At 47.7% G+C, this 141,366-nt stretch overlaps 5 protein-coding genes across 15 annotated transcripts; 1 reads left to right on the top strand and 4 right to left on the bottom strand.

Annotated features, from left to right (window-relative positions):
• Window positions 1–2,018: 2,018 nt before the first annotated feature.
• Window positions 2,019–23,454, bottom strand: NT5C1A (5'-nucleotidase, cytosolic IA). 2 transcript variants are annotated; one of them, XM_081016855.1, is made up of 6 exons: window positions 22,951–23,454; window positions 7,701–7,868; window positions 6,774–6,903; window positions 6,134–6,256; window positions 5,062–5,246; window positions 2,019–4,251 (listed from the first exon to the last, which is right to left on the bottom strand). In XM_081016855.1, the coding sequence occupies exons 1-6, from the start codon at window positions 23,104–23,106 to the stop codon at window positions 3,886–3,888; spliced, it is 1,128 nt and encodes a 375-aa protein (XP_080872981.1). In that variant the 5' UTR covers window positions 23,107–23,454; the 3' UTR covers window positions 2,019–3,885. The 2 variants fall into 2 exon arrangements, with proteins under 2 accessions (XP_080872981.1, XP_080872982.1); XM_081016856.1 differs by lacking the exon at window positions 22,951–23,454 and adding an exon at window positions 10,464–10,958.
• Window positions 23,455–33,515: 10,061 nt separating this feature from the next.
• Window positions 33,516–74,488, bottom strand: HPCAL4 (hippocalcin like 4). 3 transcript variants are annotated; one of them, XM_081019657.1, is made up of 4 exons: window positions 74,351–74,488; window positions 38,192–38,361; window positions 37,478–37,693; window positions 33,516–37,099 (listed from the first exon to the last, which is right to left on the bottom strand). In XM_081019657.1, the coding sequence occupies exons 2-4, from the start codon at window positions 38,351–38,353 to the stop codon at window positions 36,902–36,904; spliced, it is 576 nt and encodes a 191-aa protein (XP_080875783.1). In that variant the 5' UTR covers window positions 38,354–38,361; window positions 74,351–74,488; the 3' UTR covers window positions 33,516–36,901. The 3 variants fall into 3 exon arrangements, with proteins under 3 accessions (XP_080875783.1, XP_080875782.1, XP_080875784.1); XM_081019656.1 differs by lacking the exon at window positions 74,351–74,488 and adding an exon at window positions 51,367–51,581; XM_081019658.1 differs by lacking the exon at window positions 74,351–74,488 and adding an exon at window positions 43,981–44,127.
• On the top strand, window positions 69,075–91,297 carry LOC308484669 (CYFIP-related Rac1 interactor A-like). Of its 8 annotated transcripts, none has more exons than XM_081019634.1 (13): window positions 69,076–69,454; window positions 77,303–77,387; window positions 80,619–80,699; window positions 82,941–83,020; window positions 85,051–85,172; window positions 85,481–85,586; window positions 86,059–86,195; window positions 86,499–86,576; window positions 87,514–87,630; window positions 87,912–87,991; window positions 88,616–88,742; window positions 89,274–89,344; window positions 90,302–91,296. In XM_081019634.1, exons 4-13 carry the CDS (start codon window positions 82,948–82,950, stop codon window positions 90,363–90,365), a joined length of 975 nt encoding a protein of 324 aa, XP_080875760.1. In that variant the 5' UTR covers window positions 69,076–69,454; window positions 77,303–77,387; window positions 80,619–80,699; window positions 82,941–82,947; the 3' UTR covers window positions 90,366–91,296. The 8 variants fall into 8 exon arrangements, with proteins under 8 accessions (XP_080875765.1, XP_080875760.1, XP_080875761.1 ...); XM_081019637.1 differs by lacking the exon at window positions 69,076–69,454 and adding an exon at window positions 69,883–70,350; XM_081019639.1 differs by lacking the exon at window positions 82,941–83,020 and having other exon boundaries at window positions 69,075–69,454; window positions 90,302–91,297.
• A 10,057-nt stretch (window positions 91,298–101,354) lies between these two features.
• TRIT1 (tRNA isopentenyltransferase 1) lies at window positions 101,355–123,868 on the bottom strand. Its single transcript, XM_081018249.1, has 11 exons — window positions 123,312–123,868; window positions 117,584–117,723; window positions 115,706–115,805; window positions 113,240–113,394; window positions 110,474–110,616; window positions 109,902–110,013; window positions 109,431–109,543; window positions 108,805–108,882; window positions 106,627–106,736; window positions 103,772–103,898; window positions 101,355–101,761 (listed from the first exon to the last, which is right to left on the bottom strand). The coding sequence occupies exons 1-11, from the start codon at window positions 123,663–123,665 to the stop codon at window positions 101,592–101,594; spliced, it is 1,602 nt and encodes a 533-aa protein (XP_080874375.1). The 5' UTR covers window positions 123,666–123,868; the 3' UTR covers window positions 101,355–101,591.
• Window positions 123,869–129,596: 5,728 nt separating this feature from the next.
• Window positions 129,597–139,247, bottom strand: MYCL (MYCL proto-oncogene, bHLH transcription factor). The gene is made up of 2 exons (XM_081015926.1): window positions 138,568–139,247; window positions 129,597–132,586 (listed from the first exon to the last, which is right to left on the bottom strand). Exons 1-2 carry the CDS (start codon window positions 139,052–139,054, stop codon window positions 131,994–131,996), a joined length of 1,080 nt encoding a protein of 359 aa, XP_080872052.1. The 5' UTR covers window positions 139,055–139,247; the 3' UTR covers window positions 129,597–131,993.
• Window positions 139,248–141,366: the final 2,119 nt, after the last annotated feature.

The following is a 141,366-nucleotide window of genomic DNA, read 5'->3' as shown; positions in this document are numbered from 1 at the left end:
TGGCACAACCTGTGGAGAACTGTGGTTCTCAGGCATCTACCTTCAGCAAACCTCTTGCATCCTGACCAACATTTCCTAGGCAAAATGTTTCCCCTAATACAAGCAATTTTGTAAATATTGTTTGAAGAACTGCATCGCAAAATTCATATGTGAATCTTGAAGAACAGCTGTATTTTGCTTCTCATACGGTTTTGGGAAGTGAAATTTTGATAAATTGATTAAATGCACACCGAATGGGATTTCTCCTCCATCTCTAGTCTGGCCACATCCACTTTTGGCCAGACCCAACTTTGGAGGGTTAGTCCTTGGGCGAAAAAGTCTGGCCACCCTTGTTGTAGTATTTATTTCCAGCTATTTTGGGGTCTTAATGGAGAGTGGTCTTTTCTTAGAGCAGTGGTGTCCAAACTTTTTTCAAAGAGGGCCAGATTTGATGAAGTGAAGGGCTGTGAGGGGGGCCAACCAAAGGGCCACCCAAAGTTGTTTTTTTAGGATTTTACCTCAGGAAATAAACTGCCACAGGGGCCGGATTAAACAGACCGGTGGGCCTGATTAGGCCCCCAAAACGGACTTTGGACATGCCTGCCTTAGAGCATATCTAGGGTGCAGGGGGGATGGATCATGGTGGCTAGGCTGTCTTTCAGGGCAGCGTGTCTTCCTTCGCTGGTCTTCTCTGTGAAGATTATGAGGAGGAACCTTGAGGTGAGTTTCACTAGGATACTGCCCCTGAAAGCCACTGTCTTCAGATAGCAGAGCAGAGACAACGGCCTCTGAATCTCGAGTGTATGACAAAGCGTGCCTCTTATCAAACGTTTCAGTAGCTGGAAAGGCAATGGTGCCAGATGCTCCTTCTCAGAAATATGGGTGTGCAATCTGAGTGGGCCTTCTAAATTTAACAGACCTAAAAATAGGCAGAGCTTGGGTGGGATTCAAATATGCACATTGGGATGGGAGGAAGCCTGAGGCAGTGGGGTTTTTTAGCCCAAGGCGGAACCCAAATGCAGAACTGGCAATGAGAAAAAGGTCACATTTGTGCTCATGTTGGCTTTGAATACACTTCTCAAATGGTGGGTCAAAAACTACCAGCGGGTCACAGTGCCACAGCCTACGGGGGCTCCTCACTCCTCTGCCCCCCCCACCCGTGGCCATGCAATAGTTTTTCAGTTGGATGGGTGCCAGCACCAGCAATTCCCTGGATGCCAAGTGAAGGTGGCTGGGAGACAGAGATGTTGGCGAGGGGCAGGGGGAGGAAAAAGAGGTCATACTCCTCCTCCTCTTCCTCTGAGGGAAAGAGGCCAAAGGAAGTGATAAGGAAATTAGAAAGCAAGGGAAAAGGTTTCAAAAAATAATACTGTAAGAAATTGGGGAACGAGACTGGAGAACTGCTTCTGTTAAACTGCTTTGGGCCTATTGCGGGGTGGAGAACATTTTTTGCCCAAGGGCCCAAGGGCCACATTCCTTCTGAGGGCCGCATGCCAGTGCTGGGTGGGGCCAGAGGCAAAAGCTAGCAAAACAAGAAATGTACATTTTACGTTCGTAGAGCAGACTAGTTCCGACACACATTCACACACTGCTCTGTCCTTCATCCTGGCAAGCAAGAGTCATGATCGCAGTTCAAGGCAGCCAAAAACAACCAAGGGGGGAGTAAAGCCAGACCAGTAAGGAGGGTGGGCCAGGGAAAGGGGTGTGGCTTGGGTAGAGTCCAAGGGCCAGACAGAGATGCATTTGCACCCCTCTCCATGCCCAAGGTTCCCCACTCTGGTCTACAGTGTACCAATAACCCAATAATAATGCCCAATAACCCTCCAATGGCAAGATGTGGTGGATATTCTCCAATAAATGGTATGATAACTAGGTTTTGATTCACAAGAAAGGGAAAATTAGTACTATGCTAGAGGGGGTGTTGCTGTCACCTAGTTCCCTGTCACTCTTCCAAGTTTCTAGTCCTTATGTTCAAGAGCACTTCAGCTTGCTATCAACATACCAATGATGAGTTCACAAACAGGAGGGGGAACGAATGGTAACATAGACAGAATTTATTACAGGTAACACACCCAGAAGAACAGACAGGCATTGATTGCATTGTTTCATTCCTAAGCAAAGCCACCAGCAGACACAGAAGCACGACCTTTCGCAGCCTCCGCCTGCTTCCACTGTGGCAAATGAGCAGTCAAGCAGGGAACGGCTCCCCAGATATTGCCCCATGTTAACAGTACAGCCCATGAGCACAGCAGGGAAAATGCAACACTGGTTAAAAATGGAAGATGCCACATTATTCAATAGACCTCTGGAGTCCTGCTGGAAAAAACCAGGGGGTAAGTGGTGGAAAGCTCCCAGACACACTTGGAATGGGAAGGTTCCAGATTGTGTATTTATCACATTTGTAGCCTGCTTTTCCTCTAAGGATGGTGTATGGGCATACGTGTGTTAGGTTAGGCTGAGTGAGACTGATTTTTCAGTCTCTAACAGTGGCCATCAAGGCTCAGTGGGGATCTGGGCCTGCGTTGTCATAGTCCATGATCCAGCACCATCCACTGCAGCACACTGACTCAGGAACACAGCTTTCATTTACTGTCTTTTCTCAAAGCACTGAGAAATAAAAAGAAAACACAGATCATCCTGTGCTTGCTCTCTCTCCTTTTTGCTTGGGGTGGGGATTGCTCAGACATGGAGCATTAAAGCACAGGCCTCTGTCTGGAAAGAGCAAGGCAAAATGTAAGTGTGCATAAACTGGCTAGAGGTGAAGCAGATGCAGATTTTAGGTTGGGGCAGGCATGAGGCATTCACAAAAGCCACATTTGATGAGCAAAATGGCACGAATGATGCAAACTTGTATTCATATGTGTGTTTTGCATAATTATTTAGCTTCTGTTGGCCATGAGAGATGGGGGAAACATAGGAAGCTGCCTTATACTGAGTCAGACCATTGGACCATCTAGTCTAGTACTGTCTGCTCTGACTGGCAGCAGCTCTCCATGATTTCAGGCAGAGGTCTCTCAGATGCCGGAGATTGAACCTGCGACCCTCCACATGTAAGGTGGATGCTCTAAACACTGAGCTGTGGCCCTTCCTGATAAGAGTTCTTCCTGGAAAGAGTTGTATGGTGCATTTTTTTCTGTTGGCAGGCCTCCTTCTCAGTCAATCTCTTTAAGGGGCCCTTGGGCAATCCATTTGTGATGGGCCCCATTGGTCATCACTGCCTTTGACCGTTTTTGGGGTGCTCAATGTGGGTTGGGCACATTGTTGGGGGTAGTCTCAGGAGGTCACCCCATGCCCAGCCTCACCACCCAACCAATGCCTGCTTTCCGAGGCTTCTGATTCCAGATAAATTCCATCAAGGAATTGCACACATGCTTTGCGCTCATCCTTGCAAACATAAGAGCTAGAAATTGCTTCTTCTTCTTTTTCTTTCAAAACTAGTGTTGAAAGCTGGGAATTTTACAACACTTAAATTGGCACCATTAGCAAATTCTGCACAATGCAACTGTTGAAGCGTGTAATAAAACACAGCCCCCTTGCAGCAGCCCGCAAGAAAAAACAGTACATATCATGAATATTCAAGAGCAAAAGGTGACAATCAACCTTGAAACATTGTGAGTGGATGGCAGGGCAGAAGCAAAAGTCTAACAGCAGATACTGACAGCAATGGTGTGATGGGCACGCAAGGTTATGGTGAGGCAGAGGGAAGAGCATTTCTGTAAAGTGCAATGTGTACAGGTAGGTGTAAGGAAGCCTTCTCCCAAACAACCTACCCCAAACAAGACACCCGCCATCCCAACCCTTTTGGTTCTAGTCCTCATGGAAGGTGTTCTAAACTTTTCATCTCTCCATAGAGATGTTGCTCTCCGTGTATCAAAGGCTGGCCTAGCCCAGTCCCACTCTTTTCTGCTACTTGCTATTCTCATTTTGTTTCCCCTGTGCCAAGCGCCTGGATTTCTGAGCCACCCCGTAAGGGACGTGGGCTGCGATGGTACCCATCTCCTTTGCCCCTTCCACATGGAACATTTGGTCATCAAAGAAGATGTGTGGGCGAATCTTCTCCAGCAAGGGTCCCTTGGGGGCGCCGGCTAGGAAGAGGGCTTCGTCTGTTTCCAGCCCCCAGCTCCGGAGAGTCTTTAGGGCACGGGCTCCAGAACTGGCCGCGCTGCGTGCTGTGACGAGGTACGTGCGGATGGGGCACTCCAGGCGCAACCCCTTGGAGTAGAACTTCTTCTGGAGCTTCCCAAGAGCTTCCAAGAAACCTTTCAGCGGCCCCTGGAGAGGTGAACAGACAACATCAACCAGAACTTCCTTCCCCACTCTCCATACATTTGGAAAATAACCCTCTCTGGCTACCCACACAGAGTCTGCAATTGTTGCAAGGGGCTGTTGCCATAATACTTCTGTGAAAGAATAATGACAAGTCCCCATTTTGTATTTGTTCTTTTTTTATACAGAATAGCTGCTTTCTGTAAGACCAGAGGCTGGTGAACATGTCGTCCTCCAGATATTGTGGGGCTCCCAACCCCACAAGAGGCAGATCCAATGGCCAGGGATGATGGGAGTCTGAGTACAGCTCCATCTGAAGGGCCAATGGCTAATTTAAAGATTAGACACTGGGTTACTGGAGGCTGTTCCTTCACAGGCAAAGGAATCCTAATGACTCTGGGAACCTGTAACTACTTAGTAAAACAACTCTCCTGCCCTTCTCATTGGTGAAGAGGTTGGGATGGGGAGCTGGAATGGTGTATGTAATAAGTAAAGCAAACAGGAAGAGTAGAGAGGTAGAAACCAGAAGAAGTCAGGATGTAGAGTGCTGCAGAGAGCCTGGGCTCCATGGAGAGAAGAAACAAGAAGATGCACAGCCTGTGAAGAAGGATGAGCTGAAAGAAGCTGCTCTATGGCAGTAATGGGAAAACATTGGCTCTCCGGATGTTGCTGAGCTACAACTCCCATCAGCAAGTATGATCATTGGCCTAGGATGATGGGAGTTGTAGTTCAGCAACATCTGTAGGGCCAAAGGTTGCCCGCTCAACCAGCTTGTGGCCATCCCAACATTTCCCAAAAATGCATTCTTGGTCATACCTGAGCCAGAGGCTTGTTCTCATAAGTCTTCTCATGCTCAAAGAACTTATCAAGGCCATGAGCCTTCACAATCTGCTCAGACTCGTCTGAAAACAGCACGGCGTCTCCGTCGAAGGCTACACGCAGCTGGTTCTCTGAAACCTGCACGTCCCTGTTAGAGCTGAAGATGGTGGCTGCAGCAATTCCTTGGGGAAAGAAGAAGAAAAGGATCTAGCGGCACTTTCTAGAAGCTCACACTTCAATTTCTGCTTTTAAAAAATATGTAAAGGTCTGTAAAACCCCAAATGCTATATGAGTTATATTGGAGAATAATTAAACAATACCCTCAATGTGGTGTATATGTCAGAGTGTGTGATGGGTGTTAGGCGTGGGGACCTGTCAAACGGACTGTGGTCAGGCAGAGTTCTCTCCAGTCTTATCTGAAGAGAATAGCTCAGTTGGTAATCTCAGGATTGTGGGTTCGAGCAATGCAGGAATCTTTTGCCCTAGTGGGGCTCGAACCCACAATCCTGAGATTACCAACTGAGCTATTCTCTTCAGATAAGACTGGAGAGAACTCTGCCTGACCACAGTCCGTTTGACCCTCGTGGTCCCTTCCATCTCTACAATTCTATGATTCTGTCAAGGAAGCAAAGCAACCCAGCACCATCCTCAAAAGGAAGTAGCCCTAACCTCAATCGTTTCTTCTAAGCAACTTGATTCTGTATGTAGTAAACAAGCTCTTGCTTCCCAGGCATCCATCCCACAAATTCATCTCATACGACAGGCGGTCACCCTACCTACTACTATCATAATGGGAAAGCCTCATAAACCTATTGTGAGCCCTCCCAGGATCATGCAGTCTGCTACTGGAAACAGAGTTCAAAGGGCCTACAAGACTACATGTGCAAAACTAGAGTACCTGGGGTTTCCGGGATGGAGGGGGAGAGTCACAACAGAAAAAATAGTTTAGGTTTTAACCCACATGTGCCAACAGACCCACACGTGCCAACAGACCACACACTCGCACACATGGGTGACTTCCTACTCCCTTTCCAACAGCAGGCGAAGGACAACAAACACCTTCACTCACCCTCTTCTATGGCTTCACTCACTTTCTCACAGTCAGATGACAGGTACAGGTTGGTGTGGTAGGCCTTCAGGTAGCAAATGGGGCTGTTCCCACCCGTCATGCAAAACCTCTCGATGAACAGGTCTGGAAGAGAGAGCAAGAAGAAGAAAACATTGAGGGGAGGAAGAGAGAGGCTTTGGGAAGCGCAATCCACCAGCAGATGTAGCACCTGCAGGGACTCACACCTGCACTGGTTCCATGGTTGCCTTTTGATGCGAAAGTTTCGTTCAGCTGTTTCTCAGGGAATCCAGGTGGCATCTTTCAAAAGCAGCACTCTGATGTACTTATTTACCTTATTTACTTCCCAAAGCTTACCCAGCTTTGGAGAGGCAGTGTGAGGGCTGTGAGGGTGCGTCAAATGTTGCTGAGGGCCACCCAAAAAAGGCCTGAAGGGCTGCATGTGTCCCTTGGGATGAATTGGACCACCCCATTCTAACACCATCACTGAGATACATTTACCAGGGTTCTTTATGGGATGGGGACTCAAGACAGTTAGACTGGTATAAAAGCAAGACAACTTGGTAGTTTGCAAATAGGTGACAAGTAACCCATCAATTGCTTGGGTGCTTCTGGTCAAGGGAGGCGGCTTCCGGTTACTCACTGTAATGGTTGATGCTGTTGATCAAGCGGACTCCCACCTGAGCGTGGTTGTTAGTCATGAGGACGATGTCGAAGAGCTCTTCGCTCTCTGGGTACAGCACCCGCAGCTGCATGTTAACAGCTTCCAGTGCCTAGAAAGTCAAAGATGGCAGAGCAGTCTGGCCAAGAACACAACCGGACTTCCTTAAATAAAACAATAAACAGGTGGGGGAAGGAGGCCCCAACCATCAGTACAGTACTTACTGTCAGGTGAACAGCTCATCTTTCAGATACTTTACATCCTTTTTTAATCAAAATCATGCAAAAGAAAAGCAGGGGAAGCCCTGATTGTGCACCTGAAGCTGCCTTATATGGGCTGGTCCCTCTATCTACCTCAGTATTGATTCTGACTGGCAGTGGTTCCCCAAAGGCAGAGAGAAAGTCCCTTTTCCTGCTCACCGGCCACCTGATCCTTTCAGTTCAATGCTGGGAACTGACCCTGGGACTTTCTGTAATGCAAACCATGGGCTCTCCGACTGAGGTCCCTCCCTGAAGCACTGTTAAGCAGATCCCATTTCTCAAAGCAAAGAGAAGTTTCAGGGGTTCCAGTGCTTGCTGGGTTTCATTACCCTTTGGAATGGGGGTCACAAGAAGGATATTGGTGTTTAGTAGTATTTGCACATAGATGGTATAGTATGGCATTAAAAACCCCAACAGACTCTCCAGTGCCTGGAGTCTTACATTAGACCTTCAGGGAGACACCTAGCACAAGGATATTGTGGCATTGCAACAGACCACGACCCACATTTCATTGTATCAATCATAAAACCTCCGCCTGGGCTAATTTACTGATAAGTGACAACCAGCACTTGCTTCATCCTCTTATCTTGAACCCAGATTCTGATGTTTCCATCTGGAGGTGAACAAAATCACCAGAAAAGGAAAAGACCTTGACGAAGGGGAAGGCTGCTCCAGGCAGAAAGGGCTCATTCTCGTGATCCAGCTGGAATTTCACATAGGCCTCCACACCCTGCTCATTGTAAATCTTCTGCTCCTCTTCCATACGGAAGAGGGCTCGCGATGACACAGCAATCGTGATGGCATTTTGTGGCTTTGGCTGCATGAGAGAAAGAGAAAAAGATGGTAGTGGCCCATGAAAGACAACAGGGCTATCCACGGCCATATTGCCTATGGCACCCAAAGGGAGCTTCTAAACACCAGGTGCTCCTGTTGAGGACAAATATCAAGAGATGATGGCCATCAGCTTCATAGTCAACTTGTCAACATCCCAGAGCATCTGACTGGCCACTGCTGGATGCAGAATGGACTTCAGTTAGGTCCAGTAAGGCCATTCTGATGGAATTTGATGTCATAAAATTGTACATACTTTATATTATTCTAATTCAGCTTTACCCAGCCTGGTAACCTCCAAATGTCTGGGGCTATACTTCCCATGGTCCTACTGGCTGGGTCTAATGGGAGTTGCAGCTCTAAATATCTGGAGGGCACCAGGTAGGGGAAGGCTGATTTAATTCAATAATATAGCATACTGGTTGTCATAGAATCATAGAGTTGGAAGGGACTATGAGGGTCATGTAGTCCAACCCCCTGCAATGTAGGAATCTTTTTGCCATGTAGAGGAAATACACTGCCTGTATATTTTTCAGTAGCAATATAATCAAGAGCTTCAGGTCATACCCACACCTTCTACTTAAAGCTAGGACCCACTCAGCTACAACTTTCAGAGATCACCTTGGCCAGTCACAGTCTCTCTGTCTAACCTACCTCACAGGGTTGTTGTAAGGGTCAAATGGGGAAGTGGAGAGCCATGTACACTACCTTGAGCACCCACCTCAGAGGAAAGGTGAGATATAAATGTAATAATTGGTGATACCCCCACCACCCAACATCATAATTTCCCACAGGCATCCACATATATAAATTAGCACATGAAAATTTTATGCAAATTTTGTGGTTGAAAGCCAACTACAAAAATGAGGGCAGCAGCCCTGACATGGAGAAAAAATGGGGGGCTTGAAATATAATTTATTTCAGGCCAAACTAAAATCCTTCCTGGGGGCATTATACATATATGAACAACATAAAAAGTAATGGAACAGTGTTTACAAAATATAATAATGTATAACACTTTATCATTACCTCGTGCTAAATGAATAAAAACATATCAAGTTACTTTTGTAAAAACAATAGGGAAGATAACTTAAAATGCATTAATAAAAATGTCTCAAAGAAAACCAAATGAAAAACAAGACTCCTGGGGGGGGGGGGAGCTGCCAAAAAGCTCAATTAGCAAAATTTCAAGTGTAACCTATATCTGAAAACCATTATTATTATCACAATTTATTACCCTCCCTTCACCCCCGGGTCCCAGGATGAGTTACAACCATTAAAACACAACATTACTATTAAAACACAGTAATACACAATATTAAGAACAGTTTAAAACAACCTAAAATGTATACAGATATGTATAAATAACCAGCATAGAAGAACAAGAAGAAAGCAAACTATATAACCAAGTACCTAACAATGGCCCTGCAGGCAGGAATTTTTCCCAGCCCCACCAACCCCCTCTAACTCCCACTGACTGATAACTGGAGGAAGAGTCTGTACATCATACTAGAGATATGGCTTGTCTCCCATGGATGAGCAGAATTAACTCATCCCAGGAGTCACACTCTCTGTTCTGGGAAAGAGACCAAAGACAGCACAGGAAGTGGAAGTCAAGAGCTACAATCTTTTTTTTTCCCCTTGAGAATAATTGGCACTTTGGGTCTAAAAGTTTGAACTGGACACTCCTGGGAGAGATAATATGTGCAACACTGCAAATTAGCATTTTCTTTGGCAGGATCCTGCAATTTTATGAGCCTGGTCTCTGCCCTTTGAAACAGCAGCATGAAGGCTTTATTTATTCACTGGATTCCACTTCCTATAAAACATCTCAAAGTGCTTTAATAATAAAAAACATATATAAACAATGTCCTAGTTAAAACAGTTTTAAATGCAATATAGATGCAGAATGGGGTAAAAAAAAAAAATCCACCGCAAAGATCTGCTGAAAAAGGAAAGCCTTAACTAGGCAACAAAATGACGACAGAGGCGAATGTTTCTGCTCCTAAATGGCTGCTGACTGGACAGCTCTTGAAGGCAGACTGACAGAGCAGCCCTGAAGCTGGCAGTCCTGTTTGTTGGGAGATCCTGTCTGGTGTGCAAGTGCTAATGTGGACAGGCAAAAAGGACTTTTAAACCAGCCATGGATGGGGCACACAGTGCAACCCATTTCTTAGCCCCACCTGCTCTTTTGCAAGCTTAATTCAAGCTTAACCTGAGGTGCAAGACCAAAACAGAGGTCAAAGACCTTGGGAAATCTGTGTAAAAGTAGAAACACCTTCCTAAGACCACCTCTCCACATTTCAAAAAGGCAAAATGTGAGGCATTATTGGGCCATTAGTTGTTCAAGGTAGTCAGCTATTAACTAGTTATTAACATCCCTGCTAACAATAATTCTCAATAATGTGGGAGCCATGAGTTACTAATTAGCTAAAATATTATTTTAATAGCTCTTCCGGGGTTGCAGGGCGATTTAAGTTTTACGATCCTCATATGAGACCTTCATCTTCCTGCTCAGCTCCTGTTTGCACTGACCCAGCTTCTCCAGCGCTGAACACCTTCTCGCCTGAAGCATGCTCACATTTTCTTGGATGCCAGGATTCAACATCCACCGGACGGACTACGCTGACACCGTTTCCCCCAGTCCCCTTCTCTGTTCTCTTGGATGTGGCAGCCATTTTGTGTTATGCTGCACCCCCACGGCAGCCATCTTGTTACTGACACCCACAGCAGTTTCTCAAAATCCCAGATTTTGCCCCCACCCCAAAGTTGACAATTTGTACCACAGAGTATTCCCAGTGCCAGGAAATAGATGTTTTTAGTTGTAATTGCTGTTGTTGTTTTTAATGCCTTAACTGTTTTTTTTTTGGGGGGGGGTTGCTTTTTTCAAACTGTGTATCAGCTTGCTACCCCTAACTCCTTAGAAAGGAAGGGCGGGATACAAATTCAAGGAATAAAATTAAATAATAAAAAATAATAATGGCTTCCTGCTGCAGTGCCCTTTTCTGGAGTGCCTCACAGCCCTGCCCACCTGTCAAAATGACCTTGGGTGTTGGGACAGGTTAGTATCCAGCCTACCCACCAAATCTTGTTTCCTATCCCTGCCGTAGGCATAACTCCCCTGACCTCTCCTTGCTACTACAGATGGTTTTAGTGTTGCTCTAGTTTTTAGCCCTCTGTTTTTCCCCCCTTTTAATTATTTGATTTTCTTGTTTGTGTCTGTTTCATTTTTATTTGAGGCTGCCTTGAGAGCTCTTTCAAAAAATAATTATAATTTGGTTTAGTTGTCTCTGGCTGGCAAATGAGCCTGTTAGTTGGCAGAGCTGAAAAATAACTGATCTTGCTTTGTGTCTGTTGCTGGGATGACCCCACCCCAGTGCACCAATTGCCTTTAAGGTCCTGTTTTTGAGCCTTGACCTTATAAAAGTGACACGACAAAAGTTTATAAAATTTGACATGGCATGGGAAAAGTGGATAGAAACAAAGTTTTTCTCCCTCTCTCAAAACACTAGTTCTCGTGGAAATTACAATCAATGTAATTTCTGATTGTTTGTAGAGGGGATGTCCTCCTTCTCCATGCCAAAATGCAAACCCTTAAAAGAGATGTTTCTTTCTGATTCTGGGTCTCTCTTGCCTCCTTGCGAAGGGAGGGAACTCTGTTGCAACAGAAAGATAAAGATCTGCCTCGCTTTCACTGCATCCTGCCTCCATCCATTCATCTCTGACCAATCATAGAATTAGGGGCCTTGGTCCCTTGGGGAGTTAGGCAGCAAAAGCCAACCACCCCTATTTTTCTATATCAGCAGTAATGTACAGGCTCTCCATCTACATTCCCATTTTGCCTTTTGTAATAACAGGCATTTCACTAGTTAAGAAAACCATGCAAGTCTTATTCCTGCATTAATCTCTCTTTGTCAGGCTCCCTCTTATTACGGCAGACAAACCACAGGACCTGTGACCCAGTGCACGTGTGACCTTCAGCAACCTTCAGCTCTTGCAAGGATGCAGGAGATGGCAATACTTCCGAGCAAGCCCCATTTATCCTAGCAACAGCCAAGGTTGCACAAGGTCAGGGAAACGCCAATGAGATGTCTGGATCTAGAAAGCAGCCCCTGGCTGGCAGGGAGGAGAGGGAAGGGGCTGGTTGCATAAATGCAAACAGAACCTGGCAGATTGAAATTGGGGTGGAGAGAAAAATGAGGTCAGCTCCCTTCCAGACCATCCTCTTCCTCACTCTCTAGACTGGGGTGGAGGATTAAGTTTAGTAGAAAGATTAATGGAACAGAGAAGGGAGCAATTTAGTTGCATTTGCTGGGTTTCTGATCAGAGCCTGGCATCCCAAAACAGATCAGAACACCATTGCATTGTACTAGGAGACAAGGAGGCAGAGTTACCATCAAGGAATGCAAGCTATTTCACAGCTGAAAGCTGTCAGGCAGCCAGAATGGAAGTGCTAGATCAGAGAAATGGTGCTCTATTAATCCTATTAACTCCAGGAGCCTGCAGGAATATAGAGTGCAGAGATAGTCAAGTGAGAAAGTTGCACCTGGGAGTAAAAAACAAAAGTATGGAAGTGGGGGTGGAAAAGGCCTCCAACCAGAAAACCTCATGTCAGGTGCATAGGGATTGTGGAGGTCACATCCAGACTGTATTTTGCAGGAGGGATGCAAGAACATACCAGAAATGTTTGGACAGCTGAAGTGCTCCATTGCCCCAGTGCAAATGTGGGCAACCTTTGGCCCTCCAGATGTTACTGAACCACAACTCCCATCACCCCTAGCCACTGGCCACGCTAGCCACTAGCCACCTAGCCACTAGCCACTGGGGCTGATGGGAATTGTAGTTGAGCAACAACTGAAGGGTCAGATTGCCCACAGCTGCCTTAGGGCAACAAAGGATTTTTTCCATAAAAAGACCTCGTATTTTTCAGCTGCTCCAGGTGGAATTTACAAGAGGATGTGATTTCAAGTTGTAAGAATTTTTTTAAAAGAAAGTGAATTTTCGCAATTAGGAAAGGGACAGGGGAAATGCACTGGAAAGTATGAGGTGAAGCAGTGGTTAACAGGAAGGAGTATAAATGCCCTGCAAGCAGTTCAATAAAGACTGGATAATAGTCTGATCTCCATGTAAGCTTACAGCTCATTTACACTTACCTTTTGAACCACAGGTTCATGCTTTCCCACTCTGTGTCCAATGTCGCCGGAAACTACCCCCCCCCCTTCCATTAACACTTGTATCACACAAGCACCACATTCACACACACACGCATCTCCCCTCCCTGACCCTAGAGATGTCTCTTTAGAGGGCCATCTCTTAAAAGCCTTCCGTAAATAAGGAAGCGCTGCATTGACAACATTCTATTTAGCACTCCGCGCCGCCCTATCTTTATTGAGAGTAGACCGGGCGACCGAACTCTAGGCTAAACAGCGGCCGCCTCAACCAATCAGCATTATCGAACAGCGCCCCTTGTGGCGGCCACGCTGGTACTGCAGGCTGCGAGCGTCTGTTCCCTCACCTTTTGACAGCTCCCAATTCATTGTTTCCGAGTTCAATGGACCATGACTGATCTAATCAAAATGTTGCAAGTTGTTTCCGAAAGAGGAAAGTACTTTGAACTTCAGTGACTATATTCCTTACAAATTCACCAAAAATCAGCCGTACCATGGATTTTCACCGGACCACTTTTATTTCACTGCATACTACAAGGACTATCAAAGGGGGGTAAGCTGGGACTGATCGGCCATAAGCCTTGAACCGCGCAGTCACGTACACAACGGCCCTTCTCCGGATGGCGGGGCAACCTTGATAACCATCGGGAAGGGCTCAGACGAAATGCTATCAGGAACACAATAAACTGCATACGGTAGTGTATTCAATACAGACTCCGACAAAGGACCCTGACCGGATTCCCCTCAGGGGGCAGGAAAACTTCGCTCATTCCTTTGTTTATGGAAATGACTCATATGGGGAGGGGGAGAGGTGGTCCCTGCCGGGTGTCAGGATACTCGGATTACCTGGGTAGCTCCTCCTCGACTCCTCCTGTTCTTTAATAAAATCATGATGTATATATGACGTAATTCTGGGGGTGTAGTCAAGGGGATTAGTGGTTAATAAAAGTTGGGGTCTCCCATTGTTCGGGGCTTCCATCTTGCTTCACCTCGTGGGCGGTGGGAGCCCTGTCGCGACAGTCTTTCTTCAATAAAGACCAAGCCTACTGGCTGCTGTTTTGCTCTGTCTTGCCTTGGTCGGTGTCTTCATTTGTCCAAGGGAGCCCTCGGATTTTCCGGTAACAGTATTGGCGACCACGAAGGGACACTTGGTTCTCCTGCGAAGGTGAGGGGGGAGATAGAGGGGATCGGGCGCCGCTGGGCAACCTTAGCCCAGGAATCCTTCTTCCTCTCCTTGCCTCTTCTTTGCGGGCGGTAATCAACCGTCACCGGAAGCCCGACCAGGGAGAGCAAAGGCGAGGTAAAGCCGGCTAAAAGAAAAGGATCCCGGGATCTGCGGGGGACATCTTCGAACGTGAGTATGGTTTGAAGTAAAACACATTGGGAGGGGGGGTTGGAGAAGCAGTGTCCCCACGACAGCCAGACTTTCCTTCTTTCATTTCTGACGTTACCCCTCGGAGTCGTCCGGGTACGTTCAAAAAAAAAAAAAAAATCTGTCCTTTTCTCCCCCGTTTCCCGTCTTGGAATTGAGTCCGGGGAAGCGTGGCCCTTTATTGTCTTTTTCTCTGACGTTCCTCTATCGGAGTCGTCCAGAGGCGTCCGTCCAAACATCTCTCTCTCTCTCTCTTTCTCGTCTAATTATGCAAACGAAGCCGCCCCTCCTGCCCGGCGACCTTTGTTAGGGATGACCCGGGTACGTGAGAACGCAAGGTCGTTTGTTTCCTTTTCAAACTCTCAATTTCTCGGACCTTGATCTGGCACTGCATTGCGCAAGCGTCCAGTAGGGGTTCCGAACTTAGTCTCAAAGGCTAGGCAGGAGGCTGTCGTGGAGGGTAGAAGGGGTGGCTCACGGATTGGGGCCCCACACTAGGACCAGTTGTAGAGGCAGTACTGCAGTAGAATTTGAGGATTTTGTTTGTGCATCGGGTAGAGAGAGAGACCCGTGAGTTCAAGGTTGATGTTTGAGAATTATTGATGATAGGTTAGTTACGGTTCGATAGCAGGCAGGATTAAGTTCAGTAGGAATAAACTGAGGTACCTAAATTACTGAAAGAACACTATTTTTTTATCTTCTCCCCTTGTCTTTGTGTTTTCCCCTCGTCTGTCCGTCCTCTTGTCTGTAGTGCACATCGTCCGCAAAACCCCGTTCTTGTAGAATAGAGTAATGGGAGCCCACGCTTCTCAATACTCTGACTGGACTCCTCCTGGCGACAAGGCTTCGAGGAAGCCTTGCCGCTCTGAAGAGGACTCCGATACCCCTCTGCAATTTGTCCTCCTCAATTGGAAGGAGTTGAGAGGGAGAAGGGGACTCTCAAAATCCAAACTGAGGGACCTCTGTAACATCTCGTGGGTCGCTCTTACCCACCACCTGGAACCACCTTCCCAATGGCCGCCTCATGGTTCCTTTAACCTCATAAGAATGCAAGCACTTAAGTCCCATTTAGCCGACGAGAAGCCCCGACAACTATACTATCTAAATATTTTCGTTGAAGCCCGCGAACTATTTCACCGGCAGCAGTCCCAAGTTGCCCGTCAGATGGCTGTTTTAAAACCAACCAGACCCCCTCCATATGACGAAATTAGAGCCCAAGAAGAACAATTGGATAGGACTCTCGTTCCCTTCTATTACCCCGAACCACGGGCTCCCCGACTGCCAGAACCCGGAACGGGGAACAGAACAGGATCTGGTGAAGGGGGTGCGGGACCGACAGGAAGCGTCATAAACCCACCCGCTGCTGCCCCTCCTCAAAACATACCGAATGCCTCACTGCCCGACCCATCCTTAAGCACACCCATCTTAGGGGAAAACCAAGTAGACTTGGATCTCGGACCCTTACTTAACGGGCAACTTTTAAACGGAGAAAGAGAGGGACCCGTCTCCAGCAGAACTAGGAACAGAGATAATCTACAGAACGGGGAAATAGAAGGCGCTTTCCCTCTGCGAGCACTACCCATACCCCCAGTCAGGGCAGGAGACCCACCTCGCATGGTTTTTACTCATCAGCCCTTCCTTACTTCGGATTTGATGAATTGGTCCGATAAGATGCCCTCTTTAAGGGACGACCCTGACAAATGCCACCGCCAGGTGGCCACCATTTTCTCTACTCATAACCCTACATGGGCAGATGTGCATATGTTACTTGGGGCCCTCTTTAACGAGGCAGAAAAGAGAGAAATACTAGCAAAGGCGGGGGAGGCTCTAACCCGAGAAGGCTACCAACCAAATCGTCCCGCCTCGATGACCCCACTGACCGCACAGACGATACTTAATGACCCTGACTGGGACTATAACACAGACAACGGCATATGGGGCTTAAAAATTTTCAAAAAGGCCATCTTAGATGGAATCAAAGCTGCTGGTCAGCGAACTGTAAACTGGACAAAAGTCCAAGCTGTCCTCCAAGGGCCTGAAGAACACCCGTCCGACTATTACACCCGCTTAGTCTCTGCTATCAAAACCTGGGGCGGGATAGACCCGGAGAGTCCTCAACATGAAGTCATAGTTAAAGGCTTCTTCAAGGACCAAGCAACTGCAGATATAAGGAAAGCCCTAAACTCACACCTGGGTTACGACGGAAAGACTATAACCGAAATTCTTTCCATCGCCAAGTCAGTCTTTAATTCCAGAGACGAGCGGAGGAAGAAAGATCAGAAACCCGACTCTCCGCGAGTGTTAGCTTATGCAGGAGCGGCTCCCCCTTACAAAGACAAAAGCAAACCAAAGGGACCCGACTCTCGAGACCGGCGCGTTTGTTACAATTGCGAGGAAGTAGGGCACATAAGAAGATTTTGCCCCGTCCTACCAGAAATTCCTAGGCCTGACTATAGAGACTTTAAAACTTACAGACCAGATTATCAGGAACCCCTACACCCGAAACCCAGGGAATCGAACTTCCCATATGGACACCCTCAACCCATGACCCAGACGCAATATCGTGCGGGTCCTCCCCCTCCACAACCAAGACCCAGGAACCCGGACGAACCCCATCGAAATGGGGCCCTTAAAGGACTTCCAGAATCTGGATTCTAGGTATGGCATGTCAAACTTTTATTGATTTGTGCGGAGAAAAGGATTGCGCGGCTTCCCTGCCTTCGCAATCTTATCTCCGAAGGGGGGAACTGTCGCCGGAAACTACCCCCCCCCCTTCCATTAACACTTGTATCACACAAGCACCACATTCACACACACACGCATCTCCCCTCCCTGACCCTAGAGATGTCTCTTTAGAGGGCCATCTCTTAAAAGCCTTCCGTAAATAAGGAAGCGCTGCATTGACAACATTCTATTTAGCACTCCGCGCCGCCCTATCTTTATTGAGAGTAGACCGGGCGACCGAACTCTAGGCTAAACAGCGGCCGCCTCAACCAATCAGCATTATCGAACAGCGCCCCTTGTGGCGGCCACGCTGGTACTGCAGGCTGCGAGCGTCTGTTCCCTCACCTTTTGACAGCTCCCAATTCATTGTTTCCGAGTTCAATGGACCATGACTGATCTAATCAAAATGTTGCAAGTTGTTTCCGAAAGAGGAAAGTACTTTGAACTTCAGTGACTATATTCCTTACAAATTCACCAAAAATCAGCCGTACCATGGATTTTCACCGGACCACTTTTATTTCACTGCATACTACAAGGACTATCAAAGGGGGGTAAGCTGGGACTGATCGGCCATAAGCCTTGAACCGCGCAGTCACGTACACAACGGCCCTTCTCCGGATGGCGGGGCAACCTTGATAACCATCGGGAAGGGCTCAGACGAAATGCTATCAGGAACACAATAAACTGCATACGGTAGTGTATTCAATACAGACTCCGACAAAGGACCCTGACCGGATTCCCCTCAGGGGGCAGGAAAACTTCGCTCATTCCTTTGTTTATGGAAATGACTCATATGGGGAGGGGGAGAGGTGGTCCCTGCCGGGTGTCAGGATACTCGGATTACCTGGGTAGCTCCTCCTCGACTCCTCCTGTTCTTTAATAAAATCATGATGTATATATGACGTAATTCTGGGGGTGTAGTCAAGGGGATTAGTGGTTAATAAAAGTTGGGGTCTCCCATTGTTCGGGGCTTCCATCTTGCTTCACCTCGTGGGCGGTGGGAGCCCTGTCGCGACAGTCTTTCTTCAATAAAGACCAAGCCTACTGGCTGCTGTTTTGCTCTGTCTTGCCTTGGTCGGTGTCTTCATTTGTCCAAGGGAGCCCTCGGATTTTCCGGTAACACCAAGCACTTTGTTTTATTTCTTTTGTTACTTTCCTCAGGAAAACCCACATTTTAACACTGAAATGGAACAAACAGCAATCCAGGTTTTCTGCAGATTGCCTTTTGTTCCAAGAGCAGGTGTTTATGGGGAAAGTGCTGGGTGTGGGGAGCATATACTCCAAGATTTCTCCAGTGAAAATAGGGACATCTTATTCCATAATCATAATAATTTTATTATTTAGTCCCCGCCCATCTAACAGGGCTGCCCCAGCCACTCTGGGTGGCTTCCAACATTTAAAAATAATAATTAAACATTAAACATTTTTTAAAAAAAACTTCCCTATACAGGGCTGCCTTCAGATGTCTTCTAAAGGTTGTACAGTTACCACTTATCTCCTTGGCTCAGGGTCGCACAACTCCATACCCTCCCACATTTCTCCAATGAAAATAGGGACGTCCTAAGGCAGGGGTCTGCAACCTTTAAGACAAAAAGAGCCACTTGGACCCGTTTCCGAAGGAAAAAAAACTGGGAGCCACAAAACTCGTCATTATAAAAATAACTTTTTTGTCACTTTTTTATTTATTTTTGTTTGACCCCTCCGAATTACTCCTCCTCATAGAAATAAACGTTAAATTAACAAGTTAACTTTTTTTGTGTGTGTTCTTCACTCCCCTTCAAAACAGTGACCAGCGTACATGCCCCCTTTCAATGCAGTGACCAGCGTACATGCCCCTTACAATGTAGCGGGCGGGCGGGAAGGTGACGTCGGGACGGTGCGTGACTAACGCACGCACCGCCCCCATGCGACGTCACAGCCAGTACAGCGCCCGCCACAGTGGGGAGTGTCGGGGCGCACAATGCGCCTCCTCCCCTCGCTAGTATCCGCCCCGGAGCTGCGGCAAAGGTGTAAAAGAGCCACATGCGCCTCCGGAGCCGCGGGTTGCAGACCCCTGTCCTAAGGAAAGCGGGAGATTCTGGGATCAAATCAGAAATCATGACGGCTTCTGTAAATCCTGGACTGCCACTGGAAAATAGGGACACTTGGAGAGTCTGGGGCAGTGCTCACACACAAACCTGGAAAGCCCAGGCCTGTGCCTAGAAATGCAAAGCAAAAGTGAGAGTGAATGAGCCCTTAGTATGGAGGGAATAATTGGCCAAATGACCACAAACCCAACCTGGCTACTCTTTTGACTTTTAACAGCAGCTTGATCTGCAGAAATCAACAGGAGAAGCTTTTTAATATAGGGTTGCCATATTTCAAAAAGTGAAAATCCAGACACAAAAGTTGTTGAACTCTGGGGAGGGGGCACTTCCATACGCTCAGGTTTTCCTGGACATTTTTGCCGATTTTCAGAAATTCAGCCCAGATACTATTTTCGACGGACAAATCCTGGATATGTCCGGAAATTCCAGGTGTATGCCAGCCCTATTTAATACACAAAGACAGAATATTATCGCCCACTAATTAGTGTTGCAAGTGATCATGGGAGGACAATGAATTTGGGGCAAATTGAACTGGGGGTGATCAGGGTAACTGGGTAGGATATTAATTTGGGGACCAAACTGAGTAAAAATGACTTCATCTCGAAATGATTTGGCAGCCGTGAATGGGGTGGTGGTGACTGAAATGATTCTGAATAGGATCTACGGGAAAATTAATGGGGGATAAATTAATTGAAGAGGAACTGACCTGGGGTGAGTTGGTCTGTGAAAATTAATTTAAGAATTTATCTGGGGTGAACTGGATGAGAAATTAGCTGCCTGGCCTTCTATGGCATTTAAATTTGCATCAGTTAGATAAAGGCATCAGTTTGCATGAATTAGCATAAGCACATTTTATGCACATTTTTTCCAATGGCCCTACACTCTGTATATTTTACCTATCAAGAAAGGCCCACACTTTGGACCTGAGCTGGATGGTGCTGTGACTTCCTTCCTCCCTCCCTGTGGCCAGCTTTCAGGCTAGCCTGGGGCCCTTGGGTGGGGGGCTGTTTTTCAGCAGTCCAATCTCAGCATTGCTGAAGTGGAGCCAGTCCGCGAGCCACAAGGGCCAGCCAGCTGGCAAAGGCCAGCAGCATTTGGGCCGGGAACCGAGAGAGGGAAGGGAAGGAACCTGCCTCACCAGAAGCTTAAAAATCTGCAGAGATGTGGAATTAAAAAAAACTGCAAGGGAGTGCCCCAAACAAGCACCAGGTACAGGGCAAAACTAGATGTGAAAAACCCACAAACAACCTCCTGTTTGAAAGGCTGCCATAAAAGGTTGGGGAGGTGCAAATCTGGTCAGAGGAGTGCAGGAGGGGAAGCATTTCTCTTGCTGGTGGGCGGTGACTGGAGCAGTGCCCCCACCTCCATTTGATCAGAAATTAAGACCCTACCCATTCACTGTTCTGGAAAGTAAAAGCTGTCATGGTTTTCATTTGGCCATGGGTTCAGATAAAAACTAATGTATTTCTGCCAACAGTTGTTAGCACTGAGCCTTTCAAGCTTGATTCAAAAAGAAACTGTCTTTCCTAGCCTGGCGCCCTCCAGATATTTTGAACTATAGCTCCCATCAACCCCAGTCTGCACAGCCTTATGATGCTGGGACTCATGGACAGCGACTGCCCTCCCATGTGGAAAGATGAGGCAGTCGCCTCAGGAGGCAGAACAGCAAAACGGCCCGACCCAACCTTGCTCAGGGGAGTTGTAATCCAAAGCATTTGGTGGGTACTAGATTGGAGTCCCATTGTGTTTCACAGCTCTTTCTCCCACTAGCTGTTCACATCAGCACAGCTTCATTAATGTGAGATTCATATCTGTTTGTGTATACACCAAGGTCTTTACCCTATGCCAAGGTGCTCACACCTTGGCCAGAGGTGAATTAAGAGTGGCTTAAGTACTCCAAGCATGGCATCAAGCAGTAGTCTTGTATAACAAAGTCCAGGATACATGTGCATTTTGGATAACATCGTGTGTGCACAGTAAACAGGGATGTGAACACTACCCTGGACAGGAGACATGGGACAACAGAGAAGCAAATGATGAGCAGAAAATCTATGCAGGCTGTTGCAGACATATGTGGGCCAGATTTTACTCTCTCTCCCTGCAAGAGCTTTGCAGCCTGTTAAAGTATGTGTGAAGTAACTAAATGGACAGCTAATACAGCATTTTCACCTGCCTAATGCCAAACAGTCAGATGGCTGGAGTGGTGACATCGTGAACTTTGGAGATGGACAGGTATGAGTGATGGCTCTGCCCATGGCTTGTGAAGCACTCTGGCACAATTCATATCCATTTCAGTAAGGTTTATATAGGTGGTCTTGGCAGGTCCTCGCCCAGGTTAGTCTGTCAGGTGATGCCAGTTGGACTGGCTGTCTCCAGCAGTCATGTTAGAAAGAAACGCTGATACTCAGGCTACCCTGAGACATTTGGCACTCTCCTGCAGTAAACAGAAGGACCAGCCTCAGACGGTGATGATCCACCACATCATCCAGAAATAATACTTGGGAGTAGCAGTTTTTAAGCCTGCTGTTAGAAAAAGTAGATGTGGTACCATGAGACATGGTGTGTGTGTGTGTGTACACACACAGACACATCCACCTGCTGGGCATATGAACTGGCAAAGGGTTCTTAACGGATGGAGTGTGTGTCTTAGCCCGCAAGGTTTTGACCTTGGTCCCCAGAAGGAAGAGGGCACACTCTGTTTTCATGGCTACATCTACTCCTTACTCCCTTCTCCTGCTTTATCTCTGCAGCTGTCATGGGCCTCTTCCATGCAAGCGAGAACAGCATCTTCCAGGAAAAATAACATTCTTTGCTGAATGCCCGTTATCTCGATGATGCTGTACAACATGTGCCTTTGATCCATATAAAGGTACCTTATACTGAGTTGGATCATCAGTCCATTCCAGTTGGTATTGGATTGTATTTAATTGTATTTATATGTTTTCTTCTTGTTGTGACCTCACTTTGAGGTGCTTTATAGGAACCAATTCAAAACTGAAATGAATAACTATCATAGATTGAGTATAGACCTATCTGCTCTGTCTAAGAGTAGACCCCTCAAGTCTAAGGCACCCTTCTCCAACCTGGTCCCCTCCAGATGCTTCCGATTGCAACTCCCAGCTGCTGATCCAGGCTGGTGGGAGTTGAGCGAGGGCAACTTTCCCAGGCCTCTGCAATCCTTTAACTGGACATGCTGCAGGCTGGGCCTGCAAAATCTGTGTTCCACCTTTGAGCTGAGGGCTCTCCCTTCCTTTGGCCACAGCAGGTGGGCCTCCCTCCACCATACATCACCTATTTTTATTTTATTTATTACATTTATTTATTACATCCCACCTCTTTCTCCAAGAAACTCAAGGTGGCATACATGGTTTCCCCTTCTCCATTTTTATTCTTACAACAACCCTGTGAGGTCGGTTAGGCCGAGAAACAGTGACTGGCCAAAAAGGTCACCCAGTGAGCTTCATGACTGTGTGGGATTTGAACCCTGGTCTCCCAGCCCTCCAACACTCTACAGTTGGAGGTAGCCAAGCAGGGAGATTCAACAGGTTCCCTCAGCTGACATTTCCTATTCCCGAGGATGGGTTTTCTCTCTTTCTCCTTGCACCCAGCCAGTGTCATATTCTTTATATGTACAAACATGCAAGTAAACAAGCCACCCTGCCAGGCAGGCCACCTGCTGACCCTTCCTCCCGCCCCAGGAAAGAAGAAATCTCTTACTGATTTGGGTTTCTTTTTGGGGGAAAGGTTTTCATAAAACGCCCGGGCATCTTCCCATCCCTCCTGCTTCGGCTGCCCTCCGCCGTTGGCTGCTTTGCTGCCGGAGTCTCGGGGGGCTCCTCTGCTCTCTGGGGGCCCAGCTCTTGCCGGGTCCATCTTCCCTCCTCTCTGCCCTTCCCGGGGAGCAGGGTGGCAATGGCAACGGGCAGCTTGTTTTCCTCTTGTCACAGGACTGCCTGCCCGCCCGCGATCAAGAGCCGGTAGCCCTTTGGATGCAGCTCAGCAAACGAGGATGAATCAGGCAGCAGCAAAGTCGCTGTGTGTGTGTGTGTGTGTGTGGCGGCGGCGGCGGCGGCGGCGGGAGGGTGCAGGCACGTGTGCACAGATTGCCGTGTGTGCCCGTCCCTCAGAGAAAGCTCTTTATAAGGGATCCCATGAACCTCCTGGGCGTCCCTCGTTGCCAGATCAAGTGGCCGAGTCACTTAACCTCCTCAGGGCAGGAACTGCTGCAGCTACAGTACTGGCAAGCTGTTCCTGGTCCTGTTGCAGGGAAGTGTCGTCCCCCCCCCCCCCGGCAATCTGGAGTGTTTCACTGCAAATCAACATGCAATCGCAGTTAAAAGGAGCTGGGCACTGCAAATAGTATATTCCTGAGAGAAAGAGAGAGACTTCTCTAAAAGCTCCGTTCATGTTTTAAGCATGAGAGCAGGTGAATAGAACTAGTTAGCCTATATAGAACTAGGCTGGAGAAAGAGGGTTTCCTCCCTTTTATAATGCTAGAAAGCACCAGGATGATCCAGTGAAGGTTGAGGGAGTCAAGGCTGACCAGAAGCAGCTTTTCTTCACACATCAGCACACAGCTTGCACTGTGGAACTCCCTGCCACAAGGTGCAGTGATGGCCACCAACTCGAATGGCTTTGAAAAGGGGATTACGCAGCTGCATGGCTATTGGTGCCTCCCACTACCAATGGGAATGTGTGAGCTAGAAGGCTGATAGGAGTGTTCAGGCAAGTAAAATGAGAAGGGACTCTGAGGTATGGCTGTGACTTTGATCTTTCTGCACAACCTTCTAGGATTGACAGGATTCTCTCCCCCACCCCCACCATCAGATCTTCTTTCGGTGTCTGAGTGCTACGTGTGTCAGTGTCTCTGTGTGTACTGAAGGGTCTGTGTTTGTGTAAATGTCAGAGGCCACCCACTGACACAGGTTGCCAGGAGCAATGCTGTGCGCCTCAGCCCCCAAAAGGTTCCTCTACACCTGTGGGAAATATCAGTTGGGGGGTTGCCTGTGAGGTTCCCTTCGGGGCATCTGGTGGGCCACTGTGGAAGCAGACATGTCAGGCCAGATGGGCCTTTGGTCTGATCCAGTCGGACTCTGGCTGTGGGGGATAACCCATTGTTAAGAGAAAATACTCCGCACATGCTCAGGCACAACATAGCTGGAGCAGACCAAAGGTTCAACCAGTCCAGCAATCTGTTTCTTGTCAGTAGGCAGGCAGATGCTCCCAGGCAGCTCACGAGTGGGGCATAGAAGAAAGTGCCCCACACTCTTGTTTGTCCCACAGTATCTGGTAGCCTGCCTCTGAATCAAGAGGCTCCACTTTCATTTCCTGGCCAGTTGCTGCTAATTAGACATCTTCTCTGTGAATTCACTTTTCCTCCCTCTTCTTTTCAATCTAGCCGGAATAAGCTCTCAGCACTAAAGCAAGGGTCTAATTTCTTTGCCAAAGATGGGACAACCACTTTCTGCCAGCTGGATGCTTTGTGCAAATGAAAATGTTCAAGATGCTGAATTTTGCATTATATACCAAACGCAGCCCTTGCAAGGATATGCCTGGGAGACACACCACAGTTTATTGATACAAAATTGTATACTGTTTAATTGTCAAAAGCTCTAAGGTGATTTAGCTGGTTCTAGCTACCTCGCTTTGCCCCAGGAGCTTTTCTGCCTCACACATTGCCTTGCAGGCAGTTCAATGGACTCTGTAGCTCACACCATTCCCTTACTGCCACCTGCCACCCACCTGGAGACCAGCACAGCCAGAGGCACCCTCAGGTGTGCACGGCACAGATGCGAAATGAAGCAGATACTGTACAGCTGGTGTAGCTGATGAGGACTGCGCCCTGCTGCATCTTTAAGAGGTGCTGCCCAGAAGAAGATGGCAAGGATGGCTATGTTTGCCAAGATCCTTCCCTCTCCTGCATAACAATCCAACCCAGCCAGACCTGCTTGGCTGCTCCCCAGAGAGCCACCCCAGCAGGATCCCTTCACCCACAAAGTGCTGTCTGGCTAGCCCCGGGGACCCCACAGCCCTTTCCTCTGCTGCATCCAATTTCAACACCCGGACACCATCTGGGTGGGTCCCCTGAGAGCCTGTCCCATAACCTGTAGATAGTTTTCATGCTCCACAAAAGACTTGATGTGCAACATGCATATCTTCTACTGGAGGAGTCTATTTGGAACATTGCATAGCATAATTTGGCAGGTGTGGGGTTGCAGTCCCCCCCTCCCCTCAAAAATCCCTGCTTTCTCTTTTTCTCTCTCTCTCCCCCTTTGCACAAGGCTGGTGTCTGCGCTACCCGGGAGAATGACTAGCAGATGCTTTGATGCAAGTGCCCAATGATAATCCCTGCAGGGTATGTGGTTATGTAATGCAGTCCAGTTTATGATATAAAAAGGAGCTTAATTTTCCACGGCTAAAACACTCTCATTAGGATAAAACCACAGTAAAGAAGTTTTCGCCACAGTCACTCTCTCTTTGTCCCTTCCACACACACAGACCCACCCAGCAGAATATCTTTTTCACCAACACAAGCTCTGGGCGTTGAACACCTGGTTGGCACGAGGAGCGTGAGGGGGGTGGCATCACGTTTAGTGGTGCAGTGATTGCCAGGGAGAGGGAAAGAAAGAAAGAAAGAAAGAAAGAAAGAAAGAAAGAGACAACACCTCTTGCATTTCTGCCTGGCTATGCCACTGTTGAAAGCATGGTGCCTCTACCAAGAAGCGAAGGGGGCAAGGAATGAAAGCAGGGGTTCCCAAATCTTTTCTGGCCTTAAACTCGTCTCCAACAACCCCTACCCTACCCTATAAAAAGCACTTCAGTGGTACCTTGAGTTACATACGCTTCAGGTTACAGACACTTCAGGTTACAGACTCCGCTAACCCAGAAATAGTACCTCGGGTTAAGAACTTTGCTTCAGGATGAGAACAGAAATAGTGCTCCGGTGGCACAGCAGCAGCAGCGGGAGGCCCCATTAGCTAAAGTGATGCTTCAGGTTAAGAACAATTTCAGGTTAAGAACAGAACTCCAGAACGAATTAAGTTCTTAACCAGAGGTACCACTGTATTCAGAACAGAGGTTTGCTCAACTCCCGAGGAAGACAATAACATAATAAATTTCATTTTTTTTAATAAGATATTTATTAGGATTTTCAAAATATTACAAAATAGAAAAAGAAAAAAGAAAAATACAAAATAAAAATAGTTAAAAACAATTCAGACTTTCAATCACTTATCTTTCATTTGCTTGTTTCCCAGACCTCCTCACGCCTCCCTTTTCTGTATTCCACTTAAATTGTTAGTTTAGCAAATCCCTCCCCTCTTTGTTTATCCTAGTCTTCGATCTTAAAGTATTGTAACATTAAATTTTTACCTATTAATAGTCCATTTTTTCATATTCCCTTATAACATTACAGCTAAAAGCCACTTAGTTTCTATCCAACATCATTCTAACATTCATCAATTTTACAATATTTCTGTAAATAGTCTTTGAGCTTTTTCCAATCTTCTTCCACCGACTCTTCTCCCTGGTTTCGGATTCTGCCAGTCATTTCCGCCAATTCCATATAGTCCATCACCTTCATCTGCCATTCTTCCAGAGTGGGTAGGTTTTGTGTCTTCCAATACTTTGCAATAAGTATTCTTGCTGCTGTTGTGGCATACATAAAGACAGTTCTATCCTTCTTTGGCACCAATTGGCCGACTATGCCCAACAGGAAGGCCTCTGGTTTCTTTAGAAAGGTATATTTAAATACCTTTTTCAATTCATTATAGATCATCTCCCAGAAAGCCTTAATCTTTGGGCACGTCCACCAAAGGTGAAAGAATCTACCTTCGTTTTCTTTACATTTCCAACATTTATTATCGGGCAAATGATAGATTTTTGCAAGCTTGACTGGTGTCATGTACCACCTGTATATCATTTTCATAATATTCTCTCTTAGGTCATTGCATGCCGTAAATTTCATACCTGTAGTCCACAACTGTTCCCAGTCAGCAAACATAATATTATGTCCAACATCTTGTGCCCATTTAATCATAGCAGATTTCACCGTTTCATCCTGTGTATTCCATTTCAACAGCAAGTTATACATCTTTGACAAAATCTTAGTTTTGGGTTCTAACAGTTCTGTTTCTAGTTTTGATTTTTCCACCTGGAAGCCAATTTTCTTATCCAAATTATATGCCTCCATTATCTGATAATAATGAAGCCAGTCTCGCACTTTATCTTTTAATTTCTCAAAACTCTGCAATTTCAATTTGTCTCCTTCTTGTTCCAAAATTTCCCAATATTTCGGCCATTTGGCCTCCATATTGAGGCTTTTCTGGGCCTTTGCTTCCATTGGTGACAACCACCTTGGGGTTTTATTTTCAAGTAAGTCCTTATATCTTATCCAGACATTTAACACTGCTTTCCTAACAATATGGTTTTTAAATGATTTATGTGCTTTAACCTTGTCATACCACAAATATGCATGCCACCCAAAAACATTATTGAAACCTTCTAAATCCAAAATGTCTGTGTTCTCAAGAAGCAGCCATTCTTTCAACCAGCAGAATGCTGCTGATTCATAATAGAGTTTGAGGTCTGGCAGGGCAAATCCACCTCTGTCCTTTGCATCAGTTAATATTTTAAATTTTATTCTGGGCTTCTTGCCCTGCCAGACAAATCTAGAAATATCTCTCTGCCACTTCTTGAAACAGTCCATTTTGTCCAAAATTTGCAATGATTGAAACAAAAATAACATTCTTGGCAATACATTCATCTTTATAACAGCAATTCGACCTAACAAGGAAAGCTTCAAGTTTGACCATATCTCTAGATCCTTTTTCACTTCTGACCAACATTTCTCATAATTGTCTTTAAATAGGTTTAAGTTCTTGGCGGTCATATTAACCCCCAGGTATTTTACTTTCTTAACCAATGTTAAACCTGTCTCCTTTGAATAAATTTCAAAACAGGAACAATTCATTGCACATTTATTCAAAATCCAATTAAAACCGTTTAGTTTAATTAATTAAACAACACTGATGAACTTGATTAAGTGATACCAGTTTTTCAAAGTCTGACCATTATTTACACCTCCAGCACTCCCTGCCGCCCCCTTTGTGCTCATTCTGAGGTAAACTGCCCCATTTTGGAACCACTGAATTAAAGGATCGGGATGGAAGCACTTGGCAGGACCCTGGACCAAGAAGTAGTTTTGGCCCCTAACAAAACTCAGATGATAGTAAGAGGGGCCCCTCACGAATCATGTTGGTGGCAACTCCCCCCCCCCACCATCAAAGGGTGCCTGCGTTTATGGCTATCCAGAAAAATAAACATAATAGGGGTTGTTTAATTAATCCTATCTTGAAGCAAGATAGGAGGAGATGGATTTCCACTAGTGGCCAAAAACTTAAATGCGACCAGTAGCCCTTGTGGGGCACGTCCCTGCCTCCTACCCTTAAGCAGACACCAGAGTGACTGAGACCATCAGTGGCAGCAAGCTGTATTTACTAAAGGCTCGTCCATAGTGCTGTTTAACATGGATAGTCAGAGCTTCCTGTTCCTCCTTTAATTCTCTATTGTCCATATGACATTCTCCTCCAAAGTGCTGCCTTCCCACACATCCCACTCCTTCAGACCGGATTTTCTCATATCAGGGATACTCCAAAAAGCACATGAGACAATCTGGATTGAGGAAGGGGGAAGGGGCCATGATTTGGAGGAGAACATAATATGGATAGTGGAGAATTAATAGAGGGACAAGAAGTGTTGAATATTGTCATTAAGCAACAGTAGAAATGCGTTCTCTGATATGTTTGTATACACATATATAAACACACACACATCTTTTCTCCTGTGAATCTGACAAAGTCTCAGGCCATGCTGGCTGGGGCTGATGGGAGCTGTAGTCCAAAATATATGGAGGGCATCAGGTTGGGGAAGGCTGTACAGTTAGCAACCTGACCAGGATGACAAGGGGATGCAGAAGGAAAGGTTGCCGCTCCACTCTGACCCCTGCATTCAAGCCCCCAAACCATCCTTTTCTTCAAAGAGCCAGCTCCCACTCTTGATGAGCTATTCATCATTTCTTCCATGACCCAGCCTTAGGGCAATTCCAGACTGCAACTCTTTTAGGGTGGGATTCAGTTAGGTAAAAGTAAAGGTACCCCTGCCCGTACGGGCCAGTCGTGTCCGACTCTAGGGTTGTGCACCCATCTCACTTAAGAGGCCGGGGGCCAGCGCTGTCCAGAGACACTTCCGGGTCACGTGGCCAGCGTGACAAGCTGCATCTGGCAAGCCAGCGCAGCACACGGAAATGCTGTTTACCTTCCCGCTAGTAAGCGGTCCCTATTTATCTACTTGCACCCGGGGGTGCTTTCGAACTGCTAGGTTGGCAGGCGCTGGGACCGAGCAACAGGAGCGCACCCCGCTGCGGGGATTCGAACCGCCGACCTGACGATCGGCAAGTCCTAGGCGCTGAGGTTTTACCCACAGCGCCACCCGCGTCCCGGGATTCAGTTACATACTGGCAAATTCAGGCACTCTTGTGCAACAGACATGGCTGGCCCACCCATGAGGTTACTAGGTAAGATGACTGCCTCAGACAGCAGGATCTACAGGGGCAGCAGATTCCAATGTAAAGCATTCCTCCCCCCCCCCCCCCGCTTTGTTCCTGATATAGATTTTCACTCAACTTTTTTTTTCCCTGGAAGTGAGGGGTGTGTGTGTGTGTGCCATTTTGTGGTTCGCCTCAGGTGCTAAAATGTATTGGGCCATTCACAGGAGCTAGTATGATGTAATGGTTAGAGCACTGGACTAGGACCTGGGATATCAGGGTTCAAATCCTCACTCAACCATGAAGCTCACTAGGTGACCTTGAGCCAGTCACTGTCTCTCAGTCTAACTTACATCACAGGGTTGTTGTGAGGATAAAATTGGGAGGGAAAGAACTGTGTGCACCACCTTGTGCTCTCTGGAGAAAAGGTGGGATATAAATGTAATAAATAAAATCAAATAAATAAAATCCCTGCCCCCAAGTCAGAATTTCTGGACTTCTGTTTGGGCTGTGCCAAGGTGTGGGTCCAAGTAACTGAATATTTATCTGTACAATAACTACATAAATCACACACACATAGAAATTGAGCATGCCAGGGAGAAAGCTACCCTCAACCTTTGTCCTTGACATGTTTGCTTTCTCTTTGCAGGGATTTACTTAATTTCTTAGTGGAGGAGCTTAATTAATGTGTTGTTAAGCGACCTTCCCTGCTCCTGCAGTCTGCTGTGGGCCATTTTGGAAGTGGGCCAGTTTACCACTTTGGTGAGAAGGATGGGCCTAGAATTTGCCAGGGAGAGGAAGAAACTCAGAGCAAGCTCCAGATGCCTCTCCCTCTTGCACATCCAGCTATCTGAGCCCACTGATTCAATTTCACTCCCTTTAAATATAGGTGATCTGCTTCCAGCTGTAGTTTGCTTCTCAAAAGAGTTGACAAGGCTTCAAGCTTGCTGACCCCCGCCCACGGCACCTTTTTCTCAGAAGCAAAGGGCTCAGTAGTGCCCCCCAAACGATGCTGCAAATGTATTCTGCACTTTTTCTGTTTGCTGCTCCTTTGCACGTTGTTGTTGTTTAGTTGTTTAGTTGTTTAGTCGTTTAGTCGTGCCCGACTCTTCGTGACTCCATGGACAGAGCACGCCAGGCACTCCTGTCTTCCATTGCCTCCCGCAGTTTGGTCAGACTCATGCTGGTAGCTTCGAGAACACTGTCGAACCATCCCAACCTCTGTTGTCCCCTTCTCCTTGTGCCCTCAATCTTTCCCAACATCCTTTGCACGCGTTAGGAACATAGAAAACTGCCTTATATGTGGAGAACTGAATCTGGGATTGGAAAACAGAGAGCCAAAATGGGTGGTTCCTTCCATCCCTACCTGGGACCTTTTGCATGCAAACCAGATCCTCTGTCACAAGCTACAAACTACGACCCTTTTCCACATTCCAGATCAAATCATCTCCTGCTGACCCGATCATATGATCAAGAGCTCTACCAGAATGATTGGACCATTTTGATTCAAACCTTCTCCTGTTGTCTCCCACCAAAGCAATGGGGAATAGAGGGGAAGCGGAAGGCAGAAGGGCAGAGGTGCTTAACAAGGTGTGTCAAATAATTTGTAGTGTATTCAGAGCTATAAACAAACTGTTTTGACAGCACCAGCTCACTGTCAAATAGGGAAACAGTTAGACTGTCTTGCTCTGTGCTGGACCCATAACTGTGAGTAGGGGCTTCCCTGAAACCCTAATGGGGAGATAAAAGCTGTTGGTGTGCTCATGCTGGGAGCCCACCCATCTCATTCTCAGGTTGTACATATGTGTCAATAAAACCAGACAACCCAAGAACACCACAGTCTCCATTGACCTCCTTTCCAAGGAAACAAAAATCCCAGGTAAGTGCAGGTGTCCCTGTAGTCTCTCGCCGCTTGGAGATTGGGGTGTCCGCAAACATGACGCATCAAGCGCATATACACACACACATCTTTGCTGGCAGGGATGTTGGCTGAACGAAAGAGCAATTGACACAGCTCAAATCCAGATCCCACTGGGTGTATGTGTGTGTGTGCATGTGTGCAGGGTGGGGGAGAGTCCTGGGAATCCTTCAACATTGCCACAAATGTTCTCGCAGGAGGGGGAGGCAGAACGTGGGATGGAAAGTGTGATTTGTGCTTCTGGTGAGTCACCCTGAGCAGGTAGGCAGGCAGGCACGACGAAAGACGTTGATTCTCAAGGCTGGCTCATCCCTGCGCTAAATGGTGACACGCAGCAGCACAGACACGGTTGCAAAGCAGACAGCTCTTTGAGTTCCAGCCGCCCAAAAGCACGTTGGAAAATCAGTTCTGCCTCCGGGCCAGAAAAGGATCCCACGTGGGACAGCATCAGATCTGAAGAGCCCTGCCAAAAGACCCATCTTGTCTAGCATCCTGTGCTCACACAGTGGCCAACCAGATGCCTCTCTGTACAAAGCCTGCAAGCAGGACCTGAGTGTAACAGCTTTCTCCCAGCTTGCAATTCCTTGGCTCCCTGCCCTCAGGCCGGGAGTTGGCCTTTTCCGTAGTTTCCAGTGCCCTCTAGTGGCTGTTAAAAGCCATGCCCACAGGATAGTGTGGCTTTACAGTGGTACCTCGGGTTACATACGCTTCAGGTTACAGACTCCGCTAACCCAGAAATAGTACCTCGGGTTAAGAACTTTGCTTCAGGATGAGAACAGAAATTGTGCAGCAGCGGCACAGCAGCAGCAGGAGGCCCCATTAGCTAAAGTGGTGCTTCAGGTTAAGAACAGTTTCAGGTTAAGAACGGACCTCCAGAACGAATTAAGTACTTAACCTGAGGTACCACTGTATTAATGTTGTGTTTTAGGGTGGAGGCCAGCAGAAGTGACAGTGGAGCCTGCATGTCAGGGGAGGAGGATGGTGTCTGAGGGCCGAGTGAGGCCATGCCCCACCAATCTAAGCTTGCTCTCAGCCAGCCCTCCCCCTGCTTGCCTTCTTACTGACATCCAGTCCAGGTGAGTTGCCCCAGCTGCCAGCTTCCCCTGCCTTTACCGCTGCCTTTGTGGAACCCAGTGGAGAGTAAGATGGGGACCAAGCCAGAATGAGTTGGCTCTGCCTGCCAGTGGCTCTGGCAACACCTACTGTTGGGCCTCCTTGCCTTCCTCCCCACCAACAGCAGCTGTATCACTTTTCATACTGCAAATGTTTTGGGGTTGGCTTTTTTGCTTTGTATTTTTGTCCTGCATTTGTTGTGCTACAGCCCCTCAGACAGCGATAATGCAGGATCAGTGTTTAAACCATAACCATGACCCAGGTCCAAAGTAAGGTTTGCAAATTTTCCCTTCATTTCCCCAGTCATGCAAGAGAAGCTCCGAGAGCCACACAGTGTTCGTTCCATACTTATGAGAAATCACTCTTTTAATGTGGCAACACCTATTCTCTGGAAATTCCTGCCTATTGAGATTAGGCAGGTGCCTTCATTGTACTGTGTTCAACGCCTCCTAAAACCTTTTGTAAGGCAATGTAATTTTACCATGTACATTTCTTTTTTTAAAATATGCTGATTTTACCTATATTTTGATAATTTTATGTTTACTGTTTTAAAAGTCTAATGTTAATGAAAATGTTAACAAATATTTAATACCATTTTATATAAGTTGTGAGAATTATTAAATTATCATATATAAAACTTGTTAAATAAATAAAACAAATAATTGCTTTTCTTTCTTTTTTTTAAGAAAAAGAGGCCAAGTTCTAAACTTCCACTGTGTTGGACACATTTTATTTCCCCCAAGTAATTTTTTTTTTAAAAAAAGACTATGTATGTATATATTTATAAACAACATCACAGTTTCTAAACAATTATTACAATATTCAAAAACCACAACAAGCAGACAGGACAAGATCTCTAAGAATAATCTTCAGTTCAGGATGGGGACAATGAAGGGTGGAGGTAGCAGACCTGGGGACTGGCTGTGGCTCCATACTGTGGCTGCATTCAGATGTAGTGCTAAGCTAAACCACAGCTTGGTGTTCCAAGAGTGAGCCTAGGTGAGCCTCAAGCCCAAGGACTCTCCACTCTGGTGCAGATGCAAAGAGGTGAGTCAAACCTTCTGCTTCCATTTTAGATTTTGCTTAACCACAGTTTAGTGTGCCATCCAAACCTTATGGTGCAGTTAATCTTAATGTGGTTTGAATTGAAAGAAACCAGATTCCTAAATTATGGTTTGAAGTCGGCTTGTTTCTGCTAACTATCGTTAAGAGTTGCCGTATTTTTCGCTCTATAAGACGCACCAGACCATAAGGCGCACCTAGTTTTTGGAGGAGGACAACAAGAAAAAAACTATTCTGAATCTCAGAAGCCAGAACAGCAAGAGGGATCGCTGCGCAGTGAAAGCAGCAATCTCTCTTGCTGTTCTGGCTTCTGTGATAGCTGCACAGCCTGCATTTGCTCGCTCCATAAGACGCACACACATTTCCCCTTACTTTTTAGGAGGGAAAAAGTGAGTCTTATAGAGCAAAAAATACGGTAATTTAGGCAGTTTCAGATGACACTGGAATCTGCAGTTAATCAGAAGTAGAAGCTTCTGAACTCCTCCATGCAAATTGCTAGAGGAGGTGAAGGAAGGGGGGAGAAGAGAGTCTGTAAGGAGACTTGCTGTGGCTCATCCTCCTAAGGCTAAACTATTGCTCAGCACTAGGTCTGAACCTTGGTCTTAGGGCTCATCTCTACGCAGTTTCACTGCTTTGGAGCTGAGTCTTTTGGAGAGTTCAGCATAGCCAGCCCACTCCCACCTCCCAGGTCTTCTCCTGCACCAGGTGCCCTGCCAAGAGTGTCCCAAAAATAATAACAATAGTAATATTTTTTTTCCACTTGATTCCTCTAGTTGGCATTACAGAGGATCCCCATATTTATTTTACCCTTCATGTCTTGCCTTCTTCAATGCCTTTTTCTATTTGCTCAAATTGGGGCATTTTCTTTACGTTTCACCCACATTTCATGTCTGGAAAAACGGGCTAACGCGGCTTCCGTCACAGTGCAAGTTTGCAAAATTGTAAACTTTCAAGGAGTGAACAAGAGGGCACACAGCCCACCCACTCACTCCGGGCCAAGAGCTTCACACAACCACATTGCCACAGGCCAAATGCAATCTGGAAGAGGGGTGGGAGAAGAGGGGGTGGGTAGGGGGGAGAAGAGAGGGCTGTCTGGGAAGTGCAGCACTGTCCCAGCAAAAAGCAGAGACCCCTCCCACCAGGACCCCCCGCCCCAGCAATTCTGACATAGGATTGTTTGGCTCCAAACCAAATCTGTTTTTGCTCAACCTGGGGGCAAAATGCATTCATCGCCTACAGTAAAATAGCAAAACAAAACCCAGTATTATCTTCCACACCGCCAGTGCACCAATGAGGCAACCTGAAGCAATGGGCAGCGTGCTCCACAAGAGACAGGAGATCCTGATCCCCGCTGCCATTTTTCTTCCAGCTGCCACCCTTCTCTGGCCTTGGTGGCAATGGCTTCCATCTCAGTTTTGGATAAACCAAAGACACAGCTGAAAGCCAAAGCCAGGGAGAGTCTTGGTGGAAAGGGAGCATTCCCCCAACCTGGTGCTGGCTACATTACTGCTGGTCTCCTTCCAGCAGGCCTGGATCTCTCTCCGTGTGTGTGTCGGCAGTGTGTCTTGCCTCAGCCACCAAAAAGGTCTAGGGCTGGCCCTGCTCTTCCAGACCGGGGTGATCAGGTCAAGAGTAGGGAACAGAAGGCTCTGGAGATGCTTCTGGACTCCGACTCCCATCAGCCTCAATCAGCAAAACCATCTGTCAGAGGTGATGGGAGTTGGGGACCACAGCAACACCTGCAGAACCACAGATCTTCTGCATTAGGTTTCTGCCAGCATTCAAAGCTGGACCCTAAAAATGCAAGCCTCAGGTTCTGTGTTTCAAAGGGGCTCCTTTTGCAGCCAAATATAAAATGTACAATAACTATATTTGCAATGCAGTTGAGCATCCCCTACCCACCAAAAAACCTGACTGTTGTCTCATGTTGGGTGGAAGAAGGAGAGATGCTTCAATCATGGAATGCCAGAATCCCAGAATCCTATAGCATTTCCTCCACCTATCTAAAATTCTTTGGCCTTTTTGAAATGCAGGTGTTTCTTTCCCCCTGTGCATTAGTAGATGGGATGGCAAGAGCAAAGGATTCAGGAAGAGCAAACACAGAACACCCTGCATTTTCAACATGGCCATCTTAGGACAGTGCTACCCAACACAGTGCCCTCCAGATGTTTTGGACGACAACCATCAGCACTAGCCAGCACCAGATTGGAGAACGCTGTCCTATGATTACCCAGAAACACTTCTTACCTCTGGCAATGGCATCCCCTCCAATGGCAGGTGGTGCCACTCTATTTTCAAGGAAGGGAGGAGGAGGAGGAGAGTCTAGAGGGGGAAAGAATACCTTTGCCCATTGCTAGGACACTTCGCTGCTGCCATTATTCATGGCTGTGAAGAAAGGGGTAGGAAAGGTGTTGAGGGGAGAAATGACCTGTTCCCCATTTGGGGCTTCAAGCTGAGTGTGTTGGGTAGGGGGAATTACAGGGCAGGGGAGGGAAATGGCTGCCCCAGAGCTGTTGTTCAAGGGACACATCTGAAGATTACGTTAGAGGGTCACCGGAGGGAAGAGATCTGCCCTAATCCTAAAAGCTACAACTGAAGTGAAGGATAACAGACTTCTGAGGATTACAAGACCTTGCAGTTGTCAAGGATCATGGATATATAGGCAAGCCATCGAAAGGTAAGTTGGCCTGTATGTTCTTGGGAATGTCCGGGTGCAGAGGGGGAGGCAAGAGGGATGACGGGCCCCAGAGATGGTGGGACCAGAGGGTTGAGACGGAAGAAATTCATTCTAATAGGACCTTGGTGAGGTCACAAGAGCAATGGCCAGAGGAACTGTGCAAATTATGAGCTGCAGGCCCCAGGGGATTGCATGGCGGGGCCTTGTTTGGGGCCCAGGAGGCTGTGCGAAACACAGTGCCTCCTGTCCCAGGGAGTGGAGTCTGCAGCTCCCCAGGAGAAGGGGGGAAAGATGCAAGGATGGGTAGGCCAGGCCAGGGGAGGCGGGGGGTGAGTTGTGCATTGGGACCCTCCCTCTACTTCTGCATGTCACACTGCAGCAGGAGGACAATGGAAGGGTCACTCTTGGCGGCTTCTTTGAACTCTTCCAGGGTGATCTGGTCATCTTTGTCTTTGTCCATCTTTGTGAAGATCTTGTCGACACGCTGCTGCGGCGTCAACCCATCTTGGTTCATCCTCATCATGATGACGGTGCCCACCATTTTGTAGATGGCCTGGAAGGCAAAGGAGGAAGGACTGAGGACATGGCTCTGTGGCTCAGAGACACTCTGATGTCTCTTCATCCAGGAGATATCTGCTTGGGACTAGTCTCAGAGGGCAGGTAGAGGTAATTGCTGTTATCAGTGTCTTGCCATCCCAGGAAAAGAGCTTACCTGGCTGTCTACAGGAGGCTTCCTATGTAGTGCTCATGCCCCAAACGAGTTTTTGTCAACTTAGGGCCCTCCAGAGGTTTTGGACTACAACTCCCATCAGCCCCAGCCAGCCCTAACATCTGGAGAGTGTTGGGTTACCAAAGCCTGCACTATACTAATCTAATCCACCAAGGCTGAGGAAGAAACACACCCACAGAGATTGCTAGCGTCCTCCCATACCTCAATTATCTCCAGCATCTCCAATCGTGTTATCTTGCCATCTCCATCCAAGTCGTACATCTCAAAGGCCCAGTTCAGCTTTTGCTCAAAGCTTCCCCTGGAGGTGACTGAGAGAGCGCAAATGAACTCCCGGAAGTCGATGGTCCCATCCCCGTTCTTGTCAAACGTGCGAAATGCATGCTGGGCAAACTTGGAGGCATCACCGTAGGGGAAAAACTACAAGGAGATAAGATGGGATAGGAGCAGCCATGAGAGGGAAAGCAGCTAGCAGCAATCTGGGAGGCCAGTGGGCAACAGCCGGGCAAAGACTTGGCATAGGCCACCTATATTGGATTCAAGCCTTTTCCAATTTAAAGCCTAGATGGGAAAGCTCTGCTTACAAGCTGCACCAGCATCAGCTGACAATGGCAAGGCAATATTGCAGAAAACTTCACAAGCAGGTTGCAGAATTCATGCTCTGCTCTTTCCCCTATTGTATTCATGTTGCAATTTCCCAACGTGGAGATCACAGAATCATAGAATTGTAGGGCTGGAAGGAACCCCAAGGGTCATCATGTGCAACACATTCAGTCAGGGAGGGCCTGAGGGTCCCTGTCCTATGGGAACAAGCTTTGCTGCTGTGGCAGGCTCAGACAGCAGGACCTCAACAAGGCCCACCAAGGCAGCCCCTGCATCCTTGCACAGACCACGGACTCCCTGCCACCGCCACCATACCTTGATGTAGAGTTGCTGGAATTCCTCCAGATTGAGGATGCCCGTGGGGCAGTCCTTCAGGAAGCCCTTGTACCACTGCTTCAGCTCTTGCTCATTGAACTCAGTGCTCCTCACCAGGTCGTCCAGCATCTCTGGAGCCAGTTTGCTGTTGTGTTTGCCCATTGCTGGTTCTGGAGAAAGAGCGACATGTGGTCAGCGATAGTAAACCCCTGGCCTATGTGCAACGGATATAACAACAACAGTGTTATTCCCTCGTTTGGCCCTCTGTCACCACTTCCCTTCAACAGGGGACTCACAGCATCCACTGGAGAAAAACATACATTGTCACACAGCTCTCCCCTCCATTTCTCTGCCCCTTGACCTATCAACCCACATATTGCAGGCAGGGTCAGACTAATAAAATTTCCCGCCTGAGACAAAGGACAAGATGGCATCACACATCCTTCCTGTATACGGAGAATGACTGATTCTTTCCTCAGTACAAGCATTCTCAACTGCACCTGCAGGGAGCAGGCTAGTTTTTTGGGGGGCGGGGGGTGCAGGACATGTGATGTACACAGCACTGCCCCCCAACAAAGAGGAATAGCTAGAGACAGCCTCAGGGGAAGAGTTGGGGTCTGCCATTGCTGCCCCTCCAGGACTGACACCTGAGGTGGTTTCCTCCATTTGGCTAATAGCAGGACCGGCCCAGACCACAAGGAAAGCCACCAGCTCAAAAAAGGGTGCTATCCCCCCCCCCGACTTCCTATACAGTTTAACAGGCAGCCTATTTTGGCAGAGATGACGAATCCTCCATCGCCAGCGAGGGCTCCCACGCAGCCTTGGCACTTCCTCGCTAGTTCACTCTGAACAACAGATGGCTGATGGGAAGGCGCTCGCTTCTGCCATCCTTGCATGGGGCTCTCTCTCCATTTCTTCCCTTGGAAGTTAGCTCAGAAAAAAAGCCCCTGCTTGGATGAGTCTCTCTCTCTCACTCGTGACAAACGCGGCCTTTTGTGCACTGTTACAGCACGACACACACGACACACACACCATCCAATGTACCATACACGGAAAGCACTATTATGCCACTTTCAAGCGTCACAGCATCTCCCGAAGAATCCTGGGAACTGTAGCTTGTTACAGGTGCTGAGAGTTGTTAGGAGACCCCTATTCCCCTCACAGAGCTACGATTCCCAGAATTCCCTGTGAAAGAGAGATACAAGTCACACTGGAAATTGTAGCTCTGTGAGGGGAATAGGGTTCTTTGGGGGAAGATATCGCTGTGGAATGGTAGTTCTTTAAATGAATGTCTGTTCCGTGTGGCTGATTCTTATGTAAGCAAGCATCAGACTGCAGCCCTGATGGTGCCCTTAGCATTCACATGTGCAATAATGCAGTTCTGCCCTGAACCAGCGCCTCCCATTGCAGCTTTCTTCCAACCTGTCTCCCTCCTCTGCTGCCCTCATCCCCCCCCCCCGCCCCCAGCAGCCTTGGCAGGCAACAGGTTGGACAAGGCTGCAGTACAAAGATAGGCACGAACCAATAGCCTGACTTCGTAATTGGAGTTTGTGTTTTGAAGAAGGTGTCAAAAGGTGGAGGCAGGTGACCCCCTTGCCCACATCCCCCTTCCCCACCTGCTCAAGCAAAGGAGATGCAAAATCCTTCCTTTCCCTTGCCAGTTAAATTCCCCTCTGTCACTTCTCTCTCGGTGCCAAGCAACTGACGAGGGCACACTTCACATGTTTACCCTCCCCTCTTGCATTTCAAGAGATAGTTATTTTGTTGACCTTCAGGGAAATCAAAGGCTGGGAGGAGAGATTCCATCCTTCGGTTCGGTTTTTGCTCTTGAAGGCAGCTGGGATCAGAAGTGCTTCCGTGCAGCAGTTTAGAGGCAGGCAGTGTTGTGGTTGTTTGCTGCACTCACACAACCTTGTCCTCATAAAACTGCCATCCCATACCCCCCTGCCCCCGTTTAATCCAAATACAGGTTGTCACTGGTTTGCTTTTGCTATTGTCGTTTTTTTACTTATCAATTTTTCCATGGAAATGGTAGATCCAGATCAAATGGGGAAATAACATACATTTTGATGAGAAAAATGTGATACGGACACGGCAAAGCTTGCTTGCATGCAGGAGCAGCACTAAGCACACAATAAACTGCTGTGTGGTGAAAAAGGTGTGTCAGCCAGCAGAGAGGAGTGGGGTGATATGGCCGGAGACCCTAACAGGAAACCCAATTCTTTCTTTGTCTCTGCCCAGCTATTACATCCAGCACAAATCATGTATCCATGCAGCCTTCCATACGCACAAGAGGTGGAGAAGTGGGGGATATTTTCTGCAGAGAAAGGTTAACATAAGAGCCCAGCTGGAGCAGATCAAAGGCCTGGTTCTGCATCCTGCTTCCGACAGTGGCCAGTCAGAACCCCCCAGGAAGGCCAGAGACCGCCCTTGCCTTACGATTCAGAGGTAGGTTCCTTCTGAACATACCAGCTGCCTCATCCTGAGGCTGTGTCCACACTAGGGCATTAATGCATGCACAGGCCAATTTCCCCATGTGCACATTTGTGTGCCATCATGCACCCATGAGTGCTTTCAGTCTTGATGTTTCCAGTTCACATTGCATTTTTTGTATTTATTCCTCCTGAAGGACCCTAATAAGCACAGAAGTAGCCGGTCCATCCTGGGTTGTATTTGGGCTGTGTGCTGCTGTCCACCCTCCCTGAGTTCCAGCCCCTTTGCAGACTGAGTAATTGAAAATTGGTCACATCTCTATATACTTATCGCCAGAAAGATGGCTCACCTCCCCCACCTCCGCACTCTAAGTCTGTGCTGTTCTCGCTTGTTTGCACACACGAAGCAAATCTTATGGTTTGGGTTTTTTTGTAAAAAAATAATAATAAACAGCTGTTTTGTGCTAGAGCAGTTTTGCAAGAAAGAGCTGCATTTTTATAATACAGAAATAAAAGAAAATTGTCACGCATGCAGCATCCTTTCCTTTGGGCTGATGGAAACAAAATGGGAGTAGGCACCTAGCGAAATGTCACAGCACACATCAAACCCACCCACCCACCCTGCATTTCAGTCTCTGATGATGGAAGGGAGGCTTCGCAGCTCTGCCTGTAGATGCCCTGGGGCATTAAACCTGGGAACGTCTGCATGCAAAGTATATGCTCTAACCACTGAACCATAACACCATTCTATAGAGTTATCACAACTAGCAGCCACTGATAGTTTTATCCTCTATGAAGTTGTGAGCCTCTGCCATGTCCCATTCCTCCCCCCCTCCACCCGTCACCTGCTTTCTAAACAAAAATGTTCCAAATGTTGTAGGTTTTGCTCATGGTGCAGCTGAAAGACTGCTGGGTTTGGAGGTGGGCAGGAACTGTTTAATTTCCAGATCAGGCAGCCTGAAAGCTCACATCCGTTTTGCCACAACAAAATGGGACATGCATTTTAAAGGGCTCTGAAAAGCTCTATAGGTGACATGATGTGTTGCACTGTATTCCACCTTCAGGCAAAATGTTACATATCTGTATAATGCACACAGGCACACACTTGTGTGAATAAATAGATATTTCGAGAAGAGGGTATCCTTACTTCCAGACTGAGGAAGAGCTCTGTGTAACTGAAAAGCTTGCAGCTACATTGCGAACCTTTGCCAGCCCTAATAACGGCTCTGTTCCACCGTCTCTGTAGATTTTGCTCTAACAGACCAAAATAGCTACCTCTTTTGATTAACAATAAAGAGATTATGAATAACAGCTTCCCTTTCAGGCTTTTCTGATTCCCCCCCCCCCCGACTCCTTCACTGGGGTGTTATGTTCAGGATGAGATTTGGGGCAGAGAAGAGAAGGGACAAGCATTTCAATACCCATCCTTGCTACACATAGCAACGGGTGCTGAGGCTGCCATGGCAACAGCTGCACTGTAGTGAAATTGTTCCTAGCAGCAGCAGCAGCAGCAGCAGCAGCAGCAGCAGCAGAGCACATCCCCGAAGCTACCAGCCAACTCTTTCATCCTTGCATGTCTCCCCATTTGTTTCCCCCATCTTCCTTCCACAGACCTTTTTTGATTCAGCCAAAAAAGGCCCCCTGCCCTCCGCACAATTAAGCCATTTTTTTCATTTTCCTTTGGAGAAAGAACAGAAATAGAAGCGAGCAAAAGCATTCTGATCCCACCCTGCAAGCAGTTATTATGTTACGCCTTCTCTATGACCCTCAAGCATGGCTTGTCTCCCCACATTCTAAAACCAAGCTGCATCCAGCTGATATGTATTTCGGTGCTCGTGTCACACGAAAGGGCTGCCCAACAGCTGCATACAGTATATTCTCATTCTCCCTCTTTCAAACAGGGATGGGGAACCTGCAGCCCTCCAGCCAGCCCCAGCCAGCATGACCAAGGGTCAGGGAAGCTAGGAATCATTTCCCAACAACAGCTGGAGGGCCAAAGGTTCTCTACTCTTGTTCTTTAAAACAAAAGCAAAAACCTGTTCAGGCAGCAAGTTCAAGAGACGAAGAGGAAAATCAAACCCACCAGCTACTTTTGCGCCAGATATTACTGGTGAGCTGTAAGGGTTTGGTATTGGAGTGCAAACAAGAAATTCATGGAAGGGAGCACCTGTTTACTTTTTCAACAGGGCAGCCTTCCCCAACTTGGTGCCCTCCAGATGTTTAAGACTGCCACTCCTAGCAACCCCAGCTAGACAAGAGTTGCAGTCCAAAACACCCAAACGGCACTAAATGCCAGAAGGCTGCAATAGCTGGTGTTGCTTCAAGGTCATGTCACTGGGCTTGTCTGCATGGGAACATTCAGAAGAGGGAATTTTTATCTCCCTTCTCCCCTTTTGCTTCTCTCCGCTATTAAATCAGCCAAGATTAAAACGTACCCAGTAAAACTTAGGAGGTAAATGCTGCATTTTTCACTCTATTTCTAAATGTGGTCGAGGATAAGACATTTCCCTTTGAACTCATGATTCTACTCTGTTTCTCTAAATTCTTCTGCTTTGTTGGCAAATAAGCTAAGTTGTGCTTCCATGGCAAGAACCCCTTGGCAACAACAGCTGTGCTGGCTGGGGCTGATGAGAATTGTCCTCCATAACATCTGGAGGGCACCAGCTTGGGGAAAGGCTGATATAAATGTTGCCAATATTTTTGGGAGCCAAAATAAAGGTGAAACTGGCTAAAAGAAAATATAGGTTTAGGGGAGCGTATTTCAGAACAGGAGGCATCAAACTGAGCGTTTTGCCGTCTGCTGGAAATGGAAAGGAGGGTGACTTCTTTAAGCCAGCCTTCTCCAACCTGGCACTCTCCAGATTTTTTTGGACTTCAACTACCATCAGCCCCAGCATCATTCAACTGTGCTGGCTGGGGCTGATGGGGGCTGTAGTCCAAGCTGAAGCCAATCATGATGGCCCTCCAGAGAGAGTCTCTCAGTCATATGCAGCAACGACACTACAGACGCCACAGCCGAAGACATTTCATTCCTTCTAATGATGCTCAAATCTCTCTCTCTCTCCCTCTCTCCCTCTCATCTCACAAACACACTTCTTCCCAGGGTCAGACACCAATTCCTACCTTTGTCAACACCCACCATGGCAGCTCCTGAAGCAGACTTCACCTTGTTGCATGATAGGTATGACCCAGAGAATGTAGTGCCCACATTTCTGGACTGCAGACAGGGAAATCCTCTCACTCCCCCAAATTAGAACCGCCTGGGTGCACCCAGTTTGAGAAGGACAAAAAGTCCTCTGGTCCTGCTGCACATAATGGCCACAATACACTATGGTTGTATTTTTTCCATGCTCTTACCTTGCTTATTGCCACACGTGCCTCTGTCTATTTCTTTCTCGCAATGCACCAAAGCTTCTACTGTGAAGCGAAGGCAGAACCAACAGCTGGGGTGTGAATGCAGATTTGCGGCTGGACTCAAGGAATCTCTGTCTAGTGTGTGAGCTGCAGAAATTTGCCTCCCTTTCTGGTCGACACACAGCCCTTCTATGCTGACTGGGACAGGGGGAAATTATTTGCATAAGAGAACAGGAAACCTGTTGTAAAGGAGGCACCATTTGCATGACACTCTCAGATGCAGAACTTAGCCTGGGAAAGGTGGCTTTTTGAGTTACCTTGAAAACAGAGCAGGGGTGGGGAACCTGTGCCCCCCCCTGACCCTCCAGTGCACACCAGCCTCAGCCTGATTATGGGAGTTGTAGTCATGCAACATCTGGAGGGCCACAGATGTTCTCCACCCCAGGAGAGGGTGAAACGGCACCAATGGATTTCAAAGGTGCTCCTCTTAATGCTCAAAAGCTGATCACACCTTCAAAAGCTGGTCAGCGCTGACATTGGCCCCATTAGCTACACTAGGGAATTCCTGATGTGGAATTCCCACCATGTCTTTACCTGCCCCATCACCTGATGTCACACTTGATGCCAGTTATTGGGCAGGTGGCTGTGATTTGGGGGGTGGGGGAACAGCCTCATGAGTCTAATCAACTGGAAGTCAATATCCTACTGCTGTTTTAGGAGCGGGAGAAGTGAGGCACCATTTTGAAGAAGATCTACTTCTGTTCAAAAAGGGATTATTTGTCCCAGTTCTAATGTGTAGATTAGGTAAGGGTGAGAGGTATGGGATGCTGGAGAGTGGGATGGGGCAAGAGGCACAGAGCTAGCTAAGGAGCACACGCACACATTATGGCAGGGCAGAAAGCTCTGTGAGGTCTGGAGATTTTACACCTAACCGCTGTACATCCTATCTGAGCCCTCCTCTGAATCCTAAGCCTTAAGCTGTTGGACATTTTCTCTGCAGTCATGAGGGACAGAAACTTAAAAATAAAGAAACAATCAACCAGAATAATAGAATTGCACAGTTGGAAGGGGGCCCAAAGGTCCAACCCCCTGTGTTGCAGAAACCACAGCTAAATAATCACTGACAGATGGTCATTGAACCTCTGTTTTAAAACCCTCTAATGAAGGATGGTCCACCACCTTCCGTGGGTGTCCATTCCACTGTTGAATAGCTCTTACGGTCAGAAAGTCCTTCCTAATGTTTAGTCAGAATCTAATTTCTTGCCATTTGAATCCATTGGTTTGAATCCTACCCTCTGGAGTAGCAGAAAATAGTCTTGCGCCAGATCCCGGGAAAAGTGACCATACCCCATACTCCTGCAATCTGTGTGGGCAGCGCTGGATTTAGGGAAGTGTGAGAGTTTCCCCCACAGGGCACCAAACCGAGGGGGTGCAAAGTGATCAGTATCATCATCAAACCTATATTTATATAGGTACCTACTCTAAATTAGGGGGTGCCAATTTCTGTCCTCGCTCAGGGTGCCCCTGATGTGGGGCTGCCTTTGAATAGGACTCGAAAACCTCAACTGGTCCAAAGTGCAGCGACCAGATTAGTGGATGGTGCTCTATTTAGATCTCAGATAACCCTTGTTTTAATACAGCTGCATCGATTGCCAGTTCAATTCCAGGCCCAATTCAAAGTGTTTGTATTAAAGCCCTCCAAATATCTGAAAGACCGCCTCCTTCCCTACAGACCCCCTTGGGTGTTATGATCAGCAAAGCAGGTAGTTCTGCTGCCCTCGGAAGTTCAGGAATGGCAGCAGCTTGGAATAGGGCCTTCTCTGTGGCAGCCCCTAAGTTGTGGAATGCCCTCCTCACAGGGGTGTATCTGTCTTCACCCTGGCCTTTGACACCTGAAATCTACATTTTTGGGACCCACTCTATTTCTGTGAGTGTTAAGTTGCCCTAAACTGTTTTTAATATTGCATTTTAAATTCTTGCAATCCACCCTATGACCTTAGGGAGAAGTAAGGGTAATAAATTAAAACCACCACCACCTTCATCATACCTAATAAACCAACACCTCAAAGATGGAGAAGGCAGGTCAGTGAGGTTTCAACCCCTTTCTCCTCCCAGAACCCCCAGCAGGAAAAAGGAAGCTCCAATATAGGTGGGTAAGAATCTCAAACTGGGCCAGAGATGGCTTATGAAAATGGGGTTGTATTATGGGAAACCTTAGAGGACAAGAAATGTCCATTGCCCTCAACAAGCTGTAAGTTAATCACAGCAACAAACAGAAGGAAACACTAACCGGGATGTCAGATGATAATTGGATGCAAGGTACAGTTCTCCACCAGTGCCACGAAACCATTAGGTCTGTTAACTACAGTTAAACTAGGTTGACTATGAATTCCTTACATGTACCAGAGTTGCTACATCAGATGCAGAGGTAACTACCAAGAGTGACAACCCTCAATGACAAGGGGGGAGTTGGAGAGTATGCATCAGATCAGAGGAGAGATACAGCTGAATGTGGCCATCCCCAACCTGGTGTCCTCCAGCTGTTTCGGCTACATTTCTCATCTGCCCCAGCCAAACATCTATGGTGCACCAGCTTAGGGGAGGCTGGCTTAGAGAAAGCATTCTGCCCCATCTGCAACAGTAGAACAACACGGATCTGCCTTGCAGAGGTGTTGTAAGTAAGGATGGAAGGATCTGTCAGTTTCCCTTTTCCCGTTTCTCATTTTTCCAATCTTACATGCACTTCTCCTGGTTTATGCAGCAATTTCTTAAATTTCTTCTTTTTTCAAATCCTCATGGAAATTCTTCAGCATTTTAGTGCAAATTTCTCCCAATACATTTTTGCCTACAGTTTTAACTTTTTGCAAGCAATTTCTCCTACTATAATGCATTTTGTATGTTGCTTTCACTGGTATTATATTCATTTGTATACCCATCTCTCCCTAATATATGCATTTTTGTAATCATCGGTTAGTTAGAGAATTGCATTGCAAAATTCAGATATGTGTGAATGTTGAAGGGTGGTTCTGTATTTTGATTCTCATGCTGTTTCGGAAAGTGTGAATTTGATACATTTGGTTTTATAATGAGAGCTGAGGGCTTAGCCACACTTCCTCTTGTCCTGCTGCTTTCCCCCACTCTTTAGTGCTCAATCACAGCAAATAGCAATTTGTGTTTTCTCCGGCTTGACAGTTGCTCTGATTTAGAGCTAAAGAACAAGTTTTCCCTGGGAAAGGAGCAGGACATGGGGCAAACCACTGGAACCTGTGCCTTCTAGGCACCAGACAAGCAGAGGTTTGGATGAGGCCTGAATCGCATTTCTCCCTTATCCGTCACTGTAAGGATTACAAGATAATGCATGGACATCTTAAAGCATTATAAAAAACACCAAAGATTATGCTTTCTGCCTCTTTTGTTTGCTGGGACCCTGTTCTGATAGGAAGAGAAACTTCCTCAACATCCACCCATGGAGGGAAATAATTTATTGAAGTCCTTCCACTCTCCCTGTGCCTGGGAAAAGCCCTTAAAGTAATCTTCCCCGTTTCATAGAATCATAAAATTGTAGAATTGGAAGGGACCCGCATGGGTCCTCTCGTCCAGCCCCCTGAAGTGCAGGAATCTCAGCTAAAGCATCCACGAGAGATGGCCATCCAACCTCTGTTTTTAAACCTCCAAGGAAAGCGAGGCCACCACCTTCTGCGGGAGCCCATTGCGCAGTTGAACAGCTCTTAACTTGTCAGATGTTCTTCCTGATGTTTAGTTGGAATCTCCTTTCTTGTAACTTGAATCCAAGTCCTTGCCTCCAGAGTGAGAGAAAACAAGATTGCACCATTTTCCATGTGGCAGCACTTTAGATATTCGAAGATGGCTCTCATATCTCTTCTCAGTCTCCTCTTATCCAGGCTAGACATATCCAACTCCCTCAACCATACCTCTTAAGGCTTGGTTTGCAGGCCCTTAATCATCTTAGTTGCCCTCCTATGTAGACGTTCCAGCTTGTCAATAGCCTTCTTGAATTATGGTGCCCAGAACTGGACACAGTACTCCAGGTGTGGTCTGATCAAGGCAGAAGAGAGTGGAACTATTACTTCCTTTCATCAGAACACTATATTTCTGTTGATGCAGCCGAAAATAGCGTTAGCTTTTGTTGTTGCTGCATCACTCTTGGCTCATGTTAAGTTTGTGGTCCACTAAGGCACCCAAATCCCTTTCACATGTACTCCTTGGCAAGCCAGGTATCACCACATCTTATAAGATGATTCTTTACTATGGGATAGGAGCCCCTCATTCACCCAAGTTTTATGCAGCATCTATAAGATGTCAATGTCATCAAAATGCCAGCCTGCATCTCTCTCTTTCCCCACCCTATTTAGCCTTTATGAGGGAAATCCATGCCTGAGCTGTATCTCAATAACTTGTTCACAGCACATCCTGCCCACCTCCAAAATCTCCCCCCATCCCTGCTTTGCTTGCTCATTTTTCTAACTGGTCTCAGGCAACTTCCTCAGGAGTGTTGCTAGGTCATTAAAGGACGTGAGACTCAGCCAGTCTATAACACATATTTGCATAACATGCATATGCTAATTTTTTATGTAAGGATGCACATATAAACTGATTTTCAGCTTATATTTAAAGTGGGCGGGGTTAGACAATCCTGGTGCAAAAGGCCCAGGGCTCAGGTCCTTGCCTAACAACGCCCCTACCACTTCCTCTTTAGATTTAAAGCAAAAAATACTTTGCTCCAGCCTGCTATCCTCCCCTTGGAGGTGGATATTGCAAAGTGGTGGGCTTTTATTCTGGAAGCTGCTGTTTGGCCACCTCCCATTTCCCCATCCTATTCCCGGTGGCAGATCTTGGGGTCTTATAATTCAGCGGCACCCTGTGCGATGCCAAAACTCAGCGGTCCACCCTGCCTCTCACCTTCCATTCTACATCATGGTTGCAGCACCCCCTGTGGCGCCCCTGAGGCTCTGCACCCACTGTGACCGAACCAGTCGCACTTTCCTAATCTGCCTCCGCTATTTCCCTATTTGCACAGAAGGGAGTCAACCTAGGGCAGCTGCCCTCCTAAGCATTTTTGTGCAGAGGTCCCACAAAATCAATGAAAGTTTCCTCCAAGCAAACCTGCTGAGGACAAGATTGCCTCTAGGAGAATGGAGACCAACAACCTTTCAGTAGTGAAAGTAGAAAGTCCAAATAGCCCCAGTCATTTGTGCTAATAATAAACATGAGCCACAACCCACTGGAAAGTTCTCCTGCACGGGCTTATTTGAAATGAATGGGAGAAATTGTGAGCTCAGAGGCACACCAAGATTTCTTCCAAGGTTGGAGGACTGAACCCAGAGCTCCAACCCCCCTCCCCACTTCTTCCTTTCACAAAAATGCTTGATCCCTTACGAAACCCCTCACAACTCTGACTCTGGGTTCAATTTTGCAGAGGACTGGTCTTTATTTGATGCCTGCTACTCTGGTCTTAGTTCTGGCTTGTAAATACTCACCTATGGTGAATAAGACAAACCTCTGGGAGACCAGGGCTGCTTCCAAGCAGAGAAGTGTTTTGCGTTCTGAAAGAGAGTTGGCGCTTTCCCTCTCCTCAGGCCATTGGTGTGCCGTAAATGGCTTCAGTCAGCCCTGCGTTGTCTAGTAGGTTTTGCAGACTTGCTTGCAAGGATATCTGAAACTGTATTTTTATGGAGGACAGAGAGGGAATCCTAAAAGCGGAACCGTCTACTGACCTCTCCAGTTGTTCACTTGAATGAGTAAGACAATGTTCGTGAGTGCACAAATCCACTGGCCTCAGCCGATGTGCCAAGGCTTTAGCTCCAAGAGATTATTATGTGCACACTAAGTGTTCCTATTTAAGTGCCCTTGTCTTCTGGTACTTCTCCCAGATAAATCATTAGCCCTTTTAAGGGAAATATCAGGATTCACCTTTTCCCTCCCAACAAATCCTGGCCATATTTCTGCTCTTCAGGATTCAGCCGCCCTCTTTTGGGTCATTAGGTCTCTGTAGGCAGAATGGAGACCTTTTGACTTGAGTGTACATGGGTGTATCAACACATGCACAACAGCCTCAAATACCCAGGCCCTGTCTCCTTTTGAAGGGTTCTTCAAAACACCTATCCAGTATTGCTGAATGTGAATGTGTCGAGCACCCGCTTTTTCACAAGTCCAGGCAGATCCACCCCAAGATTAAATGCTCTATTGCATGTTCTTAGGAAACTGCCAGGGCCACTTTGCTTAGCAGCGCCTGCTTCAGAGGCTGTCACAGGAGAGGTCACTGCAAAGTGAAGGAACACAACCACCTCCAGCAACCTGTGGGGGTTGAATGGTGGGGTGTTCAGGCTCTGCTGTGTGAGAATGGGGGGTGTTGCAAGTACAGGCAAGCATTCCTATTTTTGTCTGTGCAGTGTTGGAAATCAGTGCAGAATGGGCACAAGGATTCCCCCTCAGTCTTTGGAGAGCACAGTCAAACTGCAAAACTGAATTGCCGGTTCCCTCTTCCTGCCCAGAGAGGAGGCCACATCACACACCTCCCCCTTCGCTTCCTTCCTCCCTCTCCCCATCTGCTAGCTCCTAAAGGCAGGAACGTTCTCCCTCTACCACCACCGCCCCCCCTCCACTGCAGTGCCAGCCACTCTGAGATTTTATACGCTCAGACACGGAATCCACAAAGTCTGTTTTCTTTTTGAAAGGGGGTGTTGAAGAGAGAGGGGAAGAGAGATCATTTGGGAAGGGGGGATTGCTACAGGGGCAGCAAGGGGTTTGGATGGAGGGAGTATGCCAGTGGGGCGCACTGTAAGGAGGGTTTCATCTGAGCCAATGTGCAGAACCCATTTTGAATTCCACATGCCAGCCCTAGAACATGCAACGGTAGAAGCATCAGATCATGGGTATCCCTAAGCATGTGCAGAGAGCTTTTCCTCCCAGGCAAGGGAAACCACCCCACTCCTATCTGTTTGGGATTAGGGTGGCAGGACTTCCAATAAAAGTTGATCCCAACCCCCCACCCACCCACTCACTTCTCTGCCAAGGAATTAAGCATATTTTAAAAGCATCTGGTATTTTCCATCAGTTTGGGGTAAGATAGCTTTTCCTGGCATAATTGTGGTGAAACAGGTGAGTGGACATCACTTTGAAGCTGTGTGCTTGCTAGACACCTGGGTGATACCTGCATCCCCCTGAATTAAAGGATAGACAACCAGGAGATGCCCTGACCAGAAAAGAGAGGACAAAACAGATGCCATAACTGCAGCACTGTTGATAGCACAAGGATAGTGGCTTGGGATTGTCTTCCCTGTAAAAGCATCAACACACACACAAACACACAAACCCCATTGCTCTTCCCAAACCCCTGGGACTGCTGGGGTCACCAGGGCTGTTGCTTACCTTGGTGGGTCTGTCTGCCCCAAGGGGATGCCCACCGCAGGTGCGAAGTTTGAAGAGCAGGAGGGAGCACTTAAGCCATCCACTGAAGGAGATGCTGCCTGCTGTTTTGACTGCTCCGCTTGCTGCTGCTGCTGCTGCTTGGCACCTTCTTCCTCCTCCTTCACCTGCTCTGCCTTCTGAATTGCTTCTCCGCCTCCTCTTGTATCAGTATGTGCTCCTCCTAGCAGGGAGAAGGGAGGGGCCCCACTGGCCTGCCTCTCAGCCTCATTGGCTGCAGCGAGTGCCCGTCAATGCACACTGCTCCAGGTGGGGCTCTGCCTTTTGCTCCTGTTCCTCAGCCCAGACCAAAGCTGAAAGGAGAGCTGCCAGGGCACGGTGCCTGCCTGGCATCAGGCAAGTCCCAGCCTGCTTGCCTGAAGGGCTCTCCCGCCCAACCCTTTTGTTTTTGGACAACAAGGGATGCTCATAAGTCACAGTGCTGGAGACAGATGCATAGTGCTTGGAGGAAAGTAATTGCAGCAGACTGCCAGCCCCAGTGCCGAGGCTCAGTTGCTGCCTTCAGGACCCAGAAGCCCTTAGACAGAGTTGGAAAGACATCCTCTAAAAAGCTTCAGCTCTCCCTGATCAGGGTTCGTTCCAGCCCTTCTTTAGCCTGATACTCACATACAGTCACAGTTACATGCTGTGGAAAGGGGCAGAAGGGCAGAGCAAGCTGCTTTATCCCCAGTCAGTCCATTGCTCAATCTAGCTTAGTACTGCCAACACTGACTGGCAGCAGCTCTCTGGGGTTTCAGATAGGGGTCTCTCCCAGATCTGTCTGGGAGATGCCATGGATTGATTGATTCCTGCATGCAAAACATGTGCTCCCCCACTGACCTACAACCACAGGGTGAGCTCCCGTTGTTCGGCCCCAGCTCCTGCCAACCTAGCAATTCGAAAGCATGTCAAAGTGCAAGTAGATAAATAGGTACCACTCTGGTGGGAAGGTAAACAGCATTTCCGTGCACTGGTCTGGTTCACCAGAAGCGGCTTAGTCATGCTGGCCACATGACCCAGAAGCTGTCTGTGGACAAACGCCGGCTCCCTTGACCTATAGAGCGAGATGAGTGCCGCAACCCCAGAGTCATCCACGACTGGACCTAATGGTCAGGGGTACCTTTACCTTTGGCCCTCCAGATGTCGTTGAACTACAACCCACCACCCCTGGCCACTAGCCATGCTTGCCGAGGCTGATGGGAATTGTAGGCCAGCCCCATGTGGAGAGGCAGAAGTTCCCCATGCCTGCTTTAAAGTAAAGTAAAGGCAGTGTCTCTGCACATGCTGAGAGGCACTCTTGACTTCCAGTCTAAGGATGTGTTGGCACTGAAGATATGCAGTGGGGTGACTCCTGACTAAAGTCACATTACATTTATAGCCCACCTTTCTTCAAAGAAGCTCAAAATGGTGTACATACTTCTCCTCTCCTCACAACAACCCTGTGAGGTGGGTTAGGATGAGAGTGAGTGACTGGCCCAAGTGAGTTTCATGGCTGAGTGGGAGTTTGAATCCTGGTCTCCCAGATCTTAGTCCCACACTCTAACCACTGCACCACACTGGCTAGTTAACCTAGCCTTGGAGATGAGCCTTGGAGGTGAGACCCTCCTCCTGCTTGAATCTGGCTGGAATATTTGGGCAAGGAATGGCAACAGAGCAAATAGGAGTTCTGGGTAAAGTAAGCTCTGGACTCTTTTTCCAAAATGGAAGTTGGGATTCCGAGTTCTGCAGCAGAACAGGTGGATGGGAATCCACGAGATAGGGTGTGTGGTTGTGTCAAGACTGAGGGAAATGATGGTATAGGGAAGCAAACGAATTTAATGCCCAGTACAGGATCTCGAGCAACCTTCCCCAATCTACTGCCCAGCCAGTGTAGGAGTTGTAGTCAAAAGGTATATGGAGGGCACCTGGTTTGGGAAGGCTGGGCTCCTGCACACACCTTTGTTTTGTTTCTCCTTTCCCTCCACAATGCCTTTTCACGTGTCAGCATTTGCTCTGTAACTTCCTTGGGGAAGGGCCCTTTGGTTGATGAAATTCTAAAGCAAAAAGTAAATTCAATAAACTACTTTGTTGTTAATAAACAAGCAAAGGCAACAGAAGCAGGTCCTGTAGATACCCCATGACCTGAACGTTATTGGATGGGCAATGTATCTTCCCTTTTGACTCTGAACCTTTAAGGAATCCATGCCAGTTGGATGCTGGTCCTTCCCACCTTTTGAGTGTGAGGAAAATCAACTACCTCTTCCCTTGCCCCACTGTTGTCACAATCAGCAGGAGCCCTCTGAGACCAGGCAGCTTCACTTTCCACTCAGCTCCTGGGCAGGACTGAGGTCTCACCTGCTCCATCACTACACAAGGCTCAGACAGAGGGAAGGAGATACAATTTCTTTTGTGAGAAATCTGTCGTCATGATCTTTAAAAAGAGGGAGAAGCAGATTTCAGAAACAAATGTGAAGCATTTCCATGGCAACTGCCCATGATATGGAAGATTCCCTCCCCTTCCTCCTCAGTGCTTCGCTGCAACAGCCTATCCTGAAGGTTACAGAGACTTCTTTTTTTTTTTTGAGGGGGAGCTTCTTTTATAACCAAAAGGGACCTATTTGTACAGAAGGAGGGGGCCGGGCTACCTCCCCTGGCCCCCCAAAGCCAGCCACTCCTGTTTGAAATGTCACAGAGAAACATTAAAGCAACCGAGACAGTAGAATGGCAAAAAGGCGCATCTCCCTGAGGACAGCCTTAAAGACACCGGGCTAGGGAAGAGCCCATCACTCAGGCATAGAACAGCTGCTTTGCATGAAGAAGGCATCCAGTTTCATCTCTGATATCGCTGATTAAAAGGGTGCAGTCGCAGAGACCCTTCCCTGCCTGAGACCCTAGACGAAGCAGGAAATTTGGGGCACGACAGACTCAGTGTCTGAAGGCTTCATACGTTCACTAAGCACATGCAGAGTTTAGTGGGAAGGACCGTAGCTCAGGGATAGAGCACCTGGTGGCAGCTTGGCATGGGACCAGGAAACCTCTGGAGAGATTGTGCTGGCCCCTGTGGAGAAGCCTCCTTTAGCTTAGGGTCCTCAAGTGTTATTGGACAGCAGCTCCCACCAGCTCCAGCCACCTTAGCCAGCAGTCCAGGATGTTGGGAGTCACAGGAGCCAACTCCTAGGGGTCAAGGTCCATCCAGCTCCCCCCAATAAAGTATTTGAGGAGACTGCTCCCCCCCCCAAGTTAATGGGCATTGCCATTCAAACAGTGTGCATGTGTATTGTCTTGTGGCTGATTATGAAGGGCTTGGCTTACCTGGCCCCCTCTCCCTCCCATATTTTATTGAAGTTGGCACTCCTGATGAATATTGTAGTCCAACAACATCTGGGGACCCAGAGAAGATCAGTGTAGACAATCCTGAGCTGTACTGACCAAGGTTCTTGGTGTATATCAAGTGTAATTAACCCAGCTGCCTGCATTTTTGGACTGCTATGGGGGGGGGGGCTGTCATGATGAACTCTTGCACTTCAAAATTTACCATTACACCATTGTGAGTGTGTGTGCATCCCAGGGCTGGCTGGTCCATTAGCTTCGATGAGACAGTTCCATTGCTTTCCCCTTCAAAAACCTGCTCTGTAACACTGAATAGGAACAAACAGCAATTCAGGTTTTCTATGGATTGCCGTTTGCTCTGATCCAGCGGCAAAGAGTGAGGTTGTGGGGGGAAACAACAATACCCACTTAGACAAGGCACTTTAAAGTGTGGACTGGTGTTACCAACAGGTTCGTGAAAGAGGGGGGAAAGAGAGCTATCAATTAAAAATCCCACAACATTCCCCCCCTTTCCATGATCCTCTGAAGCCTTGAAATATTTATATCCACTTCCTGTGGAGTGCAAACTGGGGGATCAGTGGTGAATTGTCTCTCAATAGAAGAGGACTAATTAAGGGATTATTCATCACTCCTCCCACAACTGCACTGGACAGGAAGGAATAAAATGAGCTGAATCTGCAAAGAGGAATTTTTCTGTTAAAGCCACAATAGCCCTTAGAAGTCTCCATCCCATGTTGTTTTTCCACACTTGGTACTGCAATTGTGTTTTGCTACAAACAATCACAAACAATCAGGGTGTCATGAAGGGCGTTGCAAAGGGGGTGCAGTCAGGCCCGGGTGTCATGCCTGGCCGGCAGATCACAATTTGAGCAATCGTCGTTGTGAAAATCCGCCCGCTGATTGCGCAAATACGTCTGACGATTAGCCTGGCACTCCTGACAGGTGTTATTTGCACACACACCCCGGGTGGTGGTGGTTGCATCCCCGATGGGCGCTTTTATGCGATTGGTGGTTGATTTATTGCGATTGCCAGGTGCGTTGGCACCCCCGGCGGGCTAACCCTCTCTAAAAAAAGGTCAACACCTCAGGACAACGTTCCCAAAAATTGCAATGTGGGGTGACGACAAAAAAAAATCGCACTGGGTACCACCTGACCTTGCTACGCCCCTGGTGTCATGGACTGGTTGGACGCAGAGGAATGGTGGAAGGAAGCAGCTGGAGAACCACCAAGGGATGAAGGCTCAGAGCCCAGGAGTGGTGGTAGGAAAATGATGAATAGTAAGAGGGAAAAGAGAAGCAAAGATTGGAAGGAGGAAGCTGAAGAGGTAACAGGGCTTAGTGAGCTGGGAGAGTCTGTGGCAGAGAGCAGTCAAGAAGCAGAAGCAGAAGCTGAAGCAGGAGAGTGGAATGAGAGAGGCCAAGAGGCAGAGATCAGCTGGGCTGGTGGAGTCATGAGGGTCTCCCCCCTTGTCTCCCAGAACCAGAAGAGGCATGAAAAGGGCAGAGGAGAGGTTGGCTGCCTGCAATTGCTTGGAAAAGGTCTTGGCAACTGATTTCATGAAGGAAGACCACTGGGAATGAGCTGCTCTGCTCATTAGGCCTGACACTCAGCCAAGTCTGTGTAGGTCATGTTTGTTAACTCCATCTTTGAAGTGTATGATCACTGATTGGCACACTCCTGTGACACCCAGTTTGGTTTGCCCTCTTAGGATGTCTTCAGGGTTACTGCTATTGTTATAATTAACTCAGTATATTTATTAGTTCTGTTTTATTTTGGTGGATATAAATTAATTCATGTGCAATATAAAAGTGATGACTGCTTTTAAGTAATTCCTGTGTGTTTAGTATAGTTTTGTTATGTTATTTTCCTGTTTTTTAAAACTTGTGTGACCCATTCCAGCTTGCTTTAAAAATGTGGAAGATAGATTTTTAAAAACAACTCATTACATTTTGCCTCACCCATGTTTCATTGTCTGTATCTTAAGCATTTCATGCCTTCTTAAATATTTGTTATCTGCCCTGAATGTTTCCTAAAACAGAAATGAAGGGGGGGAGGGGAAGCTGCCTTACACAGAGTCAGGCCATTGGTCCACCTCCCTAAGTACTGTCCTGGCTGGCTTCCCTGGTTTTCAGGCAAGGGTCCTGACTTGGAGATGCCAAAGACTGAACATTCAGCCCTTCTACAAGAAAAGTAAATAATCTACTGCATTAGATGCTTAAATCCTAAGACACTCGATTTGCCATGACACTGGATCAATACTGAATTGAAAAGTAGAAGTAGCTGTGTGAGCCCATAAGAAAATGTCAAAATGTGACTTTTATTAGGCCACAAAAGGGTATGCCAGCTTTTGAGCTCTCCAGAACTCTTCACCAGATTATATGGTAAATGGGAGGCAGGGGAGAGAGAGAGATTGGCTAGTTATGAAGCCGGAGAGTCTGCATTGGATACAATGCACTAATCTGTTACCTGATTACAGTTCTAGACGAGTTCTCAAATACATTTTGAAGCTAGGTAGTTTTCATCCTGCTCTAGACATTCTGCAGTTGCTGGCTGGCCTTCGACAGCGGCAGGAGGCAGTCCTGCCTCTTATTTTTCCAAAATACCCCTCTCTTTTCAAAACAGAACCTCCAAGCTAGAGCCATATTTGAAAGGATGTCATGACCAAGGCGAGACCAGCAGAGGGTGCAGGAGGACATACTGTAGTTATGAGTTTTTTAAATGCTCATTTCTACGGGATGAAGCAAAAAGTGGTGGGATTCTGATCCATCTATTTTCAAGCATCCAGAAGTCAGAGGGCACTTGCCCTCCATGAATTTGCCTAATCCAAGCCATTCAAGTTGGTGGCCATCACTATCTCATTTTTTTTTAGTAGTAGCAGGCATCTAACAAATGTAATCAATAAACAATCTAATTTAGAGTACAGTGATAACCTCTACACAGGGCTGTTCGGAAACTTCAGCAGGTTCAGAATGTTGTAGCCAGGCAAATTATAAGGAACATATGACACTCTGCATTAAAACAATGGCATCACTGGTGACCCATCTGTTTTCCAGGCACAATTCAAGGTGCTAGTCATGACCTACAAAATCCTACAGTGGAAAACAAGTGTGGTGTTGTGATTAGTTTTGGGCTAGGACCTGGGAGACCAGGGTTCAAATCTCCACTCAGCGAAGAAGCTGAATTTAGAGCCATCCAGTTCAGCACAGTATAGACCTGTTAATCAAAATTGGGGAAAGTCACATCAAACTGGGTGATTAAATATTCATGTGTGTCCATGTTGGCACAGCTTGGACTCACAATGCCAGATTGGGCAAAGTCATGCCAAAGCCATGCATCAGTCTGCGGTCCTGATTCAAAATGGAGCCCAGCACCAAACACAGGGGAAATTGTCTCCCCCTCAGGAACCCTCGTTTTAAGTTGAGCCCTGATACCTTCAAATGTATCCATACTGGCACAGGTTGGAACCGTCACAGAAGATTGGGCAACAATATTTTCAGTACTGTGTGAATTGCTGTACCTCGGGTTACAGACACTTCAGGTTACAGACTCCGCTAACCAAGAAATAGTACCTCGGGTTAAGAACTTTGCTTCAGGATGAGAACAGAAATCACGCAGCAGCGGGAGGCCCCATTAGCTAAAGTGGTACCTCAGGTTAAGAACAGTTTCAGGTTAAGAACGGACCTCTGGAACGAATTAAGTTCTTAACCCGAGGTACCACTGTACATTGGTCTGGACCCTCATGCCAAATTTGGTGATGTCCCAGCAAATGTGGTAACAATGTCTTCAGAGCCATCTAAATTGGTGCAGTTTGGCCCATCACACCGAAAATCAGGTGATAACACGCCAAAGTCATATTTCAGTCCACCATCTTGATTCAAATGGTGCCTGGCATACCAGTCTACAAAGACCACTGCCCCCACCCCAAGAACCCTTGTGCCGAGTTTGGTGATATCTCCAAATGGACCAACAACTTTCCAAAATTTATAGTAGATACACACACATGGGATGCTTCAAAGAATGGCAAAAATATATTTCTAGATTTATCTGGCAAGGGAAGAAACCAAGAATAAAATATAAATTACTATCAGATACGAGAGAAAGAAGAGGTTTCGCCCTGCCGGATTTGAGATTATACTATGAGGCATCTTGCATTTGTTGGATCCGGGACTGGATAATTCTGTAAAATGGAGATGTGTTAGATCTAGAAGGACACCATAATAGATTTGGATGGCATGCATATTTATGGTATGACAAAGTGAAAGTACACAAAGGCTTTCAGAATCATATAATAAGAAAATCAATTTTTAAAGAATGGGAGAAGTATAAAGATTTACTAGAACAAAAAACACCCTGGTGGCTTTCCCTGTTAGAAGCACTATCTGTGAAGAAAGTAAATATGAGGACAAATTGGCCAAGTAAAACTAAAAGATTTTGAAGAGGTGAGAGAACAGGTAACAGATTGGTTACAATATCATCAATTAAATTACTTTTCAAAAACAGATAAAAAGAAAGGTTTTAGTTATGAATTATCAAGATTTCAGAAAGAGATTTTGGAAAATTAAACTACTGTCTAAAATGTACAATTTGCTCCTGGAATGGGATACGAAAGATGAATAGGTAAAATCTGTGATGATAAAATGGGCGAAAGATGTAGGACATACTTCGTAATATACAAATGGCGGATTGGGAGAGGCTATGGAAAACTGATCTGAAATTTATGGCTTGCTCTTAACTGAAAGAAAACTGCATGAAAATGATGTATCAGTGGTACTTAACCCGAGTAAAACTAGCAAAAATGTATAGAACAAGTAATAATATATGCTGGAAATGTAAAGAAAAAGAGGTTACCTTTTATCATATGAGGTGTAACTGTAATGTACAGTGGTACCTCAGGTTACATACACTTCAGGTTACATACGCTTCAGGTTACAGACTCCACTAACCCAGAAATAGTGCTTCAGGTTAAGAACTTTGCTTCAGGTTGAGAACAGAAATCGTGCTCCGGCGGCGCGGCGGCAGCGGGAGGCCCCATTAGCTAAAGTGGTGCTTCAGGTTAAGAACAGTTTCAAGTTAAATACGGACCTCCGGAACGAATTAAGTACTTAACCCGAGGTACCACTGTAATCAAAAAATTATGGGAAATGATATATAATGAAATGAAAAATAAATGTTTAAATTAACCTTTGTTAAAAAACCAGTAGCTTTTTTACCAGGAATTATAGGTACCGAGATTCCAAAAGAACAGAACAAATTATTTATGTATACAGTGGTACCTCGAGTTACAAAGGCCTCAGGTTACAAATGCTTCAGGTTACAAACTCCACTAACCTGGAAGAGTTACCTCGAGTTGAGAACTTTGCCGCAGGATGAGAACAGAAATCGTGTGCCGGCGGAGCAGTGGCAGCAAGAGGCCCCATTAGCAAAAGCACTCCTCTAGTTAAGAAGAGTTTCAGGTTAAGAACAGACCTCCGGAAGGAATTAAGTTCGTAACTAGAGGTACCACTGTACTATAACGGCTGCCCAGATACTGCCCAGAGAAGGAAGGAAGAGACAACCCAGACAAAAGAAAAATGGCAGACCAAGTTGATGGACTACGTCAAAATGGCAAAATTAACTGGGAAGCTTAGGAACCAAGAAGACAAGAAATTTATAAAAGAATGGGAAATGTTTATAATAGATATACAAAATTATTATAAAGAAGTTAAAACATTAGCAGGATTTTCAATACACTTGTAATGTAATAGAAACTATAGATAACTTAGGAAGATGAAAATTTTGGAGAGTACTGATATGCAGATGAAAACAGAATTAAGAGGACCCACAGATGGGATGGGGGAAGTCAGGAGATTCAGAGTAATCTCAATACGTGAATGTCTAAGATATTTGGATGTAACTTTGCCACCTTTCTTCTTTGTTTTTTTCTCTTTCTCTCTCTTTTTTTGAAAATCAAATTAAAAAAATTATAATAAAAAAGATACACACACAAGGGAAAGACTGCATACAGGTTTGCCAGGAGAGGCTTGTCTTTTTTTGCCCCACCGATATCTGAAGCACATCCAGTGGAACTTAAGGGAGGGTCTTCTTGGTGGCTGCTCCCAGGCTCTGGAACGCCTTGCCAAGGGAACCTGGTTAGTCCCATTTCCGATGGCCTTTTGCTAGTAACCAAATGATTTTTTTATTTAGACCAGCCTTTGGCCCATAAGCTGACTTGGAAATATTTTGCATTTTGTTTAAGGATGGGAGAGGAATTTGGTTTCGCTTGCATGTTAATGCAAACCTATCTAATTCATACTTCCTGAAACAAAATGTGAATGGAAACACGGCTATCCTTTGAAATTCACACTTCTCTGAATTTTGTGGTGCACTTCTCCAACCAAAACAGGAGTACAAAAATGTGTGAACTGGAGGGAAATGTGCATAAAAATGCATATATTAGTGAAAATAATATACAGAAATGCATTATATTACCGGAAATAATTTGCAAAAATGCAAACATCAGGCAAAATTACATTAAAATGTATCTGTTAGGAGACACAGGGATGCGGGTGGCACTGTGGGTTAAACCACAGAGCCCAGGACTTGCTGATCAGAAGGTGGTTGGTTCGAATCCCCATGATGGGGTGAGCTCCCGTTGCTCGGTCCCTGCTCCAGCCAACCTAGGAGTTCGAAAGCACATCAAAGTGCAAGTAGATAAATAGGTACCGCTCTGGCAGGAAGGTAAACGGCATTTCCGTGCGCTGCTCTGGTTCACCAGAAGCAGCTTAGTCATGCTGGCCACATGATCCGGAAGCTGTTCGCCGGCTCCCTCAGCCAATAAAGCGAGATGAGCGCCACAACCCCAGAGTCGGCCATGACTAATTTACCTTTACCTATTAGATTAGGAGACACAGGCACTAAAACATTGGTGAATGGTTAGGTCTTTTACTTATTTATTTAAAGCAAATTTATGTGGGAAATGGGGAGAACTGAAAACGGGGGGAGGATGAGAAGCAGAAGATGACAGATTTATCCACCCCCAACTTGGTTTGAAACGGTTACTTTCATTGATGCTTAACCTGCCTTGTTTTTATTTTATTAATTTTGCATTTGATTGCTGTTTAATTATTAGATTGTATTGAGTTTGTATTGTTGTTTTAGCCAACTTGTGCAACACATGGTGGGAAAAGGGGGTGCAAATTGAACAAATAAAAAAAAAAAACAAGAACTGGGATGTGTCAAACAGGGTGCTAATGTGTTGTGTCTCTTCAAGCATCAGGCCCTGGGAGAAGAAGGCCTCCTCTGGAGGGCAGCTTGATTTGGGCATCCCTCCTGATTGGCTCAAGGGAGGGGAGGGTTTTATTGTCTGGTCTGAGCATCTGTCCTGGGGCAGTTACACAACAATGTCCTGCACTGGTCCTCATTTGCTTGTTTACACACCTTCCCATTGATCATTCCTTCACCCTGCCTCTTTTTTGCAGCAAAAGGTCTGTTGTTGCTTTTTTAAAAGTGGAATGTTGCACCAGAGCTACAGAACTGCCCTGAAACCTCTGGGTATAGGGTGGTATATAAATTCAATAAATAATAATAATAATAACCCTTTAATCTACTTTAACTGAGCATTATCCGCTTGGATCCCTCCTGCAAAATACTGGAGGCACCCCAAGTGTGGGGGGACAGAACCAGCCCCAACACAACCATATCCTTTTTCCCATGGTCGGTTGCCAACGTTTTTACCGGCCCTGCTCCTCTGCCTCCAATAGTAGCCTGAGCCGCAGAAAATAAACAAGTGTTGTCTTTTGCTGCTACTTCTCCCCATGCCAGGAACAGTTCCTCTTGCTAAATGTTTATCCACCAAGTGGCTGTTAAAGACTTGAAAGCAGGGAGAGGAACAAGCCCCCTCCCACCTGCATTCCTTCCCGGGAATTATTCCAAAGATATTGGGGAGGGGGGACAATCACTGGAGAGAGCGTCACAATGGAACCAGCCCCTAGTGTCTCTTAGCACTCCTTCTCCCCCTCCTCCTCTCCTTTGGAGTATGGCAAGTAGCAAGAGGTATCCTGGAGCCAGAAGTCAGAAGGGAATCTTGTACAGATAACCTCCAGGGTCAAGCTGCAGAGCTGAGAGAGGACCCTCCAGGAGGAAGGGAAGGGTGTCGGTGGGGGTGGGAGAGAGGAGACCATGCCACGATCTGACCTGGTTTTTCCTAGAAGCCTCTTTCCTGATAGGTTGCAGCATCAGTTGCACACGGATGAATCTTTTTTTGCAGGGCTCTGCTAAGCACAGCTATGACCATATATGGGATAGTTGAGGATTGGCTCACAGCAGCAGCAACAGCGGCGGCGGCATCTGAGGTAGAGAGAGGAGGGGGTCCCCGGTGGGCAGTTTTCTGTGTCACTGTGCAGCTTCCTTTATACGCACAGTCAGCTCCTTCCAAGCAGAAGGCAATGCCTTCCCCTTAGTAGTATTGTATCCCCAAGGGGGGCAGGGCAGGGCCCCCTTGGATTGCTTCTTGCTGCGTGCGCTCGTGGAGAAAAGCTGCCTCAGAAAACTTCTGTCCGTTTCCGAGTACAGGGAACTGAGAGAATCAGAAAGGGTACGGAACAAGACCCAGCAAAAATAGCAAGCAGGGGCTAGCATTTAGAGGGTGCTTCTAGAGTGCTTAAAACACTTTACATACTTAACCACAGTTGCAGGGGGTTGGACTAGTTGACTCATGGGATCTTCCCAACAGTTCTAACAAGCCTTCAGAGGTAAAGGTAAAGGGACCCCTGACCATTAGGTCCAGTCGTGGCCGACTCTGGGGTTGCGGCGCTCATCTTGCTCTATAGGCCGAGGGAGCCGGCGTACAGCTTCCGGGTCATGTGGCCAGCATGACTAAGCTGCTTCTGGCGAACCAGAGTAGCGCACGGAAATGCCGTTTACCTTCCCACTGGAGCGCTACCTATTTATCTACTTGCACTTTGACGTGCTTTCGAACTGCTAGGTTGGCAGGAGCAGGGACCAAGCAATGGGAGCTCACCCCGTCGTGGGGTTTTGAACCGCCAACCTTCTGATCGTCAAGTCCTAGGCTCTGTGGTTTAACCCACAGCGCCACCCGCGTCCCAACAAGCCTTCAAAACAGGCTTATATCCTTATCTTAAGAGGCTGAATATGGGAGGCGTTAGCCTACCTATGGCCACCTTGTGGGTTTGTGGGTGGGAGGGTGAGATTTGATTGGGAAGCCTTCCTAATTCACCAGCCGCAAGGCAATCAACAGCTACTAGCCGTAATGTCTCTGTTCTACCTCCACTGTAGAGGCATTATGCTTCTGAATATTAGTTGCTGAGAACAGCAGTGGGCAGGGTCCAGCTTGCGGGCTTCCCACAGGCATTGAGTGGGTTGCTGCAAAAATAGGCTGCCCGACTGGGTGGGCCATAGGCCTGGTGCTGCTACAGGCTCATCTTATGTCCTTATAGTAATGCTCATGTACTAGCGGTCTTTCCAGTTCACTGCAAATATCACAACACATTAATGGAGAGTGGTTAACCTGGAGAGAAGCTTTCATAGCCCATAGCATGCAGTTCATCCTCCTAGAAACTGAAATTGCTCCACCTCCGTAGTATCACATTCCACATGGCTCCTAGTCTGAGATATACAGCTGAAAGTAAGGGGGCACCCGCAGTGTGGGCATCAGGAAAAGGGAGTGTGCTAGGCAGGCAAGGCAGAACTTGGTGGTCTCCCAAAGTCACCGCTTTCTGCCTTGTGGACAGGGAGCAGGCTCAGGCAGGTGAAAGCCCAGCGGCATTCATCCTTTGGAGGCTGAAAACAGGGAGGAATAACACATTTGTTCACTGAAGTGAGACAGGACCAGGAAGCCTCTCTCAACCTGGTGCCCTCCAGATGTTTTGGATTGGGATTCCCATCTGCCACAGTCATCATCAGCCCCAACATCATTCAGCCTGTGGGGTGATGGGAGCTGTAGCCCAAAGCATCTCAAAGGCACCGGGTTGAGGAAGGCTGGCTTAGGACCACATTGCCCATCATGTTGGCCTCCATCTCCTTCAATGTCCTCTGCACAGGAGCATAATCTCTTATGCCTTATCCCCTCTTGAAAATCCTGACACTGAACACCCTCCCAATTTTTTGTTTGTTTGTTTCACTGCTGAGATGCATGCTGAGCTTAGGATGTCCCTAGAAATGCAGCCCTTTGCACCTCACATCGATAATTACAGCACAGGCAACAATTTGCATTTTGTCTTTAAACACTCCAGTGGGACCAAGCAGTGATGAATTTCAGGGTGGAGAGAGAAAAGAAGATGTCTGCCCATGATTGGCTGTCTCCATGGAGATACAGGACTGACCGAGCCACCAGTAGAGATGCTGAGCAAGGCACTGAGGACGGCCAGTCACACCCTGCCTGCCTGCTTGCCTGGTGCCTTTCCAAGGGGGCAGATGCATTTTGCCAAGATGCATCAGGGCATCCAAGCAAGGGGGTCTGTGACTGGTGTGGCAAAGGGGAAAGTTGCCTTTCTCAGTTCAGGTGGGTTGGATGCTGCAGCCTGCAAGAAAGTGTGTGGGAAGCATCCTGAGGACAGGTGTGCTCTGACTATGGACAGAAGAAATACAAGTAGCAGTTTGAGGGCAACAGTATCTGGATTTAAACAGTGCATGCCAGAGAGGTGCCAGAGGGTATCAATGAGTGCTTCCTGACGGCCACTATTTTACAAGAGGAATTCAAGCATATATCAGATTTAGGTTTGCACAATTAAAGAGGATCGAAGCATTTCATTCATTCACTCATTCATTCATTCATTCATTCATTCATTTCATAAAGTTTATACACCGCCTGATGGTAAAAAAAACCTTCAGAGCAGTTTACAAAAAGATAAAATAATAATGGCAAGAAAAATTCACAACCCTACGTTAAAGCATGCAAAAGTTAAAATACTAAAGCAGATTACAAATTACTTCAACTTCCTAAGCATCTGAGTTGTCTAAACAAGAGTTTTTAGCAGGCACCAAAAAGAGTACAGCCTGCTAATCTCAGTAGGCCGGGAGTTCCAGTTTAAAATAGACAATAGGCAGCAAATCCCAAAAAACACCACACACAACCCAGACCTTTTGCGGTGAGGAATGTGACAGGAAAATGCACTGAAACATGTGGCATGAACAAATGCTCACCAAAGGTCAGACATAGCCTAACCTCTGTGTAAGCTTTGCGCAGGCAGATCAGGATGGATGCTCTGTAAATAGTTACCTGGAGAAGCCTGATGCTTGTGGCCATGCTGCAAAGGAAGGATGCTCTCAGACTGGAGGGCTCACAGTGGCTCCCACCACCCACAGCAAGGATCCTGAGAGGATCCTGGTGGAGCACCCGCAGAGAGGTTGCAGTAGTACATCTCCTAGGAGTGGCAGAGTGGACTGGGTCACTGTACCTGGGGAAAGGTAGTTTCCTTTCTCCCCAGGGTTTTCTGTGGATGGCCATTTGCCCCAATTCAGTGGTAAAATGTGGGTTTTCCTGGGAGAAGCACCAGGACAACAACAATAAACAATAAAACATGGAGCTTTAAAGTGCGGACCTGTGTCGAGAAACCACTACACAAAAGGACGTCTGGATGAGCCCCAAGTGATGTGGAGAAAGCCCACTTCACTTTTGCAGTTGTGCCACAAGCTCTGGGACTCGGCCCTGTTTGCAAATAAGGTCCCCAAAAGGGTCCTTCACTACACCCTACTCTGCATCAATCACCATTCAATATTTTTCAGATAGAATCCAGACCAAGGGCCAGGTAGTCTGATATGCCCAGCTGCAGAGTTTGCTATATATGTACCTACTAGCCACAGTGTCTGGATTCTACCTTCACTGTCAGAGGTAGCACGTCTCTCTGAATACCAGTTGCTGGGAATCACAGGAGGGCAGAGTGCTGCCGCCATCAAGTCCTGCTTGTGGGTTTCCCACAGGTATCTGGTTGGCCACTGTGAGAACAGGATGCTGGACTAGATGGGTCTTTTGTCTGATCTGACAGGGCTCTTCTTACATTCTGATATCTAACCAAATAATTAAAATCAGCACTGGAGCTTCAGCAAGGGAATTCAAGTCCTAGATATCTGCTTTCTCGGCCTGCCAGAGGTATGCCCTCTTGCCTCTTCCTCAGAATCTGCAATCTTGGATCCACTCCACTGGCCCTACATCCTACAGTCAGACCCTTTAAGGCTTAGGCCATGCTTCTTTCCGTCCTACCCAGAGAAATGAATTATTCCTCGCTGTGGGGCAACTCCTGCATTCTGCATCGCCAGCTACGTTCAAAGGCGGAGAGAGTAGTAGTGGCTGCTTGTCAGTGCTGATCAGCATCACCTGGGTTGCCACTTGCCTAAGATGAGAGATCTGGTTCAGGAGGCTAATGCATTCATGTCAGACCCGGAGAAGCAGAAACAGCCCCCTCCCCACCACGTTCCCTCCTCGACCATCATGCTTTGGGAATGGGGCCAAGACGCTTCCCTTTCCCTCTCTGGGCGACAGCAGGCAGCTTTTGTGCCCCAGATTTCCGTGCCCCCCCCCCTCCTCGTGGCATTTGCAACCCAAATGGATGAGCCAGCAAAACTCCAGCCTCTGCAGATCACCCGGCCTCCTCCTCCTGCTGCCTTCATTCCAAGCGGATGCCCACCACGAGCTGAGCATCCCTAACCGCCTTCAAAGACAGCTGTTGTCATCATCACCAGGGTGTGTCCAGAGGGCTGTTGCTCTAGACTGCACAGCTGGGAGCCTGGCGGGAGGGAATGCATGCAAGCAATTTAGAAATAGGAGGAAAATGTGGGAGAAGAAAGTAATCTTCTTTCCTCACTTGCATTAAACCAGACCTCAGGATCACCCACTGACACTTAACCACCACCAGGTTCACTGGGCCGGACCTACCATTAAGCAGAGTAATACAGCTGCCTCAGGCAGCAGATGCTGCAGGGCAGCAGTGCCAGGGGGATGCTGAGGTGTGCCTTGCCTACACTACCTTAAATTAACCTTCTTTTCACCCACCTCCTGCTGTGGTGGATGCTGTCCCATCAACAGTGTTGAAATAAGAGCTAACTGGCAATCCAGTCGGTTTCTGTACCTAGATGGGGAGGGAGCATAATTTTGTCTTTTGCTTCAGGCAGCAAAAAGTTTGTGACTGGCTCTGAAGGTTATAGTCAGGAAACAGAAAATAGGGAATTTGCTGCCATAGAATGAAGGAATGTTAACAAAGACGTCTTGCAACAGCCTTTACCTAACTTCCAGGTGCTTTGGAGTACAGCTCTCATCAGTCCCAGTCGGCGTGGCTTATGGGAGTTGCAGTCCAGAACACCTGGAAGGCACCAGGTTGTGCATGGCAATTTGCAGCCTCTGCCACTACAGATGAGACAAGGTCAAGGACCTTTGACATTGTCTGTTCAATTGTTCAGTGACACAAGGGAGTGGGGGCGGGGGGAGGAATCACCTGGATCTGTTTAAAAATTGTGCCAACAATAATTTTTCTTTTTTACAAGGAATTCAGAGCTCGTGAATTCCCAATGGTGCTACCCATGGCAGGTGGCAGTGGCATGTGAAGACACTTCTGGACAAGTTTTAATATGTTTAATAGTTACTTTCTGAAGATGTGAATATGTTGGAATTCTTAATCCAGGCCCATCATTGGCTGAGATGGATCTCATAATTATTCCTTTTGTTGGGTCACCTACAAGGTTTTAATTAAGTTGCTTTTTATTGACTTGTGCTCGATTTTGCTTCATTTCTCACCTCATTTGCTATCTCATGTCCATCTGCACAGGCTCTGGTGGTTTTAAGAAGGAAATTAGACAAACTCATGAAAAATATAAGCTCTGAGACCTAAATGGACCCTCTTTGGTCAGAAGCAACTGAGCTGCAGCTCTTCCCAAAAATATAAGTCATTAATGAGACATAGGGCTCATCCAGACTTCCTTTTGTGCCACACTTTCCAGGCACAGGTCCACACTTTAAAGCTCTGGGTCTGAGCATTTTTATTATTTTGACCTGGTGCTTCCCCTGGGAAAACCTGCTCTTTAGTGCTGAATAGGAGAAAATGACAATCTACAGAAGACTGGATTCAGCAGTAGAACATGGGTTTTACTTGGGGAAAGCATTGGGACAAAAATAAAACTGTTTGGACATGGAGCTTTAAATCCCAGAGCTGTGCCTAGAAAAACTCAACAACTTGGGCTGCCCCACCCCCAACAAAAATCCTGGCTACACCCCGAGTGAAACACTGACAACAGGCCACAGATATCCCTTTAACCAAGATTCTGATTTGGGGTTGTTATGCGTACAGCTCCTGTCTGGGACAGGAGGGACAGGCTGAATGACCTCTTAGGTGCCTTCCAATTCTCCATATCCTGAACCCAGGCTTCCCTTGCCTGGCTCTTGAGACTGAGAGAGCGAGAGAGGAAAAGAGGGCCTGGCACAGCAAGGCAAGGGTTAATCTGCCCTGGCTTCCTTGCACTGCAGACGTCACAGATGTTTTAGAAGGAGGGGAGGGGGCCGAGTAGTGGTCTATGGTGGTCTTTGTGATGCATTTTATACTGATAGCAGCAGCTGCACCAGCAAAGCTCCCTTCGTTGGATTGACACACACAGGGAGGGCAGCGCTCCTTCTGCAATCTCTCTCTCTCTCTCTGCAAAGGGGCTACTCTTCCCAGGCACAAGCAAGGATCTGCAGAAGATTGGGGGAAATATTATTGCATCCTCCCCAGCGTGTCTTTCTGAGATCTCTGGCTTTGCCTTGTCGTCCTCGGCAGAAAGGTGGGTGTCTCTTCCATTGGCAAGTGGGGAGGAGGAGGGGTGCGAGGACGGAATCAGACGAACTGAAATAGAGATTTTAATTATTTTTTTTGCAAGAACAAAAGATGCATATGAGCACCTGGTATTTCCAGAGCAGTCCAAAACAGGATTTCTCATGAATCTTCCTGGCTGGCGACCCGGGCACCCTTTCTACACAGTGACAGGGAGGGTGGGGGGAGGAACTGCTGAGTTGGGTTGGGTCAGGGTCTCCCCAGTAGATTTTCTGAGCTCTCTTTATGCAGGTCGCCACCTGCTCGCCCACTGGCTTTCTATGCTGAAAACCTGGGCACCATCTCGCTCTAGGGTTGCACAGCCTCAGTGCTCTGTTCCCGACCCACACCCTGTTTACTGTTGCCGTCGGGCGTTGAGCAAAGACGCTCTGGTCCCCTTCCGTGTCCCATGTGCAGGCAGGGATGGCGCTGGGGTAGCCGATGCCTTTGGAAGAAAAGCACGCTCCCCATTTTGTGCCGCGCAAGGCCAGGGTCTCGGTCTCCCTCTGATCTGTGAAATGGGTGGAGCGCAGGGAGATGTGCTGTGCCTGTGCCCCTCTCCTGCAAGGCGCTGCTTCATCCTTAGCCCCCTGCGGAATTTTCTTTTTCCCCTCCCTGCCTGCAGTCGCAGGAAATGAGATGCCAGCGGCAGCGGCAGCACATGGCTCTCTCTGCCTCTCCTGGGGGGGGGGGGGATTAAAAAATAGCTGGGTCTGCTCAGTGAGGTTCTTTTGTGTGTGTTGGCCAAGGAAGGGTATAGCTCCTGGTTGCTGGAACGCAATGGGCTTTTGTCCAGAAGTTCTGCCCATAAATTGCTACCCAGGTGGTCCAAGGTGCTGGTTACCTTGCAAGTGATGCTGCTGACCGGTGAGAGTGTATTGGCAAGGGTGACTATTGCAACCTGGGAAAGGGATGGACTTATCAGAGTGTGTCAGCGTCTAAATTCACCTGTACAGCTCTGTCTTCCTCCCACTGACATTGGTCCAGACAGAGGTCAAAGTCTCCTGGGATACTGAGCAGATAGATATAGAGAGTCTATTGTCTATTCTGTAATAATGAATGAAGATTCAGGTTTGGTCTCCCTTGTCAAACTGCACCCCCCCCCCAGCACTCTTTACTAGTTCCTAGAAGGGAGACTTTCTCTGAAGTGTGGGGGATAGGCAAGCTGCCTCCATACCCTTAAAAGCATTGAGCTGTCCCCTGTTGGAGGCTGGACCAGGTGGTTGCTAAGGTCGTTTGGATGCTCATGTTCATATGTGCAAAGAGCTTTCCAGGTGCATCTCCCTTGCAGTTGGATGAAGGCTGCAGGCAACTGCCCCTAGGTCGTAACCACTCAATAATTGTTGGATGTCTGGAGTGGATTCTGTTTGGGAGGATAATTATAGATGCTGCAGTGAAATCTACACTATGGGAGCTTCTCTTGGGAGAACTCATTAAGGAAAAAAGGGGGGGAAACAGATTTGCTCAAAATCCAAGGCCTGCCTGGGGTTGATTTAGGTCAATCATTGATGGAACTTGAATGAGGGTGTTCCTTCCACAGCCAGCTTTGTGTCTCCTTTCTCACAACCTCTTGAAGCCTGTGAGTGGTCTCCTCTGTAGTTTCCCCCTCTTCCATTCTTTGTCTGGAAACAAGAGCAGAATCTCAGACTCTGGTCTCCTTCATGCATTTGCTTGATATGGTGAGAAGAACAAGGTGCATGATTTAGGCTTGGTGTTGGCTACGTGAGATCTGGGGCACTAGGCGCTTTCCTAGACGAGAAGCAAAATGGCCCCAACAGCATATGCAAAGGATTTTGATGCCCCAATGAGCAAAACCTGATTGCACATCTTGGACCAGAGGAAGCACGTGCTCCTAGATGGAGATGAAGAGGTAGCAGCAAAGGCTGGTCCACAACACACTGGAGGAAAGTGCCAGGCTTTGCTTGGTGGGCCTGGAGTTGGAGCCTTTGCCTCCTGGTATCAAACAAAGTGGAACTCAGGATTCTGAATGAAGGGCTGATTTAATAGAAAAAGAGGAAGCTGCCTTAAACTGGATCCAATCTAGCTCAGTACTGTCCATATTGACTGGCAGTGGATCTCCAGGGTTTGAGGATCCAAGACACTAATGCCATTTCCCCTCTTCCCAAAGCCAGGTCCCTCCTTCACCCTCGAAGCCAGTCATTCCCCAAAGATGGTTCTCTTCCAAATCCATGCATGGTTAATGATTAGGGATGATGGGAATTGTAGCATCTGGAGGGCACCATCTTGGCTGCTGTCTATGGCACAGGTCAGTCTTCTTCCCCCATCCTGGGGCCCTCCAAATGTTTTGCTGCCCCAATGGGCAAAGGAACGCAGCCAGCACAGCTGCAGAGAGCACCAGGTGCAGGAAGGTGGTGGCTGCAAAGTGTAGGCTTGCCTGATTTGGCTGCAGAGCATGGTGACAGTGAACTGGAAAGGTCTCAGACTGTGAGCAGTCAGTTTGCTCCTCCAACCCACCCCCCTTCCCAAACTACTTAGGTGTGAACCTGCAGAATTTATTTGCCTCTGGGATGAAACACTCCCTTCCTCCCTGGCAGAGCAGGAAAGGAGAAGCAGAGGGGCGACAAGGCAATGCAAGCCATTCTCCCATCTCAGCGCTGGTTGCCAGAGGAAAGGGGGGTGTGTGTGTGTGTGTGTGTGTGTGTGTGTAAAACAGACCAAGAAAATCTGGGTGGCATAAAACCTATGATGTGGTGTGCTTCCAGACAAGGGTTTGTTGTGGGATGTCTGCTCCTCATGCATTCCACCTGACACCATCAGATCAAAATGCCAGCCTGTATCCCCCACCCCATTTAATCCACATTCACCCTTTTGAAGGGAAATCTGATAAGTTTTTTTTAAAACCAAACCAAACCAAAACCATAATCTGTTTCCAGTCACTCATCTGTGATATCTGTGATATCTGAACAACCCATTTACAATATTGTCCCCATCTAGAAGCCCCTGCATGAATTGTGTTCCTCTACCCAACTCTCAGGACAGACTGCTTCCTCCAGAATTTACCTTCCTGGATCAAAACATTTGGTTCTCCTCTCCCAAAGGCTGTCTCCTGCATCTCCTCACCCCTTGCAAAGCCCAGAAGGTATTTGGCAAAGTCTAGATAAGGTGGACATAGCGCAGAGTAAAACCAGAAACAGGGCAAGATCTAGAGCAAGGAAGCAGGTTCCAGGCAGCTGGTCAGAACTGGGTAGTGCAGGTGAAGGGAGACATCCCAAGCAGCACAGAAGGAGACTTCACAAAATCCCCATAGATGGTGCCCAGCAAAGGAAGCCACCAAGCATTTACAGGCACAGCAAACTGGCACAGAAGCATGAATTATGGCGGCAATGCATGGGTAGTGTCCATTGCAGGAATCTGATGAACAGGTGAGAGGCTGAGTCAGACTCCTCACCTGAAAGGTCACAGGTGCAACCAGTAGGTCCTACTTTTCACTAGGGAGGCTGTCATGATATCCCTTTCCAAATTCTAGTGAATTCAAGGGGTCACAATACCTTCCATGTTGTCAATCCTGACTCAAAATGGAGCACAGGAAGCTGCCTTACACTGAGTCAGACCAATGCTCCATGTAGTTCAGTAGTGTCTACACTGCTTGGCAGCAGCTCTCCAAATTGTCAGACAGGGTTCTCTCCTAGCCCTAACTGGACATGCGATTGAGGACTGAACCTGGGACCTTCTGCATGCAAAGCAGATGCTTTACCACTAAGCCACATCTCTCCCTGATCAAAGCAATTATCAAAGGCATCCCCATTGGAGAGATCTGGGACCATGTCACAACACCAGCATGCAGCTCCTGGCTCTGTTTCCCCTTTTCAGATGACAAGAGTGCTCTGAGCATGTGCAAAATGTCTCACCACTTGGCTTGCTCACATGCACTGGAACTGAGGGCTAGGAAGCAGACTGAGCCCCAGCACCTCTCTCAGAGTACCTTTTACTTCCCTCTCACGTCCAGCTCCCACTCACACCATTTCCTCATGAGCAAGGTTGCCAGTGGGCTCATTTTGCACCATGGAAGCATTTAGGAAGCCCCCCCACAACCTCCTAAAATGAAGTTGGCATAATTAGGAGCACAGAACCACTAACATTTGAGCGTGCATAATGCGGGTCTGTGTAGCTCCCCTCCATTTTGTACTGATGCAGGAAATTGAAAAACCAAAGCAAATTTCTATTTTGAAAGCCCTCCTTGTGCCCTTCAGAAGGGGGACCACAAAGGACTCAACAGAGCATGTCTGGCCTTATGGCATGTTTAAAGACACTCTCCCCTATCACAAGCCCCTGAAGTCAGTTAAATCACTGTAAACAATGCAAATAAACTGACCATTAGTTTACTGTGCAACTTTTACAAGAGAGACTGCTTGTGCAGAAGGTAGGGGGAACGAAAGGCAGGCCAAACCACCAGCCTCAGTGACTGCACCCTGCAGCAGAGGCAGTTTACGATAGATCTTAAGTCACGTCTAGGGCTAAGTTCACACGGCAGCTTAAAGCTGTGTGTCCTAGGTGTGCATGCCTTTTTGCATTGTCCACAAGATGTCATCCTTACCCAAGTGTTAGCCTGAATTTCCCCCACCCTCTTATTCCACACTCTCTGGGCTCACCCACACTTCCCTGGGAAAACCTGATAATTAGCACTGAACTGGAGCAAACGTCGGTTGGGTTTTCTCGAAATTGACATTTGCTCTGATTTAGTACTAAAGAGCAGGTTTTCCAGGGCAAAGCAGCAGGGGAATGGCAAAACTGCTCGGAGCCATGCCTAGAAAGCATGTGACAAGTGGAACACCACTCGGCCCCTTGGACAAGCCCTCTCTTTTTTAAAATTACAAAGAATTGTGAAGAACCTGCAGCCAGGGCTTACCTCCTCATCTACTGGTCTTTCTTACAAGTTTGCTGCTAGGTGCTGAAACTGCAGGGCACACACCTTCAGGAAACGGGAGGCTGAAGAAGACCAGCAGCCTTGCAGAGAAAAAGGAAGTTGCTCACATTGCTAATGAATTTCCCAGACTCAGGGAAATGAGAAGAACTGGGAACTTATAAGTAGCAATAGCAGTGGATTGGCTCTCAGTTGTCACCTGACTCCCTGGCCCAGGAGGATTCTGGGACGTTGTGCATAGCCCCCACTGGAGCTACCTCTGGTTCCTTCCTCCAACCCATGGAGCCAGTGCCTGACCTGCTTCAAGCCTCGCAGCTCCTGATACTGATTGCATAGAAGAATGTTACGAAAATGTGTTGGAAGAAGACCTGGCACTACCCTGGGCCTAGCTGTCCTTTTCTCCCTGCCCCCAATCAATGAGGGTGGTTTTAAAAAGAAAAGAAGATTTTAATCTGATATTTGCTATGACCCACTGACTTCTATGGATGTTGCCTGCCAGTAACCTTCATCAATACTACATTACACCAACAAGAGGTCTGGAGTAGAATGTGAAAAGAGAAAGAAATGATCAGGAGGGGACAGCATTGCCTGTGAGCCTAGAAATAAAGCAGTTTGAAAAATTAGACCTGCCTCTGCTCAGTTACTGAAACATGGTGTCAGAAGCAACCAACCCTTGCCACCACCACTTTCTGCAAAAGCTGAAGAAAAGCTCAGGAAAGGCCAGGAAGGACTTAGCTAACTTTCAGCCAGGCTGCAGATAAAGTTCAAGGGTTGAGGTTCATGAAGCAAGTGCTCTGCGGTATGAAACAGTGGAAGCCTTTTTGAACCAGTCAAAATGGGTTTTTGCAGTCAAGGACCTTCAGATGCTGTGAACAGGTCCATCCTGTCTGTGCACACATTCCCATGCATCATCTGGGAATCCTCCAAGGTGGGCCTCGCAGGGACTGCCTTGGAGCAGCGGCTCAGTCTGAGTAGGTCAAGTAGCAGCAAAGAGCTCTTGAGCAGACTAATCAGGAGAGAGATTTAGACACCATTCTGCACACTGCAAGCGGGGGTGCACAGAGCAGAAGACAAGCTCATGTACCACAAAGTTGGGTGGCCAGGTGCGTAGGACAGCTCTCTTTTGATACACTTGCCCAGTATCCTTAATTGACCTCTGAAATCCTAGTGGTTTGAATGGTTACAAAAGGTTTGTGAATTGTCTCTCTGTGTGTGTTTGCATAAATATTTGCATATGTGTGTGTAGTTTTCTAAAGCTCTATTTTGCTCTGTTAAACTGCTGGGACCCCGGCAAGGTGGCTGGGTTTGTTGCTGGTGATGTTAGCAGCAGCAGTAGCTGTACACATTATCAGGAGAACAGGCACCTTTCAGTGCATGTAGACAAAGCTCTTGACTTTCTTCTTCAGAAGGACCGCTTGGTGGTCAGAGCTTAACCTCCCACTCAAGCCATGATCTTGCAGGTGGGGAGCTTGATAAAACTCTGCCTCTGTCCTCCAGCACTTCCCAAAGAGAAAGAGAGAGGGCAGGACTTCAAGTGGGTTGCAGAGTGCGTCTCTCTTGCCCTCTCCACAGCTGCTCCCATAGGAGAAGGCTACTGAATCTGGGAAGGGGAGGCTCAGGAATCTCAAAGTTCTTCAGAGGAGAAATAGACATGGTTAAGAAAGAGGAAATGGCTGTGCAGTGGTGCTAGCCTGGTAAAGCAAACACAGATCCCAGCCTGGATTGGGCCGGAGTTTACAGCAAGTGGCTTCTTCAAGCATTCACTGTTTGCTACAACATGTTGTGCCCATGTTGTGCTTCCTGAGGCTGAACAGTTGTATGGAAAGTTGCAGCTTGAGTCCACAGTGAACAGTTCCAATGACCTCTTCATAACAGGTGAGGAAAATGTTGCCAGCCAGAAGCAAAGGGGGGTGGGAAGCAGTAGACTGAGGGTGATAATGCACTGAAGTTTGATGGGGGGTGAATTTCACAGCAATTTCCCTGCTAGTTGTTCACATCAACATGGCTTCAATTTGTTTATGTTTGTGTACACACTAGGGCAAAGCGAGGGGGGGCAGGGATATATTTACCCTATACAAAGTTGTTGGTAAGAGACAAATCAGGATCACCTTAAGGGCTCTGATCAGTGTGAAGGTAGTTTGAGAAACAGGGCACCAAACAGGAGTCTTTTGTAATACAGGATACGTATGCATTTTGGATATTGTTGTGTGAATGTGGATTAAAACCCTGCTCAGCCTTCCTCTCCCCTTGTCCCGTTTTACCTCTAGACATGTGGATATAGACAACAGTGCCTTTCTGAATACATAAAGACCCCTGCTTAGCTAGAGCTGGCTTCAAAACATCAGAGATTAGGGGAATGCTACTGCTGGGAAGCAAATGCCTTTTAGCCTGCTGGAATGGACAGTGCAGGCCCTTAGGAACAGATAAAAAGACAAGGCCCTTTATATCAAGCCCCTGGGTACCTGCCATTCATCTCAATGGGGCATGTGATGTGGGGGACCTCCTCATGGACTGTGTCCGAATAGTAAACTGATAGGTCATGAGGGATGAACTACCATGGCAGAACAACTCCAGGAATGGAAGAAGTACTTCATGCTTCTACTGAATAAAGCTTGCCTTGGCCCGTGTGGCAATGTGAGGGAATAAAATGACTGTTCTGTGGTCAAAGAGCCACACTGTGGCCTTTGGTCATCACCCTCTCCATTCCTTCTTGTGCGATGCACTTGATGAAGTGAATACTTTCTCTCTCTATCTCTGGCACGCATGTATGGGGTTCAGTTTTCACAATTCCAGGTTTCCACCAAGGACACAGCTTCATTTCAGGCACCTTCGATCAGCAATTTGAAGGCGAATTGCTTAGCTCATGAGAATGGTCTAAATCTGGAAGCCTAACGGTGCGTTTTCTCTCCCCCCGCCCCCTTCTCTCTCATGCTGCAGGATTCTCCCAGTTAATGAAGTGTTTTATGAACCCTACAGAAGCCTGCTTCTTGCTGTAGAGGTTACCGAAGCATCACAAACTGAGGTAAAAAATACAGCCCCCTTTGCTGCTTGTGTGATGCAGGGACCTATCCAGTCTTAGAGTTCAGAGGGCGCTGGGCAAGGCCTAGAAAAGCAAGTGTAAAGGCAGGTCTTCCTCTAAACATGTAGCAGAACAAGGTGGCAGAATCCTGAGGGAACGGAGTGCACTGTGCCACATCAGATGGAACATAATATTTTTTTAATAAAAAAAATACTTTTATGTAAAGAACTTGCAATCAAAACATGAGAGTTTGGGGGTGCAAATAAGTATTTCTAAAATGTGACAACTCCCCTCCCCCACCTGCATTATGAAATTTGCAATCTGAAATTATGACCATCCATTCTGCCACATCACAACTTATTTATTATTTATTTGCAATATTTACAGACCGCCTTTCACCACAGATTGTCACAAAGCGGTTTACGCAAAAATCAATAGAACACTTCCTCGTATATCAGTTTAACACAAACCAAAATCACAGATAAAAACATAACTTGAATAAATGAACAAATACACTTGAATAATGTACAATTATTTAAATACCTGCTGAAATAGAAAGGTCCTCGAGATGTGTTTGATTGAAGTCCAGTAGAGAAGGGGTCTGTCAGATCTCAACTAGTGGGGAGTTCCACAGAATCAGGCCCACAATATGGACTGCCTGGCCCTTAGGAGACACAAGCCATGCATATCTGAGCCACAAGTGGTGCTAAGTTCTTCTTTATTGCTAGGGGCTGCTTCCCCTGCTCACTCCACTTGCCAACTCCACCTGCCCCTTTGCCAACAGACCTTTCCCCACACTTGACCCCCTCTCGCTTTACACCTCACCCATGCCCTTGCCTGTGCCCTCTCACAGCTCACTCTGCACACCCTCCCCCCACCCAAGCTCACCCCAGGCCCCACCACCTTTTAAAGGAGAGTGAAGTGCTTCACAGAGCAGCTTGCTAAACTGCTGTGTGAAGTGTTTCCTGTCCTCCATTAAACCTTGCTGCAGGCCCATTGGTTGGTGTGGCTGTCTATTGGCAAGCCACACAAACTCCAGAGCATGACAACACTTTACATTTCTATGTATATAGACAGATAAAGCAAGGATACTCACCTTGTAGGCCCAAAACAAGTGGCTTTTTATCCACAAGCTGGCTAACACAGGAAAATGAAAGTAACCACAAGAAGAAACTGAAGGATTGAATCTTAGCACCAACCCATACTAAGTGGAGACAATATTTAACTCTGTAATTACCAATTACTACATTGGATTGCTAGCAGTGATTCCCTCAAAGACCTCCATGATCAGGGAAAGTTATAACTCTTTTAAGTGTCCTGGGCCCAAGTTGTTAAGGGTCTTGTAAATTAACACCATAACCTTTAACTTGGTCTGGTAGCATATGGGCAACCAGTGCAAGCTTTTAAGCATCAGAGTTATGTGCTGGCAATAGTCTGTCTCCACCAACAGTCTAGTTGCAGCATTTTTCACCAGCCGGAGCTTCCAGACAAGGCCCAAGGGCAGCCCCACATTGAGTGTATTGCAGTCATCAAGTCTTTACTGCTTCATTCACTGTATGGTTAGGTCAGGCTTACAAAGCATTCATTGGTGCACAGTAGCAAGGAAGCAGAGAGCAGAGAGCCAATCAGGAGGACAGGTCATTGACCAAGAGGCTCACTGTTTATCCCAAGTACAACAGACCCTTCTCCCAGTCCCAGGCCGGTCTTGATCGATGACTGCCAGGCTCAACTCACACAAAGTCACAAGGAACTGAAAAGAGTCACTGTTGTTAGTGATGCCAAGAAAGGCTTCACATCACCCTGTACAGTGTCAGGGATAGACCTTGTTGGGCACTTGCCAAGGCCCGCACACTTGCAAGTAGAGCCACTGCAACTCTCTGGAGACTCCTAGCCCTGCTGCAACTCCTCTTTGCTGTCACCTGCCTCCTCTGAGCATGCAAGCAGCAGCAGCACCCTCAGCGCTGCCTTGTGCTTTCCCTCTGGGTGATTGTATGGATTGGGCCTGGAAAGAGAGGACAAAGTGAGCAGGCAGACATGCTATGGAGGAGAGGGCCCACTGAAAGTGCCTTACCTGAAACCTAGAGCTGCCCCAGTAGAGAGCTTTAGGAGAGCAAATTGGGCTAGTGGGTGGCTACTGCCAGGATCAGATTATGGTCTCTCCTTGGTAACGAGTGCCCATTCATACCCTAGTCAAGGGGTGGGGAAATCTGTAGCCCACCATATGTTGTTGGATTTCAACTCCCATCAGCCCCAGCCAGCATGGCCAATGGCCAGGGATGATGGGAGTCGTAGTCCAGCAAAGATGTCTATGGCCACAGGCTCCCCAGCCCTGCTGTAGGCATTGCGTGGTGGAACTGAAGCTGCTGAGGTACGGTTGTTCTGCTGCTGAGCTGGGAGGAAGGGGAAGTCCAGTGGAGGCTGAGGGCTCTGGAAGCACGCAGAAAGCTCTCACAGGAAGTCTGAGGTGCAACGCAGCACACTCTGCTTCCCTCTGGGAGTCCAAAATAGAAAATATAGAAGTGGTTGTGGGATTTCCACACAGACAAGGCTGCAATGAGATATACAGATAGAGCTGAGCTGCCTGCAGCAGCAGCAGTGACACGTGTCCTCTTCACTCACTCAAGCCCTTCAGAGAGGACCTGTTTGAGGACAGAGGGCTCTCTCTGAAGCAGGTAAGCTGGGAGGTCCTGCTTTCCCAAGGGTGCTGTGGGCAGGATGGTTTAGGAAGGAGAAAGGTGGTGGTGAGAAGCATTGAGGAGGAGGAGGGTCTACACTGGGCCAAAAAGGGGCTATGGACAGGGACCCCATTGGAAAAGGGGCTCTCAGTAAACACCTTTAACTCAAACACCCATTTCTGAATTTTGTACCATACATCTACATGGCGGAAGTGGTGCTGCTGCCACCCACCTTAGAACAGGCCATGTGACCCAATCGTGGGCTCCGACCCCTCAACTGAAGACCAGTGTTTCTGAGTAGGGGAAGCCAGTGTGGTGCCCTCCAGAAGTTCCCGCACTCCCAGTTCCCACCCTCACTGACCATTGGCAATGGGGGCCGCTGGGAGTTGGAGTTCCACACCTGGAAGGTACCACATGAGCTGCTCCTTCTCCTCTAGAGGAACTCTGTGCTCAGAGGGGCTTTCTTGCAGCCTTTCTCTTCCTCTCTCTCTCAATCTCTCTTTCTTTCTCTCTACCTCGGTTGTTTTCTTCCATCTTCTGTTCTGTTTCTCCCGCTCAGGTCTGCTGGCCATGGGCAACCTGATAAAGGTATTGGGCAAAGATTTAGAAAACTGTCCTCATTTTTTCCTGGATTTTGAAAGTAAGTCCCATGCGCAAAGGAGGGACGGGGGTGGTGTCTGTGATTACTGGCAGAAGGAGTTGCTGTTCTCCACAAATTTTGGGGGTCATACTTTACTATATAAATATTTGAGGTGGTGCCAATATACTTTTTTAAAAAAAGAAGACTTTGTTGGGAAGCAGCAGGCAGTGACAACCAGACACTGTAACAGACTGGGCATAACTACACTACAGATTTGCAATTTAGCTGCCATGGCTGCTCCCAGAGATTCCTGGGAACTGCCCCCCCCCCAGCTGTCTTAGCTGAAGTATAAAGTGAATGGGGTGGAAGCTGGTTTGAGGGAAGATGCATCAAACCACAGTCTTTCACAGGAAACTTCAGAATAGATATGGATTGTGGCTAACATCATGTGTACACAGCTTCAAACACCAGCAGTGGGAGCGCACTAGGGCCAGAGTAGACAGTCATGTGTACACAGCCTAAGAAGAACTTTAACCTTGCAAAAATGGCACTTAGGAAGAGAATATTAATACATTATTATTATTATTATTATTATTATTATTATATGCATAGAAAGTTAAGTTGCACTTTTCCTGTTAAAAGCAATAGGATGAATATTAGTTGTGACCAGCCCGTCCAACATCCATCATGCCCTGGTGTTCCCAGTCAGGTGTGATAACTAAAGTGTGAACTGAGAACTGGGCAGTCCCTCCTTCAAATTGTGTTCACCGCACTCAGACCACTATTTATTGGCCTTGGAATTTCCATCTGTAATATGTGGATATTAATTTATCTGAAAGAGACAGTTAAAGGATTACTGTGAAAATGTATCTGAATCACACTGAGTACTTAAAAGGACTATATTAAGTTTTATTGTTTTCAAGAGGAGTTGGAAAGAAATATCTTTCTCTAGCTGAGGGCCAATTTCCACAACTTTTCAAACATGTGCCAAGTGTTTTACAGTTGACTGTCTTCACAATCTTTCTTTCTCTCTTCAGAAGAAATTCATAGACTAATAATAATAAAAATCTTTAAGTGGCATACATAAAATAATATAAAATAATTATCAATAACACAGAAACAAAATCAACAGCATTTTAAAAACAATACACCTGCAAGGAATGCCAGGGTTTGAGAGACTTGTCCAAAACTACTCAAGGAACTTCATAGCCAAGGAGAGATTTGGGCCTTGAACTCATGGGTCTAATCCCCAAACTCTAGGGTCAGTGACATCTTGGACTCATCAAAGAGGGAAAAGAAAAGGCAGCCTCTGATCTGGGCAGCAGCAAACCATTTCGTGCCAGCTGTTCTTATGCCCTTTCTGTGTTCCCAACCTGGTGCCCTCCAGATTTTTTGGACTACAACTCCCATTGGCCCCAGCAGCATATCTGTGTGATACTGGGGCTGATCATCTGGAGAACACCAGGTTGGGGAAAGCTGTTGCAGGGCTTAGTCTGTTGTTCCCTTTCCAAAGAGGATTCACAAAGGCCCTGCAGCATTTCTGGCCTGTTGCTATGGCCGCCAAGGCTATTGGGTCCTGCTAAGCAAACATGACCGACACTTGTGCCAATGTGTGGGCCGAACGAAGGCCTGATGGCTAAATGGAGTCCCTATGTGGGCAAATGCTTTGGCTGCCATATAAATTCAACCTTTGATGAGACTCTCCCAAACTTGCCAGCCATAGGTCCTGTTGAACAACCACGCTCCCCTTAGCCCCCAAATCTGGTTGGAGAACAGTGACTCTTGTCCTCCTTTGTTCCTTATCATTGGTCTTCCTCCCCATCAGTCAATGCACATCTCCATTCCGGGGCAGGAAGAGGTGGGGTGGGCCTCTCTATACTCAAACGTGGACCACCAACAGTTGTTTATTTTCTTCCCCTGTAGTCTAGCCTCCATCAGCCCGGTTCTCTTCAGGTGTTTTGGGCTACTACTCCATTGGGCTAGTGGGAGTTGTAGTCCAGTACACCAGGAAAGAACCAGGCTGGCAGAGACTGGTCCAGTTAATTGAGAACTGACTAAAACATATCTCTGAATGCTACAAAGTTTGTGGGCATGTTCACCTCATCACCAAGCACTTGCAGCCAAATAAGCCGTAACGTCTGGTTAGTGGTCCTATTTGAATGTAGAAATTGTTTGCTGAATGACTCTTCCTGCCACCCAGAAAGGGGCACCTTTCCCAGTGACATTCTCCCACAGACCTCTCCTTCCTTCCCCACCTCACTACCCATCATGCTTTTCTCCCTCTTGTCTCTTCTCTTGCAGGTAGCACATGGGGAACCTTCTTAAAGTGTTGACTTATAACGAGCTTGACCAAGGCCCTAATTTTTTCCTTGACTTTGAACGTGAGAAGGGATTTTTTTATTTTTTTGCCTTTGTTTTCATTCATGACTTTCTTTCATTGATTTAATTCATGATTAAAATTGATTTATTTCGTTTTGTGTGGAGGTGTAGAGGCAAGGGCTTGTATCCTCAGGGCAGTTTCTTGTGGATTCAGTGCTGCTCAGGCATACAAGTGGGGGTTTTTTTGCAGCAGCCACACAATGTTGACCTCACCAAAATGCCATCCCATATCCCTATCCAGATTTACCACTTCCACAAGTTATTTACTTACCAGATTTCCCATGGAAATGGTAAAAAACAAAACAAAAATACCATATAAAAAAGGAGAATAATATGGGACAGCATGTGGATGCTGCAAAAGCATTACTGAATGAGCAGCACCATCAGCAATAAACTGCCGTGTGGAATTCCCCAAGAAGCTTCAGGGTGAGATCTAGAAAGGCAGAGGAGGGAATCAGCAACCAGACAAGATAATGGCTGCTGGGCTGTGCACAGCAGAAATATGCTTCTGTTGCAGGTGCAATGCCTTCTTTCTGGCAAGATGATAATTATATAGCAGTGGGAAAGGGCAGTAGCCAATCACACTGAGAGCAAAGGAGGTGGGGCAAGGGAAGATTGGTGGACCTTCTCAGAACCCTGGATAGTGGACAGTTCTTTTCTGAAGGGGAGGGTGATGGGCCAGAAAGTAAGGCTTCTCCTCCAGCAGAGCTCTCAGAAGCTCCCACATTTGGAGACGTCCTACAGGCAGCAGTCTGCATCTCCTCCAGAGTGATGGCCTGACTGCAGCCACATTTCCAGGATTTGTTAGAGTTGTGCTAGCATCTCAGTGAAGAGGCATTTAGCAGCCCTGCGGTGTCCAGACAGCGTTGCCAAACAATTAACTTTCGGGGTTTGAATGGCACATTGCCACACCTCCTCACAAGCAGACACCAGCCTGGACTGCTGTAGGTGGGCTCTGTGTGCCTGACCCCCTTCCCCTTCTCAAGCTCTCATAGGGTGTGCATGAGAACTGGTGGGCCCTAGGGCTGCTGAAGGTATGCATTGTGGGGAGAGAGGCATGGAAGACGAGTTAGCGCTAGCTAAGGCAGGCAGGCAGGCCAACAGTCGTGGAGCCCTGCTTTGGGGAGGAGAGTGGTGGGCAGCTCACTGCCTAGGATGCCATTGGCTTAGTGCCTCCTAGAGTTTTGTTTTTTATACTTTGTGGTTTCTTTTTGGTCCTCCTGTATATTTATTTTCTAATATTTTCCCGGTATAGCTAAGGGCCAAAGGTCTGTGGCAGCCCTCCCCAGCTTGTTGCCCTCAAGATATTTTGGACTACAGTTCCCATCAGCCCCAGCCAGCATGGTTATATGAGTCAGGGTTTGTCCATTTTTACGTTTGTTCTGTACCTAGGAAGTACGTGTCTGGGAGGTTTTCTGCTTTTCCCATGCTTTCTAGGCACACGTCCAAGTGGTTTTCAGTTTGCTTGGCCGCTTTCTTTGGGGAAACCCACTCTTTAACCACTGAATCAGAGCAAACGTCAATCCGTGGAAAACCCAGTTGACATTTGTGGATGAGCCCTCGCTGAGGCTCATGGGAGCTGTAGTCCAAAATGTCTGGAGGGCTACAGATGGTAAGGGTGGTCTGTGGGCTTCCCAGAGAAAAACATGCAAGAGAGGGGCTCTGTTGCAGCTCACAGGCCGGGCCATGGCTTCCCAGTGCTCTTTGGGGGCAGTCCAAGACCTCATCCCCTCCCCAGGCGGTTGCACAACGTGACCTGGGTACACCCGACAAGCCTTGCCCATGATGCCAAGGGGCTTGGGGGGAGGCAGAACTCTCTGGTTGCAAATGGCTACTCGCCTGGTCCCCCTGACATTCCTTGGGTTGCCCCCCCCAACCCCTGACCAGGCCGAGGGAGCTCTTGGACCCCCTCATTCCAAGCAAGCCATCCCAATGTCCCTCCCTCCCTTCCCCCTGGGGCTGGGCTGAGAAAGTGTCCTGCAGCATGAGTGTCCTGACCTCTCCCTTTCTCTCTGGGTGGGGTTCGCTGCAGATGCACAGCCCACAGAAGCCGAGACAGCTGTGTGGAACCAGGTGAACGCTGTCCTAGAGGAGGCGCAGACTATCCTGGCGGAACTGCAGTCCTACACCGGAGCTGGGCAAGAGATCAGAGAGGTACTAGGAAGAGCCTGCTGGATCAGGCCAGTGGCCCACCCAGTCCAGCATCCTGGTCTCACAGTGGCCAACCAGATTATTCAGCAACTAGTATTTAGAAACATTGCTGCCTCGGACTGTGGAGGGCAGAGCATAACCGTCATGGTATGACCTGAGCCCTTCCCAAAGCTGACCCTCATATCCCAGAGCTAGGAGCAATGCTAGCAAGTGGTCTGAATTTTTTCCCCTCTCCCCACAATGATTTTTGTACTTTTGCAAAGCTAACATTTCAGGAAGAAAACTTAGCAGCTTGTGTTATTTTATCACAGGCCATCCAAAACCCCAGTGACTTGCAGCTCCAAGAAAAGGCATGGAACGCCGTGTGTCCCCTTGTGGCAAAGCTGAAGCGTTTTTATGAGTTTTCTCTTAGACTTGGTAAGTGCCCTCCCACATCCCAGCAAGAGGGGGCGTTCTCTCATTTTCTCATTCTTCTCATCTTCAGTCCAGTTCGACCTACTTCCACATTAGTTTGCAAACTTCTCTCTCTCTTTTTTTTTTAACATAAGGAAACAGTGTCACATGAAAATGTCTTTCTTCCTAATATGCCAATCTGGGTACATGACTTTGTTTAGCATATACATTTTTAAGAGGCAATTTGTCCCTAATACAATGCATTTCTTTATGATGATTTCACGAAAATACTTGCTTCTGCATGCCCTTCTCATTACTATAAACATTTTTGGTGTGAATTTTCGAAGGAGAAGCTGTGCTTTGGTTCCAGAAGCAAAGCTTTGGCAGGTTCACATTAAAATGTAAATTGCACTAATCCTGCAAGCTGTGCAGGGATTGGCCAGGTGAGGGGGCTGCTGCCCAACTTAACCATCTCCCCTCCTCCTGTCTCTCCCAGAGAATGCCTTGCGGAGCTTGCTGGAAGCTCTCACCAGCCCACCTTACGCCCCGACTCAGCACCTGGAGAGGGAACAGGCTCTCGCCAAACAGTTTGCAGAAATCTTACACTTCACCCTCAGTTTTGACGAGCTCAAGGTACGTGTGGGAGGAGCAGCCGCCAACAGTGGTTGGTCCAGCGGCAGCAGGGAATGTGATCATAATAACACATGCATAATAACAAGTAAAAAACCTCCCATAGGGTCTTCTGACTCTTGCTCCTGTGGAACAATATTAGGCACTTTGCACAGCACCCACTCTGGATGGTTGGCACAGGTGCAGATGTAGACTGCAAAATACATACACACACACACCATCACCACCCCTTTCCCTCCCATATGTGGAGAAAAGTCTTCTGCTTCATCTTCTCCATGAATGAAGTCTCCCTTCTCTGTCTCCCAGATGACCAACCCTGCCATCCAGAATGATTTTAGCTACTATAGAAGAACCATCAGTCGAAACCGGATCAACAACCTGCAGGTAAGGAACGGTTCCTTCCTTTCGCTGGGAGGCAGAGTAAAAACCCAGGCTGGGCAAAATGAATGGAAATTCTAATGGCAAAGGAATGGTGGGAACTTGAAGCTGCCATGCAAGTGGAAATGTGCAGAGATGTCAGAGCAAACAGAGTATGTTCACTTGAGAGCCAGGGCTCATCCGCACTTCCTCTTGACCCATATTTTGATTGCCTTATGTACTGATTAATTCCCTCAGGTCCAAGAGCGTTTCTTGTTCTCCAAAGGCTGTACCTTGCAAAAATCCAAACTTACCTGCTGAACTGAAGCTCAATTAAGCAAAATCACTCTTTGGATTTTCTGCATATCCAATTCAGCAGGCAAGATCGGATTTTCGCAAGACACAGTGAGAAAAGCTCTCAGATCTGGGAGAATTAATCAGCACACAACACAATCAAATTAGGGGTCAAGCAAAAGTGTGGATGAGCTCTGTCAAGAAAAAGAATAATGGAAAGCCAAGTGGGAGGGGGAATGGAACGGAATGACTGGGAAAGGAGAGAGACATAGATATAAAAAGAGGAAAATGAACTATCTCGTCTGGATAGGTGGTTTCCTGTTTCACACTGAGAAGTTATTTTTAAATGTCCCCAGGGATGGAAATGAGAGCTGTTCATAGAAATAAACATAGAAATTCAACATTTTAAGGTAGCTGGGGTTGGGCAACATGGTGCCCACCCTCTACCACCAACACACACACACACACACATACACACACACACACACACACAAAAGTAACAACAGAAACAACCTAGTAAGGACTGAGCATGCCCAGTGGGCATGGAATGTTGGCTGATTTTGGTGGGAAGGCGATGAAAAACTGATGGAGTAGAGTTGCTGGGACCTTAAACAGAAGCCCTCCATGCCGCAACGTTTTGCTGCAACTGATCTCCATTCCTGCCCTGCAGTTAGATGCTGAGAGTGAGGTGAACAACGAAATGGCCAACCGCATGTCCCTCTTCTACGCAGAGGCCACCCCAATGCTGAAGACTCTCAGCAATGCCACGACCAAATTTGTTTCAGAGGTGAGTGATGCCTCCCAAGGCACAAAGAAGACAGAGGCAAGAGTTGCCAAGACCACCTTAACATGACAGCCTGCTGCAAAGTCCAGGCTTGCTTGGTTGTTCATGCAAGGTTAACACTGCACACTGGCTGGTGGGTTGATGGGCAGAATCCACCCCAAGGAATCTGTGCTGTGGTGGCACAGGGACTGGGGCTGCCTCTCTCCCTTCAGATATTCAGCTTGCTCTCTCCCTGGGGAGGAAGAACAGGGGGTAATCAGCATGCAAACTGGGTCTCCTTTCAGAACAAAACTCTTCCCATTGAGGACACGACTGACTGTTTGAGCACCATGGCCTGTGTCTGCCGGGTGATGCTGGAAACGCCGTGAGTACAATGCCCTACATGATTATAGGCCCCAAAGGCTGAGAAAAGTGGCCTTCAGGGTTGCACACATACAGCAGAGTCTAAAAAGCCACACAATGGACAATTGCAATTAAAACCCGACTAAACTGAGACCCCATGTTAAAAATATGGGGTTACTCAGAAACTACAATTAATCCAGAATGTGGCTGCTAGACTGGTGACTGGGAGTGGCCACCGGGGCCACATTTATTATTATCATTATTATCAAATGAATGTGCAAAAATGTAAACAAAGAATCACCAAGGGCCACCGTACAATGGGATTGGTCAGCCTTCTACATGCCGCAAAGCTGCTTACCTGGTGAGCCTCTCTAGGGAGGGAATTCCACATCAGAGGGGCAACCACTGCAAAGGCCCTGTTCCTGGTCACCAGCATTTTGACCTCTGGACCAGGCATCTGTAGCAAGCCCCCACCCACTAGATGACTTTAAGGGACCCATACAGGAAATCACATCTTTTTAGAGTCTTTAGGCTGTGTTTAGCAGCTCCATGGTATGAGCTCCCCAGGAAAGCTGGGAAGGAAATGTGGGGCATGGCAGCTGGTCCAAGGAGGCTTGTTCATGAACCTCTTTCTTGTTTGCAACAGGGAATATCGGAGCCGCTTCACCAACACTGAAACTCTCCTTTTCTGCATGCGGGTGATGGTGGGGGTCATCATTCTTTATGACCATGTCCATCCTGTGGGGGCTTTCGCCAAGACCTCCAAAATTGACGTGAGTGACATTTCTCTCTTCATATAGAAACATCAATCAGAGAAACTCAGGGAGCTGACAAGCCAGCCTTTGATGACCTTGACCTTCTTGATGTTTTGGACTACAGCTCAGCAGCCTCAAAATAATATAGCCTTAACAACTGGGGCTGATGGGTGTTGTAGTGCAAAACACCTGGAGGGCACCAGGTAGGGGAAGGCTGGAGCCTCCAGTGTTTTTAGTGACAGTTGATCCTCAATTAGCTTTTAAAGGGAAGGACGAGCAAAGATCCATAGGAGCAACCAAGCATCAGAAGAACCATGCTGGGTGGGACTTTCCATTCCAGTCTAAATGTGGGGTTTTCCCCCTCTCTTGCTGCACCTCCCATACCCACATGTTCTGGAAGACCGTGTTTTGCCTTTCTCAAATCTCATGAATCTGCTCACAGACAAAGGGACTGTTGTCAGTATAAGTGGGTGCACTTTTCCAACATTTCCCCCCTTTGAAATTTGACTAACAAGGGTTTTTTTTCTTTTTCTTTTATAATGCCGGTAGATGAAAGGATGTATCAAGGTCTTGAAAGACCAGCCTTCCAACAGCACAGAAGGCCTTCTGAATGCACTGAGGTAAGGCAGCCCAAGAGGCACCTTTGAGGAAATGGGCTTTGGCAACCAGAAAAGGTCTGCTGCAGCTCTCAGAAAAGAGCTGCAAGCGCATGCACACACACACACACCTTGCACAAGCACCAGGATTGCACTGGGGTGACTTGGCAGCCTAGGCAGGTGCTGGAGTTGAAGATAGATAGCATGGAAGGATTTTCAGAAACTGAAATTGGTTTTGTAGACATGAGCAGTTCTTATTGAAGGAGTGCTGTGGCAGGAACTGGAGAAGTTGACTGTTACTAAATGACCATTGACCTGGCTTCACAGAAGGAACTCCCTCGTGCATTGCCCTCACATCACAATTATCCTGTGGGGCAGACCATTATTCCCATTTTACAGCTGGGGAGTTGAGGCCAGCAGCCTTTCCAGTGTGCATCGCACAGGAGGGGCTGGCCTGAGTCCTGGATTCCATACTAGCTCCTGCCCACCAGCCAGTGCTTTGGTATCAAGGGAGCTGCAGTTTCTCAACACTCAGACCACTGTATGCTGTTCAGGGACACTGCATCTTCCCCGTCCCCAACAACCAGCATTTTAATTGCTTTGGCCAGCATCACAGAAACCGACCTTTTAGTCCAGGCGTGGGCAGCCTTTGGCCATCCAGATGTTGCTGGACTACCATCATCCCTGACTATTGGCTATGTTGGCTGGGCCTGATGGGAGCTGATGTCCAACAGCACCTGGAGGTTCAGCTATTGGCTACACCTGGGCATTCAGGTTCCTACCCTCTACTCACCGGCAAACTCCCCTTATATCCACGCTTCCTTTCTGCCAAACTAGTCCCACACTAAGAAATCCCACATTTTTACCTTTGATCAGGGGCTTAGACGTGTATTGCACCTGTTCCCACAGCGGCCAGCGCAATTGGCTTCTTTTCTCTACAACTGGTGTGCCCTTTCCCACTGCCTCCCTGCTTCTTCCTAGGTACACCACCCGGCACCTCAATGATGACACCACATCCAAGCAGATCCGGGCCTTGCTGCAATGAGCACCCCCTGCAGCCGAGGGGTGGGTGGCATTCACCAGAGACCCAAGAAGGGGATTTCTCCATGGAACCTTCAGCAGAAATTTTAATGTTGACATATTGCTATAAATAACCATTGGCCATCATATTCGTCATTTTGTAAAAGAAGAAAGAAGAAGAAGAAGAAGAAGAAGAAGAAGAAGAAGAAGAAGAAGAAGAGAGAAGGGGGGAGATTTTAAATAAATATATATATATATATATATAAACAAATAAATATATATATATATGCACACACACATACACATACATACACACACACAAACATATATATAAAATTATGAGAGATAATCCTTCCAGCTCAGTGCCAATCTGTCCCATCTCCCAAGACACTCCATGTTCAACTCTGGCAGAAGTGCAGCTTTGCCAGAGAAGCGCCATGTTGCCAAGGCCATGTTCACCGTTCCAGTCCCCGTCCCACCCATGTTGATGTGACATGTCTAGTTCTCAGCCCTGAAAGGCTGACATCGAGTCTGACCAAGCTTCAGGAGGGACAAAGGGGGCAGGGTTTGGCCCAACCTGGTAAGAGGTTGAACCACCATCTTGGAACCAGGTGGAAGGTCTGTTCCTAAACTCTTGAGAGGTCCAGAGATGGATCTCCTGAACTAGCCCAGACTCCAGAGGAGGGTGGGGGGCTAAGTGAGAAAGATGGAGAGATGTTCTCCTGTTTAAGATGTAAATAATGTGTCTGGAAAATGACTGTTGATCAGGAATGACTAGGATGATTGATGCAGGATGATGATGATGGTGGACATCATCATTAAAATCTTCAACACTGATTCCATTCAAAATGGCTCAGTCACACCTTTTAGATTTTTAATATAAACAATTAAAATCCACTCACCTGTTATTTTGTACATTTTTGTGTCAAATAAAATAAAAAGAAAAAAAATAATCTGTTGTGTGAGAGACTTGCCTGGTTGTCTGTTTTGCTATGTTGGCAAAATGCACATGCTCAGAGGGGTCCCTTCTTATTATTATTTCATGCTCCAAACAAGGCTTGGGCAAAGGTGATCAAAAGTGAGATTTGTGGGCATGTGCACACAAACACATTATTCAGACATGTTTGTTAGGAGTAGGGAGTAATCTAGGTGGATAGGGAGAAGAAAGTGACAAGATGTAAAGTGGTTGTGTAATCTGACCCACAGATCTGAGCACAAAAGCCACATTCTTTCCTTTATCCAAAATAATAGCACAACAGAAAAAAGGGTTCACATCGATATATTATACATTATCAAAATATTGTCAGTACTTAAATCAAGCCTTAATAGCTCATGTAGCTGGGCAATGTATGGGCATACACACACACCTGAATAAGATTAAAAATGGAGATGTGTTTCGATATTATCTTCACCATCTGCTATTACAAATCAGGAAACTCATCCTTCAGAGTTTTCAGAGCACGGTCCACGTTTCCTTAATTTCTGACTCTTGATTAAAAAACAAAACAATATTACCAGTCCCTTTGTTGACTAGTGGGTTTAGCATCTCAAGGCCATTCACCTCTTTCAATGCCCATCATGGCCTATGAATGGCTTTAAAGACCCCTTTTCACCCACTGATCAATAACAAGATTGTGCTCTCCAGATGTTTTGCTGTGCCAGCTGGGACCAACAGGGGTTGTAGTTCAAAGCATGTGGAAGGTACCTGGTTGGGGGAGGCTACATGAGACTACTGGACTATGAATAAAAAAGTAATTTATTTGTTGTTTTAAGCTAGAGCCACAACTTGAGGGAGGGGAAACTCTGGATTTCCAAATGCTTCCTCTGGATACAAAACACACAGCCACATTGTTCCACTGACACTTGATTTATGTCAATAAAGAGTGACAATATTTTGGTAATACTGTTTGATGCTAACCTTTCTTCTGGCTAAAGCTCAATCACACTGAATCCGATCAAAATCAACTGGGCTCCATTAGCCACAGCCACTAACTGATACCCCATTGTTATCCAGGGCACAATGGCAACACGCTTCCCCTGCCTTGAGGTCTATTTATTTATTTATTGAAAAGTTTCTATACTGCTTTTCATTTACAGAAAGAAATGCCAAAGTAATTGGCACAATAACAAAGCAACAAAGGGTTGCAGTCAACTAACTTTTATTCAGAGCAGACCCGGTGAAATCAATGGGTCCAAGTTATGCATGGCCATTCATTTCGATGGGACTACTCTGAGTAAAACTTAGTCGAATGCAACTCAATGGCTTATAAACAATAATTGCCACAATGCCTGGTATGGTATTAACAATATGAAGGGTCAGGGAATACCTGGGTGAACAGGTATGTATGTGTCCAATGGATGGTGAAAACACCTCACAGGTGGTGCCAACCTGATCTCAACAGAGAATGCCTTTTGCATGACAGGTGCCACAGTGAAGAAGGCTCTCCTTCACACCCCCACCAGATAGGACTCTGTAGGTCATGATATGGTCAAAATGGACCCACCGGCAGAACCCAGTGGCCTGAGCCATCTATATGTCAGAAGATGGACCCTCACACCCATCAGGTTGTGGTGCTTAACTCAACACTGTGGTGTAGTAGAGGCAGCCCCACCAACCTCAGCTTGCCTTCAGCCAGCCCATACCTGCCTGCCTTCTTGCTTACAACTAGTCCAGGGGGTGGTCCTGCCTTCCAGTTTCCTCCTTCTCAGTGCTGCCCTTGTAGAACATGGCTGGGAGGAGGATGGGGTCAAAACTAGCATGAGTTGGCTCTACTTGTTATTGGCCTTGGCGCCACCTGTCGGGATCCCCGCCTTCCGTTCTACCAGTCACAATGGGCACCAGCCGCCATGCCAGTTTGTGGCTTATGGCTACAAGCGCTGTTTTGCTCAATCAGCCCAGCTCCTGTCTTGCCTCCCTTGGCAGGTAGGGGGCACTTGGGTACCACAAACAGCTGGTTAATTGCCTCGACTATGGCACTCTCTTGCCCAAACTGGAGCTGTGCTCTAGGCCTGCACAAACATGTGTATTGTTACAAACATGTGTATTGTACCCATATATTCTTGGTGCAAACCTGGGTTTCATGTCATGTGTGAAAAGGCCCTTAGACCACTTTTACAAACAAGCCCAGCCTTCCCCAACCTGGTGCCCTCCAGCTGTTTTGGACTACCAAACTGCCCTGAGATCTTTGGATGAAGGCCAGTATACCACCACCACCAACATCCTACACAAAAAATGTGGGATGGATCTCCAAAGTAAAATAGTGCAACTGTTCGTTCATACTGTAGGCAGATCTAGAAACAAGTGAAAATGTGCCCTGTCCCCTCTCCAATCACACCGGCCCAGGAGAAAAACCCACCACTGTGTTGGACCATATGAAAGTTCAAGGACCACCCAATGAGGGATGTTCATCTTTCCCACATTTTCTACCTTTCCACGACAATTTCTTTGCTGAGGGGCCTCTGTCCATTGCAAAGGATTCTGGGACATGACCACCCATAGTATGCATTTGAGTCATGCTCAGCTCCTTGCTGCTGCCTTGAGCCAACTGACAGATTACACCCACCCAAGGCCCCCCTTGTGGTTGTGCAGTGCAGGGGATGAGAGCTGACTCTCCAAAAGGTTTGCCTGCCATAACTGAGCTTCTCTGGGGTACCACAGTATGTATTTGGAAAATCCCTGATCTAAGCTCATTGGTGGCACTCGCAGACATCTTCCCGGACATGAGCAGGATGTGGGAGAAGGGTTTCCAGGGAACAAGGCCTTGGTTTCCAGTGATCCCAGAGCCCTGAGCACCTCTCCCCTGAGAAGCTAAGCAAGATACTCCCTTAAAGTGCACACACTCCACTGTGTACAACGGCAAACTTTTCCAGGCAGCCAGCCCAAAGCGCTGCCTCCTGGTCTCAGGCGGCTTGCTCTCCTAACCGCCACTCTCCCGCTCCGCTTCAAAGAAGGGCAAAAGTCCAAATTCCGAGAGGTTGCATTTATCATGCATGCAAAACAAATACAGTGGGTGAGTTTTGCCGCCAAACCTCCAAGGCTTTCCCGCCAGGGAGCTGCTCTCTTGAATCTTCGTCGTTGGTTTGACACAACAAGCACCTCGCCTTGGAACTGCCCCAAACCAAAGCCACCAACATCTCTGGGGGCATCTTTATGCAAGTCTGAACCAGAGTGTGGGCTTAGCCCCAGAACCTATTTTTAATTAAAAGTCCCAGGAGGACAAGAACATCAATATTTATTTTGCTAAAGCATTTGAGCCCGGTCTCGCCAGGTTTTGGCTCCAGAGCCTACCTTGAGCACCTGTGAACTTGGTGTTGGAGAACTGGGACTACAAAACCATCCAATCCTGCTCAAAAGACAGACCCACTTGCACTTTCCCCTTCCCTCCAGGACAATTTGTATAGCTAATGAGGCAAAGGATGACCCTGGGCCTCTGCAGACTGCCTTTCCCTCAACTCAGACCAAACTGCAGATTCCCAGGATTAAGGGATGGTATTGCCAAGCAGACCATCTGAAAGTTTCCAGCTGCAGAGGGCAGGACTGCAAGGCAATGGTGGCTCGTGCCTGTTGGGCCTGGTAGGGCAGAAAGCAGGGAGCCCAACAGTAGGTTGCACCAGAACCTATGACAGGCAGAGCCAACTTATCCCAGCTTTCCCTCCACCCTGCTGAGTTCTACAAGGTCAGCAGTGAAATGGAGAAGGAAGCTGACAGCCTCCCCATGGCCAAGATTTAAGATTTAATCCCCATGTGGATTTAAGGCAAGCCAAAAAGCAGGCAGGTAGGGGCTGGCTGAGGGCAGGTTGGACTAGGCGGGGCAGTGCCCCATTTGCCCAAGCAACAACCCAGAGCCCAAGAACGGCCTCAGATCATGGTGGCCTCAGATCATGAGGTCCTTCACTAGCACCCCAGGAGACCCTTGGGCTGCTGGGAGCAGACAGAAGGTCAGTTGGCAACAATTGGGAACTGGACCTGCCCCACTGGTGGAGGGGGTTAGGGCAGGCAGGGGGAGGGAGTGACGGCTGCAAGGGGGAAGCTTCCGTCAAATGGTAGTGAAAGCCATAGGAAATTGAAGACGGCCACTAGGGGCGCATCAGAAGATGGCTGACAATAACATCTCTCTGACCCACACGAGGTAATTTGGAGGCTGTGATGGGAGTAAATAGCCTCCCTACCCCCCCAGGATTGTGGGGTGGGACTGCCCTTGCCTGCTGTGCCCTATACCACCCCCGAATTTGTGGGGATGGGGGCACTAGGCACAATGTCCTCCTGTGGGATTTCGGCGCTCCTGGACGCCGTCTCTGATCTGCGCCACTAGCTGCAAGAACTTCAAAAGAAACAATTTGGATGAAGCGAATCCACATATTTCAAGGAAGGAGGGGGAGTAAAGACTGCTAACAGAAGAGATCTCTGATAAAACAAGACGAGTCGGAGGAACAAGTATAAATCATGAGAAGATACGCCAAGACTCGGTATGGCAAAGGGACTGATGGGGGAGAGGGAAAAAAACTTTCCTTTCTTTCTTTTATGTGATTAAACAAGAATCCCCGCCTCACAAGTCAGAAATGTCGTTTTAAGGACTTAAGCTGTGGATTTAAGGCTGTGTGGAGATAAACTTTCGAACCAAAGCATGTTTTGAGAAGAGCGTGGAAGGTATAAGGGCTTTGGAATGACGCAGTTAAAAGTGCCGTCGCCATATTGGGAAGTTCTGTTGGAGGACTTAAGTCTGGGAGGTGAAATAGAGAAATAGAGCTGTTTTTATATTGTGGGTGAAACTCCTCAGAGGGACTTAAGAACGACAGTTCTGTAATTAAAGATGGGGAAAGCGATGTTATCTATGAAGGCGATGATATATGGAAACCATCTCGATTTGAGGATTGGAAGAACGGAAAAATTCACACAGGATTATTATTGGTGTTTATCGGCTTAAGGAGACTATCAGAAGAGATCATAAAGAAAAAAGAGAAAATATATGAACAAGATGTGATGTGGAAACAGCAAGATAAGACTGGATAGAATTATGAACTTTGTTTGGACTGATTTGGACATTAACGCAGTAGCAAGAAGATGATCAGAATCCCCCTTCGGATCTTGAAATATGGGTCCCCTCAACAAAATTTAAAATTCGGCTTTGTAATTCGGAATTTATGTGATGTGATTTGATTTGATTGGCTGGTTAATAAAAATTATTTTTTAAAAAAAGGAAATTGAAGACGGCGGGAAAGCGTGGCAGGTGTGGGCCAGCATGAGCGGAGGGAGAAGGGAGAGAGAGCTCTTTGTTGCAGGTGGTTTCTCCAACTGTTGAGCTGGGCCTGGAGCCAGCAGCCGGGGAGGGCTGGACATTCTCCATACATGCACACAGGGAAGGGCCGTGGCTCAGGGGAGAGAGTATCTGTTTCGCATGCAGAAAGTCCCATGTTCAATCCCAAATGGCATCTCCAGGCAGGGCTATAATGCGTTTGAATTTCCATTCTTGAATATCCTTTACCTGCTTAGAATCCTTACAGCAACCCTGAAAGGCAGGCTGGGAGAAAGAAGGAAATGAGAGATGTTGGCATCAGGCCACCTTGTGAGTTAATCGCAGAAGTCAGATTCAAACCAGCAGCTTCCTTGATAAGCAACTCAGCCCCTCCCCCTGCAATAGCTCTTTTGTGTCTCTCCTGATATTCCTCCCACCCACCTGACCCCCTCCCCAGAGCTGATGGGAGTTGTAGTCCAAAACAGATAGGTTGTAGAAAGCTGCTCTGCAGTCAGCCAGCTGGAATGTTTTGCTTTCAAACTTCTGGCTTGAGACAATGCACACAATTGCTCTTTATGCTTCCTGGAGGGGCCTGTGTTTGCTTTGCACTCTGGAGTGCAGCGTTTGGGGAGAACAGCTGGGGGGGGAGAGAAGGAGCACTAGATAGCACGTGAGCCATCGCTGCACAGCTGCAAAACTTTGCAACCTGTTTGCAGGGGCAACTCCTGCCATTGGAAGTTAATACTAAGCACGCAGAATCAGCAAGATTTAAAAGTACGCCTCCACTTAAAAACATTTTCGAAATGTCATTCTGAATTGTGCCAAATTTCTGTAAATGAGTAAAAAAAAAATCAAAGTGTTCCTATTCTAGTGTCAACCCCTGTCCCATATCCCTGAGAGGTTCCTATAGACCTGCCTTCTCCAAGTTGGTGCCCTCAAGATGCTTTGGACTACTAACACTCCAGACCAGTGAAGCTGGGGTTTGAAGACCATCAGTCTCTGCCTAACCTACCTCACAGGGTTGTGAGAGGTAAAAAAGGAGGAGAGAACCGTGTGTGCCACTTGGAGCACCTTGGAGAAAAGGTGGGACAGTAATGCAGTGATAGAGAAAAGTAGTGCCCAGATTCCAGGTTGGGGACTTGGGGTGGCAGATCTATCCTAGACCACTTCACTGGCCTCCTTCTCACAACCACTATCCACCTCTCCTTCCACAGTTTCAGAGCTTTTTGTTCTGCTTACCCAAATGTTCAGTCCAACCACCTATACACCATCCTGAGATTTAATCTGGGGACCTGTCTCAGGTACCTTTTGCCTCTTTCAACTTAGCAAACAACCCACGCCTTTTAGACATGCTTCTGTATGCTGCTTTGAGTGCACTTTTTTTTTTTAGGAAAAGCAAGGCATAAATGTCACAAAATAGACACAAATAGACAAAGCCAACCCCCAACCCCATTCATTTTAATGCCACTAGGCCTTCAAGCTACCTTGAAGTCACAGCTGCTGCTAGCCAGAGACCCCCATCTCTCTTTAATGTCCTTCTTCCGCATGCTAAAAGTGGCTACTTAGGGACGGCCACTCTGCACACACCCAGAGGCATTCTGCTTCCTTTTATGCCACCTTTTTTAAAAATTCAAGGCAGGTTGTGCAGTTGAACTTTCAGACTGAAACCCCGCCCCCCCAATTTGCAACCAGGGAGGCTGTGGTGAGGATGGCTGGGGGTCAGTGCATGTGTAAAACAGGGTTTGCATAAAAGATACAGACAGAGGGGAGGGGCAGTGATGGTGGGCTTGCGCTGCCTTTTAATCCCACTGTAATTAATGACCTTATCTTTGGCCCAAGCCATTTAGCTAAAGTGGCTGGAGGAAAGAAAGGGGGGGCTCACAGGGCGGCCAGATGGGAGGCTGGCATTTGTCTGCGGATTAGCTGTAGGCAGATGGAGCTAAGTGGCCTTCCTAGTCCCCACCCCCTCGCTACTCTCCCTCTCTTACACACACACACACACACACACACACACACGGACTCCAAGTAATAACAGCCCCAAACCTGAGAAAGTACAACTGGTGATTGTGCCCATGGGAGTAAATGCAAGAGGGCTTTTTGATCCTTGCTGTTTCTTCTTCTGTAAGGGGCAGGGAAGGATATTACCTTTGTGAGCTCAGTAGGCAGACCTACTGATTCTCCATGCAGCGTCTATCCCTAGTGGCATCTCCAGAAAGGGCTGGGAGAAATTCCCTGCCTGTCAGTCACAGTAGAAAATGCGGGGCTAGATGGGCCACAGGTGAAAGGAAGCTTCCTCTACTCCAAGACCTTTGGGTGCCTAAGGCAGGGAGCTCAAATTCTCCCGTTAACTCACAATGGGGACATTTGCACAGTTCATGGCACTTCTCTCTTAAGGGCACCCCAAATCTGCCCCCTCTCTGGGCCAGGCCTGGCCTGGGCACAGAGTCAGCTCTGGTCTTTGGTCTGGGCACAAACAGGCTTCCCATTTCACACAGCTTTGTCCTGCTGTGGCACAGCTGCTTGCCTAAACTACCCTCACCAGGCCACTGTGCCAGCCTTGACACAGCACTGCTCTGCAAAGCAACGGGCTCCCTGCATCCCCACAGACCTATAACTCCTTCCCTCCCTCCCAGTCTCCAGGGGGAAGCCTCCCTGAAACAAAGTCTGCTCCCAAGAGGGCAGTTCTCCTTTCTCGACCCCATTAAGCATTTCTCCAGCAGCCACAGGAAGGCCTAAACCAGGGGTCAGCAAACTTTTTCAGCAGGGGGCCGGTCCACTGTCCTTCAGACCTGGGGGGGGGGGGAGACACTATATTGGGGGGGGGGGCGGAATGAATGAATTCCTATGCCCCACAAATAACCCAGTAATGCATCTTAAATAAAAGGACACATTCTACTCATGTAAAAACACACTGATTCCTGGACCGTCCGCGGGCCGGATTGAGGTGATTGGGCCGGATCTGGCCCCCGGGCCTTAGTTTGCTTACCTATGGCCTAAACCTTTCAAAGCAGTGATTTCCAAAGTGGGCAGTACTGCCCCCTGGGTGGGGGATTCCCTGGGGGGCACTAAGAGGCAAAGGGGCGGCAGGGGGGTGTTGGAGGTGTGAATGACTATCAGAATTTGAAAAGCTAGTATCACTGGATCAAGTTCATTGCTTTTGTTGAATTAATTAAACCAAATAGATTTAATTGGGTTTTGAATAAATGCGCAATTAACTGTTGCTGTTTTGAACTTTATTGTGTGATTATCTTCCTTAGTGGGTCGTGTAAACTGCTGCACTGAATAATGCTTTTTATAGGATAGGGGCATAGGGGACACGGGTGGCACTGTGGTCTAAACCACTGAGCCTAGGGCTTGCCCATCTGAAGGTCAGCGGTTTGAACCCCTGTGAAGGGGTGAGCTCCCATTGCTCGGTCCCTGCTCCTGCCAACCTAGCAGTTCGAAAGCACGTCAAAGTTCAAGTAGATAAATAGGTACCGCTCTGGCGGGAAGGTAAAGGGCGTTTCTGGGCACTGCTCTGGTTTCACCAGAAGCGGCTTAGTCATGCTGGCCACATGACCCGGAAGCTGTACGCCGGCTCCCTCGGCCAATAAAGCGAGATGAGCGCCGCAACCCCAGAGTTGTTCGTGACTTGAGCTAACAGTCAGGGTCCTTTACCTTTTCTAGGGTAGGGGTGGGGTTTTTCCCCAGCTGGAACTCACCGGAACTCAGTTCCGGCACCTCTCAGGTGGGCACCATTGCCAAACAGAACAAGGAAGGCATTCATGGTGAGTTCTGGTACCTCTTTTTCTAGAAAAATAGCACTGGGAGGGAGGCACTGGGGATGGGTTTATGGAACCACAGGGGCAGTGGCCCAAAAAAGTTTGGGAACCATGGTTTTTAAAGTTAGAAAAACCCACATAGAAGGAATCCTATCAGAGGCTGAGATTTATCTCCCTTTACAGCCAGAGGGTTTGGAGGAGAGGGCCAGAAGAAGAGGATTGCATTTTTAAGTTGCAGATACAGGTGGATCAAGCAATTCTCATCAGTCCATCCAGAACCCAGTCCAGATACTAGCCAAGTACCACAACAGGGTATTCAGATGTCAGGCCCAAACATGAAATACCCTCCAAAATCTGCATACACTTTGTGGAAGGAACATCATCAGCTGTGTAAGCTTCCAGCCATGGGAAAATCCTGAGTAGTACCAAGAACACCCTTCAAAAAATCATCCAAAAAAGGCTGTTTATGTGTTCAACTTGCATGAGGAGATAAACAGAGGAAGGTGACGGGTCCCGTCCCCCCAAAAAAGTATTTTGTAGTTACTTAGGAAAGCTGTTCCCACATGCAATGCTACAAAAAGATACAACTAAATGAGAAATACACACTGACTACAGAAGCTTGTAGCTATGCTTGTGTTTGTTTCAGTTCATGGGGGCACATTCAAACCCTTTAAGTCAGCCTTTGACAACCTGGTGTCCTCCAAATATTGTTGGACTACAACTCCCATGAGCCGCAACCAGCATGGCCAATGGCCAAGGATGATGGGTGCTGGAGTCAAGCTACATCTGGAGGGAGAACAGGTTAGCAGCAACCCCGAAGTTACTGGGGAACCTTGCCTTATGGTGACATTTCCCTGTTAAAAACAGATGGAACAAAATCTGAGAAGGTGAAGCAGCTTAAAATGATTGGGGATGTTTTGCAGCAGACCATTTCCTTGCATGTTTTCTTCCTCTATTCCCCAAGAGGATGCCCAGTGGATCTTTGCAGACACGCTGGTCCAATAATAAAAAGTCACTGTATTGAAATGTTTAAAAATATAGCCTTTATCTTTTTATATAAATAAAAAAATAGTCAGGAGGTAGAGCAGCACGCTGGCATTCATGCCTGGATCAATTCGATTATTTGCATAAAATGGAACCGTCCATCTCTGGAGAAAGTCGACTCAGCATTTTTAAGATGAGAGATCCTTGGTGAGGGTAGGATGCGGCCTCCCGGGCCAGCATTCCCACCAACAACCTTCCTCCCAAAGATGGAGTCTACATTTCACAGGCTTCCACGCTCCCGTCCTTCTCCTCCTCTCTCTCGTTCCCACCAGTCATGGCACTTTCTTCATGGTGCTTTGTGGAAAGGGGATCTGAGGTCAGGTGTCGCTGCTGCTGTTGCTGCTTCTTCTGGTGAAAACGATGGCCTTTGGATTTCATGTGCTCTGCCAACACAGGTTAACAGGAGATCATTTTGGAAACAAAACCATGAACAGTGCTGCTTTTATATAATATTGCAAAAATAAGAATACAATACTGTTTATTATAAACACACACTCGTTCCGCACACTGAATGTGTTTTGTACCTTTCAGGGTGGAAACTACAGATAAATCGGTGTGGTCTGAGAGTCTCTTATCCAAATCCTCCAAGTAAAGTGCTAACCAGAAGTTCCATCCTGTATTTCAATTCTATTCTAAATCTATGATCGTGTGGATATACTGGGCACTGTCCAGTAAAGGTCAATCATGATTTTGGCCTGGTCTACACATCTGCCACAGGTAGGTCTGAGATAACAGAGGAATCCTGAGCTAACAGTCCCACTGCAGGAATCGTATTTTTGAATGCTCTCCAACCTAAAACATACACACACAAAAACACAAAACTCCTTGCAAGAAGAAAACTGGCACAGAACAAAGAGGCCTGGGGTCCTAGTCTGTCTTTACTTGCAGGAAAGTTTTTGTTTTTGTTTTAACATGGGGCAGCGTTCAAGAATGGCATTCTCCACATGAAGAGTTAGGTGATTCTTGAGAAAGTCACTTCAGACTGCAGAGGCTGCCTTTTTTAAAAAAAATGTTCTAAGTAATATTCCTTCATGGAATAAGCATCTAGTAAACACAAGGGGCCATTAAGGACAGCACTGCATACTCAATCTGGCAATCTGAGACGGTAAATGCCAGGATTCCACCACTTCCACCTACTGCCTCAGGCAGGCATAGGCAAACTCAGCCCTCCAGATGTTTTGAGACTACAATTCCCATCATCCCTGACCACTGGTCCTGTTAGCTAGGGATGATGGGAGTTGTAGTCCCAAAACATCTGGAGGGCCGAGTTTGCCTATGCCTGGCCTCAGGGGTTTATCAGCTCTAGGCTGGCCTATGAACACGCATGGAAATAAGGTAGTAGACTCCTGGGCTGGTAGAGGGAATTGTAAAACAGCAGGTGGGGAGGACATTTCCAGATGGTTTTCACTTTTGGAAATGATCCCTGCAAATAAAGGTAGAAATGTTCTAACACAGCCAGTTCTCATCTCATGAGCCAGTTTTCTTCTTGTAGGGAGGCATGTGTGTATATACATATATTTAAATCTTTCTAAAAAGAGGATTCTTTAAGAGAACCATGATTTGAAGTGACAGATGCCATCATATCACTACCAAGGCAGTTGGATGCATGTGCAAACCACAACAGACTCCCATTTAAAAATAAATCTTTCAGACGTTACCTTCAAAACAAGCCTTTGGCTTCTTTGTTTCGGCTGCACTAAAAAAAATCTTTCAACTCTTCCCACTGCATTCATAAAGGACTGAATTACAGACAGCCTTCCAGATGTTTTAGACTACCACTCCCATCAGCCCCAGCATCACATAGCCCCGCTGGCTGAGGCTGATGTAGTGCAAAACGCCTGGAGAAGGCCAAGCTCAGACAAGAAAATCCAAGCGCATCCCTTTCACTTTCAGTGGCCAGCTTCCTGCTGTTCTAAGCAGGTGGAAGTAGCTTCTCCCTGAAGAAATGCTAATTTCTCTCCCCGCACCCCACATTTAATACAGAAGCTGATCACTCCTGCCTTGCATGCGATTGCTGGGTTCAAGATCCCTTTGGCCAAGGAGGCAACTGCTTTTACAGCTACAGTAGTGGAAAGTTTGGGGGGCGAGGGGGAGATGGGAGAGGAGGATAAAATGACAGATGGCGGCTCCTGGAAGGGTTTATGATTCTCCCCACCCCCTTGTAAAGTGGCTCCTTTTATAAGAATGCTGTAAACAGCCCTCCAGGAGCTGATCACTCCGGCAGGCAGGAAGAGGTTGAGGAAATTTGGGGGGCGGGGGACGGGGAGCAGGGCTTTGTTCCAGGGAACTGGGAGAGCTTTGTTCCTTTTGCTCCCTTCCCATTCCCACCCCATCCCCCGGCCATGATTTCCCCCTCCCCCCACCCAAAACCTCCTGCAAGCGCAATCCTTCACCTTTCCACTCTCTGTCCCCGATGATGACTCTGCTGCACAGCTCACACATGTGCCGCCTCCGCTTGCCCTCCTGGGCTTCCCCTGCCTCGTCTGCCATCGTGATGGGCTCGGCTGGTGGCTGCCGCCCCTTGCGAGGAAATGACATTTTGGACCAGTGGTTGCCAACCGTCCCCTCAGACTCATCCCCAGCTGCCCCCTACCCTGCCCTTTAAAAAGCATTGCTCAGAATAGTGGTTAGTATGACCCACTAAAGGAAGGAAACCACACGGTAAAATACAAAACAGGAACCATTTAATGGTGCATTTGTTCAAAACCGAATCAAAAGCATTTAGTTTAATTAATTTAACAGAATTAATGGACTTGGTCCCGTGATACTAGCTTTTCAAAGCCTAATAGTCATTTACACCCCTTGCCTCTTAGCACCCTGTCTAGGGAATCCCACAACCCCCCAGGAGGTGGTGCCATCTACTTTGGGAACCACTGGCTTAGAAGAATGGTCCAGCAAAAGAAGAGGGTGACAGAGGGGCTGCCCCTCCCTTCCTTAAAAGGCAAGCGGGCCCCTGGCCTCAGAACTTAAGCAAGCCAGGCCTCTTCTCACCCTGTGAAGCTTCCCCACAATTCAGTCCCAGATATGGGAAGAGATGGTCAATGGCACTCATTACATGTGAACTAAACTGGACTCTGCAGGAGCTCAAGAGGCCTCACTCTTTTCTTTAGCAAAATACCAGGCTGGATATGTGTGGAGAGAGAGAGAGAGGAACCCCTGAAGGAAATCAAGATGCCACAGGTTTCCTTTGTCAACCTGGTGCCTTCCAGATGTTTCAGACTACAACTTCCAGCGCTGTCTGGGGCTGATGAAAGCTGCAGTGGAAAACATCCCGAGGCCACCAGCTTGGTGAAGGCTACATTGCACACATGCCCTGTGGAGTCCCTGTGGGTAACCCAGGGCCAAGAGGTGATGCCTGCTCCTGGTAATCCTATCTTTTGCCTGTAGCCTCTTTATTTTCCCCATAGAACAGAATGGAGCCAGAAGCTGTCTGCTATCTGCACTGCCTCCCTGCAGCCCCAGCATGAATGGTATTCCTTGGTCACATTAAGGTGTGACAACCCCTGGACAACTTCTTTCAATTTATTTGCAAATTTATGTACCCTCATATAAAATGGGCAAATGCATGTTTTAAGTCACATAATAAACTGCCTTATGCAGACCATTGGTCAACCAGCTCAAAATCGTCTAGACTGGCAGTCACTCTTGAGGATTTCAGACAGGGGTCTCTGGAAGTGCCACTAGGAATTGAACCCAGCACCTTGTGCGAGACATGCTGTTGAACTGAATGGACACAGTAGCCAGAGCGCTACCAAAGTCAGCATAAAGTGGAAGTGGACGATTGCCACAGTCACAAAAGAGGAAACTTCTTGAAAATGAGAGAACTGGTAAAAAGGAAGTTGAAACGGAAGGTCAAAAGGGTCAAATCTCTGCAGAACACTTGGGGGTGATTAAAAAAAATACAATCAGAGCTCATCTAGGATGCATCTGCCAGCTGCCGGTTCTCAGCCTGGAAAAGTCCATACTGTATAGGTGAAGGAGGAAGCCAGACAGAATGTCAGCAGCTAGCTATTTTCTTTCTTTGCTTAGCAGAAATAAGGTTTTCAGCACCAGCAAGGGGACATTCAGAGGGGAGAGCACTTGGGTCTGCCCACATCAGCACATGCAGCCCCCTCCATGGACAAAAGGAAAAACACCTCAGCAAAGGCTCCTGAGAAAACTTAGCAGTTTGCATGAAGTAAGAGAACAGGCCCTTTACTGGATCTGTCCATGGTTAAAACACAGGTAGCAGAGAATAAGAATACAGTGGTGCCCCGCAAGACGAATGCCTCGCAAGACGGAAAACCCGCTAGACTAAAGGGTTTTCCGTTTTTGAGTTGCTTCGCAGGACGAACTTCCCTATGGGCTTGCTTCGCAAGACGAAAATGTCTTGCCAGTCTTGAGATTTTTTTTTCACTTTTCCCCCCTTTATCTAAGCCGCTAAGCCTTTAATAGCCTTTTAGCAGCTAATCCGATAAGCCGCTAAGCCTTTAATAGCCGCTAAACCGCTAATAGCGCTAATCCGTTAAGCCGCTAATAGGGTTGCTTCGCAAGACGAAAAAACCGCTAGACGAAGACTCTCGCGGAACGGATTAATTTCGTCTTGCGAGGCACCACTGTAAATGGGCAATTCTCAAAGAGGTAGGAGAGGTGAGGTCCCTCCAAGGGGGCCTGGGCTCTTTCATTTCTTCATTAATGATCTATAGAGTTAGGGGTGAGCTGTGAGGTGGCCACGTCTGTGGATGACACCAAATGATTCAGGAGGCAAAAAAACAGATTGCAAAGAAATCCCAAAGGCTCTCTCCAAAGTGGGCAAATGGGCACTGAAATGGCAGCTGCAGTTCACTGTAACTCAGAATTGTAGATTTGCAAGGCACCCAACAGGTCATCTAGCCCAACCCCCTGCCATGTAAACTGATCCATAATCGTGAGATGAGGCACCTCTGGCTGCCTTGAGGCTTCTGTGGGTTCCTGCAGGTCCTCCTCAGCTGCATGATGGGGGTTCTCCACAGAGCTCCAAGCCCCACTCTTAAGAGACAGCTTCCCCAGAGTTTGGGTCAGGCAAGGTCCTGCAAAAAGGCATCTCTCTCGTCCTCTGGCCTTAGAGTGCAACTGCCAGTCAGAGCAGACAAGACTAGGCTACAGAAACCAGGGAGCTGACTCAGTATAAAGGTGGCTTCCACTTTCCCAGCATTGAGTCTCCGTTGATTTGAAAAAAGGTCCTCCACATTTTTAAATGCTGTTTCTAGCTCCCCTGCCTGCCAGGTACCTGGACAAAGCTCTCCACGATCTGCACGGCAGGTTCCAGCACTTTCTCCTCCCACTGAGAGAGATCCGAGACTTCCAAGCCATAAACAGGGGGCACGTTTGGGCCGGGCCCTAGAGAGACCAAGGTAAGAAATGGGGGGTGGGGGAGAGAAGGCAGCAGTGAGGATCAGCAGCCTGCCCATCCCATTTGCCAGTCTGGCAGAGGACCATTTGCTCCCACCCCACCCGGCATAAAAGCAGAAGGCTGAGCAACAGAGAGGACAACGTCACATTATTCCTTTAAGGGACATTCATAAGCTCAAGGAAAGGAGCGTGGTCAAGCATCTTTTGGAAAGGGGGAAACCAGCACATGGGTACCAAAGGCCCCACCCACCACCGAAGTCTGGCCCTTGGAATGTTGCCCAGAAAAGAAAAGGATCCCCCAGCACCCCAATTTAAAGCAAGGTGCAATCCATTGTGCCTTCTTCCATGAGATCTAGAAACAGTGGCGTAGCGTGGGGGGTGCAGGGGGGGCCGGCCGCACCGGGCGCAACATCTGGGGGGGGGGTGCGCTCGCACTCGCAGCTCTCTGCCCCTACCTGGCTCACTCACTCTCTCTCTGACTGCAGTGCTGGCTGTGCGAATCCGATCCAAGTCGCTGGGTCGCCGCCCACTGTGGAGGGGGTGGGTGCCAGGCGTGCGGTGCAGAGAGAGAGCAAGGGACTATCTGGGGGAGGGACAGTGCAGCGGCCGCCCAGCGCAGCGCTGAGCGCGGGAGAGAACCACACCAGACCAGCCCAGGCAGCAGCAAGAAGAAGCTGGCAGCGGCGGCAGGTTAGGGGTTAGGGGGCGCAAATTACTTGCCTTGCCCCGGGTTAGGGGGCGCAAATTACTTGCCTTGCCCTGGGTTAGGGGGCACAAATTACTTGCCTTGCCCCGGGTTAGGGGGCGCAAATTACTTGCCTTGCCCCGGGTGCTGACAACCCACGCTACGCCGCTGTCTAGAAACGCGTTCTTTTCAAAACAACTTCTGCTGTAGGCATTCCAAATCCTGCATCAAATTCGTACCAGGCGGCCTGCAGCCTCAAATCACCACCTGAGAAATCCAGGGGTGTGGCAGCCCACCCCACTTCCTACCTCCACCTCCTGCAGGATGCCTCCAGCCAAAAACTCCTCCTGGTTTCCCCCCTCCAGCTCCTGCCCTTCTGAGGTCCAACTGCCAGCTGGCTGGGCAAGCTCAGTGGCACCAGATGAGACAAAAGGCTTCCTAAGTGCCAAAACCTAAGCAGGTGATGCCTCTTAATGCCCTGACCACAAAAACCACCAGCCCAGGGAGCACCTGTCGGCTTTTTGGCTGGAGAGCGAGCGCGGGTTGCGCTGCACCTGTGTCGGGAAAAGACTGGGCCATCGACCCAAAGCCTCTTCTTGTTCCTCCTCCCTTCTTGGGTTTCTTGAGGGCTCCTCCCCACCCCTGCCCCCCTCACCCTGCCTCGCAAACCTCCCAAGGACCTTTCAACAAGTGCTCGGCTCCCAGCTGTCAATCTTGGCTCTCCTCCAAGCCTGGAGCAAAGGGAGGGAAGTCCGGTTGGCTCCCAGCCAGAGGAGGCTGTGCAGCTAGCCAGGAAGGAGCCAATCGGATTGGGAAGGGCAGCTGTCTCTCCCCCGCCCACCCCGTCTTTCACTCCAGGATGATTCAATGGGGGGGCCACAGTGTGTGTGTGGGGGGGGGTGTCTGCGTAGGGTCCCAACACATTTCTCTCTCTCTGCCTGGCCAGTGACTGACATGGAACAAGTTGCTTCACAATTCATACTCTGCTTACAATTCACAGGCCTAGGTATGGCCTCAGGCCCAGCCTGCATAGGGAGAGAAAGGGAAGTGGATCAGATCAAAGGCAGGGCTGGAATCAGAAAGGAAAGCACACCCTCTTGAGTAGGTTGTGGGTGAGGGCTGTGTCACTTTGAGGAGAAGGCACTCTGCACATGCTCAAAGGAACAGCAGATTTTCACAAAACTGAGCACTGGCAGTTTTTGAGGCGAGGGCAGAGGAATCCTGGTGAGCACTGGCCCCAATGAAGAGCCAAGAGAAGAGGGAGAAATGCAAAGACTTCAAGGAGGCAGAAATAGGAAATGGAGGGAGGGGAGGACAGCCGGCAGAGAGCAAAATGGCGGGAGAGAATGGAGGCAGGAAAGAAGGACTTACGTCTCAGGAAGCGGTTCCGGACCCATTTGTTCTGCTTCCGGGCATACCTTTTGGTCACTATCTTCAGGGCCTGGATTCCTAAAATCATAAACGGAGGAGAGGTCACAGAGGACAAGGACCCTGGGCAGGGAGCAAGCCTGGGAAAGGGGACGTGCTCACATATTGCAAGAACTGATGCCCCAAGGGGGCAAAGGACAGATCCTTCTCAGCAAGACCGGGGAGGAGAAAACACCAAAAGAACCACCCTCCTGCAAAGTGTCTGAAACTGCAAGGCAGCATTTACACTGCAAATTCAAACCAGCCCAGCTGCCAGCCACTTCCCTCAAAGAATCTTGCCCATGCCACACAGGTGCTGGGAATTCTTTTCTAGAGGTCCAATTATTCTTCTCTGATATTTTCTCTGTGTTAGCTACACTGACCTAGATGGGCCAAGGGTCTGACCTGGTATAAAACAGTTCCCTAAAAATGCAAAGTAGGGTTTTCAAAAGCAGCAGAACGTTTGTTCCATCCGCAATACATAAATCCAAAATGCATGGCCGTAAAACTCAAAACTCGCTGGCCAAATGTTGAAAAACATTGCCCATCCCTTCCCTGCAGCAAGAGCAGCCCCTTTCCTGCCAGCCCACCTTGGTTCAGGAGCTGCTGGCTCATCTCCTCTGAACACTTGCCCTCTGCAATCAGGAACTGGTGGAATTCCTTGAAGCCGATGGACTGGAAAATGCCGTGCTGATAATCCTGGCTGAGGCAGAAGAAGGGGGGAAAGCAGGCAGGTCAGCCTGTTCTCCATCTGCAAAACACCACAAGCCCCTCTGTGCACTGGGGGGTGAGAGCCAGGCTGGCCAGTCCGTCAGGCGACAGGCACACCCGTTCCAGCCATTATTAGCCATGCACAGGGTGCATTTCAGATCAAGTCGCAGCACTTCAGAAGAAAAAACCCGCTGCATGGGTGCTTGGTGCTCTCTGCCACTCCCCCCCCCCCCGGCAACCTGCAACCACACAGAGTCCCAGCCTCTGATCTCTATCCCCATCCTGGGTGGATGAATGCCAGGACAGGAAGTGGCAAGGCGGGCTGTGGGGGGAGATGGGAAGAAACTCACCTGTTCTCATCTACCCTCTCCTGGTTATATCGCTGGTGGAAGTTCCGCAGCTCTCCCAGCAGCCCAGCCTCCAGCATCGCATCCACCCGCTGGTCCAGCCGTTCTTCTAAAACTGATGAGCACCCAGAAGGTTAAGGATACAGCCACGCAAAGGCACGCCCCACCCCATGGAACAGGTTGGGAAATCTCGCTCTGGATGCCACGGGCAAAATCAGGTCACACCTGGCACCAGGCCACATCATCCACCTGATCGCAGAGGGTGAGAGGGAAACAGCATTGCTATTTCCTCCATTCATTCTCTGGAATAATCTGGTTGGTTTGGAATTTACTAGGGGCTGGGGAAGTGGCTCACCTCTCCAACCCCTGAAGTGGACCAGGTAATTTTTTTAAAAAGCATACTATGCAAAAGCCTGGAATATTCACATTTTGCATGCAGATTAAGTGGGCCTTGTGAAAGGATCAGAAAAGCAACATTTTCACCACTGCCCAGGGGGTGGAGGACAGGTGTAGGCAAAGCAGGAAGATATACTCAGTCAAAGGGCTGTGGCCTTTAGTCCCTCCCTCTTTTTTACCTGCCTGCTCTGCATGTAGCCAGAGGATGCAAGGGTTGGGGTACTTCAGGGGGCCGCTCAGCGGCCCTCCCCCTTCTTCCTGCTGCTGCTGCTGCAGTAGCTCGCTGTGGGGGATGCCCGTTTTTTCAAACACTTGCAAACTCCTGCAGGCAAGAAAGACAGGCAGGCAGGTTGAGTGGGCAGAAGAGCATTTGGCCTCCCTCCCTCAAGCTTCATGCCCGGTGGGGGACAGGCATGGCTGCCTTAGACAGGACCACCATGAGGCAGAGATTCCCCCCCCCCAATCCCTCTGGCACAAGTGAGATGCTTTTGAACATGCAAAAATCTATCTTTAGAGCATTCCTTTCCTGCTGGCCACAGCCAATCCTGACAATTGCTAGGAAGGGAAACCTGCAGGCCTTTGCGGGTTGTGGGACTCCAACTCCCATCAGCCCCAACCAGCATGACCACTGAACAGGGATGATGGGAACTGCAGGCAGAAACAGCTGGGGGGGGCACAAATTCTCCACCTGCTGGCTTAATGTGGATGCCCAGGGGGGAACCCTGAGGCCCTTGCAGATGTTGCTGGCATGCAGCTTCCATCTGCTCTGACCAGCGACCATGCTAGCCAGGGATGACAGGAGCTGAAGTCCAGCCACATCTGGAGAGCATCAAGTGCTCAACCGCTGGGAAGAAGGAAGCTAGCTGAGCAGGCCACTGTGAGCCCCAGGAATCCACAAGGCACCTAGGATGCATACAGCTTCTCTCTAGGATGCAAACTCCTTTGCTGGAGAAGGGCAGGCAGTACCTTTCAGCTGAGGAGCAGCTCAGCTCCATTCTCCTTCTGGGCTCACACGTCTGCCTTCCTCTCAGACAGGCAGCACGGTACACAAGTCAGGGGGGGTTGCTTTTTGGAGCTGTAGCAATGGAGAACACTGCTACCCCTGAAGGCAGCTTGGTGGACAAGTGTTCATGCAACAGGACTCACATAAAAAAACAGGTACTACCATGAACAGCAAGACCGCCAAGGAAGGCAGTCCAACGTGATACAAGCTCCTAGGAGCCCACACAAAAACTGCTGCCAGAGGCCAGCAGGCCAGTAACATGATATCTCAATCAGCCGGATGCTGCTGCCTCCCCCCACCCCCAACGCAGGGAGCAGAACAGCCAGCCAGTTTTTGTGAAGTCACCAGAGATGCCTTTAACGGCTACGGTGAAATTCCCAGTGTTTGTGTCGACGTTGATATTAGCTCCTAGTTCTCAGCTGGGCAAAAAGCTAAGTGCTGGGCCCAGACACGAAGACGAGTGAAGCATCTTGCCTTTAATAATAATTATAATTAAATTAACATACTGTCCTTCATCTGAAGATCTCAGGGCGGCTCACAAGACAGGCTGCACAGCCTCCTGATGGTGGGTGTTGTGGGTGTGTGACGTTTGGGGTGAGCACAGGGTGCAACGTCTTCCCCACGTTCCCTGATCCTAAAGTGTGGCCTATTGCACAAGACAGAGAGAGTGCATGCTCTGGCATCTCACAGGGGACAGTCTCCAGGGGGTGGCCTAGCCCTAACGTAGGGTAGCTCAAGGCTCATTTGGGATATGCATGTAAACTTCCGTTCCTTACTCAGGCTGTTGTAATAAAAAAGGAACTGGGAACAAAGAAGTCACTCTGGCCTCATGCATAAAACAGCCCCAGTCCTTGATTCTGTGCTCAGTTTGTAAGGCAAGAGGAAGGCGGCTCCACCCCACTCTCCCAATTTCTCAGGAGAAAATCATCCCCAGCAACCAGCCAGCCAGCCAAGAAGTCCCGGGGCTATGCAGGACGGCTCTGGCTCAGCCCCATCCCAGACACACCCCTGATCCATGTGAACGGGGTGGGTGTCTCTCTGCCTGGCTCCCAGGCAGGGCATGGCAGGGCAGGTCCGGCTAAGGCGGCAAGCTGAGGCTCGTCGCTGCCCCATTTCCCACAGAGCTGCGGCACGCAGTCCAGCCGGAAAGGTGGCTTTCTCTCTTGCTGAAGTGAAAAGCATCAGCCAACACCAGCAGAGGAGCAGAGCAGCTGGCAGGGGGGCACGGGAAGGGTGTGTGTGTGTGTGTGTGCAGCGGCTGCCTTGCAGTGCATGAAACAAAAAGGCAGGAGGGGAGGGGAAGCAGTTCACCTCCAGGGCAGCCTGCTTGAAGCCCTGGAGGGAGGAGGCTCTGCAACCGGGGAAGGAAGAACTGACTGTAAAAAAAGAAAGAGCATTCGCTCTAGGCCAGGCAGGAAGAGTGCAGAACCCCACAGCTGGCTTTGTGGTCACGGCTGTGCAGGCAGGGAGAGCGGAGCTGGGATTCCCACTTAGGCTCAACCCCAGAGCCTGTAAAGGAGAGGAGACATGTAAGGCAGAGTGTGCAACTCTCTGTTTTTTTTGCAGACACCAAGGGATTAACATAAAGTATATAATTGCTGCGGGCTTGCATGGCGTGGTGAATAAGATACGTGATTAAAATGGCTATTAATAGCAACAAGGAAACAGAGCCTCCACGCTCAGAGGCAGTGTACCTGGGGATAAGAGAAGCTGGGGGAAAGCATCCGTGGAGGGCAAGGGCTTCCCAGAGGCCTTTGACTGTCCAGTTTGGGGAACAGAATGCGAAACGGGCCTTTGGGTATCAACCAGCAGGCCTTTCCTGGTGCTATATTCTTACAGAAAGCTGCCCATTAGTCACCCTTTTGCACTGACCACAGGTGACCAGGTGAAGGGGGTAACAAAGTCTACCTGGCAACTGTGGCTACCAGCTGGAGAAACAGACCTGGCCATCTTGCGCTTATCATGGGGGTGCAGTTTGGCTGCCATTCTGGGGTCCACCTGGCTCAGTCGGCGATGGAGCTCTTCGCCATCCAGTTTCTCCAGCTCCATTTTCCGATCCATAGTCCCCTCTGCGGAGCCTGAACTCCTGGCCACCTCCTGCAAGATTATAAACCATGTAAGTGAAATTCAATAAAAGGAAATAATAATAATAAAAAAGATTATAAACCATGTTCACCAAAGCTTCTGAACGTCACTATAGAACCAGGTAACCTGCAGCTTGCAAGGGGGTGCCCTCCCACTCTTGGCAAGGGGGGCCAGGAGGGGGCAGCTGACCCAAAAGGAAAGGGCCCTTCCTTACGCCCACCTCAGGAATCAGCAGGCTGTCCTGCTGAAGGGCCAATGGCTGGGCAAAAGGAGCCCCAGAGCCAGTTGCAGCGGTGAGAGAAATTCACCAGCATGGGATGGTTTCCAAGGTTGCTCCTACTGTGCTTTTCCCCCCTTAAAAAATATGTTTAGGGGTATTCTCATTTTCCTAAAAAAAGGTAAAGGGACCCCTGACCATTAGGTCCAGTCGTGGCCGACTCTGGGGTTGCGGCGCTCATCTTGCTTTATTGGCCGAGAGAGCCGGCGTACAGCTTCCGGGTCATGTGGCCAGCATCATGACTAAGCCGCTTCTGGCAAAGCAGAACAACGCACGGAAATGCCGTTTACCTTCCCGCCGGAGAGGTACCTATTTATCTGCTTGCACTTTGACGTGCTTTCGAACTGCTAGGTTGGCAGGAGCAGGGACCGAGCAACGGGAGCTCACCCCGTCGTGGGGATTCGAACCGCCGACCTTCTGATCGGCAAGTCCTAGGCTCTGTGGTTTAACCCACAGTGCCACCTGCGTCCCCGCTCTCATTTTCCTACTCATACTGAAATACTGCCCCTCAATGAGACCAAACTTAGATTCACAAAATGTTTAGGGGTATGCATACCCCTGAGTCCCCCCAGAAAAAAAGCACTGGTCCTACTCAGGACTGACCCAGTGAAGTTAACGGACACGACTAACAAAAGCTGATTGTTAGCATATAGAGTTGGTATGCAATAGCTGAAGTTAACTTGAGTGAAATGAATCCTTACTTGGAGCACACCTTTATAACTGAAAGGCATTCAGGAGGAGACTTGGTATGAAAAAAGAATGTTTAGTTTATTCAAGGAAGTACTATAGAATTCTTTCCTAACTAACTAGGGAGAAACAAATAAGCCCTACTTGCTCCTTTGTTCTCAGAAAATACATCCAAGATGACCTCATGCCTCAAGGTCCAGAGGAAGTGTGAGCAGGAGGAGGAAGTTATAAACAGGATGCAACCTAAGATTATCAGTCTAAACTTTAAAGGACAAAGAGGTCAACACAGAGGTTAAAGGTACAGGGATAGTCTGGGAATCTGGAGGTCTCATGCGCTATCTGTTTAAATACCATGCAAACACCTTTCTGCAAGCTGAGCTGCACCCAACATGAATTTCATTGGGAACATAAGACGCTGCCTTATACTGAGTCAGACCTTTAGTCCATCTAGCTCAGTACCGACTACCCTGACTGGCAATGGTTCTCCAGGATTTCAGGCAGGACTCTCTCCCAACCCTACTGGAGGTGCCCAGGATTGAACCTGGGACCTTCTTCTTGCAAGGCAGACTCTCTACCACTGAGCTATGGCCCTTCCCCAATGGGTCTGCTCTGAGTAGGACTTAACTGAATACCACTCATGGCCTTGCAAATCTCTCTAAATACATGGCGCTGTCAAAAATGTCTATGCGACTTGGAAGCTTGCACCCTCTTCTTGTGACAACAGGCACAAGTTGAGCAACAGGCTCACAAAGGAGCTTAACATCAGCAATCATTATGAACAGCTGAATGTATTATGAGCAGCTGAATGAATAATGAACATTTGATTGGCTCACAAGCAAATGAACAAAGCGCTTCTTTAAGATAGGAGAATCTGAGGTAAAACTTGCATTGGAGGAGAATAAACTGCAGTATCAGTATTTTGATATTCTGCAGTCACAAAATTCTGCAAGAAAATGGAGAGATTTTGCAAATAATTCTGTTACTGCAGATTTTCTAGGACCTGGGGGCATGTTACGAAAGTAAAACTGAAAGGGTCAAAACTCCTATCAAGAGGCCACAGCATGCTGCTGACAGAATGCCCTGCAAGAAGGTGCTTGTGGAATAAATGGCTCAAGCCAGTAAGCCAAAATATCTGAGAGCCAAAGGACACTTGGTGAAAATCCTCTCTCTAGTCCCAAATGTGCTGCTCAGCGAGGCCAAGAGTGGGCCAGAAGCCCTTCTATAAAGTGATAATTTTACTGAGCACACTTCCATCCGTACTATCAGACACCCCTCATCTTATTGAAAAAGCCCCTGCTGCTGTTGCTGAGTGTGGCATCAACCCCTGAACTCAGGGCTAGCAGAAGAAACCACAGATACCTTGGTGTCAATCAGAATCTTCCAGAGCAGGGACTCAATGTAATAGTTGGTCCCTCCAACCACAATGGGGATCTTCTTGCAAGCGAAGATGTCTTCAATGTAGGCCATTGAGGATTACAAGTGAGAATGGCAAGGAACAACCCCAGGAAAAACAAGTGCTGCATTTAACAAGGGAAAAAGGCAGCCCTGGGGACAATTGGGCAATTTGCCTTGCCCTCAAGGGCCGCCCTGAGAGCAGAGGCTATGAGCTACGCTGTATCTCTGAGCTGCAGGCATTGAACATTCCTTGCAACAGAGCATGGCAGATTCCTGACAACTAAAGTCACACTTTGTCTTTTGAGCCCTCTCCTCATCACACAGGCCAGTGAGCCTCTCTCTTCTCCCCGCATTCAGTGCAGCTGCCTTCGTCACCCTCAGCTGCTCATGGTACTTGCTGGCACCCTTGTGCCAGCCTCTGCATCTCTAAAAACGATGGTGCTTTTGCATGGGCCTAAGAACATAAGAAGAGCCCTGTGGGATCAGGTCAATGGCCCACCTAGTCCTGTATCCTGCTCTCATGGTGGCCAATCAGATGCCCCAATGGGAAGTACCCAAAGCAGGACCTGAGCACAAGAGCCCTCTCCCCTCCTGTGTTTTCCCAGCAAGTGGTATTTAGAACAGTGCAGACAGAGCAGAGTCTGTACCATCAGCAAGACTGGGACAAGAACAACAGGCAGTTGAAGCTGGAAGTGCACAGCACAGCTGTGTGCTCTCAGATTTCCATTTATTTTAAAATAACCAATCTAATTGCAGTCAAGAAGGCTACTGTAAGTTCTAAATCTACTTCCATCCATTATTTCTTTCAAACAGATCACCCTGGCTTACTTTATATACTCTTAATTTCCTCTGTTATCTCCAATATTTCCTGCCAAAGAGTTCTAACCTTAGGGCAGGTCCAAAATACATGTATAATACCTGCTCCCATATTTCACAATCTTCCACAATTATGCTCTTGTAAACTCTACTTCTTCAGCAGAGCAGGTACAAGATATCATCTGAAGGGCATTTTGTGGGCATTTTCCTTCAATGTCATTAAGATAACTTTTTTTTTTTTTTTTTTTGCATTCTTCTTATATAACCAGGTCCATTCCTTCTTAGCAACTGAATCATTCTTGCCATCCTTCTTCAAATTTAAAGTCAGTCTGGTATAGATTTAATAATATTTCATGCCATCCGACTTGAGATTCCTCTACTACTAAAGGCATGCATTAAATGCTTCTGTCATTTTCCAAACTTCTTTTTTAAGTGCTTAATTAGTGTTTCTTAATTAGTGTTATTTTTTATTTGTAAGTATTAGAATATGCAGATTTCATTTCCCAGAACTTCCTGGTCATGTAATTTTGGCATTCTCTCTCCATAATTTCTCAGCTGGTCTAGACCAGAAACAAAGCATGACTCATGATCTCTTGGTATTGCATTATAAAAGATCAAGGTCAGTGGTGACTTAGCGTGACTTAGTTCACTTTTCAATTTGTACCAGACAGTATATACTGATGTTAGATCTTTCTACAACCTCCTTCCTACTAGATCCTGCTTCCGGCCACAAATGGTTCATCAAAGGCATTTCTGCCTCCTCTGCTGACTTCCCTGAGTCACAGAATCCTAACAAGAATCCACCAGGAAGGGCACAGACTATTTGCTGCCCATCTCAGCTGGAAATGAGCATTTTCCAGCTTTTTCCTTTTCGTTCTCTTACATCCATTATCAGCCCCTCACATCTCATCGTTCCCCAATTCCGCTTGCCTGCTCAAAGGCAGATGATACCGCCTAGTCGCTGTCCTGTACTACACCCCAGATGCCACGCGCCCCAGAAAGACACTCCCCCTGTGAAAGGATATGAGGGCCGTGGCCTTGTTGCGGAAGTCTATCACGGTGTAGTTGGTGACCAAGGGGTCCACAAAGCTGATCATGTGATGCCTGCACAGCCGCTGCTCCTGAGGAGAGGCTTTGTTGGTGATGATGTCCAGGCCTTGGTAAACCTGAGAGAGGGAGAGAAAGAGACAGGCAGACTTTCACACTCACTTCGGGCTTAGTTTTATAGATAAAATAAGATCTCCCTGTTTTGTTTTATACTGGTTTCATTGCATATGTTTGCTTGCTTATTGTAAGCTGCTTTTGCTAAAAAAGAAAAAAGAAGTGACTAGTAAGTACCGTACTTTTCTCTGTATAAGACTATTTTTTTAAATTCAAAAATCATGTTCAAAATTAGGGGTCGTCTTATACACGGGTAGTGTATTGTGGGGACGTGGGATTGGTTGCTGCAGTGAGTTGGAGATTGTTATTGGTGGCTGCGGCAAGGGCTGTTGTTGATTGGCTGTCGCTATGGCAATTGGCCGGGCGATTTGCTCTGCCCCCCCCCCCCCAAAGCTCTATTAAAAAGCTCAGCAATTCTGGGCAATCCTCCCCCCAAAAGTTCAACAACTTTGGGGGAATCTCTCCCCCGCCCCATTTTCTTAATTTTAAATTCCCCAAAATAGGGGGCGTGTTATACATGGGGGCATGTTATACACAGAAAAGTATGGTAAATAGTTCTCACAGAAGGGGTGGTCAGCTGCTGTTTGGACCATCCCACTGCAGAGCTGCAGGTCACCCAGGGCTGAAGGCTCCCCAATACAAAACTTCCATTTCACAGGAAACTAGCATGTCAGGAAGAAGGAAGCCAGCCAAGCCAGCCCCCTGACTTGCTGTTTCTCTGTAGGCAGGTGCGTGGAGTTGGAGATCGATGGATGGGGAGGTGTGCATTGCAGTGGGGGGTAACCTGCATGTTCATACAGAGGAGCATTTCTTCATGTGAAATCTGAAGTGGCACAGCCCAGATGCAGGTTGTGAACCAGACTTCATGTGTGAGACTTCGGGGTCTTTGGGCTGGTTCCTGATGCTCCTGGACAGGATGGACTGTGGTCCATTGGAAGGGAAGGGAAGGGAAGGGAAGGGAAGGGAAGGGAAGGAAAGAAGGGCTGGGTTCCTAGGGGAGCACAGCACACACTTACAGAATGTGGCAGCAGGTCACTTGCCTACACCTCTAAAATAAAATAATAATAAGTGATAGGCAATGGACTTCCCAACAGCTGCAAGCCATGATCTTCACTGTTGGAGGCAGTATCTCTCTGTATACAAGCTGCTGGGAGTCAGAAGTGTGGAAAGCACAGCTGCAGTCATCTAGCTGCCACTATGCAAACAGGATGCTGGACTAGAGGAGCTCCCTTTGCCTTGATCCAGCAGCCAGGCACTTTTTGTGTTCTTACGCCCAAGACCCTCGAGAGCTACTGGCAGTCAGGGAAGATGACACTGGGCTGTAAAATGGAGAAAACGGTCAGGAGGCACCCGGGGTGGCAGAGGTGGCAAGAAAGGAAGGCAAAGTGGCAGGAAGTGCCAAGAGAAAAATCATCACCTATGGTCTAATTTTGGGGTGAGCAACCCCTGGGTCCCTCCAGATGTTGTTGGACTCCAACTCCCATCATCACTGGCCATGGGGCACACTGGCTGGGGTCTGAGCTGTTTGCAAGCAGGCAGGGAAGCTCTGCAGGCTGAGAAACCAGAGAGGAAGAAAGAAGCAAGCTTGTTTTCTGCTGCTCCAGAGTGTAGGCCCTGAACCCACGGATTCAAATCACAAGAAAGGAGATCCCTTCCTAAGCATTAAGAAGAACTTTCCGACAGTAAGAGCTGTCCAGCAGTGGAACTGACTCCCTCAGAAGTTGGCCGAGGATCCTTGACTGGAGGGTTGGATGGCCATCTGTCAGGGATGCTTTTGTTGTGAATCCTGCACCGCAGGAGGTTTGACTCACTAGAAACTATGAAATGCCTGAAGCCACATTTCCTCTGTCAAATCTTTGTCTGTGGGGGTCTCTTGACATCACAAGTGGGGGATGCACCAACACTGGAGACAATCACAGCACAAGCTGCAAGACTTGGCACCGCTGCTCATGATGAGTTTACATGTGCCCTAATGACCCAGTGCTTCAACACACCACAGCTTGCCCGGGTCAGCCTGCCCTGCTTAAGACCCAAAGTTCAGCGTTCGGGCAGCACGGCTCTCCTTTTCTTCCTCTGACCATGTCAAAACAGCATCTTCTTCGGTGCTTGGTGGGGCAGACCCAGAAAAAGAGGCATGTGGCCCCTGTGTACGATCTGGAGTTGAGTCTGCAGACAGAGCCACAAGCCACACAGATGGGTAGACAGGCACCCTAAACCCATTTCACAATCTCTTTCTGGTGCAATTGACTGAGACCTGGTATTCTTCCCTACAATGTCTGAGGGTGTGCCCTAGAAATAGTCGCAAGCCTCAGAACACAGCAAAAACAAACATGACGATCCTGAGCATGTATAGAGTCCCTCACCATTAAGGAACCACAACTAAGTTGTGCTTCTCTAAGCTTGGGAGTGCCATTGTGGGTCAGGATCTGTCAGAGAGCTTGGTGTCCTACCCACTCTCACTGTGGTGATCAAACAGGTACAGTGAGCAGGGAGAGGAACGGAGGAAGGCAAAGGCAAGCAGGAAGGCACCTCTGGGCAGCCAGGCACAGCAGAGCAAAGAAAGGGAGAGCCACTTCAGAGGGCTGGCCGGACAGCCCCTTTCGGAAAAGGCTTTACATTCTCGCAGCAGATTAGAGGCCCTTATAATAGAACCTAATAAGGCAGGCTTACTTTTAAGCCGCTATTTGTGCATGTCATCAGGGCAAGCCAGTAGGCATTTCGTGCACAAGGCAGCCGGGAGTTTGAGCTCCCAAACATCAGCAATAAGAGGACAATGTGGGAGGGGGAGGAATGATGCTGGAGATGTAGGGGGTGGGGGATAAATGCCATTCAGTTTGCATTTGAAGCTGAATCCAGCAAATTTTCACTTTCCGAAACAACACGAGAACCAAAATGCAGCTCTCCATCAAAATTTGCTCTTATCCCAATTTTGCAATGTAGTGCACTAAAGAATGTTTACAAAAATGCATGCAGCGCATGCATGTACTAGGGAAAAGTGCATAAAAATGAATATATCTGTAAAAAAATGCACTGCATTAGGAGGATTTGTGTTTATTCCAAGAAATCCACACTAAAATACCCAAGACTTTTTACGAATTGCTGCAGCAATGTGGAGAACTGAATTCATGACTGGAATAAAGAGAAATTGAGAGAACCAACATTGACAGAACCTTCCATCTCTGTTGAAGAGACAGTTATATTATGCTCGCTCTGGATCCAGACTATGTCCAAGATTGGCACAACCCCACACCCTGTGTACATTTTGAGCTCCCCCCTTTTATCAGCTAAAACACAGTTGTTAACCAGAATTTAGTCTGAAGAAGGATGAGTTCAGCTACAAGAGACTCCCTAGGACAGAAGGGAGGAAACTGCATGAGGTTTAAGTAACCCCCAGTTGTGGAGCGCTGGGCACTGCACTAGGGCAGCCCCATCGTGTTCATAGAGCTTGCAATTTATGTTAGGCAAGTAAAACAGGGGAGAGAAAAGGGATTCATTGACAAGTTACAAAAGATTTTGGGGAACAGCTGCTCCTGTTTCATCACTGTTGTCGTGTTCGTGACCCTTCCCTCCCCATCTACCCTGGCTGAAAGAGAAGTTGGCAAGGACAAGCCAGACAGCTCTCTGCCACACCCACCAAGGCAGTTCTTCCAAAGAGCGCCACTGTCCCACCGACAGGCCTTTGCCCCAGCATTCATTCTCACCAACACAGATCTCTTTAGTGCTATAGTCCCTGAAACTGGCCTTGCACAAAGGGCTCCAGTGCCACTGGCAGGGCACAATGGGCAGCATCTGCCAGGGCTGCTCTGAGAGGTCCCCGGAGAAAAATGCAAGTCAGAAGAAGACTCCACAGGAAACCCAGCCAAGCACATGATGTGCAAAGGGTGCCTGTCCATTCATGATGTGGGTGTCAGAGCTGAGAACAGGATGAGGCCTCCTTTGTGTGGGGCAGGCTTGTGCTCTGCTGCGTAACTTCGGGGCTCCTGGGGCAGGGGGCAGATATGGCTAGCACACAGGATGGTTTCTGCAATTTACAGGGTGTGTTTTCCTGCAGGACGTGAACACATTATCAGAGCAAAACAAAGTAGATCAGAGGAAGAAAACTTAAAGCAGATTTAGCTCTCTCTTTTCCTGACCTATCCTGGCTTTGCTTCTCCTCCATTACCACCTGCCTCTCTGCCATTGCATGACCCTCTTCTAACAAACTATGAGCCAATTTTTTTCTAGAGGTGTACATGTGTCATGTTTCCTTTTTCTTGTGCCCAATTTCCATTTTTTGTCATTAAAAACCCCAGCATCATTAAAAATTGACCAATAGTGACCGTGTTTTTGTTATTTGTATGGAGTGAGTGAGGACTTTCTTTATCATTTTCTGCATCACCTGTAAAGAAAACTAAACAGCAAGTTTAGAGGGCACAGGGGGAGTATCAGGGTCATGGAGGGGTTTTTTGTGTGTGTGTGTGTGCAGATGAGAGCATAGGGAGTTGGAAGACAATAGAATAGTGATCAGGGGCAGAGTTAGTGTGCTGAGCCTCACTGCCCTCCGCCCCCCCCATGTTTACTCTGCCCTAACTGTAATGCCTGAAGAAGTTTCATGGTCACAGTCTCTATCTCAGTGGACAAAAACTGTCTAACGTAAATTTTAAATTAGCAGAGAGATCAACTTTGACTTTTTCAAGTTTGCAGATATCCAAATTTCACCTGACCATTTTTAACTGTTACCAGATGCTCCAGCTTATAGACGACATCGTGTACAAGGTAGGGATGGGGAACCTTCCCCCTGACCCCATTACTGACAGACATAAATGTAAAAGAAGGCAAAACTATGGAAGTGCAAAGAACTAAAGAAGAGTTTACTGTCTTAGTCCACTCTTGCACAAATCCACAGCCCAGCCCTAAGGCTCACCAGCTGGTGTGTCAAAAGCCAGAGTAAAGAGGTGTGTCTTCAGCATCCTTTGGAAGCTGTATAATGAAGGTGCCATACCTCTGGTTGATTGAATCAACACAGTCAGTCTAACTTCTCTAGGAAGGGAGTTTCAAAGTCACGCAGCAGCCACTGAGAAGGATCTTTCAAGACTGAGAGAAGGGCCTGCCGCAAAAATCTCAGAGCCCAGGCAGGTTTGTGCCCTGTTGGCATGTGATACTGGGGGCACAGGTCACCAGTGCCCCAAATTCCCTACTATGACAACTCTTTACCTCTTCAGCCCAACTTAATCTGCATTACTAGCCAGTGCAGGCCTTCACATTCCTTGCATGCTCAGAAGCACTCTCTCCATTACTACACATGGCAGATAGATAGATAGATAGATAGATAAATTAGAATTTATCTATCTATCTCTATCTATCTGTCATATCATCCCTTCATCCAAGAATCGCAATGCTGCTGACCCAGGCACAGAAAATAGGTTCCGAGGCTAAGCCCTGCCTCCCCTTTTCCCTTGCCACCAGAGGCGCTTCCTTCTTGCTGGCCCTGGGCTGGCCCGGCTGCCGCGAGAAAGGAGCTGTGCACGCGCTTGCTGATCCCCTCGCCTCCCAATCAGTACCAGGCAGGGACGGGGTCTCCTTCCCTCTTTTGCCTGCTTTCCTCCCTCCCTACCTGCATGGAGTCGGCGCTGATGATCTCCCCGCCGAGGCGGCGGCCCAGCTGCAGCGCCAGGCGGGATTTGCCGGTGCCCGTCGCGCCCAGGATCACCACCAGGGGCAGCGGCCGCGCGGCGGACGCCATTGTGGCTGGCGGGCGAGCGAGGCGGGCGGCTAACTCGCCATGCGCTGCAAGGCCTCGGCCGCTTTGCGGTAGCCGGAGGAGGAGGAAGAAGCAGGCCGCGAGGAGGCGGGGCCGCGGTCGAGGGGGCCGGGACGCCCGCTTGCCGGGCCCCAACCAGCTGCTGCCTGTGCCTTCGCCGTGCCCGCCTCCCTCGCGGCAAGCCGGCCCAGCGCGTGCAGAGAGCATCCGTGGCCATCGCCGCTGGTCCTGCCGAGGGGAGCCGGAAGATCTGGAGGGCCGCGCATGTGCGTCGCCCTCCGTAAAGCAGCAAAAACGGGCCCTCCTTTTGCAAAAATAGTAACAATACTCTGCACATTCCCAGCGTCCAGGGCGCCGCTTCTCTGATAGCCTGCAGGAGCACAAGCGTCTTCTTGTGTGGTCGAGGCTAACGGGCTGTTTATTTCAAGATTTCCACAACTTGGGTCTCAAGACTACAATTCCCATAATCCCTGACCACAGGCCCTGCTATGTGAGGATGGTAGGACTTGCAGTCCAAAAACAGCTGGAGATACAAGTTTGCAAAACCCTTGTTTATTGCATTTTTAAAATCCCACCTTTTTCTCAGAGGAGGCAGTAAATGAAGCCAAGGGTGCTGGAGGGTGAAGGGAGCTCTTGTACTTGGGTCCTGCTTGCGGGCTTCCCATTGAGCTCTGTGAGAACAGGATGCTGGCCAAGGTGGGCCTCCTTTGGCTTGATCAAGCCCGCTGTTCTGATGTACTTAGGCTCAAGGTGATGCACATAGTTCCACTGCCCCAAGGTCACCCAAGGAGCCTCATGGCTGAGTGGGGATTTGAACCCTGATCTCCCAAGTCCTAGCCTGACACGCTAACCATCAATCCACAATCCACACCGGCTCTCCTCTCAGATGCATTAATGGGGGGGGGGGGAGAGAAGCTAACACCCTTTGCAAAGGAAGGATTCACTGTGACCACAGTATCCTGCTCTGAGCAGGGGGTGGGCTGGGTGAGCTTCAGGACACCCTTAAACTCTTTATCATTGTCTACAGATGGTATTGGTTGCCAGTTGGCTATTTGTAACATAGAATGGCACCTCCTGTTGAACGATGGCTTCAGTTGCATGGACTCCATTTGTCTGTTCCGATGAACAAGCAAATCTGGGCTCGGTCCAACTGTGCCATGGACAGGCATGCAGAGGTGAAGCTGGAACAAATCGCAGGATAGGGAACCTTACCAATATTGTCTAAATAATGTGCCTGTTAAGGCTGTGGCCCTTAAAACCTGTGATTTCCCAGCATTTTGGCACTTGAGTGGATATGAAAAGCTCATAACAATATGCTAAGCCAGGGATGAGGAACCAGTGGCCCTCTGGGGGTCACTGAAGTCCCATCAATCCCAGCCAACATGGCCAATAGCTAGGAATGAGGGGAGCTGTCATCCAAAAACATCTGGAGGGCCACAGCTTTGATGTGCAGGGTTTCTCAAACTTGGGTCTCCAGCTGTTTTGGGGACTACAACTCCCATCATCCCTAGCTAGCAGGACCAGTGGTCATGGATGATAGGAATTGTAGCCCAAAGAGCTGGAGACTCAAGTTTGGGAAACCTTGATAGTGGTTAAGAGTCTTGAACTGTGATCCGGGGGGGGGGGGACAGAGTTTGGATCCCCACTCAGCCATGAAGCTTGTTGTGTGATATTGGAACAGTCACTCACTTTCAGCCTAACCTACCTCACAGGTTTGTTGTGAGGATAAAATGGGGACTGGGAGAAATCATGCATACCACCTTGAGTTCCTTGGAGGAAAGGTGAGATATCAGTAAATCAAATAAATCAATGATAAAAAAAGGCTTCCCATTCCTGCAAAAGGTTCTTTTTAATCACATCTGTCTATGATGAGGGCTGATGGGGATTATAGCCACATGCAAGGTGATGAAAATGAAGGTTGAGGGAGGGAATATTACCATAGCAACCATATTGGAAGGTGGGGGATCTAACATTGGTAACTGGGTGGGAAGCAGCAGCTCTGCAGAAGCATAAAGAGATGAACTTGTGACCAAAGACAGGGAAAAAGGAATTGTTACTGTAGCAACAGAGTCAGGAAGAAAAAAAGGATAGGGAGACAGTTGCCAGGGTGATGGAGGCTATCGTCAGGGTAACAGAAGGGGTTCTGTGATTTTCTGCCATGACAACAGAGGGAGGAGGCGACTGCTCTTCTCCTAGCAACACACATCTCTTGCCATGGCAACAGAGGGAGAGCAAGGATCCCTTTTCAAAAGCAGAAGAGCTCATTGGCAGAGATGGGATTAGAGCAGCCTCAGCCAAACTGACACAATAATTTACTAACCCAGGCACGAACCCACCTCCCCGTCACCCTTTATGCAAGGCGATATGAAAAATGCATGAAGTTTTACTCACCCACGTGTCCAAAATAAATAACACTGCTGTCTGAAAATAAGTAACAATGCTTTCTGAAAAATCATTCAAGATGTTAGAGGAAGACTTTGAACCAGGCTTTCTTTGTTTATGTGTATATGCCTACACATGCAGTATGTTTGGGGTAGTATAATAAGGAAGATCTGTGCTATATTTTTAAAAATGGGCTTCTGGTCTGGTTACACTTTGAAGTCAAAACAAAAGAGGTTCAAAGACTACCTTGTAGAGCATAGGTTTGGCACACAAAGGTTCCCAGGTTCAATCCTCACTGGTGTGTCCAGTTAAACATTAGGAAGGCAGGTACCTGGACTGAGAAAATGGACTATATCTCATTGGTAGGCTACCTGTTTTGCATGCAGAAGACCCCAACATTTCCAGGTAGGGTTGAGAATGTCCCTTCTGAAACTCTGGAGATTGCTACTAGTCAGTGTTGACCAAGGACAGGAAGCCTGCAGCCTTCCAGAGTTTTATCAACCATCCCCAACATCCTTGAAACATCTGGATGGCCACTGTGTAGACAACACTGAGCTCAATGGCCCAGCTTGGTATAAGCCAGCTTTCAGTGCCCAGTGCTGGCTCCAAGTTTTGGGAGGCCCTTGGGAAGGATCCCTCTACTGCCCCTCGCCATTGTGGCATCTGCCGCATACATGCTTTTAATCTGCTTGCTAGAATCAATGAGCGAGCAAGTATTGGCAGCTCCTCTTCCTCACCATCACTCCCGTTTGCTTGTGCATCCCTTCTGGGTTAAAGCAAGCAAGAGGCAGGTGAAAAAGCTGGTTACAATGGCGAAGGGGGAGGGGCTCATGGCAGTGTTGGGTGTCTAACCATGTCTGACACTTTTAACACTACCCTGCCTCTTCCCCAGAGCTTAGGAAGCTGACAGTCAGAAGGGTCAACACCTGACTAGATCACCTACCAATGGCTGATCAATGTAAAGCCATTTTCTCCCTCCCTGCCACATAGAGGTGTCTTCTTCCAACATCCAACACTACCACCCTGTCATGTGAAGACTGCTAGGTAGGATCCTAGCAGGGCTACCCATCTATAGTTTCCTCCCTTTGGAATTATGATGCTTTTTTGGTTACGAGTAGAGGTGTGGTTTTATTTCATCATGTTTGGCAGCCTTAAGTGCTTGGCATGTAACGGCAGGAAGAAACCCTGCAAATAAAGCTCCACTTTAAGAGACTTCATTTCATGAGAATCCTGTTGCTCTCTTCTTCCTATAAGGAAGCTGAAAACCCACACAAGCCCATGACAAGAGAGAGCTGGATGTTTAAGGTTCTTTTGCTCAGTGATACATGTGGTTTACATGCAGAAGGTCTCAGGTTCAGTTCCCAGCATGTTCAGTTTATGAGCTGCTAACCAGAGCCAGCAACATAGTGTTCAGTTGGCCAGCCTAACTTGGTGCAAGGCATCTTTGTACTTCATAGGTCCCAAGGTGCAATTCATGCTACTGAGATAATTTATAGTTAGCAGTCACTATGCAACATATTAGCATGAACATTTATTGTGCCATTGAAAAATGAATTGTCAGTCTTCATTAATAAGACAATATTTCATTTTGTTTTGGACCTTGATCCAAATTCCAGCTCTGCCACTGGGAGGCTCAGGTAAATCACAACCTCCTACCCAATACACCATCTGTAAAATGGGAATATCAGTAATCTACCTCACACTGAGAGCAAACAGAATTGTAAAGCACTTATTAATAAGTCTGTTTCATCAGCGGTGCCTATTTTTAGAAGCAGCAGAGCTACTGAAGTCCTGAGGCACCTGACCTACATACCTGATTTTGCAATGGGACTCAGACATGCCCCAGCCTCTCCTTAATCCCGATAAAAGAGAAACCTTTTCCCATCTGCTTGTGGAGGATTCATGCTTTGATTTTCCTAAAGTGCTTAGTCATCATCTACTGCAAGGGTAGGCAATGTTTTCATGCCGAGGGCCACCTTCCCTCAGGATTGAGGGCCAAATGCCAGGAGGGCAGGGGTGTAGTTTAATGAGCCAGGCATGAAGGGGTGTAGTTAATGCTACTCCTACTCAGAGTAGAGTCACTGAAGATAATGAACATGACACAAATCCATTTATTTCAATGGATCTACTCTACAGAGGGCTTAGTGGGATACAGCCCAAAGACCCTTTCATCCTGGCACCTCAGATTGGAATGCTCAATCCTAGACAGGTCCATTCTCAAATTACATATGCAGAGGATTTTCCTTTAGTACAACAACTGATATAGCTGCTGTTCTAGAAGTGCGACCCGTTCAGCTTGTTCTAAAACTTCTCAGAATGAGGGGAAGAAAACTTGCTTTTTAATGCATTGTGGTGAGAGAGGAGTAAAACCCAAATGTTCTTAGGCCCTTTTGCCTTGTTTAAAAACAACCCCCCAAGTAAAAGTCCTCTTATGTTACCATATTTTCTATGCAAGAACAGCTATTTAAAGACTGCTATGATTCCAGGTCACCTGGTTAGCCACTCTTTTCTGCTTTCTGTCTGGACACAATGGTTTGAGGATATCAGCAACATGAAATGTGTCCAGCAAATATCAACAAAGATGGTGAGAGGCCTGGAGACAGTCCTGTGAGGAAATGTTGAAGGAAGTGGGTAGGCGAAGTCTGAAGTAAAGATGTGACAGGAGAGCCTTTCAAAACTGTGAAGGTGGCTGTCATATAGAAACAAATTGTCACCATCTGTTAGTTCCAATGATAGGACCTGAACTGGTAGAGAAATACTGTATAGACTAAACACAAGGATGAACTTCCTAATGGTGCAAGCGGATTCTCCGTGAAAGAGCCTGCCTCTGATAGGGATGGGTTTTTCTTTTTTATTAGAGGTTGTTGAGCTAAGCAGAACCAGGATGGCTCTGACAGAATCAGAGCTGAAAGCACCCCAAAGTTCATCTAGCCCAACCTGCTACAGAGGCAGAAATTCTGTTTTGCCAGGATTCCTGAGGGGCTCTGCTGATACATTGCCTCCACTTTTGATGGCTCCCAGTGGCAGGCAGACACAGAAAGGAATGCTTGCTGCAGAGAACTGAATCCAACTCTAAGGGGGCCAAAAGATTTAGGGTGCATTAATTCCTACAAAAAGATCTTTCAGCTACACTGCTGAATATGGAAATGTGCAGCCAATAAGAGGGAAATGAAAGCAGGGGCAGGACTTTCAGACAGGTGAGAAGGTGGGCTCAGTGCTTCAGAGAGGGTCTGGTCCATCTCCCAGCAGAGGAAAGATGATTAAATACAGTTAATCACCTCAAATACACAGCTTTTTACATTTTCTACTACTGCTGCTGAAATATTGTCTTCCATTTATGTCTTTTTCTTATCCCAGGATCATCATAAGCCTACAGAATACTGTAAAATCCCCCCAGGTCCTATATAAACATAAAAGAATCTCCACACATCAAGAGCAGCAGAGAAAGAATTCCTGCCTACACTCTCTTATTAGCTGCATGTGGATGGGTTGATTCAGCTGCGGGCTATGACAGCTCTCAAACTACTTCTTCATTTCCCATGCTCTTCCTTCGGAGCACATGCCAGAACCATGCTCCCCTGGTTCTCTTTTTCCAGGATATTGTCCAAACTTTCTCCTCTTCCCCTCCTCTACATAACTAAACGAACATGCATTCAACTAAATTACAAACACGAAGACTGATTTATCTTTGCAGATAAGGGTCTCACATATATCCCTTGGCTCAAAAAGGGAGGGGGAAAAAGCAGACTCAGCCTGTCCTTTTTGAGATTCCGTTTATTTAAGAAGTGCGAGGTAACAAAGAAAGTGCTAAGTCTGACCACCCAGCGTTGAGGCTCCAGCGGGCCAGTCAAAGAACGCCTGAAGGAGTCCCCAATGCATTGTGGGAGACCAGTCTGCGCCCACCAAACTGTGTGCAAGCCAAGATAAAGGGTCATCCATCACCTCCAGCTCTGGCCTCTCCCTACCCAAGAGACAAAGGAGGATGGGTGGGAGGGATCTGCATAAAAGGGAAGGAGGGAGAGGGGGGTAGCCCCAGCCAGCTCAACAAAAGCTGTTAAGGACCTGGCAAAACCAGAGCAAAAAACACATCACCACATTATCATTGCTTTCTTTCTCTTTATGCACGGGACTGAGGTGCTCCCTTTCCTGGGGGCGACACAGTGGAACCTAGCTGTGAGTAAACATCAATTAACAACGCCACACTGCACATTTCCCCCAAAATATATTCATGCAGCCCTTTTATTTCCAGAGAAAGGGAAGGTGGAGGGGGAAAGGCTTCTCTTAGTCTTAAGAATCAGTAGGACACCTTCAGTAGAAAACTTCTCTATAGGGGGCAGTTGAAATTACAATGTTCCCATCTAGGGACTCCCTTACCCACCCACTCTACCAAAACACCCTTAAGATGTCTAATAGTCTCATCATTGGTGCTTGAAACTTGGGACCAGACCCCTGACTTAGGAAATCATTTTCTAGTCAAAACAGAAGTATTTTTTTCCTGCTGAATCTCAGTTTGAACGATCTCATCTACAAAAGCAGTACTGAGAGCCCTCTGCCCACTGTTTTATCTTTGAAAAGCTGGGAGGAAAGAAAGAACAAGTATTTTACAAAATAATTTCTAAAAAAAGTATAAAAATAGTATATCTTAAAAAAAGCCATCCAGTATAAAGAATCAGGCAGTCACAACAATGGATTCTAGGATATACAAAACCAAAGACAAGAAGCTGTATTGCCCAAGTGGAAAAATAAGTATGAGGTAAATGAAATCCAAGGTGATCTCAGTGCATTTCCAGTGAAGGAACAGTTGTGGGGGGGGGAGGGGGGAGAATGTCTTAAATGCACACATAAAGCCTCTAACAGTTCTTGAGAGAAGGTTCTGCACCCCTCCATCTCAGAAAGAAGAATTACCCCGAGGGGCAGATTCAATGTTGACACAGCAAGACAGCATCATCACTGGACACAACTGATTAGAAGTTCACCTGAATTAATCCCATTGAAATCAATCCACTTTGGGGTCTATTATGCTGATGCCATTAAGGGCAGAATGACACCATACATTTTAAAGCACATGTTTTCACCCAAAGAATCCTGGGAACTTTAGTTTGTTGAGGGTGCTGGGAATTCTGGCTCTATGAGAAACTACAGATGCCAGGATTCTTTGGGGATTGGGTGGGGGAAGTCATGTGCTTTAAGTGTATGGTGTAGATCTGCCCAATATTTTTTTCCACCTCAAGTGTGAAAGGCACTGATCTTAGCCTGAGGGGTAATCTAGCTGTAGATCTCAAGCAAAAGCCAGATTTAAGCTGTCTTCAAGTGTCAGCTGTGAAATAACTTCACATAATGTGACATTCTCCACCTGGTACCCTCCAGATGTTTTGGACTACAACTCCCATAAGCCCGAGCCAGGACATCAGAGGTGGCGACATTTAAAAATTCACCCATAACAAATTCCAAGAAGGGAAGAGAGCTGTCAATCCTAAACAACATTGGAAAATAGGACGGGGGAGTGTGCTTGGGGGTGGGAAAAAGTCTATTGCGTAGGACCATTGTAAAAAAAGAAACAAATTGCACAAGATATCTGTCTTCTTAAATGCCAGTGGCAAGAAGCAGAGCCTGGGGAGAAAAGAGGGTATGTAGAACTATCCATAGCCAGTGTTTACAATCCAACTTTGACTAGGAGAAACAGAAGAAGCCTCTTGGGAGAGACAACTGAAGGGTCCATCTTTGCCCCAGCTTTAGAAATGTTGACTCAGGCCCCTCTGTCAGAAAGTACTGTGAAGCATTCCACAAGATGCTTTTCCAGAGAACCACTCAGGCTTCTGGTGATCCCAACCGGAATGGAGGCTCATTCAGCCTGTGAAGAAGTCAGCATTTTGCTGTAGAAGCTGAAGTCTGAGTAGCTAAACCCCGCTCAACCCCACTGCCCTGATCATCATCACTCCTGCACAACTTAGGAGATTCTCCAGCACCCATAACTGGCAAGAGTGAAGACCAGGGTGGAAAATAGTGTATGGAATGCAAGCCCCCATTTGCGTGCACCAGCTGCATTGCATTCTGGGATCTGCAAGTCAACAAACCAATTTGTTTTTGTTTGTCTCCCCCCCCCCCAAAAAAGTGCAGAGATCAGGCTGGCAAGCAGTTTGGAGTTCCTGGCAGCTAATGCGCACTCTTGAGGTACGAAATCCGTTTCAACAGCTGAAGCTGATGCAATTTTAGCAGCTTCTTCTCAGCAACCATCTGCTGCTCTGCTTTGAGTAGTGACTGCAGATACTCTGAAGCTTTGCTCAACACCACCACTTTGGGGGTTTTGGGGCAGGTGGCGAGACCAGGGACCTGGTCCCTCAGCGCCAGGAAACGTGAGCGGAGGTCGTTGCGCCGCTTGCGCTCCAAGTAGTTGTGGTTTCTCCGCTTGGTCACGTCTTCACTGTCCGAACTGGGAGTGCTCCCGGATTTCAGGAGGAAAGGTTCAAGAGAGGAAGGCTCTGCCACTTGCCTCAGGGACTGTGCACCACCATCCTCCTCCTCCTCCTCCTCCTCTTCCTCTTGACTGCTTTTCTCCAAGGCAGCCGTGCAGGAACAAGCCTCAGGTGGTGAGCGGGCTGCGTAATTGTGCTGCTGCTGGTGGATGGATATGTGGAAACGTTTCATGCAAGGGTCCAAGGGGTCAGCCCGCACAGTGATGGTGACTGGCTTCCTCACACCCAGCGACTGCCTCTTCTCAACCGTCACCACGTCAATTTCTTCCCCTTCTGTGTACAAACAAGAGGGAACAAGCCATTAAACCTTGGCAAACACCACAGGCTGTTTCAGGCAGTAACACACAAGTTAGCACACCAGGGTGGGTTTCATGCAGCCAACCAGGTGCCCCCCAGGTGTTTTGTACCACAGCTCCCATCAGCCTCAGCCAGCTTGGCCAATGGACAGGGATGATGGGAACTATAGCCCACTTTTTTATCACCCCACTTTTTTACCACCACGAAAATCAAGGAAGCATACATACATTCAAGCTGCACTGAGGTTACAAGGCAGCCTCACTGACTAGACTCAACCTGCTTTGCTTCAAAGCCAGCTCTGTACATCAAGTGGAACTGGATTCCTCAAAGGGTCTGGGACCGATTCCCAGTTCCTTATTCTAAACAGAACTGCATGAGGTGTCTAACGAAGGAACCAACCTTTCTATGCCATTGCAAGATGTAACAAGGTGGTGGTCCAAGCATTTTGAGGGGAGCAGGTGTTCAGGAGCATAAAACCATGCAGCTCCATTTCAAGTAAGAATCTGGGAAGCAGTAACCAACATCAGCTGCATCACAGAAGGAGCAGCACATTTGGGGCAAGTCATCACCTTCCCAGACCTGAGCTATCAAAGGCTTCCTAAAGATTTCTACTGAAGCCTCTCTACTTTTCCTCCTTCCTGAATCCCAAATGGAGAACTTGCACATGCACACACACACAGGGTGGTGACAAAGGTTGCTCAAATATCAGTGGAGAATGATGAAGAAGAGATGGGGACCTGCACCAAATGTTGTGGACGGGGGTGGGGTGGGGTGAGGGGACTGAAAACAAAAGGGCAAGGTAAAGCCCCACCTTTCTTTTAATCCCTGGCTCCAGGGACGCTATGAAATCTGTTTCTGCAGAATCAGCAAAGAGCCCATCTACTGATGTCTTACTATTGAGCACTGAGGCCAACTGGAGACAGGTGGGTCTCTTCATCTCTTTTGGTTCCTGAAGCTACCACACACAGCAGAGGCTGAAGTAGGAAAGGACTAGGAAGATGCACAAGCCAGGGGGGTGAAGTGCAGGGCAAAGGGGTCATTTAAGATGCACCTGCTGAGCCAGGTTCCTTCTGCACCTCATAAGCCATATATACAGATGAAAACTAACTTTAAGAACTGATTATCAAGTTCACTTATTTTCTTTTCCCCTCCTTGTTTTCATTTATCTTTTTGCCTAAAGAGCAGAATAAGTATGCTTTTAAATTAACGGTGAAGCTACACAACTCAGAAACTGGTAAACAGAGCTCTAAACACCACATCAAAATCCACCAAGTAGTGCTCATTTTCATATGAAGAACACCCAAGATGAAAGATAAGTCATTAGCTCATGGCCAACCAGAAGGTTTTCATTTTTTTCTTTTTTTTTAAAGGCAAACTGAAAAGTCCTTCCCAATCTACTACTAGAGCATCCTAATGTACTTATTGCCCACTCCATAAAGTGTTGGGCATGGTTCCAGATTCAAATCTCACCCTGTAAGCTGCTTTATTTTGAGGGCAAAGACTAGATTCTTAACCTTTAGCATTTACTGAAAGGATGAGCGGTCTGATCTACCTTCTCTCAAGCAGTCTGACTTGGTGCTATTGCAAAGTCCTGAGCAAATGTAATTCCTGCAGGAATCCTGTGGTACTGGGAGCTTCATTCTGGGGAGGGATGAACATTTCTGTCCCCAAGGGTCTGTTAACAATTGCAATGGAATGGAGGTTTTTTTGTCTTTGTGTCCCTGGAGGGGAGGGGAGGGGGTGGCTTTCCCAAAGGCAATTGTAAGGGACAAAAGGCCAGGCCATCATCAAGGCATTCCTATGCTCCCCATCCCCAATTAAAAAGACTGGGGGCAATAGTCACCACTGGCCTGGAACAAAGTTTACTGCTAAAGCTCTATCTCTCCCCCACCCTCCACCCCCCAAGGCTCTTTCATTGCCCATTGGAATTGTAAATGAAGCAGGGAATGGGGAGAGATGGCCTTTGCCCCTACAGCTTCACACTTCAGGAGGGATTTGCTACTTTTCAGAAGTAGTAAATCCTGTTCAAAGGGTTCCATTCCCCTGCACAAACAACCTCCCCAACACACACAGTGGGCAGCCCTCCCCACTTAGCCAGAGATGCACAGAAAGGATCTCGGCACCTCCCCATCCAGTATACAGGAAGGGGGTGGGAAGAGAAGGTCCTTTAAAGGCCTTTGCACAGAAGGCTTGAGTGACTTTCAAAAGATTCAAGTTATACAGCCTTCAGACAAAGTGGTCAGAGTTTTTTAAAGAAAGAAGTTTAAGGGGAAAGGTTATCACAGTAGAAAACAAAGATCGGTTCTGAACTCACAAAGCGAAGTCCCGCTAGTCTGCATGAGCAAGAAATCAGCCATCTGGTTTAGTGCAGCAACAGCTTTCAGAGGAAAGCTTCTCCCTATCTGTGTTGGCTGGAATTAAGTTCTGCCGAGGACAATGGGACTTGTATGCCTAAGACAGTCTGTGACAGGTTGCACATAGACAATGTTTCCTAGAAACTGACCAAGGGCCCTTGTGGAGAAAACTACAGGAGGCACATTTTTCACAGAAATACACAATGAAAATGATTTCAAGTTACACAGAAGGTGGCGTCGTGCCTACTTAAGAGTTGGAGTCATTCAAAGCATGTCTCCAGCATTTCACTGTCACCTACTAAGGGTCCTCTTGCTTGCTCTCAGGAAACAAGGCACATAGACAGTTTTCTGTGGGACACATTCTTACAAGGTTCTGTGACAGCTCGCTACCATGAGGCCCCCAGGAGAGTGCAAGATACTCTTGTCCTCCTTTTTCAAAAGCTTAAGCACCTTCATATGCAGAAGAAAACCACCTCATGTCACAAATGGGGAAGGGTCAAAAATTTTAATACTCTTCAGAAACATGGGTGGAAGGAATTCACTGCTATCAAGTCAGCTCATGATGGCCAGCACTGATGCAGAAGCGCCAAGTTGCACCCACACCCACCCACACCCAAGATTGAGGGTGCAGACGCGCATTGTGCTTGTGTGATGTCACACATGCAACGTTGTTGTCTGCAGAAGCCAGCTACTGAAGCCGAGATGTGCAACTGGCCTCCTTCCAACCAATAATGAGACACCTTGGCCCCCTAGAGTTGGCATGCCTGCACTGATGGGAGTTGTAGTCCAAAAGACCTGGAGAGCCAGAGGCTGGGGAAGAATGGCATAGTGGAAGTCAGCAGTGTTATTTTACCCCATCTCTGTGCCAGAGGTTCCAAGCCATTAAAGTCCATGGCAAATGGAGAATCACAGCCAGACAATGGTAGCAGCAGAGCATACAGTGGGCACTCCAGCCTGCTCCGTCTGCTTAATTCTATGGACAGGGAAAGGTCTCCTGCAGTAGGCTCAGTTTCAGCAGGGCTTGTGCCCCACACCCTCCCAGCCCTCCACATAAGTTCTCATCCACAGTGCACACTATCTGGTGCCCCCAATTGCATTGTTTAAGCCTTGTTTCAGCCTCCATTAATTTATAAATAAAGAACACAGGCCAGCTATGCCCCCACTTTGCCTTCTCCTACTTGCTTTGCATTTTTAAATGCTCTCCTTCTAAAACTTGCATTGGGCAAACAATCAGCACTTTCCCATTAATAAAAAAAAATGTGACTCAGTGAGAACAACCTTCTCCAAGCATCCTGGCAATCAGCCAATAGCAGTGCTTGAAACACTGCTGTTACCTACCCGCCATCTCTCATTGGCATAGTGAGCTATTGAGAGTGCACACACACAAACACTTGCATCTGTTGCTTTTTGTCCCAGGATTCATGTGACTGGCTGAAAAAAACAGCATCTGAAGGAGGAGCCTAGATGCTGATGGGGGTGAAAAGTCCAAGTCAGCAAGGGCAAGCACAATTAAATAAATCAATAACATTCCCCGCCCCTTCTGCTAATTGAGATTAAGACCTGCTTCTCCTAATGTAATTAAATCTTATACCCAATTTGTTTCTCAACCCAAGCCCTATTCAAGCTCTGTAGTGAGTCATATAAGCAGTCACTGCTTACCCAGTGACTCAGCCCTACAAGGATTAACAACAAGGCCAGAGTATTAGAAAGTGTGCCCATTTCAAGGCTATGTCAGTTTTTCAAGGGATAACACATGCAACAAGTTTATTTATAGCAATGTTAACCCTGAACACAATATTCATGTGGTGTTCTAGTTGGGGCTGTTGGGAGTTGCAGTCCAAACAACCTGAAGCAGATGAGTTTGCAGGGGGGGGCGGGGACGGACCAGGTTGGCAAAAGTTGCTGGAGGTCACAAAGAAGATTGCCCCCTAAATATATTGGTGTGTACAGAAACCCCTGGTATTATTCTGTGGTTTGTCTACAAATGAGGACTGGATGTGCAAGCGAGGTACATCAATCCAAACAGAATGAAAGCATTTTAAAAACTTAAGATTTAAAAGTATCGAGATCAGATTAGCCAAACAAATTGGGCTGGGGGAGAAGGAAGAGGTTGCGAAATTTCCTTCCTTAGAGACTTGAAAAGACAGAGGCAGGCTTCTAGCTGTGAGTAGTTCGATCCTGCATAGGAAGCTATCTTATACTGTACCAAGTCAGTATTGTCTAGATTCTATACTGACTTGTAACAGCTTACTAGGATTTGAAAGGATGATTCTCAGTTCTACTTGGAGATGCCAGAGATCGAATTTCAAACCTTCTCCATACAAAGGTGATGTGATGCTCTACCAAAGAACTACGGTTCTTCCCCATTGATGTTGACTCCTGCATTGCAAGGGGTTGGTCTAGATGACTCTTTGGATCCCTCCCAACATTATGATTCTGTGTCCTAATGTTCCTACATCCTAGAGCACTTCAAAGACAGAAAGGTGGTCTTTATGATCTGTGATCCCATTCACACACACACTGCCCCTGCATGCCTCCATCAGAGGATAGTTGAACAGCAACTTTTGTGCCAATAATCAAATGGGAATGACTTTGCTTCCCCAACCTTGGGCCCTCCAGATGTTTTGGACTACAACTCCCACCAGCACCAGCCAGTGGAGATGCTGTTTTGGACTGATCTAGGTTAGCAAACTCAGCAAAGTAGTGGTTACATATCCACTGATGCACTTATAAGCATAGATGTGGGCACTTATGCAACAAAACTTTTATAACATACATAATATGGCTGGCTCCCCTTGGCTGCAGAACCTGACCTGAGACTGCATTCAACATTTTGTGAGAGGAGGGGGGTTTGCAAGACAATTCTTGTATTTCCCAGGTTAAATCCTTTCAGAGCCTTTGTCCATCACAGGTCCACTGTGGCAACCCTCCAAACTCCACAAGCATAAGAAGCCTGCAACACCAACCAAGCCAAACTTTTTCAATAAACACAGGTTTATAGACAGAGTTTACAACCTGAACCAGGAAACTCTGGAGAAGCCCGTCCTGCTGAAATGCAACCTCTCAAAGAAATGTGCTCTATCTTGGGTCCCCCCACCCAACCTCCTGGAGTGGTGGAGGGAGTTGTGCAAGTGGCGCCTTTTCTTCTCTTTTCGGTCCTGCGGCAGGCACCCCCCTCCCCCGCCGGCTGTGCTGAAGGGTGCTAAATTGGGAGAGGTTGGAGGAGGAAGCAAGACAGATGGGTTGGGCTCACCACGTTATGCAAGTCCCAGCAGCAGCCTTGGGAAGCTGGGCGATAATGCACACTTCCCCCTGAAAGTAGAACCTCTGGTGAAGAAGTGGGGCGGGAGGGGGGGCAAGTAAATGCAAGAGCTCGGAGGATTTTGCAATAAAAGATCCCTCCAAGGGGACTGCAGAATTCTGCACGGAGACCTGGGAAGACAGGGGGCGCCGTCCAAGGGGCGCCACGGGAAATTAAGAGCGAGAGGAGCCTTTTGTCCCGGGATAGAAACTTTCGGCGCCCAGCCAGAGCTGCAGGACTGGGTGCCCCTGGGGGTGCCGTGCGGTCCGCCGCCCCGCTCCCCGGCCCGGAGGCAGCCTTACCCGATTCGCTTTGGCTCTCGGAGCCGGAGGAGGGCGGGAGTTTGCAGTCGGCGGGCCAGGCGAACACGGCGCCGGGGGCCACGCACAGCCCGCCTAGCGCGGCGTCGTGCGGCGCTTGGGCGGCGGTGGGGGCGGCGGCGGCGGCTGGCGGGCCCTGGGCGGGCGGCTTGGCGGTCAGCTTCTCGCCCATGGCTTTCTCCAGGCGCTCGCGGGCCGAGAAGCCGCTCCACATGCAGTCGCGGAGGACGAAGGCGCTCAGGTTGCCCAGCAGCCGGCCGGGCTCCAGCAGGTAGTCGGCGGCCGCGTCCTCGGCGGGGCCCGGCGGCAGCGGCGAGGCCGGCGGACTGGGCAGCAGCTCGAACTTCTTCCAGATGTCCTCGCTGGGCGCGCTCGAGCGGTGGAAGTCGTCGCCGGGCGACTCGTGGTGGTCGTAGAAGTAGGGCGGCGCCGGCGGCGCCTGAGGCAGCTGAGGCGGGTCGAGCTCCATGGCTTGCCCGCGTCCCACCTGCGACGGGAGCTCACCTGAGCGCAGCGCGCGGACGGGCACGCTCCTCCGCCTGGAAAAGTGCAAGCGCCGGGCTCTTTCAGCTAAGAAGGCGGTGCCGCCGCCTGGTTTGGTAGCTTAGCCTTTCTGCGCTCGCTCCCGAAATCGCGGCTTTTCCCGCTTCCCCGCCCCCCAAAGCGACCCAGTCGGGATCGAGGCGCATTGTTCGCTCGCTCCCTTATATCGCGTCTGGCGCTCCGAGCCCCGCCCGTACCACAAGCCGAACCAATTAGGAGCGCTGGATTTGCACAAGGGGGCGGGGGCAGACAGCGGCTCGCTCCGCTGGAGCTGCTCGCGTTGGCCCACCTTGCTGCGAAGGGAGCGGGCGAGCCCAGCTGGAGGTGCAGAGCTGCTGCTGTTGGGGCACAAGTGCCAGGGCTTCTAGACAGGTGTTTATCGTGAAATCGGCGCTCTGCATGCAGACAAAAAAGAAGAGGAAAAGTGCAACGCCCATACACATACCTGGCATCAAAATACCAGCCTGTTTATTTTTTTTTTAATGATATTTATTAAAGTTTCAAAGAAAAAAATACATAGATAAAAAGAAAAGAAAAAGAAAAAAAAACACATCGATCTTTCCATAACTTACATTTCATTTCCTTACTTCCCTGACTTCCTCACACCTCCCTTTTTTGTATTCCAGTTCTATTAGTTAATTCAGCAATTCCTTTCCCTCTTTGTTTTTGTCTTAATCCTTTAACTTAACATATTATAACTTTAGATTCTCATCTGTTAACAATCCATTTGTACATACACCTTTATAACATTGCTGCTAAGACCACTTAATTTCATTCTGACATCATTCTAACATTCATTAATTTTGCAATATTTCTGTAAATAGTCTTTAACTTTCTTCCAATCTTCTTCCACTGACTCTTCTCCCTGGTCTCGGATTCTGCCAGTCATTTCCGCCAGTTCCATATAGTCCATCACCTTCATCTGCCATTCTTCCAGAGTGGGTAAATCTTGTGTCTTCCAATACTTTGCAATAAGTATTCTTGCTGCTGTTGTGGCATACATAAAGAAAATTCTGTCCTTCTTTGGCACCAATTGGCCGACCATGCCCAGGAGAAAAGCCTCTGGTTTCTTCAAGAAGGTATATTTATATACCTTTTTCATTTCATTATAGATCATCTCCCAGAAAGCCTTAATCCTTGGGCAAGTCCACCAAAGGTGAAAGAATGTACCTTCAGTCTCTTTACATTTCCAACATTTATTATCGGGCAAGTGATAGATTTTTGCAAGCTTGACTGGTGTCATGTACCACCTGTATATCATTTTCATAATATTCTCTCTTAAGGCATTACATGCCGTAAACTTCATACCTGTGGTCCATAACTGTTCCCAGTCAGCCATCATTATGTTATGTCCAACATCTTGTGCCCACTTAATCATAGCAGATTTAACCGTTTCATCCTGAGTATTCCATTTCAACAGCAAGTTATACATCCTTGACAAAATCTTAGTTTTGGGTTCTAACAGTTCTGTTTCTAATTTTGATTTTTCCACCTGGAAGCCTATTTTCTTATCCAAATTGTATGCCTCCATTATCTGATAATAATGATGCCAATCTCGCACTTTGTTTTTTAGTTTCTCAAAACTCTGCAATTTCAGTCTATCTCCCTCTTGTTCCAGAATTTCCCAATATTTCGGCCATTTGGCCTCCATATTGAGCTTTTTCAGAGCTTTCGCTTCCATCGGTGACAGCCACCTTGGGGTTTTATTTTCCAGTAGGTCTTTATATCTTATCCAGACATTAAACAATGCTTTCCTGACAATATGATTTTTAAATGCTTTATGTGCTTTGACCTTATCATACCACAAATATGCATGCCATCCAAATACATTATTAAAACCTTCTAAGTCCAAAATGTCTGTGTTTTCAAGAAGCAGCCATTCTTTCAGCCAGCAAAAAGCTGCTGATTCATAATAAAGTTTAAGGTCTGGCAGGGCAAATCCACTTCTTTCCTTTGCATCCGTTAGTATTTTAAATTTTATTCTAGGCTTCTTGCCCTGCCAGACAAATCTAGAGATATCTCTCTGCCACCTCTTGAAGCAATCCATTTTGTCCAAAATTTGCAGTGTTTGAAAGAGAAATAACATTCTAGGCAATACATTCATTTTTATCGCAGCAATACGGCCTAGCAGTGAAAGCTTCAAATTTGACCAAATTTCTAAGTCTTTTTTCACTTCAGCCCAGCATTTTTCATAATTGTCTTTACATAGATTCCCATTTTTTGCTGTCATGTTAATCC

The sequence above is a fragment of the Podarcis pityusensis genome (assembly GCF_964106645.2).
Source record: "Podarcis pityusensis genome assembly, chromosome: 8".
In the NCBI taxonomy this organism is placed as follows: Eukaryota; Metazoa; Chordata; class Lepidosauria; order Squamata; family Lacertidae; genus Podarcis; species Podarcis pityusensis.
The sequence above is the reverse complement of the archived record's forward strand: the minus strand, read 5'-3'. Positions and strand labels throughout refer to the sequence as shown.

Bases quoted from the DNA above. Each gene is read 5' to 3' on its own strand.
- NT5C1A (XM_081016855.1), bottom strand. From the start codon at position 23,106: ATGGACCCGGCAAGAGCTGGGCCCCCAGAGAGCAGAGGAGCCCCCCGA. The intron at 7,869-22,950 runs GTAAGAGATTTC...TCTCTCATGCAG, and splicing joins CCAAAAAGAAACCCAAATCA to CCAAAGCCACAAAATGCCAT. The intron at 6,257-6,773 runs GTGAGTAACCGG...TCTCTCTTCCAG, and splicing joins CAACAGCATCAACCATTACA to ACCTGTTCATCGAGAGGTTT.
- HPCAL4 (XM_081019657.1), bottom strand. From the start codon at position 38,353: ATGGGCAAACACAACAGCAAACTGGCTCCAGAGATGCTGGACGACCTG. The intron at 37,694-38,191 runs GTATGGTGGCGG...ATCTCCTTGTAG, and splicing joins TCCAGCAACTCTACATCAAG to TTTTTCCCCTACGGTGATGC. The intron at 37,100-37,477 runs GTATGGGAGGAC...TTTGCCTTCCAG, and splicing joins AGATGCTGGAGATAATTGAG to GCCATCTACAAAATGGTGGG.
- LOC308484669 (XM_081019633.1), top strand. From the start codon at position 82,948: ATGGGGAACCTTCTTAAAGTGTTGACTTATAACGAGCTTGACCAAGGC. The intron at 86,196-86,498 runs GTACGTGTGGGA...TCTGTCTCCCAG, and splicing joins TCAGTTTTGACGAGCTCAAG to ATGACCAACCCTGCCATCCA. The intron at 87,992-88,615 runs GTGAGTACAATG...TGTTTGCAACAG, and splicing joins CGGGTGATGCTGGAAACGCC to GGAATATCGGAGCCGCTTCA.
- TRIT1 (XM_081018249.1), bottom strand. From the start codon at position 123,665: ATGCTCTCTGCACGCGCTGGGCCGGCTTGCCGCGAGGGAGGCGGGCAC. The intron at 115,806-117,583 runs CATATCCTTTCA...CTCAATGGCCTA, and splicing joins CGCAACAAGGCCACGGCCCT to CATTGAAGACATCTTCGCTT. The intron at 113,395-115,705 runs GTATCTGTGGTT...ATAATCTTGCAG, and splicing joins AGATTCTGATTGACACCAAG to GAGGTGGCCAGGAGTTCAGG.
- MYCL (XM_081015926.1), bottom strand. From the start codon at position 139,054: ATGGAGCTCGACCCGCCTCAGCTGCCTCAGGCGCCGCCGGCGCCGCCC. The intron at 132,587-138,567 runs GTAAGGCTGCCT...GTTTGTACACAG, and splicing joins CGAGAGCCAAAGCGAATCGG to AAGGGGAAGAAATTGACGTG.